This window comes from Odontesthes bonariensis, chromosome 14, assembly GCF_027942865.1.
Source record: "Odontesthes bonariensis isolate fOdoBon6 chromosome 14, fOdoBon6.hap1, whole genome shotgun sequence".
In the NCBI taxonomy this organism is placed as follows: Eukaryota; Metazoa; Chordata; class Actinopteri; order Atheriniformes; family Atherinopsidae; genus Odontesthes; species Odontesthes bonariensis.
In genome coordinates, this window is record NC_134519.1 from 33,357,076 (window position 1) to 33,501,254 (window position 144,179).

At 43.1% G+C, this 144,179-nt stretch overlaps 1 protein-coding gene and 1 pseudogene across 2 annotated transcripts; one reads left to right on the top strand and one right to left on the bottom strand.

Annotated features, from left to right (window-relative positions):
- Positions 1 to 2,439: 2,439 nt before the first annotated feature.
- Positions 2,440 to 59,210, bottom strand: LOC142399431 (xenotropic and polytropic retrovirus receptor 1 homolog). Of its 2 annotated transcripts, XM_075484090.1 has the most exons (17): positions 58,943 to 59,210; positions 58,644 to 58,850; positions 43,731 to 43,782; positions 37,045 to 37,146; positions 30,899 to 31,122; positions 20,618 to 20,767; positions 16,853 to 16,936; positions 15,412 to 15,493; positions 12,592 to 12,681; positions 10,645 to 10,742; positions 10,253 to 10,432; positions 9,105 to 9,267; positions 8,820 to 9,014; positions 5,421 to 5,593; positions 5,177 to 5,316; positions 4,683 to 4,904; positions 2,440 to 3,217 (listed from the first exon to the last, which is right to left on the bottom strand). In XM_075484090.1, exons 2-17 carry the CDS (start codon positions 58,710 to 58,712, stop codon positions 3,163 to 3,165), a joined length of 2,079 nt encoding a protein of 692 aa, XP_075340205.1. In that variant the 5' UTR covers positions 58,713 to 58,850; positions 58,943 to 59,210; the 3' UTR covers positions 2,440 to 3,162. The 2 variants fall into 2 exon arrangements, with proteins under 2 accessions (XP_075340205.1, XP_075340204.1); XM_075484089.1 differs by having other exon boundaries at positions 58,644 to 59,210.
- On the top strand, positions 32,261 to 33,507 carry LOC142398649 (uncharacterized; annotated as a pseudogene).
- Positions 59,211 to 144,179: the final 84,969 nt, after the last annotated feature.

Consider the following 144,179-nt stretch of genomic DNA (forward strand, 5'->3'; position numbering starts at 1 on the left):
TAATCAGATTTGTTTTATGTACTCAGTAGTTATCAAAGCTTTTAATCACATTGCATTTGTGTATTTCAGGTATCCTGTTGAAGAAAGAGAAAGATATGAAAGATACTGTTAAATCAACCCCTAAAAAATGGCTACTCCTCAAGAAAAGGCACAATGTGTGTCATGGTTTATTGAAACATAATCGGATACGCAGACTCAACGAAACTATACAACTAAGTATGGAAGAGATCCACCGTCACGTCCGTCCATTCTTGCATGGCACAAGAAATTTATCGAGACAGGGACAGTGTTGGATAAAGGGAGGAGTGGACGACCAAGAACAAAGGCATGACCCAGTTCCCTGGCCACCTGGTTCACCAGATATCACTCCCCTGGACTTCTTTCTATGGGGTTATGTTAAAGATATCGTGTATCGAACAAAGATACGGGACATTACTGATCTAAAGATCACTGATGCCATTGCCACCATTGATGTGGCTATGCTACAACGAACATGGCAAGAAATACCGTCGAATACCGTCTTGATGTGCTTCGTGCAACTAATGGTGCCCATATAGAGGTGTATTAAATGACGTAGTTTAAATCTTTAATATCTACTCTTCATTTTGTAACAATTTCTATATATTTGTCTGTTCATTTGCTTTTGTAATAAATGTTTTAAATTGCAAAGAGACTTTATGGACAGGATACCTGAAATATACAAATGCAATGAGATTAAAAACTTTGATAACTACATACATACGTACATAGAACGAATCTGATTAAGATATCTCATCAATTGCCTTTGTAATAATTTTTTTAAATTGTAAAGAGACTTTATGGATATGGTATATTGCATCCACAAGCTGTGAACAAATGCATGAGTGGGGATTAGTTAACCAAAAAACAAATAATTAATAAAACATGGGAAAAAAAAGGAACCATAAGACGTAAGAATAATTTAAAACCACAACATAAGCTGGCACTGACACCCAACAAACGGTACAAGTGTTTCAGCCACGTTTTTGGAATGTGGAAAAAAACAACAAAAGTATACCTTAACCCTAACAGAAAAGTTCAGAAAAACATTTTATCCAATGTTATCACAGCAACCTGTCTTTGGGAAACAACAGTGGGAGATTCTATTTTGTGGGTGAAATGATTTTGTAGCCGATAACAACATTAAAGCCAGCAGTGTCAACACAAAAACAGAGCTCCAAAAATGTGGTGTACAATTGGCAATGATGTGATAGCAATTGTGAGGAACCTGTTGCAGATTCAGAATTGACAAACTATGGAACAACCTGCATCCTGCAACCTGTAATAGACAAACAATCAATGCAATCTACAAAAAGGGATGAAATTTTGTGATGCAAACAATGGTTATCAAATTGTCAAATCTGCAAAATGTACAATTTCCAAAGCATTAGTTCTATCAGTACCACAAAAAGCTCCTTTTATAAATGTCAAGATAGAGGAGTCTGTTTTTAAGTGTTGCAGATATGCAGATAATTTATCAAGATCAATAGTTGAGTTTTAAGTTTGCATTAGCAGGTATTTGAAATTAGGAATAAATGACTATCTGCACTAGAATTCCAAACAAAGCTACTATTTGAGGATACATGATAAGAGTTAAAATTATATAAAAGTTACAAATGACAATAATGACTCAAGACGAACAAGTTGTTTCTCTCAACCAAGAGAGAGCTTGTTAAACCTGAGCTACATAAGGCTTGTTTGTAGCGCACCCCCCTCCCACCCCAACCCCCCACACATACGGCCTTGTCCTTTCCCCCCCCCCTCATCGATCTTGTATTTCAAGGTACCACTTTTATGGAGAAAAAAAAAATTGTTTCATGAATCCTATCCTATTCATCAGTTTTCAATCAAGATTTCTGGGGGACAACATAAAATTTCCTTCAAACTCATTTTGAATTCTAAATGAGTTGACGTGGTCTTTGGGCATCTCTACCACTCATTCATACACAAATAAACATACATTCAGCAAGACCATTTCCCAAAGGGTGATATTTTTTTCAGAAAAGGTGAGTGGAAGCTACTGCAAGATGATTTAGTGATTTTCATTGTTTCTCAAACAAAATAGAAAAATCCTGACAGAAAAGTCATTCCAGATGGTGCCCCATTCAGTCTGAACACTTGCTTTTCAAATTGTTAAATTTGGAATATTTTCACATTGACAAAGACAGTTACAAATTATTCTTATTCTATGCTCTCCCAAGGTTATAAAATAGAATAATAGTTGGACATTAAACATCTACGGACAATGAAACATATCAAAATCCGTTTGCGTGTGAGAACAAACGACAGGCATTCTATTCCAATTCATCTTTCCTACAAAGTGCGTATTTCTGTCCAACATGTTTCCATCTAAATCATGTAAGGTACAAGTAGGCAGCTCTGTGATGAATTGATAGGGCAAGTTGAAGAAACAGGGACTGATTGACAGGCTGGCAATGCTGTTTATTCATTAGCACTGTCTGCACAATGGAAAATAAGAGGATAAGGAGGGGGATACTTTCAAATTCTCTAATAATGGAAGAAAGATCTCTGCTTTGTTCCGTGACAGAAATAACATGGTCACATCAAATCTCCTGAAGAGTTAAAACCATATTTCTTTCAAGGTATGTTTCTGAGAATTACAGAGATGGTGGGAGTGTAGGACACATAGACAACGTACAGCAGTGGGCTTGAAGTTGTTGGAATTATGTGGCACTGAAAAAGGGGAGGAACACTTAATTTCAGAGTGACTAACTTGCATTCCATTTAATTGGCGCTGTTCATGCTGAGGCTTTGAGGAAACCCAAAGCAATGGCTGGGTATGGGTGCAGTTGAAGAGTCCACTGCTGGGTGGCTGTCATGGAAAGGCTTTCACCCACTACTAAGGTAAGGTAGAGTTTTAGTAGCAAGTCCACCACTGGTTATTACTGAAGGTAGAATGGCAACATAGCTGGTTTGACGGTTCCACAGGTAAAAGTTGTTCCCTTGAAATAATTCTGAACCCAAGCAGAGGTTCATAGATTGGGGGGAAAAAAAAACTATCATGAGTTCAAAAACCAGCCTTGATTGAATTTTACGCCCACTTGCTGGGTAATTTCTCATTTAAGAGGTGGAATTCCCTCCTTTGAATAAATTCTGGACCCAGGCAAGGGGCGTGGCCTGATGTCAGGAGTCATCATCAGTATCTTCTATCAAAACCTTGGTGTCTCGGGTCTTTGACCTAAAGGGGGGAGAAAGACAGAAATTAATTATTATACCGGGTAAAATGTGTGACTAAAGCTGAATTCTTAAATACTACCCTCCACTCATAAGGCTTGTGTTACGAAACATTATGTAACGTGCACCAGTATGTAAAGGCTGATTTATGGTCGGAAACCAGGTCGTCTGCGTGTGTGTCGCAGTTAACGCAGACATGCCCCCGCCCCTTACGCAGACACTCTGGTGCACCTCACCAAATTGTAACTCAACGCAGACAGTGCCGCAGACATCACCGCAGGGAGGAGAGAAAGGAGGCCTCTGATTGGTCAACTCTACATCCGCTCTACACTATGCGTATTTCCGGTTTGCTAACCGGCTGACGCTAACCGTGACGATTCTTTCGCCTCTCTGCCAGCTCCAGTAGTAGCAATATTTCTTCTATTTCTAGATCGATCAGCTGCATCTCAATCAAAGTGCGCATTCGTCCAGTCGCCATTGTTGTTGAATGACCTCCGTAACCGTAACACCCACAATCCTAGCTTGTTCGTGATTGTCCCTCTTGCGTTGTGGCGTGGGATTAACATAGCGCAGACAGCACTTCAAGGCATAAATCAAAAATAACTGCGTCGTGTCTGCGACAAACTCACTGTGACACACTGCTGCGAAGTATACACGAGCCTTTAGGATTAGGCACAACAGGCCCCTTTGTGGCCAACCATATGCAATTGAAAAATGCAGTCTACAGTCTGTGAAAAAGAAAAGACGCCCTCTTTTAAATTCTAAGGTTTTACATATCAGGGAATCTTAAAAAAAAAAAGTCTTTGCCAGATTTTAAAATGAAGTAAATACAACCTCAGATAAACAACAACAATGCTATTAGTTGCTATAACCTTTGAACAAACTTTGGAATGGACTGTGACTTGTTCCAGATATGACTGTGGAAATCCAAACTAGTTCCAAACAATGGAAGAGATTGTGCCTTTTTTGGGAACAAACTTTTCCTCACATGCTGCCGTGTTGTTCTTTGTGTCCCTGTGGGAAATAAATGTAGGGGGAAGGGCAAAACCTGAACTACGGAAGCCCAGAGGGAGTAGCGAAATTTAAAATGGAAACCGATTTTCTTTAAAAAGAAATGTTCCTCAAAAACAGAGTCTAAACTAATTGATAAAATAATTTTTTTGCCCAGCCCTAACTGCTTCTAAATTTTTCTTTTAATATCAAGCAAACATTCAAATTCTAAAGAGATGTATGATACATTATTTTTGTGTGAAATACTGAAGGAGAGCCTAAAACTTAGCTTTAACATGCTGTACTAATTCTCTAATGGTGTTTTACATTTTCAACAGAAATTAAATGGATTTCTATTGTGTGATTCAGAAACAGTTGTAGTGTGTAGTCAATGACCAAGCATTGACTATTGTCATATATTATGATTTGATAATAATGTAAAGGGTGGGTGTTATAAGAGCTCAAAGATTAACACTCACTGTGAGGCCAGTCGTGGCCTACGTAGACTCATGCTGTAGCTTCTCTTCCAGTTCTTTTTGCCCTGCCGGTTCCTGACTCCATCCTCCTGGTCCATCATCTGCTCTAGCAGCGTTTGATCATCGGCATTGAGCGGAGCTACACTAATATCTCTGACAGCCCTGAATTCACCACAGTTATTCAGATGTTCATTCTCTAGTCGGAAGAAGTTCCATACAAAACGCCTGACAAAGACAAACACTTGTCATTAATGGTCTATACTTACATCTAAGTCACACAGACAGTTTTTCCTTGTTTCATTTTCTATATTTTCAATACCAGATTCACAACTACAATTCAGGAATAAGGAAATCAGATAATAAATACGGTGCTAAATCTGGAACAGTAAATAGGCCGCAGCTAACCAATAGTAGGAAAAACAGGGAAGAGAGAAAAATAAATAATGAAAGAAACTATTTAAGAGGAATAAAGACAAAAATATAGAAATGATGTGTACCTAAAGACCTCCAGTGGAGCCAGCACTGTAGCCAATATATCAGACATGCCATGAAAGTCAGTAAGTGTGGTAAGGGAGATGGTTAAAATCCAAGCAAACCGCAAGAGAACATCTTCCACTATAGCACTGTAGTAATAGGCCTGGAGGGAGAGAGAAAAGGAAGAGTACAGCCATCAATACATCATTTTATGACAATTTAAATTCTCGGAGTGAAAGGATGGGATCTTCCTGGATGGAGGAATACCTTGTGTGGGTAAACTATCTCCTCTCTCAGGAATGTATTTTCTCCTGCGTTGCGGTCGAACAGACCCCAGTCCATCTTCAGATCCCAAATTAGTGTATAACATGAGCTGACCAATAAACAGGTGATATACAAATAGAGGAAGATCTGGGCTTCAGCATGGGCTCCATCTGAAGCTGTGAAAGATGGCAAAGTTAGAGGCTAAAAAGCAGATACGCTTGATTTTAAAAATGTACACATTTTCAGTTGTCCAGTACCCTGCCTTGGTCGCTTAACTTTTTGGCTACTCTACTGCATTTACATTTGTATCCTAAGTGTTCAGTTCTGCTTAGTCTAAATCTATTACCAATGAGTTGTAAAGTCGAAAAAGAAGACATGGTTTTCAGAAGTTTTCACAAATACATTTAAAAGCCGTGTTCGTATCACTGCACGCTGCCGCCTGCCGACAGCGTCTTGCTTCTCAAAACAATATGCGTTCAAAAGAGTAATATATTTGCATCACAAAATCGTTGTGCAGGAAAAAGTCAGACCTCACATCGCTTGGCGCTATTTTTTGCCTCCCTTGATATCAATGGGCCTTATGCAACAACCGTTCGTACGCACAGATTTGTTCTTAAATCGTCCGTACGAGTGATTTAAGAGAATTTGCGCATTCACCAATCTTTTCGTATTTTACGTTTTCTTTCAGGTACGAACAGAATTTACGAGTGATCCAGACCTGTCGTAGGAGTTTCGTAAAATAGTCCGCTGTTATTCAAATCACGTTTGCTTGACTAATGGATTTTATATTTAATTACTTTGAAGAAAACATAAATAAATATACATTATACCCCATAATTATGCTGACATTATTCTGTTTGACTTAAATTGTGCACTAATTGAAGGTTCATTTGAATCTGTAACGGGAAGCGCAGCGGCTGTCTTGCTACTTTTGGATGCCTTAGTGCGTCAGGCTCTTGGAAGAGACCGTGTGGAGACAGACGAATGGCTGACATCGCGATTAAGATTCCCAAGGACTGTGCTGCTACAAATATGCAGCTTGCTAGAGCCACAACTCCAGAGAAAAACACGCCGATCAAACCCGATTCCACCACACGCCCAGGTCCTCACCATCCTTGGATTTTTGGCCACGGGAACATTTCAGAGGGAGATTGGAGACAGATCGGGGGTGTCCCCTGTGAGTCGTGCGCTCCCCTTGGTCATCAAAACTCTCATCAGTTTATCAACCATGGTACATCAGATTCCCATACACCGCTATCCAACAAGTACAAATTAAGAGGGACTTTCATGCCGTGGCTGGACTGCCAATCATAATTGGAGCACGAGACGCATATACGCATCAAAGCACCCGTGCTGTCGTGGAGCGCACTGAGCTGAAGGCCAGGTGGGTGTGTCTCAATACATTGGGGGGCAAATAGCCCAGAGAAGGCATGCCAGATTTGCGCAATATTGCCATGAACGGTCTCCTACAACCTGAACCAGCCCAGGCAGAACAGAAGGTGTGGTGCCAGAAGACCTCCCTCATGGACCACCCCATCAAAGTGCCATCATGATGAGGCAACAACTGACTGCACGGCTTTAGTTGAAGTCATCAATCGCCTGCCCATGGCGAGACGTTTTTTTTTTAAGCCATTTTCATATCAAACCATTTATTTTTTTATTTCGGTGACATTGCGAACTACAGGTGACACAGAATTAATAGCACTCGTAATTGCTTCCCATTTCTTTGCTTTAGCAGGTCCCGTAATTCCACTGCTGACACTGCTAAAAATGACAGATTTTCCTTTTTGGATCTCTGAAAGCAGAACTTCAATCTCAGAGCCCCTAAAGTTGTTCTTTTTGCGCTTTGATGCCATTCTCATGACTCAACACTCAACACTTCCTGGCACAGGAGCGAGGAAGCACAGCCTTATATGGTATCATTTTGGGCGTGGTATGCAAATCTACTATCCTCGTGCACGTGAACTTAGATACGCACAGGTGTGATTCATCATTTACGCAGGTCGTTTACACACTTTTTCCGAAGTTAAGAGCGTTTGTTGAATCTGACGTGGCGTGTTCGTACGAGACCTTCATACGAAAAAAGTAAGAGAAATTTAGAATAAAAATACGAAAATGTTCTTGCATGAGGCCCAATGTGTCCAGCCACCTAGCGATAGCTGCACCTGTTACGGTGTTTACTGCTCGGAAGCAGAGGAGTGCTCGGTCTGGTCTTCGGTCTGCACAGTTTACATTGGACGCATTGATATCAAGGGAGGCAAAAATAGTGCCAAGCGATGTGAGGTCTGACTTTTTCCTGCACAACGATTTTGTGATGCAAATGTATTACTCTTTTGAACGCATATTGTTTTGAGAAGCAAAATGCTTTATTTGTTTAGCCCCAGCCAACTAGCCGGACAACCTTCGTCAGCGCCAAAACGAGGCTGGAACTCTGCTCACAGGACGCAGCGGGGGGTAAGTCAATGTTCATAAATGATATTGCTAATATGGGATGTCATACAGCCTCATGTCAAAAGAGGCGAACTATCCCTTTAATGCCTTCGTTGGAGGTCGTCGGAGCTGCATCTGATCACAAGTTGAAGCCATCAAATATACAAATTTGATGAACTTTAATAAATTTGAAAATTTGTTAGCCATTTAAAGCCCATCACCCAAACAATGAAAAAGAAAAAATTTTAGCATGGCAATATAGAAATGTACTGCAGTAACTCGTGTACTTGTAACTCTGGCTGTGTGGTGCAATCATATTGCATTTCTAATGCTGAAAAAACACCAGCAGTGCACTGAATATGACATTTGTCAAGCAACAATAGAAATCGTCTTGCCACAGCATCTGACCACACAAATAATGGGCTGTGGTGAATTTAATTTTCAGTTCCATAGTTTCGTTGTTTATTCTTAAAAATTATTTGAAAAAATACATATTTGGATGATTTATATTGTGTCTTGCAATGCAGCAATGCTTGAAAATAGGACAGTATTAAGAAGCTGAGAAATGGCCAGACACTGCCAGTGTGGAGCACTATAACAGAAATTTGGAGTGGCTGTATGCTGCGGTGCCATTGTCAGTGCCAGTGCCAGTGCCAGTGCCAGCTTTAAGAGTTTTCGCTCTAAGTGGTCAGTACATTGTGTCATGACTTTATTCTTGGAGAGCAAATTAGTCTTACAAATTTACTTGAGGTTGAATTTATCAAGACAACTGACAAACATGAAAGAAAACTTTATGAACAACTAAAATGTTAAACTTTTCAGTAAACAGGAAAACATTATATATAAAAATATTAAAAAATATACAAACCACCAAGTAGAAATTCTTGTGCTGTTCTCTCAGATATTTTTTAAGGCTACAATCTCTATTCATGTAAAGTCAGACAATTGTCAAACAATGGTTTATCAGTTTACCTTTGTGTGTGCTGTATAGGGCAGAGAAGGTGACAACAAAGAAGGATGTGGAGTACTTCCCAGCATTAACCAAGTGAGGAAAGGCCCGTTTGGTGTCACGGTAACGTCGTAGACATTGGACAAATCGGAACCATGCAGGAAGACATTTGATCACCGCACGAACACCATAGGAATAGGAATTACATACGTCATTACCTGAAAAGTACAGCATCAGTAAGCACAGCATCAGCTTTGAAATACCCACAGAAGCCGTCTTTGTTTGGTGTTTTTTAATCTTAGTCTCACCATTGCTAATGAGTCCATCATGTTTTTTCCAGTCCAGCTCAAAACTATAGAAACATATCATGTACTCCAGATCCATTAGAACCACCACAAGAGAGTTTAGCTGGTCAGCCAGCCAGAAGTCTGCAAATCCAACACGATGAAATGGAGCTGTCACCACTCGAAACTGTGGAGCAGGACAGATATGAAGATGACCATCTCTTTGCATAAACCACAGCAGGAAAAAACAGGATTTACTTTCAAAATATTAAAACTGGTGCATTGTTGTTTTTTAAACTGAGTGATCAATTATTTAGATCATTAAATTAATAAGATAATTCAAATAAAAGAGTCTGCTACATTTAATTTGAAAATCATACAATACAAAGTGAGCTGCGATACACAGAATTAGTGTTTTAAAATTTATAACCACAGCAGAAAAAAACTCAAAGTCATACTTTTCAGTTTAGCATATTTTAACTTTCTGGTGTGGCATGTAGTTTGAAAGCGCTCTGAGTGGTCAACTAGACTAGAAAAGCACTATACAAGTACAGTCCATTTACCCTTAAAAACAACTACTGTGTCAAAATAAACAAAACAATGTAAAACAAAATACCATGAATTGTAAGATTGATGGTTTTAGCCTCTTCTGTAGATCCAGTTAAAAACAGACTCTCTTAAACTGTCTGACAAATACATGCATGCATGTATGCATATTGTCATTTTAACAGAATTAAAGGCCAAAAAGAAAAACCTAATAAAATCCCAAGCGCTGGTTTGAATCCCAAGATTCAAACCAAAGAATTTCTTATGACTCTTCCTTCACATTAGCATTCCACATTTCTTAACAGTCTATTTAAATAAATAATTAAGATAATAAAAATGATTTTCTAGAAAACTTGCATATTGTTTATATATCATACTTAATTATTTCATGCAAATAAATTAAAAAACAACTTTATACCAAACTCTCAAATAATTACACTTAAGTTAAAAGAATTTCCTACTAATGCATCAAAGCTTACACACTTTTCTACATAAAAAGAAGGAAATCTCGAATGAACTATAAAAACCATCATTTAACTGCTTTGGATATGGTATACCGTTTTACATAAGGTAAACAGCAGTGACACAATTTGAACAGAAATTAATTTCTCATTGAGTGATTTTACCAGCAGTTTGAGCAGCCAGAAGCGTGACTTGTAGTAACAGGTTTTGAACGGGTTGATGAGAAACAGGAGGAAGAAGCCATAAAGGGCCAGTGGATTGGCCTGCATTGGTACAAGGATGCTGTCACTGAAGAGACAGGACAGCAGGCTGACACACCATAATACTCCCAATAGACCAGCAATCTGCACACAGAGAGAATGATTCATTAGCTTCGAGGCCTTTCACAGTATGGCTGAAGAGAAACAATGTCTGAGACCCAGAGGGACAAACAGACATACAGCTTATCAACTCCAATGAAAATGTAACAATAAATACTCTTTACATAGATGTCAACTTATTTCCACTGTGTTTACAAAGCGTGTTAGCATGTGTGTATGAGTGTGTGTGCTGTTACCTCAAACAGGTGCTGGTGGGACAGATTATTTCTGGGGTTGAGTTCAAATATGAGTACATGATTAACTCCCGCCTGCCTCCAGCCATATGTGTTGATCCCTAAAAGACAAAAGCAAGGAACTGAGATCAAGAGAACAATAATGCTGCGTTCAAATATTTATACCTTTAAACTATAAAAATAACATGCTGACGACATATTTTTGCTGTATTACTACAATACAACTAAATCCCTTTTCAAGTACTGATATACAGTGGGGTGCGAAAGTTTGGGCAGCCTTGTTAATTTTCCTGATTTACCTTTATAAAGCATTGATTGTTTGGATAAAAAAATTCCGTTAAATATATCATATAGGGGACAAACACAGTGATATTTGAGAAGTGAAATGAAGTTTATATGAATTACAGAAAGTGTGCAATAATTGTCTAAACAAAATTAGGCCGGTGCATAAATTTGGGCACCAAAAAAAAACAACCTTAACTCAATATTTAGTAGATCCTCCTTTTGCAGAAATAACAGCCTCTAAACACTTCCTATAGCTTCTAATGAGAGTCTGGATTGTGGCTGAAGGTATTTTAGACCATTCTTCCTTACAAAACATCTCTAGTTCATTCAGGTTTGATGGTTTCCGAGCATGGACAGCTCTCTTTAAGTGACACCACAGATTTTCAATAATATTCAGGTCTGGGGACTGAGATGGCCATTCCAGAACGTTGTACTTGTTCCTCTGCATGAATGCTTTAGTAGATTTTGAGCAGTGTTAAGGGTCGTTGTCTTGTTGGAAGATCCAGCCCCGGCGCAGCTTCAGCTTTGTCAGTGATTCCTGGACATTGGTCTCCAGAATCTGCTGATATTGATTGGAATCCATGGGTCCCTCAACTTTAACAAGATTCCCAGTCCCTGTACTGGCCACACAGCCCCACAGCATGATGGAACCACCACCAAATTTTACTGTAGGTAGCAGGTGTTTTTCTTGGAGTGCTTTGTTCTTTTTCCTCCATGTATAACGGCCCTTGTTATGCCCAAATAACTCTATTTTAGTTTCATCAGTCCACAGCACCTTATTCCAAAATGAAGCTAGCTTGTCCAAATGTGCTTCAGCATACCTCTGCATCACTCTCCCATACAGCATCTCCTTGTGTAAAGTGCGCCGAATAGTTAAACGGTGCACAGTGACTCCATCAGCGGCAAGATCATGTTGTAGGTATTTGGTGCTGGTCTGTGGGTTGACTCTGACTGTTCTCAACATCCTTCGCTTCTGTTTATTTGAGATTTTTCTTGGTCTGCCACTTCGAGCCTTGACTTGAACTGTGCCTGTGGTCTTCCATTTTCTCACAATGTTTCTCAAAGTGGAGACTGAAAGCTGAAATCTCTGAGATAGCTTTCTGTATCCTTCCCCTAAACCATGACGGTGAACCATCTTTGTTTTCAGGTCATTTGAAAGTTGTTTTGAGACTCCCATGCTGCGACTCCTCAGAGAAGATGCAAAGAGGAGAAAAACTGACAATTGACCCCCTTTAATACCCTTTCTCATAATTGGAGTCACCTGTGTATGGAGGTCAAGGGTCACTGAACTTACCAAACCAAATTTGAGTTCCAATAATTAGTTCTAAAGGTTTTGAAATCAATAAAATGACAACAGTGCCCAAATTTATGCACCTGCCTAATTTTGTTTAACCAATTATTGCACACTTTCTGTAAATCATATAAACTTCATTTCACTTCTCAAATATCACTGTGTTTGTCCCCTATATGATATATTTAACGGAATTTTTTTATCCAAACAATCAATGCTTTATAAAGGTAAATCAGGAAAATTAACAAGGCTGCCCAAACTTTCGCACCCCACTGTATAATCTTGCTTTGAAATGAATGAATGGAAACTTAACTATAAACTTAGCATTTAAGCTTGTGCAGTAAATGTGCATTTGTGTGTAGGAAAATGAATACCTAAAAGGAAGAGGAATTCTATTAAGAGGAAGCCTCCTCTGTAGATCCTGACAATAGGCCAGACTTCAGACGCATGAATCATATCAGCTCCTGTTAAGATGAATAATGTGATATGTGACAGGGCAACAAAACAATAAACAAAAAAATCTGAAGAAATTCAGAGACAAGTGAGATCTTTAAACATCATTAACAACTAGTTTTTTTGTTTGTTTGTTTTTTAAAATGCAGTTATAAGTATTTTCTTCTTTTCACATATAGGCTCATACATATATGCTGGTGTGTTAAAGCAGTGGTTTAAAAAAATCGTTTTCTGAAGCCCCCATTTCAAGTTATACTTTTCTCTACTTTTCAAATCAAACAAGTAAGAGTGAATGTTTGGCCAATCTGGGAGAAACAGCTTGTCCTTTGATAATCCAAAACTTTTTTTTTTGCATTCCCCTGGAAATATCTGAGACTCGGTCATCTTGAAGCTGAGTTAGCTTTTATTCACAACCAAGGTATTCCTTGAGGCTCGAAATAAAGGTCCAACCCTTCGGATTCTTTTAATAAGCAAAAGGCTACTGAAATAATATTAAAGAAATGTCCAACATACAAAAGTTTTTTCTGTTGTTAATATGTTTATATGGTGCTTTTTATAAACCGATCAGCCATAACATTATTACCACTGACAGATAAAGTGAGCAACACATCTCTTGATCCAATGCAATGTTCTGATGGGAAAACCTGCATCCTGGGACTCGCATGGATTTCCCTTTGACACCTACCTAAACATTTCTGCAGACCAATCACCCCCCCAAAGCCATACAGTGTGCATCACCAGTCCCCTAATGAGCAGCTTTCTGCAGAGAGACAGCACTGAGCCTTGAAAAAACAGCTTAGGAAGGGCTAAAAAGCATGTCAAAGAGCATGATGTGTTCCCCTGACCTCTAAACTCTCCAGATACCAATCTGATGATAGCATCCATGGGAAGCAAGCCCAATACACGAAGACCCTCCCCACAACCGACAGGATCCTTTGCTAAGGTTCTCGTATAACGCACTCCAGGAGACCTTTAGATGTTCCTTGACCACGTCTTGACTAATCTGAGCTGTTTTGGCAGGACGAGGAGCGCACACTCTGTATTAGTCAGGGGGTCATACTGTTATGGCTGACCAGTGTATGTTGGTAGACACCCATGGGAAAACAAGCCATCAACAACACGCCTGAGTTTTTCACATAGGAACTCAGGGATTAATATATAACAAACATAAGAAACTAATCCCTGTCAATATGTGCATCATATTGGTATAGACTGGGCATATATTGCAAAATACTAGTACTGAGGTACTAGTATTTTGCAAAAATAGATGTAGTGTACTTACATCTATTTTAATTTGGGACTGGTTTATTTTGATTTTAAAAAGTTCTAATTATGTAATTCTAACGAATGGAGAAATATTTTCAGGGGTTTATTTAATGCATGGTTATAGACTGTCTGAATTTGACTTAGGGTACTTTGGTCTGTACTGCCCAGCTGCATCTAAAAACAAATATTGTTATCAAATTTCTATAACTAATACATTAAGAGCCCCTGGATTCATTATTCAAAACATTTTTGTTTGATAGTCATGGAGTAAATTTAAAACCACAAAGACATGCAAAGCTATCCCAGAGTGACACAAAAGAATCTCGAGAGTACACAGAAGACCCAAAGTGACTTAATAGAGATGCAAAGCAGAACCATTATGTTTTATGTCCCTTTTACACTCGTCTGTGTCCATTATTTTATAATCTATGCATACCTGTACTCAGATTAGAGGCCAAAAACTGATTAAGGGTAATCAGCTGAGATAGAGATAAACAACTTGATCATTTAATATTTTATCTCTGAGTTGCAGAGATTTGTAGAAGTTTTAATTTATGTTAGTGTCTACTACTATAAGCTGGAAAAAAAAAAAAAAAAAAAAAAAAAAAAAAAAAAAAAAAAAAAAAAAAAAAACTACAGTCGAGACTTAGAAATCAAAAGGAAGAAAATCCAACAAATTTTCCAAAGGTTACAAAAAAGGGTAGCACATCTCAAAATTGTCTTGTTTATTGTGGCCACATCACTGATAAAAATATGATAATGCATTTCGGTATAAAGCCTTCATCAGACTGTCTAATAAGGTCAGTCATACAATACATAGCACAATTCTAGATGCTATACAGGTGTCAGCTGCACCACCTTAATTATTCATTTCATTATGTTAATTATAAAAGCTATTCCACGCTACATACCCCATTACCCAAAAATAAAATACAGGACTGTCAATAGCCACTTCTGACTAAACAACTTCAGGTCAAGAAACATCTAAGACTGAAGTCACCATTAGGTCCATTTGGAATCCATAGTGTTAAGAGTATGTATACATTTCATCTCTCTTTGGGCCAGTTTCCTCAAATGATCACCTTGTCTTGGCTGATGTTCTGACCTTCTCAATTACAGAAAACCTCAATGAGGAGGGTGAACAGTGGTTTGCTTCAACATAATACTTTGCAATTGCATAATCCATATTGCCTGTACAGATTGCTGTTTTATGCTCTGATATTATTTGTAAATTACATTTCAAGCTTAAACATAACATGAAACATATTTTTTTGGAATATTGAACCCCCTGTGTAAAAAAATATATATTTAATTTGGATGCAGTGATTAGTTTCCCTCTTGAAACAGTGTTCCACAAAGACCAAAAGTGATGAATAGATAATGTGGATAATGTTAGATTCTCTGAATTAAAAATCTAGTCCATTACCAATATCAAAGTACTATTATATATGTAGAAATATATGTGTGAGTGTTACCTGTAATTACCACAGTGACTATCAAGACAAGGAACACTCCACAGTAAAGACCAACTCTAAAGGTGGTCCAAGCAGGAGCAGGCTGTAAAACAGACAAATACTTATATCTAGATAATGAGGCACACAATTCCTAAACATTTCAAATTCAAAACTTTTCCAAACAAAAAAATTGACAAATTTTGTGTTCATATTCTGGACCTATCAATGTACAGCTGTGTTACAGACTAATCACTTTATATTGGGAGAGCTCCTTCTCTAAGGTAGGAGCTAGAGAACACCCTATGAGTGAAGTTCAGTAAACTACAATAGGCCTCTGCTCCTACAGTGCAGATATAAGAAATGGAAGACTTCCACCAATAGTTCTCAGAACAATTAAAGGCTAAGAGAAGGAGCTCTCACAACATAAGGGTAACCTTCTGTGACCTAACTGTATGTTGACAGGTGCAAGTGTACGGTGATTTGCTGAACACATGAGTGATGCACCACAAACTGCCATTAGAAAAAACATAAACATCAGTAAATGGTTGCTAATACAAACAAAAACAGTAATGCAAGCCACTAAAAACTTAAATAAAACACAGAAGTTCAACATTTCCTGCCTGTGGTGTAAATGAAACCAAGAGAAAAAGCCCACAAAGTTGTGTTAGATCTAAAGGGGAAAAATATTAGGGAAAACGGTCCAGAGACGAAAACATTTTTTCCATACTCCATTTTTTCCATACTTATCCAAATTTGTAAAATATCCCAAACAGAATCATACTTTTCCATTCTTTTCAAGCCTGTATGGAGACACAACCAGCATTATTGCCAGGACTGAAATTTAAACCGGTCAGGTTAAAAGAATAATACTAATATCTAGAGCATATATTGTGTCCCAAAGGGTTCTGTCAGTCTTTTGAGTGCATGTCCAACAGAAATAACAACGTTCCTTTAAAAACAGCTCTGCAGCTATATACTGATTAACTCAAACGGTTATATACAGTGCAGCATTACGTATCACGATTCAATAATGTGCACTGACAAATGGTAGCACCATTGTTTGATTTCTGGTCATCTCTGCAGTGATTGTTAAAAACCTTCATTGCTGTGCTGCATTTATGTTTTTTCTGTTGAACCACAGAACCACAACTATTTCCATCATATAAATTACAGTTAATTCCTTATATCAATCACAATATAGACAGAATATTACATTACAATGAAGTACTAAGTAACAATTTTTTCTTAAGTTTTGTCAAGATTTTCTATGCTTTAAAGTGCATTATTTTGCAGCTGGGACAAGATAGGATTTAAATTTGCATTCATTAACAACATTAACTATCATAGGTAAGATACAATTTTGAGCAAAGGACAGCAAGAGCATGGTTCTGTCATTTACAGAGGTGTTTAAAGCAGCAGCAAAAGTTGAATGACAGAGTGAATAAAACTGTGTGTGACTGACTTGCGCAGCTCCCAGTGGAGGTACCCTCAACCTCTTCATGGCCTTCTGTCTGTCACCACCTTCCAACTCTGTTGTGACCAACGCCTGAAAAAAGAAAGAAAATCATCAGCTGGGGATTTTTCTGGTCTACAACACACAAGACTATCTACATATCTGTGTATTGTCATTTTCCTCCAAGAATACCACATATATCAAGGATAATGTGCACATAATTCATCCAACCTTCTGAAGAGTTTTTAAAGCAGTTGCTGTTCAAAAGTATTCGTTCATCTGCCTTAACATGCATATTAGTTTAAGTGACATCCAATTCTTAATCCATAGGGTTTAATATGACGTCGCCCCACCCTTTGCAGCTATAACAGCTTGTACTGTTCTGGGCAAGGTTTAGGAGTGTGTTTATGGGATTTTTTGACCATTCTTCCAGAAGCGCATTTGTGAGATCCGACACTGATGTTGGACAAGAAGGCCTGGCTCGCAGTCTCCACTCCAGTTCATCCCACTAACTTTACTTAACCTTGTATGTATGGGCACCACCTTCAAAGAAGGAAAAAGACAGAATCTTACGATTCTGGTATGTTAAAATTAATATATCAGACTCATAACGCTACCTTGTGAATTCTCGTTTGGTTAGACCGACACTACGTAAAGAAAACATACGACACAACCTGTTAATTATATATATATGAACTATTTATTAAAACGATATGACCAAAGACATGAACCTAGTATGGGTGATTAAATAGGACACACTTTGCAAATTAAAATAAAATATGGGGAAAGGAGAGATTACTCAAATAGTCTAGGTTTGTTTACTATTTGCAGTTAAAGACTAACATCTTGGAGTCATTCCTCATTTTAATTCTCTCGACACCCATCTTATCCATCTGAAAGGTAAAAGAGGGCAGACCTTAATTCTTTGTCGACACTTAAGCCCCGTTAGTCAGCTCTGAACACACCAGGTAGTAGCCAGAGAACAAGTGGGTTTCTCTTGGTTCCGCCTCTCAAGGTGGGTGACTTTCGTGGACTTTCAAGTTGCCTGGACAGGTCGCTCCTCTACATCAGGAGACGGAACTGGATGGCACCGAGGACTTCACCGTACAAGATGACAAAATTGTCCAAGTGTCGGAGTTGGTTTGGTTGCGGACCGGAGGTTAAAAAAACGTGCAACGTAAAAAGACATGGACGAACAAAAACACAAAAACGTATATCTTTCTACTACTTCATTCTGTTTCTTTCTTTTTTGTCTTTCTTTCTAACTCGTCATCTTTCCACCATCTTTCCTCATTCTTCTTCTGATCCTTTGTTCTTCTTCATGATTCCGGATTTTGGATCGCAGGTTCCAGGGTTTGACTCGCATGACGTAGACTTACGATACACTTTCAGCCAATGGCAGGGCTTAATTTGTGCCAGATCCTGTTCCCGGCAGGATTAAGGTGTCTATATGCACTTAATAACTCAATCTTATTGTAAATTAGGCAATAATCCGATCCTTTCAGTGCCATGTAATCCCAGTGAATGATGTATCCTTCATTTGGCGTACAAAGCAGAAGCCTTCAACCCTAAGAACACCATCCCCACTGTCAAACATGGTGGTGGGAACCTTGTGCTTTGGGGAGGTTTTTCAGACAATGGACCAAGGAACCTATTCACAGTAAACAGCACCATGAAAAAAGAGCAATACATCAAGATTCTCAACAACAACATCAAGCAGTCTGCAAAGAAACTTGGCCTTGGGCACAAATGGACATTTCAGCACCACAACGACCCAAGAAACACAGCAAAAGTGGTTAAGAAATGGTTAGCGGACAAAAACATTAACGTTTTGCAGTGGCCCAGCCAGAGTCCTGACTGAATTTGAATCCAATTGTGGAGTTAAAGATCAGGGTGATGGCAAGAAGACCCTCCAACCTGAAAGAGTTGGAGCTCATTGCTAAAGATGAATGGGCAAAAATACCAGTGGAGACATACAAAGAGCTGGTCAGCAATTATGGGAAGCATTTGATAGCTTTAATAGCCAATAAAGGCTTTTCTATTGATTATTGAGAAGGGTATGAATATTTTTGGACATGTCGCTTTTTGTTCAAATGTAAATAAAAGCTGAGAAATGTTAATTTCCACGATGATGCCTTTTGTACATCATCTTATTATCTTCTGGGAGATACCTGTGTCATTTCCAAACAAGAAAAAAAACTTGCTGGTTGAATAAAAGTAACTTTAAGTTAAAATTTGCTACGGGTATGAATAATTTCGGGCTTGACTGTATATATTTTTTTATGATGTGTTTTTAGTATTTGTACCTCTGTTTGGTGATTTTTGTAATGTGTGCTTCTCTCTGTGCCTTTTAACTGTCCCTTGAAGACAAATAAAGTGAATTTTAATTGAATTTGAATTTGATCATCAACCCCTCTGCCAGCCCTTTATGCAAATTGGAGTGGGTCCATTAGTGGCTCAGCAATCTTGGTAATGTGGCTTTTTACAATCCTCTCCACAGCCTTCATCATGAGAGAAGTGAGATTCACAGGCCTCAGATCATTCAGGAACTTTGCAGGTATAGGAATGACTGTGGTGTGTTTCCACATTTGGGGCAGTGTGCTGCAGTTGATAAAGACTTGTAATAAGTGCTTAAATACACTCCCTAGTTGCCCAGCGCAGTGCATTAGGGTCCACGAGGGCCTTCACCACCTCTTCAGTCTTGTGAGGTCAGATTCACCTGGCCAAAGTGAAGAGATAATAGTCTCCGGTGAAAAATGTGTTGAGGTCACTAGAGAGAGAAGCTAGTGCAGTCAACCTGGATGGGTTTATGGCTGGATGTAGTCAAGTTCACAGCTGCCATGATCTTAAAGGAGAATTCCGGCTATTTTACAAACATATCCCATCTGTTGGAGACCCAGGAAAGTTGGCCAAAGGGAAAAACGCGAGAAATTTTCATGCCCGCTGCGCAAAGTTGTCCAATTGCGCTGATTTCCATGAAAGCGGGCTCTTTCGGGCAAGCTTTTAACCTTTCCTGAGGCTCTTAACGTGTATCAAAATACTTTTTACCGAATTGGCCGTGGTGTCAGTAGCAATACAATTCAACCCAGGGGCTAACCATACCATTAGCTAGCACAGACATTATACATTTTGAGATTTCAAAAACAGCGCACCTACCTCTCTCAGCTTCCGTGTTCCGAAGGCGTGCGCACAAATCAATCGCCGAAGTCATACACTATAGTATTCCAAAATTGTCTTTTTGTCCACCAAAAACGACCCTCGGGAACCGAACTACACATTGCCATGTTTGTTATTGTTTCCTATCGAACAGCTGACTCGTTTCAACACCCATTTTCGCCGTGATGTCATGACGTGTCACATGACTGCTTGAAGGAGCTCACCTTTGCCCATTATTCAGCTGTGGGAGATAAGAACCCTCGGGATTTTATTGGAAGCACGTCCTGGACTTGAACAGTTGAGAAAATGAGACTGTGTGCCTTTCCGAATTGCGGCAACATAATGAGGAGGTATTTGGCCTTGAGTTTTCATCGCCTTCCCGTCCGCAACCGGCAGACTTTACCTGTGGAACACGGAAGCTGAGAGAGGTAGGTGCGCTGTTTTTGAAATCTCAGATCCCATACCGTATTATCACTGCCTCTATAAAGTCTTAGAGGAGGGCTAAAACCATCTATGTGCAAAGCATCTTTGTTATTATTCCCATTTACCTACGTTTCGGGAAAAGCTAAAACTAAAGCAGCCTGGTAACGAAAATGCCTTATTTGTGTGTGTGTGTACCTCGGTCTCGGAGATAATCTGGGTAATCTTCTTGCATGTGTAAAACGGAGCCATTTCAACATGGGCCACCCTCCAGTCGGCCCCCCTCGATGTTTCCAAAATCTTATCATGCTTCTTCAGAATCTTCCTGAAACCTGTGAAGTTCAGATTCTGCAAGGACAGAAGAGAAAGAAATGCAATAATGAAAGTGTCAACCCAAGCTGCTTAAACACAGCTGATAATGGATATAATTTTATCAATGAGCCTCATTAAACAAAGCTGTTCACCTCTAACAACCTTTTGGCACTAGTCAAATAATGTACTAAGGGCGCTAGTATAATTTTGTGCAGTGGAGCAGTTAGAATTACTCAGAGCAGCAACACTGCTGGATGAAAAACCAAAAATGAAATGTTAATCAAGGCTGAAAACTTTAACAGAGTTGAGAAGAACCATGTAGTAATGGTTCTGGGGATTTTCTGTATACATTTTGTATTTGTCATTTTGCTCTACCATGCTGATGTGTTGAATGTTGGTGTAGAAACCATACAATTATTTAACAAACACAACAGACAAAACAATCAGAATTAACATCGTAAAAAGAATAAGTAAATTTAAAAAAGAAAAAGAATCATTTTTCATGTAGGGGGAACACTAAATTATAACATCACACAGAACATACAAGCATGCCAGCAAATTTTTTTATTAGGGAACTGACTTTTGATCACAATTTCTGATTTAGTTTGTAGCCTGACAAAGAAAACAGAAATATGTGAATAAGAGCAGTTTTACTGTGAATTTAGCTATTCTGATATACACTTAAGCTCTAATGTTTTTACAAAAAAAGTGGAATTTTAGAGTGTGTGCAATGCAAATTTGAGCTTCTCAAACCCCACTTAACCCATTTAGGCCAGGAAAGCATTGCCGCATTTCTACCTTTAAAGCCGGGGGCGCTGTTGCGTTATTCTACCATTAAGGCCGGGAAAGCGTACACGTCTTTTTTCCTGTGTAAGGGTTGTTTTGCACCAATTTTCTTCAGATGCTTTTATTTTCTTACATTTCTCCATACTTGGCCTACCTGGGGTTGAAAGTCTCGATAAATGCACAGCGTTTTAGCGGGCATATACCGGCTTTCGGCGAGTGTGACTCATATTTTGAGCGACAAAAAAAAATAAATAAATATATATATATATATATATATATATATATATATATATATATATATATATATATCACTTTGAAGTAGTGCAGCAGGTCTCTGCAGGTGAGTTTTACTCCTCCAATTTCTTTTTCCACCAGATTTTCAGGCGACAGAAGTGCTGGGATGAGGTTAACCAGCATAACCAACAGGAAACTGTTATGGACTTCCGGTTTGGGACATGTAGGATCAAGACGTGAGAACGAGGGACTCCTGAGATTTTGACTAAAACCATCTGAAACCACCTATATTAGTGATGCTCCGATCGATCGGCTGCCGATCATGATCGGCCGATAATGCCCAAAAATAGCCTGATCGGCGATCGGAAAAATATGCCGATCAAAAAAACGATCACGTGACGTAAATTACTAGCGACACTTTCTAATGTGGTACGTGACGTGTGTACAGAACCGAACAGGCAAAACCTCTCAGTGCATCTCGACAACATGACCTCTCCTGTCTGGAATTTCTTCAAAGTGTGGCAGAAAGATGTGAAACTTACTGCGGTCACGCCATCTGCGCTTCGGAGAGGCACGGTCGCGCTAGCTACACTTGAAAATCGAGTGCCCGTTTACATCGCGTCGTACGGTAAAGCGTGTGAGCGGATTTATGGTGCATTCAAGTGCACCCCGTAAACTCAGAAATCTATATCGAAGTTGATTTTTCATTTGTTGGAATACATACACCTGTCATTACTTGGTTGTTTTTTTTACTACATTCTTTTTAATGATTAAAACAAAATGATAGAACAAAATTATTGAAGCATATTCAGAATCAAACTCATTTCTGCATAGTCAGATTTGAAAACTTCATTTAGAACCAAATCAAAATATTCTCTGCCGACTCCACCAGATTCTTGTTCTACATGTCCCCAGCTACCTCTGTGGTGATTTTCAAGTCATTTCACTGCATCATTGTTTAATAATCTGATGCTGAAATCATACCCAGTGGATGATGTATATGGGCAGATTAAAATATTAATAGAAAATAAAAAAAACAATTGTTTTCTGCAAACTCCACCAGACTCTTGTTCTACATATCCCCAGCTACCTCTGGCGGTTTAATTTCTATAAATGGTGCACTCTCTGCTAGATGAAAGGCATGGAAATGTCCGATTCCTTCCGTGATCGGCAGTGATCGGCAATCGGGCAGATCATGATTTTGGTGATCGGTGATCGGTCCAAAAAATGCTGATCGGAGCATCACTAACCTATATACACGACTTTACACCGAAGTAATACTATCATAAGTTCATTATTCATCAAAACATCCAGCAGGGATGCGTCAGCAGACTCTAAAGTTCTAGGTTACTAAATATGCCTAAGAAAGACTCTGGGAAGAAATCCAGCCGAACGCTGAGCAGTAAAGTGGCTAACATGGCGGCAGCTGCTAACGCCGAAGACTTCGGTATGTTATTGGCAGCAGAGATGGAAAAACAACGTGAACATTTGAAAATGGACATGACGTCTCTAATCAATACATCGCTGGCGCCTATCCAGGCATCTATAGCGAGTTTTCATGAGACTGTGGACAAACTGGAAAAGAGGGTCGCTGCGGTGGAGTCCACAGCAGGTGACAACTTTGATTCGCTGTTCAAGGCTGAGCGAGATATCGCGGAATTGAAAAAGCTAAACGCTACATTGATGGATCGCATTGATGACCTGGAGAACCGGTCTAGGAGGGTGAATCTTCGCATCATTAACGTGCCTGAAGGTAGCGAAAAGAAAGCAGACAACATGGTCACGTTCGTCTCAACTCTCTTGAAGGATTACATGGGAGACACTTTCCCTTCACCACCCAAATTGGAATGAGCACACCGGATTTCGTCACGGAAACCCAAAAAAGGCAAGCAGAGTTCGAGACCCATAATCGTCGCCTTCCACAGCTTTCAAGACCGCGAGCGAGTCCTGCAATGGGCGAGGCAGAACAAAATTGTCTACGAGGAACACACCCTGAGATTTTACCCCAATCTCAGCGCTCATCTCTCAAGGAAGCGCGCAGCTTTCAAGAACGTCAAAGCGGCCCTTTACAAGAAAGGAATTCAGTTCAACCTACTCTACCCTGCCTGCCTGCGTGTTAATAACGGCAAGGAAACACTACTGTTCGAGACACCCACGGAGGCTGAGACATTTTACTCTCAAAAGGTTGAGGGAAATCCAGACACCCTGCCTGGGGAGGACTTGGATGCCCCAGCTGAGTCAGAGGAACAGGAGTAATGCAGCATATCCAGCAATGGGTAAAGTAACCTAAGCGCATTTGAAGTTGGGGGACAAAAAAATAAAAAAATAAAAAATACTGTTAACTGTTAATTCATGCTTCGGTGGACACTGTTCTTGGTTCGTTGTCTGTAAGCTTAAGTTTTTTTATTTTTTTTATTCTCTCATTAAATTGAACAAATACTTCAGGTTATAAGTCTATTCCTAGCTTGTTTTTTTTTTCTCTTTTTTTTTTCTCTTTGTCATAATTCAGGAGTTCCCTCGAGAGCAAGGTTATTAAACGAAAGGAAGTCTTTGGAAGTGTAAGAAGAGGGACGAATCCTGCGTGCCGCTATCTCAGCAGAGTTAGGAGGGGTTATGTTTTTGGGGCATAAATGGGAAGACTGGACCTTTTATATTTGTATTCTTGTTGTTTGTAAGCTTTTTGTTTTTTACTGTGTACCACTAACTTCAATGGTGTTAGGTATGACTGACTTTTTATACGTCAAGGGATACAGGTCAATATTACTTGCAATGTGTCTGTGTGGATATGGCTAACAATATTGCAAATTATGCTAGCTCAGCCGTGAGGTTTACTTCTTCGAACGTTAAAGGCCTCAACGGCCCTGTAAAAAGAGGTAGAATATTCTCTCATATTAAAAATCTGAAAACAGATATCGCCTTTCTTCAGGAAACGCATTTAAGCAATTCAGACCAACTGCGCTTAAAGAAACAATGGGTGGGCCAAATATTCCATTCTAGTTTTAACAGCAAGTCAAGGGGTACAGCAATAATAATGCATAAAAAAATTCAGTTTACCACTTCCAGTTTCATCTCTGACCCACAAGGCCGGTACGTTATAGTATCAGGGACACTTAATCAGACCTCTGTAGTAATGGTTAATATTTATGCTCCCAATTGGGATGATGTGGGATTTGTGCAAGGAGTTGTTGCTCAGCTTCCAGACCTTAACACCAACTTGTTGATTCTGGGGGGAGATTTTAATTGCGTAATGGATCCTAATTTAGACCGGTCTAACCCCAAAGCGCTAACCCTCTCTAAAATGGCTGGTAGATTTTCAGAATTTTTCAACCATGCTGCATGTGTGGATCCATGGCGACACTTCAATCCACATAGTAAGACTTTTTCTTTCTTTTCAAATGTACATCATACTTATTCCAGGATCGATTATTTTTTCATTGACCGAAGACTTTTGAATTCAGTAGAGACAGTTGAATGTTCAGCCATTGTAGAATCAGACCACGCCCCCATAGTAATGAATCTCATTTTTTGCCAAAACTACAGCTGTCGTCCTCAGTGGCGTTTTAATACCACACTACTGTCAGATAACACATTCTTTATTTCAATCGAAATAGCCATCAATAGATTTCTGGAAACTAATAGAATTGATGACGTGTCCCCATCACTGTTATGGGAAACCCTTAAGGCTTACCTTAGAGGAGAAATAATAGCATATTCTTCTTACATTAATAAAGAAAGAAAGAAACAAAAACAACAGTTGACTGAAGCCATATTTGAATTAGACAAATTCCACATCCCCAAGCGCATCACTTCATAAGGAAAGAATATCCTTACAAACACAGTACAACTTAAAGGGATATGCCACCCCCAGGCCAAATTAAGTGTATCCCCGCATTCCCGATACATAAATAAGTGTGTGGGAGCGTTTTCCTGGCGACCCAGGCATTGTCCGAATCTCACAGCACTGACCACTGCTTGGTTGCGCGTAATACATACATGCTAGCGTCGCCAGCGTCGCCACTCGAAATATTTCGCCCAACGTGAATTAATTTACTTGATTTACCTTCTAATTACTGTGTGAGTGGTGTACTTTCACATTGAGTGCAAATGACTGTGTAAATCTACACAGAAGGCTTGCTTTACTCATGTCGGTTTGGGGACTAGTTTCCAGTGCGGAAAATACAGCCGAAGCACACTCCCCGCTACGTCTTTGGGAATCCCCACCCCCGACTTCTTCAAACAAACCAGCGTGAAGCAGCCGGGGGGGGGGGGTTCCCAATGAATTCATGTATGTATTACGCGCAACCAGGCAGTGGTCAGTGCTGTGAGATTCGGACAATGCCTGGGTCGCCAGGAAAACGCTCCCACACACTTATTTATGTATCGGGAATGCGGGGATACACTTAATTTGGCCTGGGGGTGGCATATCCCTTTAATATCTACACCTGAAACAGAACAACTCATTATGAGATCGCAAGGGTTTTATTATGAGCAGGGAGAAAAATCAGGACATCTTTTGGCACATCAACTTAAGTCTAAGTCGGCGGCACAGATTATATCAGAAATAGAAGATGAAATGGGAACATCTACAACAACTTAAAAATTAATAACATTTTTAAAGATTTTTATTCTGATTTGTATAGTTCAGAATCTTTAAAGGACACAACATTGTTTCATAATTTTTTCAAAAACCTGGAAGTCCCCACCTTGTCTTCTTATCAGAGAGAATGTCTGGATGAATCAATTGAATTGAGGGAAGTCAGTTCCGCCATCTCGGCCATGCAAAATGGTCTCCAGGCCCGGATGGCTTCCCGATTGATTTTTATAAAAAATTCTCTAAACAACTAGCCCCGTTGCTGTTAGATACGTTTGTTGACGCTCTGTCAGAGGGCAAATTACCTGATTCTCTTAATGAAGCAACCATAACTCTATTGTTAAAGCCAGGCAAGGATGCGTCTAAGTGTGGGTCATACCGACCAATATCCCTTTTAAACACAGATATTAAAATCCTCTCCAAATTACTAGCCATACGTTTGGAAAAATCACTGCCACATATCATTTCACCTGACCAAACAGGTTTTATTAAAAACAGACATTTATTCTCAAACATAAGACATCTCTTGAATGTGCTATACAGCCCCTCATCAACCGATGTTCCAGAAATTGTGGTGTCTTTAGATGCTTTTAAAGCATTTGACCGAGTGGAAATGGACTTCCTCTTTTATGTCCTAAAGAAATTTGGTTTCGGTAATACGTTCATCAAGTGGATCCAACTACTTTACTCCTCCCCCCAAGCCTCAGTTATCACTAATCGCATCCGCTCCCAAAATTTTCCTCTGTCTAGGGGCACCAGACAGGGTTGCCCATTGAGCCCTTTACTATTCACACTTGCTATAGAACCACTAGCCTTGGCTCTCAAATCAACACCTTCAATAAGAGGTATCAGAAGATGGGGACTGGAATCAAAGTTGTCATTGTATGCAGATGATTTATTGCTTTACTTATCAGATCCATTGAATTCAATTAATACAATTATTTCATTGTTGCACAATTTTGGTCAGATCTCAGGGTATAAACTTAATCTAACAAAAAGTGAATGTTTACCCATAAACAAACTAGCTATGCAAATCCCAGACCATGCTCTACCATTTCATATTTCTAGGTCAGGGTTTAAGTATTTAGGTATCAACATAACACCTTCATTTAATAACCTCTTTGATGAAAATTTAGCACCACTCATGTCTAAATTGAACTCAGATTTGCAAAGATGGGATGTTCTACATTTAACCATGGCAGGCAGAGTAAACTGCATTAAAATTAATGTTTTGCCAAAATTTTTATTTCTATTTCAATGCCTTCCTATTTTCTTGACAAAATCTTTTTTCAGTAAACTTGACAAACTCATATATATATTCATATGGAAAGGTCATAACCCTAGGATTAAGAAGGAGTTCTTACAAGGATCAAGGCTAGAAGGAGGGTTGGCTCTGCCAAACTTCAGAGCTTACTATTGGGCAACAAATTTCCACAAAATAGCGTATTGGATTCAGTCAGCAGATACAGATTGGTGTGAAATGGAGTACAAGTCGTGCATATCATCATTTCTTCTTGCTCTGGTTTCATCCAAACTTCCATTGAAGATTTCCAGGTTTTCTTCTAACCCTGTGGTAATATCTACACTAAGAATATGGGCTCAGTTCAGAAAGCAGCAAGGCTTGAGGGATACTTTTTTGACTTACAATCACAATTTCCTACCAGCCAACCTTGACCACACATTTGTCACATGGCATAGGAAAGGAATTAAAAGGTTTAATGATCTGTATATTAATGGATCATTTCCCTGTTTTGAGGATTTGTGTGCCAAATATGAGCTTCAACAAAAGGACATGTTTCGCTATTTCCAAGCTCGCCAATTTGCTAGAAACCACAGCCCACAATTTCCCATCCTTCCAAGTGAATCACTCTTGGACTTAATCTTGGAGGCTCCCTTTTTTCTGAGGGGTTTCACTACACACTGTTATTCAATCATCATGAAAACTGACATTATCAACCGAGACAAGATCAAAAATCACTGGGTTAACGAACTTGGTACTGAAATCTCAGAAGACTCTTGGACTGACGCTTTAAAAAGAGTGAACAGTAGCACGTCTTGTGCAAGACTAAGCCTCATTCAGTTTAAAGTTGTCCATCGCTTGCACTGGAGTAGAGCAAGGATCGCTTCCATTTACCCGAATATTGACAGCAAATGTGTCAGATGTCATATTAATGTAGCAGATTTGACTCATATGTTTTGGTCTTGCCACCTGTTAACAGGCTATTGGTCTGATATATTTGATGTACTGTCAAAGGTCTTTGGTATGACTTTACAGCCGTGTGCAGTGATAGCATTATTTGGTGTATCGAACAAAGATGCAGATTTAATTACGCACCAACAGAACATTATAATATTTGTTTCTCTGCTGGCACGAAGGCAAATTTTGCTTCATTGGAAGTCAAGTGCGCCACCTACTGTCGCTCAGTGGTTGAAAGATGTAATGCTATTTTTGCACTTGGAAAAGATTATAGCAAATTTGCTATAAGGTGCTCAGACAAATTCCAATCTGTTTGGGAACCATTTCTATCATACTTTAGTAGCCTCCAAGAGCTCCCACAGGCATTGCAATAAATTAAAAAGATTTTATGGGATTAGTCTTACAATTTGGGCACACAACAAGGCACATTTTGTTAACCATAAAGACCTCTGAAGGCATATTGAGCTACTTATTCACTGTTTTAATTTATTATTATTATTTTTTTTCATCTACCTACGTCTACCAAACACAAAACTAAGGTCTAGTGATGGTACAGTTTCTGTTAATTTATTGTTGTTATAATTATCAATATTTTTGGGTCCAGTGTGGGTGGGGGGATGGCTGGGAGGGGTGTGGTTTTGAGTGTGTATAAAAATTCAAAAAATGAAAAATCTTTTGTAAACATTCTGAAGATTTACTGTTTGTATCTTCGATTTTTCAATAAAAAGATTAATAAAAAAAAATAAATAAAAAAAAAAAAAAAACAGCATAACAGCCATGTTTTCTACATACAGGAAAAAAGACGTGTACGCTTTCCCGGCCTTAACGGTAGAATAACGCAACAGCACCCCCGGCTTTAAAGGTAGAAATGCGGCAATGCTTTCCCGGCCAAAATGGGTTAACTAAACTTCAGGTTTGAGAAGCTTAATTTAGTATGATTTCGGTCCAACTAAAATGTTTTTAAAAAATTTAAAGGCAGAGTTTTGGTTGGGTTAACATGATAATTTGTTGGGGTTGTTTTTAGAGTCATATAAATGTACAGAGAAAGTTCTTGTAGTCTTTAATTTTCTGTTTTTAAAAGAGTAGCCTTTATTTTTAAGTCTATTGGCTGTGGTTCCTCTGAGACCATAGCCGCATTCGGACTGTAGGAACCTTTGGCAGTTCCTATAACCTTTTAATCCACGGGGCCGTTTTCTCCCGCATTCCGACATACAGGAACTCGGGACCATCTCCCTCAGTTTTCAGGGTTCTATAGGAACACATCTGACGGAGGTGTGTGGTCGGTAGCTACGCCCCTTGTCATGTTGTCAGGCTGAAATGTTTCCTCAGACGACACAGACACAACCGGTGCGTGTTTAATAAGTTAAACTTACACGTGGTATCCTTTGTCTGTGGCGCTCTGCTCTCCTTTCTTCCTTCATGAAATGAAAAAGTATCGCCTGCGCTCGATCCTTCATCTCCTGACTCTCTCTGTGTGCTCTTCCAGCCTCGATATTAGACGCCTGATGTGATCGTCCATGATTAATATCACCATCATGCAGACCATGAACACGGTGGCCTCACCGCTCTCCATATTAGCTTCTTTGTGGTGTTTTTTCTTCTATCCTTACTTTTACCGGGTTTTGTTTTGTTTTGTTTTGTTGTTGAATGTGGCGCTAAAGTAACACGTCACTGACGCAGACGGCTGCGCGCGCCGCATCAGTCCCGACCTGGTCCCGACTCATGTGCGAATGCAGACTGAAACAGTTCTGCTGGGGAAGGACAGTTATCAGAACGAAATTCGAGGAGGACCTTTCTTATAACTGCGTTCTTAGAACGGCTCTGTCCGAAAGCGGCTCATGTCTCTTTGAAGGATTGTACTTGAAGGATTGAATTTTTGGTGAAATTTTACTGTTTTATTTGGCCATGTCTTGTTTGTATGAATTGTAGACATGACTTTGCTAGAGACAGTGTGACAGCATTTTAATCTGTAATTAAACGCCTAATAGATGATAAATGAAGTTGAATTTTTCAAATTTAGTTTGCAAAAACAAACTCAGAGTAGCATGGTCCTTTTTTTTTTTTCTCTCACTCCCCAGGAGTGTACTTAAACAGATGTTTAGTTAAACTCTATGATGTCTTTAAAATGAGGTGACATTATTCTCAAGCTATTCTTGGGTTAACAGTGCCATTTACACAGTGCAATAATAATAATAATAATAATAATAATAATAATAATATCATCACCATCATAAAGACAGACATTGTCTGTCGACACAAATTAAATAAAAATGACTCCTATCAAAGCAGAAACTGGAGAATTTAATCAAGATCGTGTCCTTTGCATACTAAGTGAGTGTGTATGTGTGTAAAGATGTACCTGATAGTTCTGTAGCAGTATAAGGCTGAGGTAAAACTCTGAGAAGGCCAGCTGCAGATCCTTTATGTTTCTGTGTTTGCATCTTTCCTGCTGTGAAAGGGCAAATACAGTCTTCCTTCTTCTCAGGCCCCGCCCATTGACCGAGCTCTCCCTCTGGGCGTCCAACGAGGACTGAAGCTCATTCTGCAGGGTGGCAAAACGCCGCTGAGCCTCAGCCAGCTTTTCTGGAAGTTATGGAGTTTAAGAGAAAGATGATATCACTGGGACAGAAAAAGATAAACAACAGCATGTTTGATCATGAAAAATATAATCTATAACTGTGTGTAGAGAAGGGATTTGCAAACAAAACAAAAAATTAAGATACACAGATACAAATCATTACTAAAAGAAATTGTATAGAATTAGATACTGCATCGGAACTGCACAGAAAGAGCCTTATGTGTCTGCTAGTGCAAGTTATTCTAAGCTTCTTTGCTAAAAACAATATCTGCTGTTGAGCAAGTGATCGAAACCCATCCGTGGGTAAAACCTGTTGTCCAGTAGCCTCGGTTCGTCCATCAGAAATCAATCAGAGTAATCAGTGGCTGTGAACGGGCGGTCACTCCCCTCTCTGAAACCACTTCTTGGTTAAGTCTTGGTGGGCGGTCCTCTCAGTAAAGCAAGAGCTTTAAAAACTCACTACAGCACATTGAAAGTATCGAAACTGCACGGAAAGAGCCTTGTGTGTTTGCTAGTAGGGATGTCCCGATCCGATCAAGTGATCGGAAATCGGGGCCGATCACGTGGTTTCAGACTTGATCGGAATCGGATGTTACATCCCGATCAGCGATCGGATATATAGTCTATCCATATATGTATATTTATTTTCTTCTTTTTTTTTCAGAAGTATAATATTTCAAAACAAATGGGAAAAAAATAACAGCTTAGTATTCACTGTTATGTGGTGGTACAGAGTCAGACCTTCTCAACCATAGACATAATATACGTAGACGCCTTAGACTGACGCTGCCTATTGGATCTGACGTATCACCGCGGCCGCCATCTTGGATGGGTCTCCAATGCTCCCACATTACATTTATTTCGACTGAGGAAGGTGTATATCCCCAACTACAATAATCATAACTCCCCGAATTTGTATGTCTATGGTTTCAACTACACACAGAAACAACACATGCGGCATGACGTCACTTTGCTGCATGCCGTAAAGCGAAGCAGAACACGGCAGCAGCTTGAAGTTGGGGGTGCAAATGTATGCGGTGTGGAGGTATTTTAAAGTGGATGACAAAAATGTTGCGATTGCAAACTGTGAAATATGCAAACTTGGGATTTCAAGAGGTGGAAAGGACATCGGTAACATCCATGATGAGAAAAGGAACAGACTCAAATCTGAAAAGGTAGAGATCCACCTGCTTTTAAACTGTGCCTCAATCCCATTCCTGTTGTCTCCGGCTCGTGTAGGAGGTTTCACACAACTAAACGCCACCGCAACCTTAATAACCTCCGCTCTCTAAAACACACTTTGCTCTGTGACACCCCCTTGTCTGTGGGGTTGTGGAATTGCCAATCGGCAGTAAAAAAAAAAAGCAGACTTCATTACGGCTTATGCCAACCATCTGTCACTTGACATCCTGGCTCTCACTGAGACCTGGATTAAGCCTGAAAACAATGCTACCTTCGCTGCACTTTCGACCAACCACACATTCTCCCACACCTCTCGTACATCTGGAAGAGGTGGTGGAATGGGCCTGCTCATTTCCAACAAATGGAAATACAACCAACTGCTACCTTATGCTAAATACAATACTTTTGAATACCATGCCATTTTGTTAACTGCACCGGTCAAAATCTACATGGTTGTTGTATATCGCCCACCAGGACAACTCGGTGACTTTCTAGATGGACTAGACACATTGCTCTCTTCCATCCCTGAGCATGACTGTCCCATAATGGTCCTTGGTGATATGAATAACCACCTTGACAGTCCTAACTCTTCAGATTTTCTGACATAAATGCACTCGTTTGAGCTACAACTGGTTTGTAGTCCTCCGACTCATAAAGCTGGCAAAGGGCTAGATCTCATTTTCACAAGAAACTGTGCCACAGTTTCTGTGTGTCTGTCAAACCTCTGCACTTTTCTGACCACTATTTCATTCAGTTCAGAGTGATTCTCCCGAGAAGACCCTCTGCTTCCACCCCTATGGTTTCCTTCTGCCGCAACCTCCGCAAACCTTCGTCCACCTGCTTCTCCTCCGTTGTTGCCTCCGCTCTTCCGAACTCCAGCACATTCTCCTCCCTTGAGGTTAATGATGCCACGGTCCCACTGCTCTACAGTGAGCTCATGTCTGAATAGTCTTTGTCCTCTATCCACCAAAACCGCTTGATCCTCCCAGTCCCACCCTTGGCTTAATGATATCCTCCGAACGTTGCGCACCAACCTCAGAGCTGCCGAAAGGAAATGGCACAAATCAAAAGATCCTGCAGATCTAACTAAATTCCAGGCACTACTGTCATCATTCTCATCCAGTGTCACTGATGCAAAAAAGTCTTTCTACATTGACAAGATTCACATTACTACTGACACTTTTTTCCACCTTCAAAATTCTACTTAATCCTCCGCCACCTGCTACCTATCTGACAGCAGACACCTTTGCCTCATTCTTTACTGACAAAGTGGCAGCTATAACTGACAAAGTGGCAGCTATAAGCAAACAGTTTACAGAACTGCCCACACCGGAGCCGTCCTACTACATGCCCACTGGACCCTGTTCCTACTAATCTATTCCAGTCCATTGCTCCTACTGCAACTGCAGCGGTCACACATGTGATTAATGCTTCACTGACATCGGGCACATTTCCTACCACATTCAAACATGCTCGGGTTACACTGCTGCTCAAGAAACCTTCCCTCCCTCAAACTCATGTGGAGAACTATCGGACGGTGTCTCTCCTCCCATTTCTGTCAAAAACCATTGAAAGGGCGGTCTTTAAACAGGTCACTGATTACCTCTCACAAAACAACCTCCTTGATCCAAACCAATCTGGGTTTAAAAGTGGACACTCCACTTTAACGGCTCTGTTGGCTGTGACAGAAGCCTTAAAAGAAGCCAGAGCGACAGCTAAGTCCTCAGTACTCATCCTGCTTGACTTATCGACTGCGTTTGACACCGTCAACCATGGTATCCTTTTGTCCATACTCTCCAACATGGGCATCACAGGGAGAGCACATTCCTGGTTTGAATCATACCTCACTGGTCGGTCATTCAAAGTTTCATGGCTTGGTCACACTTTCGCAGCGCACCACCTCGCCACAGGGGTCCCCCAAGGTTCAGTACTGGGACCTCTTCTCTTTGCCATATACACCACCTCACTGGGCCAGATCATCCGATCACATGCCTTCTCATACCAATGTTATGCTGACGATACCAAGCTCCATCTGTCATTCCCACCTGACGACCTCAGCATGAATCTCAGACTGTCTCTGACATATCGAAATGGATGAAAGCACATCAATTCCAACTAAACCTCTCTAAAACTGAACTGCTTGTCTTCCCAGCCAAACCAACCATACACAACAGCATCTGCATCCAAATTGAATCCCTATCTCTTGCTCCATCAAAGGAAGCTAGAAACTTGGGTGTCATGATTGATGACCAACTAGCCTTTAAAGATCATGTTTCCTCCGTTGCTTGATCATGCCGCTTCGCATTGCTAAACAAGATCAGGCCATACCTAACCCAACACGCCACCCAGCTCCTGGTGCAGCCAACGCAGCCTGGTACTGCAACGCTCTCCTAACTGGTCTCCCAGCCTGTGCTGTGAAACCGCTGCAGATGGTCCAGAACGCGGCAGTGCGTCTGGTCTTCGATCAGCCAAAAAGAGCACACATCACCCCTCTGTTCATTGAATTCCTCTGGCTACCCATAGCCGCCCCAATCAAATTCAAATCACTGATGTTAGCCTACAAAGTCCTTAATGGAACGGCTCCCATCTACTTGAATGCTCTTGCAAAGGATTATGTCACAACTCGATCACTCCGGTCGTCACGGGATTGTCATCTAGCAGTGCCTACACCACGATTAAGACAATCCAGACTTTTTTCATGTGTTGTTCCACGATGGTGGAATGACCTGCCGAGCGCTACCAGAACAGGGGCGTCCCTGTCTATCTTCAAGAAACTCTTGAAGACCCAGCTCTTCAGAAAGCATCTCATATCCTAGCACTTACCCTGTACTTCCCTACCCCATCTACTGCACTTTATCTTTCTGTACTTCCCTCTATGTCTGCACTCTATCTTTACATTGTCACCCCTGTCACCTCTGACAGAGTCTGACTAGTGGTTTCCTTCTATGTAGCTTATTGTTAGCTTTGATGTTAGCTGTAATTTTATATCCTCATTTGTAAGTCGCTTTGGATAAAAACGTCTGCTAAATGCATAAACATAAACATACTTATTTGCAATGGTATTGATACCAATTGCATTGCCATTACCTCCTCAAGTTGACAGTTTCACACAGCAGTGCTATAAATAGTTGTGTTCCTCTCCTTACAACAAGCTGCAGTCCCCACCTGCCTTAAAACCACGACCATCGTTCCTGTGCCCAAAAAGTCTGCTGTCACAACCCTCAATGACTATCGTCCAGTCGCCCTCACCCCTGTCATCATGAAGTGCTTTGAGAGGATGGTGCTAACACACATCAAGAACAGCATCCCTGCAGACCTGGATAGCCATCAGTTTGTGTACCGGGCGATGAGATCGACAGAGGATGCAGTCTCCATTGCACTTCACACAGCCGTGGAGCACCTGGAGCAGCCTAACGCTTACGTCAGGATGCTCTTTGTGGACTTCAGCAGAGCATTCAACACTGTAGTCCCTCACAAACTGGTCACCAAACTCATAAACCTCGGACTATCCAGCCCACTCCGTTCATGAATTATGGACTTCCTGACCAACAGACATCAGAATGTCAGGATTGGGAACCTGACATCTGACACCTTAATTATGAACACTGGCACTCCACTGGGCTGTGTGCACAGTGCAGCCCTCTTCACCCAGGACTGTGTCCCCATCCACTCCTCCAACACTGTAATTAAATTTGCAGATGACACTTCAGTGGTTGGCCTCATTGCGGATAATGATGCACTATCAAGAGCATCCTCTGCCAGAGCTGTACAGTGTGGTACAGCAGCTGTACAGCAGCTGCACAGCAGAGGACAGAAGGAATCTGGCACGGGTCGTGAAGACTGCACAGAGGATTGTGGGAGTCCTTGAATCCTTGAGTAGTAGTAGCAGTTGAACACATGTTGAGCTCACTGCACAGAGCTTCCTCCTGTCATTAGCATAACACAAAGTTAATATGGTTTTCTATTGTTCTAAGGCATTGAAAAGAAAGCTCCCATTCACTTCACTTGCTCAGTTTAAGTGAATCTGACTCTTGGTGACTACACAATATGGGTCCAACTCATTGAACTCCTTTGACTTCCGGTTCACGATCCTGGGAAAAAATCTCCAGCATGTGCAGAACGCAAAGTCCAATTCACCACGTGCTTCTTCATCTACAAGCACGTTTAGTGTGACTTTCAACCGAGTTATCTCTGGGTCTTAATCTGATCGCGAGTAACCCGATCTGATCCAATTTTTTGTCAGACTAAGGTGTGAACATGAATTTAATAACTCAGTTTTATTGTAATTTAGCCCTTAATCCGATTTTTACAGTGCCATGTATAACTTCAGTCAACGTGCAATTCAATACATTAATATCTATCCCATCTTTAGTGATCAACAATTCAGTCCACAGAAATACCACATTGCTGTTTTATTTCAATGGAGGAGATTAATATCAAGGGATTTATATATCTGGCTTCTTTTAAAAATCTAAAAGTTTTTCTCAAATTTTCCCCATTCTCAGATAGTTTCCTTTAGAATAAGAGGAAAGGAAAGTTTTGTTTATTTCTATGCATTGTTCGTTTATGGAGAAATTACTCATAAAATATCCAGTTAACAATTAATACTTAAAAATTGGTCTTTTCTCAACATGCTATTGAAAAGGTAACACGTATTGAGTATTTTCTTGGGTATTGGTATAGTTTTCTATTCTAATATAGTGACAACTTTAATGTGGAGCGGTAGTATCAGTTGAAGTAATTACCAGAATAGAAGGTGTTGATTTTGGCGAGCTCTTTTTCACATGTCTGGAAGAACTTCTCCTCAAACTTGGCATAGTACCTCTTGACAGTATCCTCATCTGTGACTGCAAAAGAGACAAGTTGTGAAAACAATTAGGAATATTTAAACTTAAACTTAAATTTATTTAAACGTGAAATCAAGGAGGGCAGAAAGGACAGGGTATGACAGGAGAGGGAGCAGTGGAGGAATAGTGTAAATAAACTAGTAAGTAGGAATAAAACTATGAGGAGGAATAAACTACTCTGTGTGTGCTTGCTTACTTCAAAGTTAAACCCTAAAAGAACAGATATTGATTAAAATCATTAAAAAGTATTAAGTTAAAAAAGAAAAAGTGCACAGGTCAAAATAGAAAATAATTTGATGTATTTTGTGAAGTGCTAACTTAGAAGACTGAGGCAACTGAAAAAAAATTAACATGATCCCAATCAATGTGCAACTATAACAAGGATTCTGCACATAGCTTCTTTAAAGGAAGATGGAATACAAAGTTTGTGTATGAAAAATCTCATCAGCATTATGGTCATCTATAACCAGCTGCATCTCTGAGTGGCATCATTTTATTTTAGTTTTTGTATTCACAATTAACATATATGCCATTTTTACTATAACTTTATGGAAAAAGAAAAATTTTAAAAACAAAACTGGTTGAAAAAAAACAAAACACGAAAATGTCGGCTCACATTCAGTTGTAACAGTTGATGTAACAACACTGAATCAATAATGATTAGAATATGCTTAAAAACTATGTAGTGTTCTAATTAGATATAGAAGGTATTAAAACACATAATCTCTATCACATAAATAAGAGAAATATTGAAAAGAGGAATATGAATATTTTTAAGTGCAATCTAAATATTTTGTTATAGGTGAGTTCACATGCACTATGTTTCATATTCCAAGAGAGTATTGTTGAGTTCAAGGACTGTAGAGACATTTTCTACCTAGCATAATAGCTATGCTAAAAACTTACAAGAAAAGGAAAAATAAGCCCTTTTAAACTGCCTTCTAACATAGCTGCCAGGCAGAAAAGCTTTTACAAAGTTGTGAACATCCATGAATCAGCAATGAAAACTTGCCATCTGCCCTTCTCTCACAAAGAATCTTTGAAAGACCGTACAATAAGAAGTCAATTGCATACTGTGCAAGGTTGAAAATAATTCAATATGTGGCCTTCTGATTAAGTAAATCGATATGAATTTCTTGGGGAAAAAAATGGTACTCTATATGCCGAGTTATGCTTCATTTGCTCAGTGTAAAATAACTTAATATATTTGACCAGATTGGAACCTCATTTTTGTCCTAACTGAATAAAAACTGGCAAATAAAAATGTTTGTATTCACTATCCTTGATCAAGAATAATTCAGTTTCATTTTCCATATTTATTGGATCATTCTGTTGTTAAGTTTACATATGTAACATAAACCAAATTCACGTGGTATCCCAGAGCTTTTGCCACAAAAAGAGGGCTAAATCGCAGCTCAAAGACAGACATCTGGAATTGAAACCAGAATTCAAGATGAGTGAGTCTCATTAATGAACTGTATATATTTCTAATACGGTTTGCAAAATCTAAAGGCATGTTGTTGCATTAACAAGGGCAAAAGTAGGAATAGCTCAAAATGTGACATTACCACGCATTTGTGTGTATATTTGTGTGTGTGTGTGTGTGTGTATGTGTATTAGCAGAGAAAAGGGGGTTATGTGTAAATAAATGTATCGTATTAATTTATTTTTCTTTTAACATGGGATTTCAATAGTATTGCATTATTATTGGTATTGATTAATTAATGTGTAGTATGATAACATCTCTTAACTATTCTGGCCTATGTAAGTCATTTTCATGTACAAAGTAATATTGGGTCAATTTAGTGCATCAAGTTAGCATAACTGATTTTTGTTAATGCATACTGATTCTGAACATACAGAACCATTTCAATCCTAATTTTCCACAGTGGATACATATATATCAGCTATGCTTCAAGATTTTTCTCTCTGTGCAATTTCATACCAAAGACTGAATAAAAAAATGGACATGGACATCCACTGTTGAAACTGCACTCCATGCAGAAATGCCATTAAATGCAATACCAATGATAGTAGCAGATGGAGCCATTTAGAATTCTTTCTACCAATCAAATGCTAGCCACTTTTCAAGCCAACATAAGCCATAGACCTTGCAGAGAATTCATGGGAAAGTTAATGGCCAATGTATGAACCAATCAGACATTCTAAGTAGCTGCTTCTTTAGGTGCCGAATACAAAACTTCTCATGCTCTTCTCATGGACTCACACTCAAAAAATTATTTTGTTATGAAATAAAAGTCAATGAAATTTTCACAAGCTGTCATGGTCTTGTTCACCATGGTTACTCCTTCAAATCAGTAATAGAGGACCTTCTGAAAACAGTTTAAAAATTCCATAAATATTAGTCCTCAAAAATGTCTTATTCCATCAGCTTGAAGCACCACTCTCAAGATATGACCACTTCCTGTCCCACAAAGACTAACGGTGCGTTCACACCAAACGCGATGCGAATATTCGCACCGCCTTCATCGCGCGATCGTTGCCGCAGGTGTAAATTAAATTCCATCGCCTCAAACGCCTCTTTCGCGCGAGTAAAAAACGAGTGAATAGCTCAAGGGTCTATCCATGGCTGATCGCGTCCTTGTACCTGCTGTGGCAGTCCGAGATTCGTCTGAAACGCACACGCCGTCGTGTCTGGGTCAGTGACATCATCCGGTGGTGCATTCAGCTCGGATAATTTCATCGCCTTCTCCAGGAGTTGCGTCTGGATGACGGCCGCCTCCAGCGGCACCCCAGGCCCACCAGGACCCAGCCCGACGACCCGCTTGGGAGGACCGGCGCCTGCAGCCGGCGTCCCGCCGAGAGATCACGGCACCGATCCTCCCGAGCAGGCCAACAAACTGGGTCCCCGCGAGCCCGAAACACCGCTGGAAGCGGCCGCCACGGGAGGATCGGTGCCGTGATCTCTCGGCGGGACGCCGGCTGCAGGCGCTCCGCAGCTGGGCCGAGAGATCGCGGCGCCGGTCCTCCATGAGTTCCGTCTGGATGACGGCCACCGATCCTCCCGTGGCGGCCGCTTCCAGCGGTGTTTCGGGCTCGCCGGGACCCAGTTTGGTGGCCTGCTCGGGAGGATCGGTGCCGTGATCTCTCGGCGGGACGCAGGGTGCAGGCGCTCCGCAGCTGGGCCGCGGCTCCGTTTCAGCTGCGGGGCGCCTGTGGTTGGTGTCCTGCCGAGAGATCGCGGCGCCGGTCCTCCCGAGCGGGTCGTCGGGCTGGGTCCTGATGGGCCTGGGGTGCCGCTGGAGGCGGCCGTCATCCAGACGGAACTCCTGGAGAAGGCGGTGATTTAATTTTTTTATTTTATTTTGTCAGGGACAATGTGCAAAGTACATTAATTACAAAGTAAAGAGATGACCTGCACCAGATTGTAGCTTAGAAGCTAATTTCCATCTGCAGTCCCATCTGCATGTCACAGACAGCGCCTGTCCATCTGTTTCCACGTCACTGTCGTCCAGAATCTCAACGCTGATTGGCTGTCTGGCGCGAATATTTCGCCAAAGTTGGATTTTTTGAACTCGCGCGAATCGCATATTTTCACTCGCGCGGCGGCCACCGCATCACCGCACCGCCTCACCGCTCCTCACCGCTCCTCACCGCGCCGCCCCACCGCGCCTCATCGCACCGCCGGCTCGAATCCGCGTCTAATCGCGTCTTTGCATTGACTTTGTATGTAATCGCGTCGCCCGACCGCGTCTGGTGTGAACGCACCGTAAGGTTTCATTTGATTAGGAGCCGATAACAATTGGATAATGTTTGACCTAAAAAGTTTGATTGGTAGGCTAAGCCTACGAGATTCCGGTGGTCTGATTCCCAGTTTCCAGATCACGTGTCAAGATGTCCTTGGGAAAGACACTGAAGCCCAAGTTGCCCTGACGCCTCCATCAGTGTGTGATAGAGAAAAAGTACTGTGTAGCCTGTAACACCGTATAGTGAATGAAACAGTGAATGTGGCTTGGAGTGTAAAAAGCACTTTGAGTGGTCAACTACACTAGAAAAGCATGATATAAGTACAGTTAATTTAGAAGACTAATTCTTTTTTTTTTTTAATTCTTTTTTGCCTTTAATAGACAGGTCAGTGGAGAGAGAGAGGAAAGAGGGGAGAAAGACTGGGGGAAGATAAGCCGAAAAGATCGGCACAGTCAGGACTCAAACCGCCCATTGCTGGGCATTGCAAATGGGCATTGCCAACATGGGATGTGCTCCTTACCACTTTACCACTGAGCTACCCATTGGAAGAGTAATTCATATAAACAGGAAGACTTGCCTTTCCATTATTATGTCAGTACAATAACAGCAGGCAGGTATCAATAGTAAAGCAACACTGATCACAGATGCAATAATGTTTTTATGTAATGTGTCCTGATTGAGACAGATTTTCAACGTAAAGTTGAAATTTGCATATGGATACAGTATTACAGTATCACAGAGGCTATTTCTCAAGCTTTAGCTAGATCTATATCATTAATAATATACAGCTTTTTTCCTTCAATGAATAAACAACTGCAACTCAATATTACTGGTACCATGCTTATTTCAAAATGCTTTTTTTTGTCTGTTTCTTCCTTTCTTTCTTTTTGCTGGACCAATTGATGCCCAGTAACAAATGCTTCACAACCCAGTGGATCCAATGACTAGAGACTGGATTGCAAAAAAAATAGTAGTAAAATAGTAAAATCTATTGTTAAATTGGTGTTGTTTTTTTAATTTAGCTTTTATTCTAATTCTTAGTAGATAAAATCTGACTTATTTCATGCCATAAGTTTCTTCTGAATCAACCTGTGTCTTCATGTCCATTTAAAGATCTTATCAACAGAAAATTACATTTTGTCCACTGTCTGTCAATATGGACAAACAAACAAGTGCTGGTCAACTGCAGGAATTTAAAGAGCCTGATAGTTTTTCAGAGCTTGTGTGATAATCATGTGGTCAAAACAAAGGAAATCAATTAGCTTTGAAATAATGTAATCTCTTCAGATCAGAAGGTGTTTGTAGATATTATACACACCAATATAAAGCATTAATATTAATGTTTTTGCATTGATGAATAGTGAATAATTACAAAAGAGTAAATGTTTGAACCTAAATAATCTAATACAATTGTATCCGTATTCTGTTTGCTTAAACTGGTCTGAGAATGTATCAAAAACTATTTCAGATTTCAGGCAAGGACAGATTCTGGTAAACTTTAATTGAACAGAACATTTTCATATTTTGTAACTTGAATTTTGTCACACCAAGAACAACTAGACAACAGTCCAGGCAGGTGGTTTTGAGTTAGACTGTACAGACTGAGTGAATCATCATGTTTCAGACTGGCTGCTTTTAAAAAAAGATGCCAAAATAACTTAACTTGAGTGTTCCAACCACACCCTCAACTACTTTCCTATTTAACAAGAGCACAAACACACCAGTCAGACACAGCCACCACAGTCTGACAACAGTAATCTCCTTATCCCTTTTTGGCCTTATTCTGCTCTTTTCTCCTTCAGTCTCTGTTCATGTCATCATGATCATCACGATTATTATCATTATTATCATTATAACATGTCTGCCTCTAAGTAACAAGCTATACTTTCCATTTGACAATTGATGTTTGTTTAATTATATTTCTTAACAACACCCTTTTTAACTCTTACTCAGACATTTCAACCATGCAGAAGCTGCACACCTAAAGCTTGTAGCCAATGTGAAAGCTCCTTTAACCCATTCAGATTGAAGGCTTTTAAACAGGCCTTAAATTTGTCCATTAAAAACACTAATTTCTAAGTCCCTGAAGAAACGAGAAACATGAGAAAATAAAAACATTGGAAAGGCAATACCTCAGCATTTATTGTAAATCAATTACTTTGTCCTTATGCTTATCGATCTATTTGAAGAAAACTTTGAGTGTCTTGAAAATAAACCACTGCATCCATTACTGCCTGAAAGCTAATAAAGCAAAACACATTTGCAAATAAAGTCAAATGAAGATAGGGAGACGGAGAATAAGGACAACTGGCATCCTTTTAGAATTTTTTTTTTATAAACAAACGGAAATATCTCTTTGATAACCTCTTCTTTGTTTCCTTACAAGAAAATGAAATTTAAGATTTGCTCAAACCTTGAATTTAAAGCTTTCAAAGTGTGCTGAATAACTGTTGGACAGAATTCCTCAAATGCATCAAACAATCCATCACTCAATCCTGAAACAATTCATAGCTACTGGCATGCGTCATAGTCTACCAGTGTCTTTTTCCACATGACCACTTCAATAAAAAGTACTATTCTTGATTTAACCTTTACTGGTATTAATCTCCAGCAATCTCAGTGAACTGGTCAGAAGAACAGATGAGACATGCAGACTTGTGTTTGGGTGAACTCAAAGTTTCAATAAGTCACTTTAATACTAAAAAAATTTACTAGGGCTTCTTTATAGGCCCTGAACAAACTGAAACTTCAGAATACACCCAGCCACTGCAAACACTGATATGGTTTCATATGATGTGAGGTATTATGTAATATTACTGTCCTAATGACTGGAAAGCAATTCTTGCTTATACATATACAGTAGATATCTGTATTACCTTCAACAGATGGGGCCTGGTCCTGAGCAGCGTAAAGCATCTCTTTGAAAGCCTGCAGACACAAAAAGAAACAAACTTCAATAGATCACAACATATTCATACTTCTAAGGTGTATATACACATAGATGTATATATATATATATATATATATATATATATATATATATATATATATATATATATATACACCATAGTCTATATAGCCTTTTCATACTAGTTGAAAAAGGTTTTAAAAAAGAAATTTGATTAAAAAAAATTCCAATGAGTGCTTATCCATCTATAATCTGGACAGAAGTGGAGAGCAAACATTTAAAAATCAAGGTGCAGTCACAACTTCATCACTGGCTGAGTGAGTTGAATAGGTCTATGTCATAAAATGATGCAAATGACAATGTGCTTCACCTTTGTCCTGTAAAATAAAATATGCATTTGTTGCAGCCTCTCAGTGGCCGTCACACTGTGTGCTAGTAAATCTGCAGTGGATGCTGAAGCTAGTCATTGCTGCAGAGAGGGAGAGCAGACAGCACTCATTGTGTCTCAGTAAATACTGGGATGACAACAAGACAGTCGCCCTCTTTTAACTACTCTTACTCAAAGGATAGATAGTAGAGTGGTCAGTCAGTCAGTGTTTAAAAAATGAAGTAATGCAGATGACTACAATGGACTCTCTGTGCAGCAGTCTCCCAGCCAGTTTTTAAGTGGTAGAGCAGGACAATCCTGCTTCTGTGATAAACAGACCAAAGCAATATCATGGTGCATCCTCCACAGCAACCATAAAGTTTTACCAGTGCAGCAACTAAAGCAATATAAACAAAAACCCATCTCACAACCAACACAACAGAGTTATATAGATAAGATAAAGATTCCGTTAGTGTCGCTATATGTACAGTGAAATTGGGGAAGATGGCAAAGACTAACTAAACCAATGAGAAGACAGCACAAATACTCCTTTCTGACAGTGTTCCTACCTCTCTACATTTAAACTTAGAGGCTAAGCCGGCTACTTAAATGAGGTAGAGCTTAGAAAAGGTTAATCTAAACTACAAGACCTTCAACTTAATAATTTTGAAGATCAATTCATGCACATTAGGGGAAATGGAAACAACTATATAAATCATGTTTCTGACCTGGCAAAAAAATTAAATTGCACGACGAGACAGCTTTTTCCAGTCTGAGCCAGCAAACAAACTCAAGTGACCGCCCTGCATCTTTCCAGATATGAGTTAACACCTCTGATATTGCCAGATAACAAAGTAATTCCTAAAGAAGAACTTTCTTCATTTTCTTATTGTTAATGTCGACCGCAGTATTTGTTGTTCCCAAGTTAGAGCTTGAGTTGCAAAGTAAGAACAACTACTTCTACTGAGTTACAACATCTTGCAATGTAGCCTATATATACACCCTCTAGCCACACTATGCAGCCTATCAGTTTATATGTGCCTGATTAACATCTATTTTTTTCGGCTTTTCAACAGAAATCACTCCAAATTTGCTTTGCTAGTGAATAGAAACCTGCCTACAGCCATAAACCAGAACAAAAACATACCGTACTTCATGGTGGTATATAACACTAAATCATTATGTTTTGTTTGGGGTGACTATTAAAACTGAGCTATAATTCAGGAAAAAATTTCATGAACAACACAAAACTGTTTGCAATTATGACCTTGGAGATTAAGGAAGAATAGACTGAAGAGTTTTTAAATTAAAGGTAGGGTAGGAGATCCTGGATTTTGAGTCCAGCGAAGCTGCATTTTGAAAATACACAGGTAAAAAGTCCCAACCCTTTTCTTCACTTTCCCCCCGAAGGCACGCCTCTAGAGTACATGAACGCGCACGAGCACGAAGGTGCACGAGCGCTGTTCTGACAGCAAGCATCGATCGTTGCCGTATTTAGTATTTAGTATATGATAACTATACGTTTAATAATGCTAGGTGCTAGCCAAGCTGGCTCTAGTTTAGCTTCCTGCCAAGCTTCTGGACGCGTAATTCGTTCACGGAGCAGGGTACGCGCACAGGTGGAGGGGGGGGGAGGGAGGAGCAGATTGCAGTTTGATAGACGGCATCAGTATCCAATCATTGTGAACGGTCCGTTCACAATGATTTTTTCCTAGATTTCCTAGATTGTACGTTCTAGAGGCCACTAAAACTTTTCATATTTGTGTCAAAACTTTTAATTAATTGGTTGCAATGGGGGTGTGAAGAGTATTTCAAGCAATATGTAAAAAAATGTTCCAGAAAAAGAACCCCTACCCCACCTTTAATAGATATATCCCTTTAAAACACTACTATAAAGCAGACAAGCGGTAAGACTTAAGTAAGCTAAAATATCCAACACATTAAATGGATTAGTTGTGATATTACACTGTACTATATAAAATGGGTATACACATTTTAGGTTCTGATACAAGTCCCTCAAAAATGTACTTCTGTGCATTCTGAAATTGTGGAATAGCAGCTGAAGTAGGTGTGGTGTACAGGGCTACTCTTTTGCCATTGTGCACGGTGTTAAGAATTTTGATAGAAGTACCGTAGTAGTTGAAAACTGTCAGCAGACAATTCTTGTTCCTACAGGCTCAACATTCTATTGCTATTCAGCACTTTAGTGGGAACGCCTAGTGAAATGCATAGTCATCTCAGTCATTTACCATGCCATCCATATTACAAAGAATAAGGATTTTTTCAGAGCAAATTAAGTTCTGACCCAGTATCGGCATGGTGTTCCTATTATGGTGCTTAAAGTGATGGTTCGGAGTAGATTCACCCTGGGGTCATTTGAACCGTGACATCCAGCCAAGTAGCCCACCCGTAGTTTTTCCGATATTGGCTGAACATCAGCTGAGTTACTGAGTTATCCCGAATAGCTTCGTACAAGCGCTAATGGAACCTGGCAGTATCTCCAAAATTACCACACTAAAATCACATGCCATGACACCAAACTTCTACAGTAGTACAAATATGGTCTGTACTCACAAAACGATGCATTTTGAAGTTTGCACATAGTCCAGGAGTTTATTATTATCAACACAAGCCTAATAGCTTCTCTGCTGCTAAAGCTGCGTCGACGTCACTTCCTTGATCTGGGAGCTTCAAAGTAAGATGAGGGTTGATCTACTACTGTAGACAACAAAGCAAGGCTGCTCAATTTCTCCATTGATAAAATAAATTCACAACTCTATAACATAAAAATTCATAAAAATTCATGTAGAATATAGCATATACTTTGTTGTCTACAGTATCGGTTAACAATAACCGATAGTGTTAAATACACTACTGCTTCTTCCGATGTTGCGCTGGCATAAGCATGAAAAATACAGATTCTAGTTGCTAACCATAAGAAGAGAGAAAAAAAAAAAAACTTTCCCATAATTTCCCTCAGGCCCATAGGATGTTTGTGTGTAGTGAGCTGGCTCAGCAAGTGCTTAGGTGCAAGTTTCCAAAACAAAACACATGCAGCTCAACAGTAAGGAGGGCATCACTGCTTATCCTCACAGATTACCCTACTTCTGTCCTTTATCCTTGACTGTCTCCTTGTCTCTTAACCTCTACCTGGACTGAGTAAAGGACAGCTCCTCTCCTATAACACACCTTTGTCTGGATACAGAGAGATAGCCTGTGGTTATCACCATAGACAGATTGCTGCACTAAAACAGTGCAACAAATATGGATGATTAATTTTCTTAACAATTTACTCTATCACCCAAACAAGCCAAGTCCCTTGCTTTCTGATAATCTTTTTAATACATTTTTTTCTCTCATTCTCAGGTTTTCTTTTTCATAACCCGTCGAGTAGACAAACACTTCATATCTTGACACCAAACTGTTAAAAGGATTATGTGTGTTATAACTGGATTATGTTTGCATTTGTGCCATGTAGAAGCCTCATATCTCAAGGTTTTCCCTAATTTCTGTTATTAATGGCTCCTATACAAAGCACAATGTTAATGCAGTAAAAATTAGATCTGAAGGAAGCTGTATTTTGTCAAGTCTTCAAGGGCACTATATTAAAAAGTACAAAAAAGGCCATGAAAATCTCAAGAAGTGAGGGTTTTGGAGAAAAGTTTTTGCAGAACAGTGATGCAAACTAAAGCTAAACCAGCAGCTTCACTCTGAATCTGACAGGGTAATTATTTTTATTACTAGGGTATTCAAACTGTTTCACATGAAAAACATAACCAAAGATAGAAACTGAAACTGACAACTCCAAAAGTTGTTTTATTTTTTATTACTGCTGTCATTTACATTTATTTGTCAGATATTACTGATGTGAGGATGTTGTACTGAATAAAATATTTTTCTATTCTACAAGCAGTTTGTGCCATATTGAAATTGACATGTAAATGTTACAAGATCCAATGTAGTAAGATTAAATATTGCTTTGAAACACACCTTTAAACACTTTCAGATTGTCAAAGTAACGGCGAACAGAGCACATCTGAAAGGTATGATACAAACTCAAAGACTTCTGACAGGTTAACTGCATGATCATACAAGCGTTGTTGTCAAAGAAAGATGCTAGTACCTGCTATGCTATGCACAACAGAGCTTTTCAAAAGTGCAAGTCAACCTAAAGTTATGTACATGTTTGCACAATTATGTTTATAAAAAAGTACTTTTCATCAAGCAACCTATGCAATTGAGTTAAATGTAAAAATCGGTGACAGGAAGAATCTCAGATATATATAAAAATTTGATAGTCATCTTTTTCCATTTTTGATCTATTTATTCATTTTAAGGGGCTAAGTCATTTACAATAACCATATTTATACTATTGGGCCAAAGAAGGCGAATGAGTGCATGCCAGGGCCAATAGTGCCTCCACTGGGGTTGTGAAATAATAAAACAAAAGAAAATAAAACAAACCAATTCCCAGATACTGAATAATAATCTATACTATTAATAATCTATTGTTTTTTTAATTTCCCCCACTGGGGAATGAATAAAGTATTTTTCTATTCTATTCTAAATACATGTATCTAATTAGATACTTATTTGCAACAGTATTGCAGCAACACTTTCATAAAGCACAGCTGCCACAGGCACACAAATTGCTAATCTGCTTTCCAGCAAATGTCGAGTTTGCTGGCTGGCTGCTGTTCACAGCATGAAACTAACATATTGTTTCACGGTTCTAAATGCTTCAGAATGCGACCATTCTTGGAGACAATGTGACAACATTTCACAAGTAAGCACAACTATGCGACTTGGAAAGATACCCCAGGTTTTTTGTTTTGTTTTTATTTTTATTTTTTAATGATTGTCATCATATGAAACAGGAGGAAGTGTGTGTGTGTGCACAAATGTTCACCAGAGTAAACACATACATGTCAGATATTAGAAATAATTTAACAGAAATAATTTAGCTTGTTTTTAAATTCATTTAAAAGAAAAAAAATTTTGTTTCTCATTATTTTCTTTTATGCATTTTAAATGCTTCTTACACTCCCTGCAGCAATGCTTTTATTTTATGAGAAGCACTTTGAATTGTTTTGTACATGAAACGTGCTATACAAATAAATTTGATTTGATTTTGATTTTGAACAGTAAAGAACGCTTTTCATTGCACTACAGGGCTCTTAATGGGAGCTCTGAGATCTGAGCTTTAAAGGGATATGCCACCCCCAGGCCAAATTAAGTGTATCCCCGCATTCCCGAGACATAAATAAGTGTGTGGGAGCGTTTTCCTGGCGACCCAGGCATTGTCCGAATCTCACAGCACTGACCACTGCTTGGTTGCGCGTAATACATACATGCTAGCGTCGCCAGCGTCGCCAATCGAAATATTTCGCCCAACGTGAATTAATTTACTTTACTTACCTTCTAATTACTGTGTGAGTGGTGTACTTTCACATCGAGTGCAAATGACTGTGTAAATCTACACAGAAGGCTTGGTTTGCTCATGTCGGTTTGGGAACTAGTTTCCGGTGCGGAAAACATAGCCGAAGCACACTCCCCGCTACGTCATTGGGAATCCCCACCCCCGACTTCCTCAAACAAACCAGCGTGAAGCAGCCAGGGATACACTTAATTTGGCCTGGGGGTGGCATATCCCTTTAAGCTAGCAAAAATTGCATCAATTAACCTGCAAACTGGGGACTGCTTTTTCTTATGGTCAAGGCCTTATTTTATGTCACAAAGGTTTGTAGGTTTGTGGGATTTAAAGTTAGAATTCTATGCTTGTCAAATATTTTTTTCCAATCAGTGTTAGCCCTTGAGTCTTTTCTCCATGAAAGAAACTAGTTAAAGGGGAAGTTCGTTTTTTTTTTGTTTTTTGTTTTTAAACTTGGACCTTATTTCTGGCATAAAATACGTTCATCTACTCATCGTTAACAGTTTGGTGAAAGTCGGTTGGTGAAAATATTCGGAAGATATTTAAATTACTGAAGATCCGAGTATATCCATATAACAGGAGAGAACAGGGCATAGACAATACAGCCTCTAAATAAGGCATTATCTGTCTTTATTTCACCAATACTTTAAGGCGAATGAATGAATGAATGCATACTATTGCACTGTTAGCTCATAGCTGCCGTATTGTTGTTATCCGGGGTATCAGGGGGCTTATGGGAGCTTTCTACACACGCGTCTAGTCGGATAACTTCATTGACGCGCGCCGCTACAGCACAGCTCATTCACTCCAGTAAGAACGTCCATCGTACTCAAAGTTGTCGTCCATGTCGTCAAAATCTGATAAATATCCTGCCATGTTGCACAAAACAAGCAGTAGCAAACTCCGTGTGAAGTTAGCCGACCGTCAAAGAGCACGGAGTAAATAAGCTGTGCTGCAATCCAATAACGTTACTTTAATAAGGCAACAGGTTGAGTCCAGGTGATCAGGTGAACAGCTGGACTCAACTCATGAACAGGTGATCATGTCAAATTGAATAAACACTCAGTCAGTGTGACTCCAACAATTTACACTTGTGCTGTATCCAGCGTTAAATGTCTATGCTACTAGATATGACCTAGTCAGATTCCCATCTCAAAATGCTGAAGAAAACACTAGGGCAGTAATTCATATGCCATATGATACCAAAACTTTAAATTGTCACCAGATTAATGGAAAGCAGTGCACGCGTGAAAGGAGCTTTTGCTTTGAGCCTAAACTCTGCTTATCCTATGGTCTTATCATTTCCTGGCAAGTGACAATAATCTACTTCATATTGACTAAAACTAATCAAATGAAAGAATCAAATTCTAAAGCATCGTAAAGAAATAATTTAGCTTGTTTTTAAATTCATTTAAAAAAAAAATTTTGTTTCTCATTATTTTCTTTTATGTATTTTAAATGCTTCTTACACTCCCTGCAGCAATGCTTTTATTTTATGTGAAGCACTTTGAATTGTAGACAACAAAGTATATGCTATATTCTACATGTTTTTTTTTTTAATGAATTTTTATGTTGTAGAGTTGTGAAATTATTTTATCAATGGAGAAATTGAGCAGCCTTGCTTTGTTGTCTACAGTAGTAGATCAACCCTCATCTTACTTTGAAGCTCCCAGCTCCCAGAAGTGACGTCGACGCAGCTTTAGCAGCAGAAAAGCTATCAGGCTTGTGTTGATAATAATAAACTCCTGGACTATTTTCAAACTTCCAAATGCATCGTTTTGTGAGTACAGACCATATTTGTACTACTGTAGAAGTTTGGTGTCATGGCATGTGATTTTAGTGTGGTAATTTTGGAGATACTGCCAGGATCCATTAACCCTTGTACGAAGCTATTCGGGATAACTCAGTAACTCAGCTGATGTTCAGCCAATATCGAAAAAACTTCGGGTGGGCTACTTGGCTGGATATCACGGTTCAAATGACCCCAGGTTGAATCTACTCCAGAGTATCGCTTTAAGTTCAGAAAGTTTGTAGAATTGTGCTTCAAATAAAGAACTTTATTTTGACCAGATTGCTAGTTGATAGACATACATGGATAGCGATTTAAAAATAAATAAATAAATAAATAAAGTGAACCTGTAAAACTGCAGTGTTAAATGCAATGCGTTTGAAAATTTGGGTGCACCTAACTTTTGTGCTGGTGCACCTAAGAAAAAAATTTAGGCGCACCAGTGCAACCAGTGTAAAAAGTTAGTCTAAAGCCCTGACTGTACTTCTTAAGCGTTTGATAATGGAACATCACGAGTAGAGCTGTTCAAAGAGCTGTATCCCGATAGAAACCTGATCCCAAGGCATCACTTTATGATACACTATCCATCTTGTATCTGAAAAATTGGACCACTAATACAGATTTGAGGCGAAACACAGGATTTTTAAAAATACTCTTAAAAACTTCAAAAACATCACAAAATCTCTTGCAAAAAAACATCAAATGTCTATTGCATCTCATTGGGAGACATCGCATTCAAAATGTATTGAGTATGGACCAATTAAATCTATTTATGTGGACAATGAGGACTATGGGGATGTGTTGGCTCGAGCTTTGCATGGTGTGTCTGTATCACAAGACTTCCATGCAACTAACTGGGTTACAATCAGTGGGACAGAGTACAGGACTAATAATTTGCAGTGAGATTGAACATGAAATGCCTGTTTTGAAGAATAGAAAAAAATTAATTGTTGTTGACGGTGTTATCTCCTTTCTTTTATACAAGCTTGTGGTTGACCATTTCAATGAACATTTTCATACTTACAAAGTATTTGAAAGTAATGACAAAGATATTGTTAAAGCAGATAGTGTTGTGATTTATTAGCCCTTCGACTTACAAAGTGCTTATGGTGGAGATGAGAGCCAATATATTGTGCCATTATTTTCTCTGTAAATGTTAAGGTTGTGCCTGATCATATCGTGCTAATTCCTATGGTGCTGTGAAGTTATTTATCTTTGAATAAAATAAAAAAAAGATAAAATGTTTGAATGATTTTATTACTTGATCACTGTTTCTGGTCAACACATTTGAACTTACGATGCAAATGGAAAGAGTGTGTTGTGTATGTTAACTTTCTGTAGCCTTGCAGGTGACTACAATAATTTTTAGACTTGGTGACTTGTATGTTAGGCTAGTAAAAACAGAATGCACTTTTAATGTATTGTAAAACAAAACAATGAATGTTAATTAACACATTAGTGAAAGGAAATAACACGACTTTAGTGTTAAAAATACACTTAAATGTGTCATAAAATAAATATGTATGTTGCAAAAATTAATGCTCACAGTGAAAGGGAATAAGACAATTTAGAGTTAAAGGTGCAATTATGTGGTGTCATAAAATAACCCCAAGGGTGTCAAATATTTAACACTATTAAAGAGTTCAAATATTAACACTGTTCAAAGTGTAATTTTAACTCAGAATCTGTGGGAATTATGTAAACACAGAAAAAGTGTTAAATTAAACACTCTGTGAGTTGAATTAACACTCCCGATTTTGCTGTGTAGGATACAATAGCCCATCCTTTACAAAAGGAAAGAAGGGAATGGCACCCCAAAATTTCTTACAGCCACAACATTGATGGACAATATTCATATTAAATGGTGATTACTAAATTACTTTTCATAAATCAACAAGTTTGATCGGGAAGTAACTGCCTATTTTCACCACATTTTCCATGTTTGTATAGCCTGTAAGAAACCACATGCAAGAATCCATGGGGCAAAGAATCTAATACACTTTTGTCATCCATCTTTGGAAAAGGTACAGTTTCACTGCAGCTAACCAGTGTTGCAGCCGACTGAAAGTCAAGTAAAATGTTCTTAATTCTACAGTTGCATTTACTTATGACAGTAATAAAAACAATAATAACTCCTTAACAATTTTTCTTGATGTCATGACATTTTAGGAAAAGATGCAGTGAGACGGATGAAAGGAGGTAATCAACAGAAACAAAACTGTTAAATATTCAAAGCTAAATTAAACCAAAATTCAGTACTTTCAATTTGCGCATATAAAAACTTCATTTGTAATGCAGAAAATAGGTACACTGATAAAATAAAAAAAATATAACAAAGTGCTATAAAAAAGCTCTAGAACAGAAAGAGTTGGTGAATAAATAATGATAAACTTTCTATTCTATAAACATGAAGCAGTTGGCTTCAACATCCACTGAAGCTTCTGCTTGTGTATAGAGCTATAATTTTCTAGCTAATTAAGATTGTATTGTAACCATTTGATGAATAAATCCTTTCAAATAAGCAAGAAAATATATTCAACTTTTGTTTTGCAGTTTCCCTTCCAGCTAAAACTATACATCTCAGAAATACAGCCATGTATCATACAGCAGTGTTTTTAGCCAATCAATGAGTCTGCTGAGTCACACAGACAACCATCAGGCACTTGTATTTTTAAACTTCCTATCTGATAGTCATGCTAGGAATGTCCCAGGTTAAAAACGCTGTTTCCATCACAGTTTTAGATGTGGCCAAAGTGTCAGAGTATAAGTCTCTAATTGTATTGATCTATAAATATAACTTGACTGTATCCTTAAAATGCCTTGAGATGACTTATGTCAAGTGGAAAAATCTAAATTAACTTAAGTAAAGCGAAACTAATGTCTCTTTTCTTGCAGATTATGTCAACATTTCTGCAGATAAAAAGCAGAAAGAGGAAAGTACAGTAGCACAGTGTTAGAATGCTATTGACAGATTGTAATAAAAAAATAGCATGCTTGAAATAAAATGGGCAAGCATAAAACCAAAAAAGCTGACTGTGTCTGCTTCCACAAACACATTATGACAGCTCTGGGGTACAACTTTGTTTATCAAACTGTCCTGCTACGTGTCTAAGCTAAACACAGCTGCCGCAAGAAAACATTGAGGGCATTTAACAGCCCTGGACAGCGTGGCTTTGAAAATCTCACAAACCAAGCTCCCACATCTTCACAGGGCTAAAACTAACTGGGCAAAAGGCCAATTTTACAGCAGGGTGGAACAACAGTTCACATCTGGTCTGTATCTGAACACTGCAAGAGCATGAAGCGATGACTCCATGTGAAACGTCTAAGAAAATAATCTACACAGGTGTGCATGAGCATAATTTGATATACTCATGCTATGTCAGTATTCAATATTTTTTCCATCAGTTGATTAATCTAATGATGTTTTTTTTTCTAATTAATCTAAAGACTATTTTCTGATTAGTTATCTGGTTAATTCAAAAAAAGAAAATAACCATAACTTCAATTAAAGGGATAGTTCGCCTCTTTTGACATGAAGCTGTATGACATCCCATATTAGCAATATCATTTATGAACATTGACTTACCCCCTGCTGCGTCTTGTGAGCCGAGTTCCAGCCTCGTTTTGGTGTTGACGAAGGTAGTCCAGCTAGTTGGCTGGGGCTTAAAAAATAAAGCGTCTTGCTTTTCAAAACAATATGCGTTCAAAAGACTGAGTAATACATTTGCTTCACAAAATCGTTCAGCAAAAAAAGTCAGACCTCACAATCGCTTGGCGCTATTTATCTCTACCTTCATATAAATGAGTTCAGCCACCTGCCGATAGCTGCACCTGTTACGGTGTTTCCCGCTCGGAAGCAGGGGACTGCTCGGTCTGCACGGTTTACATAGCCCGTAGTGATACGAAGGGAGAGAGAAATAGCGCCAAGCGATTGTGAGGTCTGACTTTTTTTGCTGAGCGATTTTTGTGAAGCAAATGTATTACTCTTTTGAACGCATATTGTTTTGAGAAGCAAAACGCTTTATTTTTTAAGTCCCAGCCAACTAGCCGGACTACCTTCATCAACGCCAAAACGAGGCTGGAACTCGGCTCACAGGACACAGCAGGGGGTAAGTCAATGTTCATAAATGATATTGCTAATATGGGATGTCATACAGCTTCATGTCAAAAGAGGCGAACTATCCCTTTAATCTTTCATATTAGACCTGCTCAATCTAAAAATCGCTCGAGCTAAAATCATGATCATGTTCACTCTGGTCAATATTGTGGTCATGATTGTTTAACACAATTACTCGGTGACCTTTAAAACAACAATTTATTGGTCTTTTCTAATTAAATATGTTTAGGTGCTTTGGTCGAAGTGTTGGGAAACCCAGTTATTGGTGAGGAGTTGTAATGACTGGACAACGGAGTGTTTGTGATTATAAAGCCAGTCTTGAAAACCTGTGGAGGTCTGCAGGTGCAGAAGGGAGGCCTTGGGTGACCTGTCCACCTCTTGAGACCTGAATTGAAGCTACAGGGTGTAACCCCCTGCAATCTGGGGACCAAAGGTACACCTATGTTAAGGTTTTCATAATTCATTATGACATATTTCCTCTGAACAGTTTGCTACCAGTCTCTTACTGCCATGTTGACTCAAATTGAGCTAAACATCCACACTATTGGGCCGAAGCTTCAATGGTAAATGTGTGCTACTGTGATAGGGGTTAGGGTTAGCCTTATCCATCACAGAAAACAGGAGCATTGTTGTGAGACAAATCCCATCACAATATTTGTTTTATGCAGATTACGTTGTATTAATTTTTGTTGAAGTCCTTATTTATAAACTAAATTCAAATTTAATTAACCGCCAAAATAAACCTGCCCAGAACTTTGAAATGTGATTGACAATAGTCGCTCTGCCATATCTAGCCATTTGCATTTTCTGGTCTACATGGAGTCGCACTTGAGTTAACACAAAGTTTGTTTTAAACACAGTTAGGGCTGAGCGATATGGGGAAAAAAAATCATATCACAGTATTTATTTTATTTTTTTTACATCAGTCGATATCGATATATATATCACAACATAAAACAAATCACTATTTAGTGAATTTTCAATGTTCCCTGTTACTCTTAAGTAACGCCAGGACCAGCTGCTGGCATGGCTCTATTCCAGCCACGTAATAGGTTCGGCGCGGGGCAACTCTCGTTGTCATTGGCTATTCGTATTGTCTGTCAAAAGATGGACAAATGTAATCTATCGAAAAGTATTTCGACCATATTTAATTTCTCTATCGAGGAAAAATTATTCCTCGATAGCGACCGTTATATTGCCCAGCCCTAAACACGATAGATTATAATTAAATGATGACCCCAGCCAACCAACCAACAAATGTACATAGCTCTCGTGTATCACTGTTTTGAGGTCAGCTAGCCCTATCCATCCATCCATTTTCTATACCCGCTGAATCCGTCGGTCGGGTCGAGGGGGGACTGGAGCCTATCCCAGCGGTCATCAGGCGAGAGGCGGGGTACACCCTGGACAGGTCACCAGCCCATCACAGGGCCACACAGAGACAAACCAGACAAACAACCACACACATGCTCACACTCACCCCTAAGGACAACTTTAGAGACACCAATTAACCTAACATGCATGTTTTTGGACCGTGGGAGGAAACCGGAGTACCCGGAGAGGACCCATGCATACACAGGGAGAACATGCAAACTACACACATAAAGGCCCCAGCCGGGAGTTGAACCTGGAACCCTCTTGCTGTGAGACGACGGTGCTAACCACCACACCACTGTGCAGCCCCAGCTAGCTTTTATTTTTTATGTTTCATTTTATATGTTTGTGCTAATAGTTGTGTTGATGTGGTAAGCCATTTCTGTTTTGCAAAGAGCAAAGAGCACCATAAATGAGCTCTGTTTAAAAGTATTTTTTTTTGGGAGACATAATATTTTTTAACTTAGACTTGACCAAGTGAAGCAAACCAATATCAAAATGCTTGATCATAAGAGCTTGTAAAGTAGGACCAGGGTAAGATGGGTGCCGCACTTTATCTTGAGCTGCCTTCATATTGCACATGTAGAAATGCTCTTAATTGCACTGTTAAACATTGTTGTAAGTTCTAATGCTTGTTTCTTAAATCCACATTTTTTCCACTAAGATGATGGCTCACCACAATCCATCGAGGTTTAAATAATGCATTGGACAATTTTAACCCATCATTAGTATTTTCAACAATCTTCTTCGTGGTTTATTTTATTGATGCAAACTAATAATTTGACCCATCTGAAGGTCTTTTTCTTCCCTAATGGCCAGACAAATTTCAAGGTGAAAATGGCAAGACTCATTGGGCTCCAATTGTGAAAGAGTGGTCCAGGGAGCATCATTCTCACACGTCTTGGCCACTTCAGAGTCCAGATCTTAACCCCACTGAGAATCTCTGGGGTATGCTGGAGTAGTTTTTATGTAGTGGTCAGAATCTCTTTTAATTAAGACAAGTTCTTAAACCAGCTGAGTTGAGAACTAAAATACAAGTTAGAAACAGATTTTGTCAAATTTTCTAATAACCATAATTCTCTCAGATTCAGCACTAGATTTCTGATGTGCAATAAGCAACTGCACTGCAATATCAAGGTAACGTTCCAGTACATATGAGCACACCAGCACAGAGTATTTTTATAGATATTATTTTCTCCTTTAAACAGCATCAGTACTGTGTTCAAACCAGGGCACAATGAAGAGAAGGGATCTAGATATTAACATCATTATTGGATCAAAGGTTGCAGATTGAGCTATCAGCACCTCTTTATCTAACCTGAAACCCCAGTTTCCAATCACTAGCATGATCCAGAGCTTGGTCAGCTGTTTTAAGACAGATAGCGGGGACAACGGGCAAAAAGATTAATTAATTCAATAAATGCTAACCCAGCCATACGTTTTTTTGTCTCCTAAACAGATTCCAATCAGCCTGAGATGAAACACACGTAACTGACTCTGTACTGAGCATAGCAGCTCGATGACACCGTGGAGGAACCTGCAGTGCAACAAAACAAGCCTAGCTGCCTAGTTTGTTAGCTAACTACGGTGGGGTGCTATCGCTTAGTTAGCGACCAAGTCAACTGAAGGATTTCCTCTCTTCTTGTTTTTAACGATGAAAGTGATGAATAAGGCAGTCTTCTCCATCTAATGGTTCTGAAAATAAACAACTGATATGAAAACATTTAGTCTGTCGGTATAGTTAGCGAGTATGCTAGCTAGAGACTAGTAGTGGGTAGGTTTAACATGAAGCTAACTTACCTCATACTGGATGTACTGTTTTCTCCACTCTGGCGTGATGTGAGCTGACAGATGTTCTGTAAATTTCATTTTGATAGTTTTGTGGTTTTCCCCCCGCGGTTATACTATAGCCAGAACCCGAACGGTTCAGCTGAGGTGCGGAAGCTTTCCCTGTGTTGGTCCACAAACGTTTACCATGAAACGCTCATCCGAAGATTACCATACGATCTGAATGCACCGTCAAAAACACAGATAAGCCTTTTTCTGTTTACGTCAACCTAGCTGGTCACCGGCACACATTTATGTAATTTTAAACTCACTCGACGAATTGCTCGTGTAGTCACATTTTAATTACAAAAAACAGCTTTAATTTGACTTGGACTCGAACGTCAACGTCATTACATTAGCATTAAGTCTCTGGTAAACGGGTTTACAACGTTGACGTTAGTAGGGTTTGCGATCTATCACCCTCTTCCTATCTCCTATCTCCTATCTCCGTCCTCCGTCGTCCATCCTCTTCCTCTCCATCTCCTGTCTCTCGCGGCCTTAATGTGAAATGGGGAATATGAAAACTCGACAAACGTCATCGCGCATGAACACACAAGTTGTGGGTGTAACCCATAAGTCATTTTTCAGGAGACGTCATCTAACGCGCATGACGAACTGCTCGATTGCGAACCTAATGTTGGGGATGTGCGGTGGCTTTAAAAGCAGGGGGGTCAGCTATATCTTATGTTCGTCTCTTACACAGGAGCTGTAGAAGAAGATGCACTCAACACAAAGATATTAGTTGTCAGGGGCGTATCACCAAATTCTGGGCCCTATGCACAAGCAGTGCCCAAGGGCCCCCCTTCCCCTTAACCCTAACCCTACCACCCCACAACCTACATCCCCAACACTGAAAGTATCCAACAACAAGGGCTTACTAACAGTCCAGTTATCTAACCACACATTAATCTCTTAAATGTACAGCAAAAATAGCCTAATCGCACAAGACTTCACTGATTTTTGCAGAATGATTAAAAGCTATAACAGTAAATGCCACCAAAGGTAGCCTAACATCATAGGCCTTCATGAAAATTTTGCATTTGGCTGAAGAGAAAAGCTTTTTGTCAAGTAGCCTATTTATTACATAAAAGAAAAAGGCCATTTCAGATTTCCACATTAACAAAGTGGTTGATTTATAATAAAAGATAGACAAAACTTAACTCACTAGTCTTTTTTTTTTTAAAAAGGGGCAAAAAGAAAACAGACTTCCAAAAAGTGCTAAACACTGATATTTATACCCCAGTAAGTGCCCACTGACGGGTCTTCTTGGTGGCAAAATCCTTAATGAGGTCCTTAAAGTCCAGTTTTCTTGCCAACTGACTTTCAATGGAAAGTAGGGCATTTTTTTCCGATTCCTCCAAGAGAGAGATTTTAAGTTTCATATAGTAGTTTTGTATATAGTTAATGATTCCCTAGATTTTTGTTTCCTCCGTGTGGAGCAATCTTTGTTTGCTGTTCCCTTTCTGGCCACCTGCAGCAAATCAATTCATCCATCCATTTTCAATACCGCTGAATCCGTCGGTCGGGTCGCGGGGGGGCTGGAGCCTATGCCAGCGGTCAATGGGCGAGAGGCAGGGTACACCCTGGACAGGCCGCCAGTCCATCACAGGGCCACACAGAGACAAACGAGAACAAACAACCATACATGCTCACACTCACTCCTAAGGGCAATTTTAGAGACACCAATTAACCTAACATGCATGTTTTTTTGGACAGTGGGAGGAAGTCGGGGTACCCGGAGAGAACCCACGTATACACCGGGAGTACATGCAAACTCCACACAGAAAAGCCTCAGCTGGGAGTTGAACCTGGAACCTTCTTGCTGTGAGGCGACAGTGCTAACCACCACACCACCATGCAGCCCCAATTCAATTCAATTCAATTCAGTTTTATTTATATAGCGCAAAATACAACAAATGTCATCTCAAGGCACTTAAATAGTATGGTCCAATTCAAGCCAATTGGAATTCAATTAATTGTAATCATAATTATTTACAAAATAATCAAATCCATTCATACAGAGCCAATTCAAAAACAATTTTCTAGCTAAGGAAACCAACAGATTGCACCGAAACTTGTCTTCAGTCCAATCTCCCGTCCTGAGCGTGCCTGAGGCGACTGTGGAAAGGAAGGACTCCCTTTTAACAGGAAGAAACCTCTGGCAGAACCAGACTCAGGAAGGGTGGCCATCCGCCTCCACCAGCTGGGGTTTGAGAAAACAGAAAAGAGGGGGGAAAAACCACTGTAACACCATTCAAAGGATATCTGTTGGAACAGGGAAACACGAGTTAATGACCACAATAATGTCACATGTACATAATATCATTTGAGAAATTAAACAGGGGAAAAAGAGAGTAAAGTGAGGAAAGGTGTAACAGATGAGCTCCCCCAGCAGTCTAAGCCTATAGCAGCTTAACTATGGGATGTTTCAGGTTTCACCTGAGCCATCCCTAACTATAAGCTTTATCAAAAAGGAAAGTTTTAAGTGGAAAGGGTGTCTGCTTCCCGAACATTAACTGGCAGCGTATTCCACAAGAGAGGGGCCTGATAACTGAAGGCTCTGCCTCCCATTCTACTTTTAGAAACTCTGGGAACCTCAAGTAAACCTGCAGCTTGGAAGCGAAGTGCTCTGTTTGGAAAATATCTTACAATGAGATCTTTAAGATATGATGGAGCTCGGTCATTAAGAGCTTTATATGTGAGGAGAAGAATCATAAATTCTATTCTGAATTTAACAGGGAGCCAATAAAGAGAAGCTAAAACTGGAGAAATATGATCTCTCCTGTTAGTTCTCATCAGAACTCTGGCTGCAGCATTTTGGATCAGCTGAAGGCTTTTCAGAGAATATGTGGGACAACCCAATAATAAAGAATCACAGTAGTCCAATCTTGAAGTAACAAATGCATGGAGCAGTTTTTCTGCATCACTCTGAGACAAGATCTTCCTGATTTTAACAATATTACGAAGGTGAAAGAAGGCAGTCCTAGAAACCTGTTTTATATGCGAGTCAAATGATAAATTCTGGTCAAAAATAACTCCAAGGTTCCTCACTGTAGTACGAGAAGCCAAGGAAATACCATCTGGAGTAACTATATAGCTAGACAATTTTTCCCTGAAGCGCTCAGGTCCAAAGATAACAACTTCAGTTTTGTCTGAATTTAGAAGCAGACAGTTCTGAGTCATTCAGGTCTTTATGTCTTTAAGACATGCTTGTAGTCTGACCAACCTTTTGGGTTAATCTGGTTTTATAAATAAGTACAACTAAGTATCATCAGCATTGTGTTGCCATTAAGGCAAATTGTTTAAAGGACTTTTAATTTGACAGGCTGTAGATCGGTTCCGGGAGTTTGAGGACATTTCCTGTAGATCGGAAAGTAAACAATCTGAATGTATGCACGCAAAATCCATCTGCTGCCAGCACTAGAGGCAATGTCGTAAGTACAAATTCATGATTAGGTTAATAAGTTAATGTTAAAATACTATTTAAAAAGGAAAGACTACATTTAGTTACAACGTTCTATTTACATATATTTACATGTATATTTCATTACAAGATTTTTGCTAAAACAGTCGAACTTTATTCTTTTGTTACAGTTTTCACTCTGTCATGTAAGATGATGTTGTAAGCCATAGTAAACAGCAAGAAAATGCTCATTACGACTCAACGTCTTTTTGCATCAGAGTTAGCTGGTTGTATAGCTACAGTTGCTACACTGCATTGAGGACAACACAGTGAATAGACAGAGAAGTTAGTGTTGAACTTCGAGGCAAGATGGAAGCAAAAAGTGTTAAGGCATCTGTAGCGAGTGGAAGAAGTTTGCAATCATCTGCATCATCAAACAGTGCACTTTTCCACGCACGTGCAAAAGCAGCAGCTGCCAATGTACGCGCTACATATGCAGAACAAGAAGCTAAAGCTAAAATGGACATAGCAGCTAAAGAAGCTGAATCACAGTTGGAAAGAGTAAAAAGAGAGACTGAGCTGGTGACACTCGCCATGTGCCGAGAAGCAGCAGCTGCTGAAGCCGAAGTAGCCGTTTGGGAAACAGCTCACACAATGGAGAGGTGTATTCTGTTGGATGAAAAATACCCAATCAGATGAAGATAAAATAGAGCGGACAAGCGAATATAAAAGAGCCGAGCTCATTTCTCTTCAACAAGGTCCCCAGAGTGAGCAGCTACAAAGGCTAACCCTCAGACATTTCAGCATGCTACAGCTGCCACTCTCTGTTTCAGTCCAAACAACCCTTTTTCTTCATACCAGCAGGTCCCTGTGTCTTCACGTGAACCACCACAGGCTAATAACACTGGCAATGTGGACTTAGTAGAGTAAATTCAAAGGCATTTCACACTGACTTGAATGTTTTCGCTCCGCACTTTTTTCCCTCAGCTGGAAACTGACCAAAGTGTGCGCACAACTGAACATCTCCCACGATATTTAGCTCGACGTGACCTGGTGAGTGCAAGCTTGTATGAGTTCGATGACCAACCTGAAGATTATCGTGCTTGGCAGTCTTCATATAAAAATGCTACCCTAGGGCTGGGTCTCACTGCTACCGAAGAGCTGGACTTAATGACTCGATGGCTTGGAAAAGAATCCAGCAACAAAGTGAAGCGCTTACGTTCAGTGCACATAGCAAGCCCAGACTTAGCACTCAGGAAAGCCTGGGAACTTCTTCAGGAATGCTATGCAGCGCCTGAGATAGTTGAAAAGGCCCTCCTCACTTGACTCGACAAATTCTTAAGTTAAGGGAGCTAGCAGATCTGCTAATAGAAGTGCAGTGTACTAAGGAAGATGGCTATCTTCCAGGTTTGTCCTACCTGGATACTGCACGCGGCATCGAACCTACAGTAGTCAAGCTGCCTTATGGACTCCAGGAAAAATGGATTTCCGCGGGTTCAAGGTACAAATAAGAAAACAGAGGACAGTTTCCACCATTCGATTTATTCACTAATGGCGCTTTTCCACTAGCTCGGCACGGCTCGATACGGCTCGATACGGCTCGGTTGTAAATGTTTCCATTTACAAATGTTAAATGTTTCCATTTACAACCGAGAATCACTTCGTGCCTCCTCGACGTGGGCGGGGTCTTCGTAACACGGCTACGCGACCAGAACAACAACAACAACAACATACGAGGAGGATAGCATGGAGGACATGGAGGCGCTCGTGTTGCTGCTCACCCTGTGGCTTTTTGTCTCACAGAAGGCAAGAGAAGAGAGCCAGAGAAGACTCCTGGCCGCCAGACAAAACAGTATTGAAAAGTGACGACACTTTTTTTTAGTAACGCTTCGGCCCGCTTGGAACCAGGGCTGAGGTGATACGGAAAATCTACCCGGTTGCAGGTACTGCGTGCTAGTGGAAACATGCAATAGCGCGCCGAGCCGAGCCAAAGCGAGCTAGTGGAAAAGCGCCATATGTTCGTGTGCTATGAGGCAAAGAAAAGGAATGACCCCAGCTTTGCCTTTTTATGTGCTAGTAGACCTTCGTTGAAGGCTGAAAGTTCCCATTTTAAAAGCACCAAGAACCCCATTGCAGTTCATAAGACAAATGTCTCCCCAGCAGATTCAAGCACTTCCAGTGATCCAAATAAGAGCTGCCTAATATACGCGAAGCCTCATCCACTGAACAAATGCAAAGCCTTTAGAGCCAAAGACCTTCAAGACAGAAAAGACTTTCTGAAAGAGAGAGGAATTTGCTTTAAGTGCTGTGGCTCAAATAGTCATGTGGTGAGAGAGAATGCACAGCATCAGTGAAATGTTCTGAGTGTGACAGCACAAAACATGTCTCAGCTATGCATCCAGGCCCTGCACCACAAAACACGGCTCCTGTACCCTCGTCACAGAATGGTGGGGAGGGAGAAGAGGATGACGACCGCACGGAAGTCGTCAGCTCAAATTGCACTGAAGTAGGACAAGTTGGGCGGTCATGTTCCAAGATCTGCCTAGGAAAGGTGTATCACAAGAGCTGTCCAGAAAAAGCCATTAAGGCATACATCGTTTTAGATGACCAAAGCAACCGGTCACTGGCGAGGTCCAGCTTCTTTGACCTGTTTGACATTCATTGTGAGTCATATCCTTACCTACTGAGAACATGTTCCGGCACAGTAGAAACATTTGGCAGAAGGGCCGAAGATTTTATGGTCGAGGCACTCAATGGGAAGGTCACAATCCCCCTCCTCCCGCTTATTGAATGTAATGACTTACCCGACAACCGGGCTGAAATCCCCATGCCGATCGCCGCTCTTCATCAACCTCACCTCGTCAAAGTAGCAAAACACATTCTGGAGTTAGACCCCACTGCTGAGATCCTTCTGCTGCTTGGTAGAGACGTAATTAGAGCGCACAAGGTAAGGGAGCAAATAAACGGCCCTCTCAATGCCGCCTTTGCTCAACACCTTGACCTAGGATGGGTGCCCAGACGACGGTTACCTAACAACCGTGATCAAGCACTTAAACGGTTTGAATCACTTCAACGCAACCTGAGGAAGAGGCCTGAGATGGAACATCAATATGTGGCATTCATGGGTAAACTGTTGAAAAATTACCATGCTGAGGTGGCGCCAGGACTAACGGAAGACGAAGAGTGCTGGTACTTACCAAGCTTTGCAGTATTTCATCCACAAAAACCTGGTCAAATCAGGGTGGTGTTTGATTCGAGTGCTCAACACTCCGGAATCTCCTTAAATAATGTGCTCTTGACCGGCCCTGATCTTAACAACTCCCTTCTGGGAGTACTCATGCGGTTCTGAAAGGAAAAGGTTGCTGTCATGGCAGATATACAGCAGATGTTTTACTGCTTCCTAGTAGAGGAAAGGCACAGGAACCATCTCAGATTTTTATGGTTCAAGGACAATGATGTGACGAATGAAGTCATAAACTACAAGATGAAGGTCCATGTTTTTGGGAATAGCCCATCTCCAGCAGTAGCTATCTAAGGGCTTAGAAGAGCCATCAGAGAGGGTGTTCAAAAACATGGAGCAGACACTGTCACCTTTGTCGAGCGCCACTTTTATGTGGATGACGGTCTTTGTTCTGTCCCAACTGATGCTGAAGCCATTGACTTGCTGCGTAGGACTCAGGCTTCACTTGCTGAGTCCAACCTCAGGCTCCACAAGTTTGCTTCAAACAGTCAGGCTGTCTTGGCGGTCTTCCCAAGTGAGGACTGTGTGGCAGCTGGGAAAGATGTAGACCTCAGTGGAGAGGAGTCGCCAACTCAACGCAGCTTAGGCCTCCTGTGGGAGATAGCGAGTGACACATTCACCTTCTCTGTGTCGACTGACATTAAGCCGTTTACCCGACAGGGAGTTCTTTCCATGGTGAACAGTGTTTTTGACCCCTTGGGTTTTTTGGCTCAGGTCACAATCCAGGGAAGAGCCCTTCTCAGAGAGCTGAATTCTGAGGCATCAGAGTGGGATACCCCATTGCCTGAAGATAAATTAGGCAAGTGGGAGGTTTGGCAAAACTCACTTCAAGAGTTGAAGCATTTCCATGTACCAAGGATGTACACAGGCATCTCTCTGACCAATGCCGAACGAGTAGAACTCTGTGTGTTCTGTTATGCGTCTACTAAGGCCATTGGCGCTGTGGCCTATCTGAAGACTATCCAAGAACACATAGTTGACGTTGGATTTGCCATGGACAAGTCTAAACTTGCTCCCCAATCTGAGCCAACTATACCGAGACTATGTGCAGCTTGGCTGTGGAAATGGCTGAACTGATTCAAGATGAACTAGACTGCAAGCTAGATTCCACTAAGTTCTACACAGATATCAAAGTGGTCCTTGGATACATTAACAACCAATCCAGACGCTTTTATGTATATTTCCACAATTGAGTCCAGCGTATTCGCCAGACCACTAATCCTGAACAATGGCACTATGTCCGCACAGAGGAGAATCCAGCTGATCTTGCATCGAGGTCTGTTCCAGCAACACGCCTCACACAAACAATGTGGTTCAATGGACCTACCTTTCTGCGTAAGCCTTCCATTCAACCTGAACCTATTCAGTCATTCAGCTTAATCTCACCAGAAGTAGATTCGTCCAGATGTGAAGAGCTATGTCACCCAGCTACAGGGAAAAGGTCTCAGCATAGGGCGTTTTGAGAGGTTCTCCAATTTTTACACACTCCAACGAGCTGTGGCACTCTTAATTCATGTTACAAGTCCCCCAACATCAGGGACAAGTGTAAGGGATGGCATAAATGTGAGATGCCTCTCGCTCCGCATGAGCTTTCCCAAGCCAGAGAAGTCATCATTAGGGCTGTGCAGAGGAAAGCATTTGAGAAAGAGTTTGAAGCTATAGAGAAAGACAAACCAGTTCCTCTAAACAGCTGTCTACGTCGCCTCAACCCTATCTTGCGGAATGGCCTCATCTGCCTCGGAGGCCGCCTGAAAAATGCAGACATGGAGATTGAGCAAAAGAACCCTGTTATTCTACCAAAAGGAAACCATGTGTCCTTGCTGCTCGTCAGACACCATCATGCCCAAGTAAAACATCAGGGCCGCCATCTAACAGAAGGCGCTGTGAGGGCTGCAGGACTCTTGATCCTGGGAGTCAAAGGGCTCATTAACTCAACTCTTCACAAATGCGTGACTTGTCGCCGACTCAGAGGACGCAACAAATAGCAGATCTGCCACCAGAGAGTCTCAAAGCCTGTCCTCCCTTCACGTACGTGGGACTGGATGCCTTCGGACCATGGCACATCACTACCAGACGTACGAGAGGGACAGTCTGAGAGCAAGCGGTGGGCCATATTGTTCTGTTGTATGAGCTCCAGAGCAGTTCACATCGCGGTGGTTGCCTCAATGGACGCTTCAAGCTGTATCAACGCCTTAAGGCGCTTCTTTGCCATAAGAGGACCAGCCAAACAACTAAGGTCAGATTGTGGTACAAATTTCATTGGAGCCTGCAGAGAACTCAGGATGAGTGCAGACCAACCAGACACCACTGTGCAGAGGTACTTACACCAACAAGGATGTTCCTGGGTGTTTAACCCGCCACATGCTTCGCATATGGGTGGTTCATAGCCCGCAGGATCCTGGATTCGATGCTTCTTGAACATGGCACTCACCTGACCCATGATGTCTTGTGCACATTAATGGCAGAGGTGGCAGCAATTATGAATGCAAGACCACTAGTTCCAGTTTCAAATGACCCAGAGGATCCATTCATTCTCACAGCATCCATGCTATTAACTCAGAAAGCCGGTGTCCCGCCTCCTCCAGGAGACTTTACAGACAGAGACCTTCTCACCAAGCAGTGGAGACAAGTACAAGCCTTGTCCAATATGTTCTGGAGCCGCTGGAGACAAGTGTACTTGTCAACTTTGCACAGCCGGAAGAAATGGACTGAGTCTTACCGAAATCTGCAAGAAGGAGACGTCGTCCTTCTCAAAGACAGCCAAGCTGTCCGCAACAACTGACCTTTGGCGGTAATCACAAAGGCTATTCCTGGAGAAGATGGGAAAGTCCATAAGGTGGAATTGAAGACCACAGATCAAGGACATTAAAAAAATTACCTTAGACCAGTGACAGAGCTTGTTTTGGTTCTGCGTTAAGAGTGATGTGTACAAGTTTAGTTAATTCATCATTTATTTGTATAGTGACCTCACAGAGGCCAGGCGGGGAGTGTGTTGCCATTGAGGCAAAATGTTTAAAGGACTTTTAATTTGACAGGCTGTAGATCGGTTCCGGGAGTTTGAGGTCATTTCCTGTAGATCGGAAAGTAGACAATCTGAAAGTATGCACGCAAAATTCATCTGCTGCCAGCACTAGAGGCAATGTCGTAAGTACAAATTCATGATTAGGTTAATAAGTTAATGTTAAAATACTATTTAAAAAGGAAAGACTACACTTAGTTACAACGTTCTATTTACATATATTTACATGTATATTTCATTACAAGATTTTTGCTAAAACAGTCGAACTTTATTCTTTTGTTACAGTTTTCACTCTGTCATGTAAGATGATGTTGGAAGCCATAGTAAACAGCAAGAAAATGCTCATTACGACTCAACGTCTTTTTGCATCAGAGTTAGCTGGTTGTATAGCTACAGTTGCTACACTGCAGTGAGGACAACACAAGCATAGCAATGGAAATTTATGCCATGCTGTCTAATAATGTTACCCAATGGAAGCATGTATAAAGTAAAAAGAATAAGTCCAAGCACAGTACCCTGCGGAACTCCATGACTTACTCTGGTTTGTGAGAAAGATTCATTTACAAGAAGAAACTGAAATCTTTCAGATAAATATGACTTTAACAAGCCTAATGCTGTTCCTCTAATCGCAATAACGTGTTCAAGTCTCTTTAATAAAATACTGTGATCGACCGTATCAAATGCAGCACTGAGATCCAACAGGACAAGCACAGACACAAGTCCGCTATCAAAGGCTAAGAGGATATCATTGGTAACTTTCACCAGTGCTGTTTCTATGCTATGATGTTCTCTGAATCCTGACTGAAACTCTTCAAACAGATTATTTCTATGTAAATGATCATAGAAAGAGACATAGACATAGATCATAGAAGAGACTATTGCTGTCGTTAGTTCAGAGAGATCAACTGGACAGAAGCTGTCTAAATACAAATCAGGTTCTAAAAATGCTTCTAAAGCTGCTGTACTTGATGATACATCACTGATAATAGTGGGAAGGACTCCATCAATCTACTCTCTGATAGAAACAATTTTATTGATGAAGAATCTCATGAAATCATCACTGCTGAGAGTTAAAGGAATACCTGGCTCAACAGAGCTCCGACTCTTTGTCAGTCTGGCTACAGTGCTGAAAAGAAACCTCGGATTGGTCTTATTCTTTTCTATCAATGATGAATAATAAGCAGTTCTAGTTTTACGAAGGGCTTTCTTATACGTTATTAAACTATCTTTCCAGACTAATTGAGACTCTTCTAAATTAGAGGGACGCCACTCTCTCTCCAGCTTTCTTGCAGTCTGCTTTAAAGTACGCAGCTGTGAATTATACCAAGGAGCCAACCTCTTCTGACTGATTACCTTCCTTTTCAGAGGGGCAACATTGTCCAGTGTTGTCCACATTGAAATAAGTGAGTCAAGAGGCGGTCGGTGGCGTAGTGGGTTAAGCAGCCGCCCCATGGACAGAGGCTTAGTCCTCGATGCAGCGGGCCCCGGTTCGACTCCCGCACCGAGCGGCCCTTTGCTGCATGTCTTCCCCATCTCTCTGCTTCCTGTCTCTCTCACACTGTCCTATCATTAAAGGCATAAAAAGCCCGAAATAAGTGAGTCAAGTGTTGCTGGAGTAAAATTTAGGTAGTCGTCGTCTGTCATATCTGCACATGGCAGTGAAGAAAAGGATGATGGAATTAATTATTTAAATCTGGTTACAGCATTCTCTGATAGACACCTTCTATATGTAAATTTCTTCTCAGGAACTGTATAGTCAAGCAATGTAAACTGAAAGGTTATCAAAAAATGGTCAGATAAGACAGGGTTATGAGGGAACACTGTTAACTGTTCACTCCCATAAGTAAGCACAAGATCAAGGGTGTGATAAGGCAGTGAGTAGGTCTGTGAACACTTTGAGAAAATCCAATAGAGTCTAATATAGAATTAAAGTTAATATTTAGGCTGTCATTTTCAACATCTACATGAATATTAAAGTCACCCACTACATTGACTTTATCTGTACTCAGCACTAACTGGGATAAAAACTCTGAGAATTCAGACAGAAACTCAGAATAAGGGCCAGGTGGACGATACACAACAACAAACACAAGAGGCTTCTGTGATTTCCACTTTGCGTGGAAAAACTGAGAATCAGATTCAAAAGAGCTCAAACTAATCTTGGGTCTGGGACTGATTAGTAACCCTGATCTGAAGATAGCTGCCACTCCTCCTCCTCTCCCTGTGGTTCGAGGAACGTGAACATTTAAACTGTTTCAGAGGGAGTTGATTCATTAATGCTAACATTAAGATTAAGATCCGATTTATTGTCATGCATACATGCATACACACGAAATTTGCCCTCCGCTTTTAACCCATCCAGGTTGGCACCTGTTGACACACACATGCACATGCACAGGGTCACACACTCAGAGACAGATGCCAACCTGGAGCGGTGGGCAGCCATGAAGCGCCCATGATCCTCCTACTGCAGCCAGGTTTCTGTAAGACAAAATATATCAATATGATGATCACAAATCTACTCATTCACTAACAGAGACTTCGAATCTAATATTATCGAGATCTAATATTCAGCAAACCACATTTAATAGTTTGATGTTTTTGTTCAGTTAAAGTTTTTGTTTTAATTTTTTTTGCACAAGAGGATTTGCTCCTTTTGTGTTGATTGATTGGGGAGGTAGCTGCAGGTGGGAAGCTGCAGAGAAGTGTGTAAGACTACAACTCTGCATCCTGGTCTGAGCCCTGGGTTGAATAACCATTTTACTGTATTTACGCTTATCGTTAGCCAGCATTTTTAAATAGGATTCTATGTCGCCCGCTCTGGCCCCTGGAATGCATTTGACTATGGTCGCTGGTGTCTCTAATGCCACGTTTCTGATTATTGAGCTGCCAATTACCAGGGTTTTGTCCTCAGTGGGTGTGTCGCTGAGTGGGGAAAATCTATTTGAAGCATGGACAGGTAGATGGTGAACCACAGGCTTGACTTTAGGGCTATGCCTACTCTTCCTCACCCAGCCAACCTGTGATCTCGGCTGCTCGGGTTCTGCTTAGGGGCGGCTAATGGAGCTAGCTACGCTATCTCACTGGCTAAAGGGACCTGACTTGCTATCGGGTGATTTTCAACGGTGCAGAGCCGAGCTTCCAATTCAGATAACCTTGCCTCCAAAACTACAAAAAGACTACATTTGTTACATGTACCATTATCGCTAAAGGAGGCAGAAGAGTAACTATAATCTGACACACGGAGCAGGTGAAAGCAGGAGATGGAGGGAGAGAACTGGTAGCCATGCTAAGCTAGAGAACCAGACACACCGCTAAAAAGTGAAAATAAAGACTAAATATCTGCAGGAGTGTGTTAGAACAGAACGGTAAGCTATAGAGTTAACTATTCAAAATTGTGTAAGTTATAGGTCATCCGTCATCCAGACGCAAATCCTGGAGAAGGCGGTGATGTCACTGACCCAGACACGACTCCATTTCAGCTGCGGAGCGCCTGTCCATCTGTCTCCACGTCACTGTCGTCCAGAACGCTGATAGGCTGTCTGACGCGAATATTTCGCCAAAGTTGGATTTTCTGAACTCGCGCGAATTCGCATCTTTTCACTCGCGCGGCGGCATTCGCGCCGCCGGCTCGAATCCGCGCCTATTCGCGTCTTTGCATTGACTTTGTATGTAATCACGTCGCGCAAACGATTCCGGTGGGAACGCACCGTTACAAAGAATGGTGCGGATCTGCCTAGAGTGTGCAGCACTTCCGCTGTTTCACAGTACATTGTTTGGGGGCGGGGCGTGTCGCTGCCCAACTCCGAATGCAGCTGAAGCCGAGGTTTGAAAAGAGCGTGTACGATGTGCGGATCCGCCTAGAGTCTGCAACGGGTCCTATAACACTGTGGGGAGGCGGGGCGAGCGGTTGATCAGGACGGCGGACCTGCCCGGCTTGAGGGCAGATCCGCCCTGGAGTCCACCGCTATCTGGGCAGTTTAATAATCCGTGCACATGGTTTTCTACTCACCTTATACTTATATATATATATACTCTGTAAGTCATGCAGGTGGCATCTGGTAGTGCCAAATTAGGACCATTAGCAATGTGTTAAATGCCACAACTGCTCAGTGTTCAAGTAAACTGGATCGTGCTTCCCTTTGAACAGTGGTTGTCAAAGTGTGGGGTGCGCCTCCCCTGGGGGGCGCCAGAGCACTTCACAATGATGGCCTCCCTGCATCGGGTTGATGCTGCAGGGATCTTCTCATGGATCAAAGAACAAGGGTGTGTTGTGCGAAGAAGTTATTCTGTAAGAGGCCCTCTCTCTTTGGCCCACATTGATATAAATCACAAACTAATAAGCCTTGAACTTTAGTTTAGTTTAAGTTTGAACTTTACTGTGCAGAATACTGCATTTGCAGAATTTGTCACTAAAAGTGTTAATTTGAAATAAAATTGCGCAAACACTTTTACTAGACTTTTTTCTGAAATTAAACATTTTTGTATTTATTTATTTATTTTTTCTTCTTTTTATCATGAGGAAAATTGAGTAGATAATAATAACTCTATGAAAAAAGATACCAAACACACAATATTATTTAAAGTATCTTACAGATTTTGAGTGGCTCTTCCATGAAGCTTAAGGTAGATTGTTAGAAGTTTCTAATTAGAACTTAAGATGCATATTTTTTGTCGTTTTATTACAGATCCTGTACTTGGACACTACAACAAATAACAGAGCTTCAACTGCATTCTCATTCTTCCTGAGATCAACCCAGATCCATCCATATTTTACTCTAACAAACAACCAAAAGAATCATACACTAGCATTGATCTTTAATTTAATCTACTTCAAGTCAAAGCAAACCATGTCAAATTCATTATTTTATCAATTTTATTGTTTTATTTTAGGGTAAGAGGGGATCAGGGAGTTGAAAATGTGGACATCGCCCACTACATGTTTGGAACAAGGAACAGGAAGAGCGAGCTTTATCTCTGGCAAGAGTGTCCATAATCAGAGGTTAGTTTGTGCTTAAGTCTTGAAAGTTTTGATTGCATAATTATTGTTTTAACAGTTTGATGTAATAAAAGCACAAATTGCTGCATGAATTAAAATCAAATAATCAAAGCAAGTACCATGATATTCTTCACACTCTGGAAGAAGATGGGCTACTTGACATCTCTAATGTGGTTTGCCTCTTTGGTGTGCACTACATCTTTGTCGACTCCGGGCTGACCTTGACCCACTTGTCAGAGGATGGAATCGTCATCCTCTACGAACAGAGGGAGGTCTCACTCCTGAACAGCTGTGGTGTTGTGGTACGTCTGCAAGATCTTGATGAAGGAGAGAGACTTGAGGTACACCATATAAAACTTGTGTTTGAAACACTGATATTTTGTGTGGGTTCCCTGGTCAAACAATTGAATGAGCTGCTGTAATTCCAGTCTGCCACTGTTCATCTCCACAGGGAAGCTTTGAATCATTTCCATTACAAAAGGAGCAAAGCCTCCATGCAACACAGGGCTTTATTTGTCCATCACTATATAACATACATAGCTTAATAAATTCTTCTTCCTGGCGATTTTTTTTTTCTGGATCTTTAGGAACTTCAAGACCCAGACATTGACTGGGAGTGCTGTACTGCAAGAAGACTCTCATGGTGCAGTGGTGGTCCCTGAAATTGTGTGCCCACTGGATGATGAATCCCTGGAAGAACTTGAGAGACGTTGATCTTCTAGAACATTCTCAGTCGCATGGTCGTGACTTATACATACGATTCTTGCACAGCGTGTCAACAATGATATTTGACATGATCCTGAATAAACACCAAAGTTAGTTACAACAACCAAGGTTTACAGACATCTGATGCTTGTTCAACTAATGCAAAAATCCTGTATGACGGTCATTTTGCAGGTATAAAAAATTTAAATTAAAATAGTAATTCATAACTTTTGTCTTGTTTAGAAACACACATTAACATATTTGCATTTGGTAATATCTAAGAACAATAACAACTGTTGCTTTAGTTTGAAAAGAGATACTAAACTGTGGGAAATCCACCACCATATTGAACTGCTTCACTCGTGATTCTCCTAAACTCAGTGTATGTGCTAAGATGCTGTACTGGAAAAGTCACAGTCTGTGTGCATGTTCTCAAAATTAGATAATAAACAAACCAAGGCGCTCCCTGCATTCATGGTCAGAGTTGCATGTTATTTTGAAAAATCTCCTTTCATCTGGGAGGGTGGGGATGTGGGCTTGCCCTGTCATCCACTGGATCACATGTGGCACTGTAAGAAGCTCTGTGTCCCCCAGTGGCGTAACTCCCATTAGGCAAACCTAGGCATTTGCCTAGGGCCCCAACCAAATCTGTCTTTCATAGGGGCCCCCAAATCTGACCGTCCCAGCCAAAGTAAATACACAAATAAACTAATGTTAATTTGTTACTTATGTAAAGTAAAAAAATATTTTCTATTAAAAAAAGAAAAAAGAAATATCAGCATAACACCGAACTAATGCCTAAATAATAATTGTCCAAGGAGACATGCCCCCATGATCCATTGTGCATTGGACTAGTCCAGAATATGATGACGTAGCAAGGTGCGACATAACGTGACTTCAGTTCAAATCGAAACAGAGGGAACTGTATGCGACTCGGTGAAAAATGAAGCGGAGTTATGAAAGTGGTTATGCTAAAAGAAAGAAACGGACAGAGAACAAAAGAATTGCAGATGCACTGCCGAAATTAACATCGTTTTTTACACCTGCTGCTGCAGCTACAGCATCCGCTGTAGCTGCTCCTGAACTTGCGACATGCTCAGGCTCCGCTGTTGAGGAAAATGTTGAAGTGGAGGAGGAAGGAGAAGTGGGTGCCGAAGGAGAAGAGGTGGCTATGGGCCAGCCTGAACGCGTACATATTATCATAGTGACATCCTCCTATAGCGCCACCTGCTGGTGGTCGGAAATGTCTTTTTTTGCCACACCTCACATTTTATAAAACTCCTCCTACAGATTTAATGCTACAAGCTTCAAACTTAGCCAGGTTACTCTTAAGACATGGGGGCAAAAATTCATGGAGAAACTTTTCCAAACTCTGAACAATTCGGGCGTGGCCAGGCGGTGAAAATCGTGTGATGGTGTTTGTGATTTGAAAGCCTTATCATCATCACAACGTCATGAAACTTGGCACACACGTCCATCCTGAACACCTCGTACGTATGTGAAGAGTATCGTGTGTGGGCGGAGCAAAGTGGCTCAGTGGCGCCCCCTAGAGTACTTAAAAATGGTCCACACATTGGGGTTAGTTTTGCGTGGGACGACGAAATTCGGTACACTCATTCATCATGCCCAGACGCACAAAAAAGTCTCATGCCGCCATGGTCCCACGTCCACAGGAAGGCGGCCATTTTTGATGGAAAGTGCGTTTTTGTGCAGTTTTTAGCCGATTCCATGCCTTGCATAAGATCGAACTTGTCCTACAGATTTCATGCTACAGACTTCAAACTTGGCCAGGTTACTCTTAAGACATGAGGGGAAAAATTCATGGGGAAACTTTTTCAAAACATAAAGGGCGTGGCCGTGGCGACGCTTCAAAGTTTGATGACTCGCCATCACTGGCCTCAAAAAATTAAGTCGCTTATAACTCCGACATACATTATCCAATCTGTCCCAGACTCCATACGGTGATTGCTGGACCCAGACTGAAAGCACACATATTATCATAGTGACATCCACCTATAGCGCCACCTGCTGGTGGTTGGAAATGTCTTTTTCTATCCACACCTCGCATTTGATCGAACTCGTCCTACAGATTTAATGCTATAGACTTCAAACTTGGCCAGCTTACTCTTAAGACATGGGGGGAAAAAATCATTGGCCAACTTTTTCAAACCTCAAAGGGCGTGGCCGTGGCGACGCCTCAAATTTATGACTCGCCATAAAAAATTCAGTCGCTTATAACTCCCACAAACATTATCCAATCTGTCCCAAACTTCATACGGTGAATGCTGGACCCAGCCTGAATGTGTACATATAAAATAGAGACATCCACCTACAGCGCCACCTGCTGGTGGTTGGAAATTTCTTTTTTTTTTCACACCTCGCATTTGATCAAACTCCTCCTACAGATTTCATGCTACAAGCTTCAAACTTGGCCAGATTACTCTTTAGCTAGGGGGGAAGAAAACTCTTGAGAAACTTTTACAAGCTCTTAACGGTGGGGGCGTGGCCAGGCGGTGAAAATCTTGTGATAGCGTTTGTGATTTGAAAGACTTATCATCATCTCAAGGTCATGAAACTTGGCACACACGTCCACCCTGACGACCTCGTACGTATGTAAAGGGTATTGTGTGTGGGCGGAGCAAAATGGCTCAGTGGCGCCCCCTAGAAATTTTCAAAAACCCCTATGCATTGGGGTTATTGTGTGCTCGTACGTACGCAATGGGAATCGTGCGTGTGGGCAGAGCTGCGCGACTACGGCGTCCAGCGCATGCCCAACGTGCGCACATCCCAACGTACGCACACTCGGTCCCGCTCACAGCTGCTTGCAGCTTTCTAGTTAGGGACCGAGCAGGAACTGCAAGGACCCTATTGTATCTGTAAGGATTATTATTATTCTTCTTCCGATTCTTTGCAAAAGGTATGCGAAAACTCAGGAAATTTTGCGAGCGCCACGTGCTAGTCGACGACATGAAAGAATCTAAACATTATATCTTTGGGAGTTGCTCATTGGCTCTGTAGCGCCCCCTACGATGCTTAAAAATGGTGCCCGCAATGGGGTTAGTTTCGCGTAGGACAATGAAATTCGGTACACTCATTCACCATGCCCAGACGCACAAAAAAGTCTCTTGCCGCCATGGTCCCACGTACACAGGAAGGCGGCCATTTTGGATGGAAAGTGCGTTTTCGTGCCATTTTTGACCGATTCTACACCTTGTATAAGATCGAACTTGTCCTACAGATTTAATGCTACAGACTTCAAACTTGGCCAGGTTACTCTTAAGACATGGGGGGAAAAATTCATGGAGAAACTTTTTCAAACCTCAAAGGGCGTGGGCGTGGCGACGCCTCAAAGTTTGATGACTCGCCATCACTCGCCACAACAAATTAAGTTGCTTATAACTCCCACATACATTATCCAATCTGTCCCAAACTTCATACGGTGAATGCTGGACCCAGCCTGAACGCGTACATATTATCATAGTGACATCCACCCATAGCGCCACCTGCTGGTGGTTGGAAACATCTTTTTTTTTCACACCTCGCATTTGATCAAACTCCTCCTACATATTTAATGCTAAAATCTTCAAACTTGGCCAGGTTACTCTTAAGCTAGGGGGGAAGAAAACTCTTGAGAAGCTTTTCCAACCTCTGAACGGTGTGGGCGTGGCCAGGCGGTGACAATCGTGTGATGGCGTTTGTGATTTGAAAGCCTTATCATCATCGCAACTTAATGAAACTTGGCACACACGTCCACCCTGATGACCTCGTTCGTATGTGAAGGGTATCGTGTGTGGGCTGAGCAAAATGGCTCAGTGGCGCCCCCTAGAAATTTTCAAAAACCCCTCCGCATTGGAGTTATTATGTGCTCGTACGTACGCAGAGGGTATTGTGTGTGTGGGCAGAGCTGCGGCTCCAGCGTCCAGCGCATGCCCCAACGTGCGCACATCCCAACGTACGCACACCTCGGTCCCGCTCACAGCTGCTTGCAGCTTTCTAGTTATTATTATTAGGGACCGAGCAGTGAAACTGCAAGGACCCTATTGTATCTGTAAGGTTTATTATTAGGGACCGAGCAGTGAAACTGCAAGGACCCTATTGTATCTGTAAGGTTTATTATTATTCTTTCTTTCTTTCTTTCTTTCTTATTCTTTGCAAAAGGTATGCGAAAACTCAGGAAATTTTGCGAGCGCCACGTGCTAGTCGACGACATGAAAGAATCTAAACATTATATCTTTGGGAGTTGCTCATTGACTCTGTAGCGCCCCCTACGGTGCTTAAAAATGGTGCCCGCAATGGGGTTAGTTTCGCGTAGGACAATGAAATTCGGTACACTGATTCACCATGCCCAGACGCACAAAAAAGTCTCTTGCCGCCATGGTCCCACGTACACAGGAAGGCGGCCATTTTGGATGGAAAGTGCGTTTTCGTTTCATTTTTGACCGATTCCACGCCTTGCTTAAGATCGAACTTGTCCTACAGATTTAATGCTACAGACTTCAAACTTGGCCAGGTTACTCTTAAGACATCGAGGGAAAATTTCATTGGCCAACTTTTTCAAAACTTAAAGGGCGTGGCCGTGGCGACGCCTCAAAGTTTGATGACTCGCCATCACTCGCCACGAAAATTGAAGTCGCTTATAACTCCCACATATATTATCCAATCTGTCCCAAACTTCATACGGTGAATGCTGGACCCAGACTGAAAGCTCACATATAAAATAGTGACATCCACCTATAGCGCCACCTGCTGGTGGTTGGAAATGTCTTTTTTTTTCCACACCTCGCATTTGATCGAACTCCTCCTACATATTTAATACAAAAACCTTCAAACTTGGCCAGGTTGCTCTTAAGACATGGGCCGAAAAAATCATTGGCCAACTTTTTCAAAACTTAAAGGGCGTGGCCGTGGCGACACCTCAAATTTATGACGCGCCATAAAAAATTAAGTCGCTTATAACTCCCACATACATTATCCAATCTGTCCCAAACTTCATACGGTGAATGCTGGACCCAGCCTGAACGTGCACATACAAAAAAGTGATATCCACCTACAGCGCCACCTAATGGTGGTTGGAAACTTCATTTTTTTCCAGGCCTCTTATTTGATCAAACTCCTCCTACATATTTCATGCTAAAATCTTCAAACTTGGCCAGGTTACTCTTAAGACATGAGGGCAAAACTTCATGGAGAAACTTTTCCAAACTCTGAACGGTGTGGGCGTGGCCAGAGGTGAAAATCGTGTGATGGCGTTTGTTATATGAAAGCCTTATCATCATCGTAAAGTCATGAAACTTGGCACACACGTCCACCCTGTCGACCTCGTACGTATGTAAAGGGTATTGTGTGTGGGCGGAGCAAAATGGCTCAGTGGCGCCCCCTAGAAATTTTCAAAAACCCCTCCGCATTGGGGTTATTATGTGCTCGTATGTACGCAGAGGGTATCATGCCTGTGGGCAGACCTGCGCGTCTACGGCATCCAGCGCATGCCCCAACGTGCGCACATCCAACGTACGCACACCTCGGTCCCGCTCACAGCTGCTTGCAGCTTTCTAGTTATTCTTCTTATTCTTTGCAAAAGGTATGCGAAAACTCAGGAAATTTTGCGAGCGCCACGTGCTAGTCGACGACATGAAAGAATCTAAACATTATATCTTTGGGAGTTGCTCATTGGCTCTGTAGCGCCCCCTACGATGCTTAAAAATGGTGCCCGCAATGGGGTTAGTTTCGCGTAGGACAATGAAATTCGGTACACTCATTCACCATGCCCAGACGCACAAAAAAGTCTCTTGCCGCCATGGTCCCACGTACACAGGAAGGCGGCCATTTTGGATGGAAAGTGCGTTTTCGTGCCATTTTTGACCGATTCCACGCCTTGCTTAAGATCGAACTTGTCCTACAGATGTAATGCTACAAACTTCAAACTTGGCCAGGTTACTCTTAAGACATAGGGGGGGGGATTCATGGAGAAACTGTTTCAAAACTTAAAGGGCGTGGGCGTGGCAACTCCTCAAAGTTTGATGACTCGCCATCACTCGCCACAAAAAATGAAGTCGCTTATAACTCCCACATACATTATCCAATCTGTCCCAAACTTCATACGGTGAATGCTGGACCCAGCCTGAATGCGTACATATTATCATAACGACATCCACCTATAGCGCCACCTGCTGGGGGTTGGTAACATCTCTTTTTTTCCACATCTCGCATTTGATCGAACTCGTCCTACAGATTTAATGCTACAAGCTTGAAACTTGGCCAGATTACTCTTAAGACATGGGGGGAAAGAGTCATGGAGAAACTTTTTCAAACCTCAAAGGGCGTGGCCGTGGCGACGCCTCAAAGTTATGACTCGCCATGAAGAATTAAGTCGCTTATAACTTCCACACTCATTATCCAATCTGTCCCAAACTTCATACAGTGAATGCTGGACCCAGCTTGAACGCGTACATATTATCATAGTGACATCCTCCTATAGCGCCACCTGCTGGTGGTCGGAAATGTCTTTTTTTGCCACACCTCACATTTTATAAAACTCCTCCTACAGATTTAATGCTACAAGCTTCAAACTTAGCCAGGTTACTCTTAAGACATGGGGGCAAAATTTCATGGAGAAACTTTTCCAAACTCTGAACAATTCCGGCGTGGCCAGGCGGTGAAAATCGTGTGATGGTGTTTGTGATTTGAAAGCCTTATCATCATCACAACGTCATGAAACTTGGCACATACGTCCATCCTGAACACCTCGTACGTATGTGAAGGGTATCGTATGTGGGCGGAGCAAAGTGGCTCAGTGGCGCCCCCTAGGGTACTTAAAAATGGTCCACACATTGGGGTTAGTTTTGCGTGGGACGACGAAATTCGGTACACTCATTCATCATGCCCAGACGCACAAAAAAGTCTCCTGCCGCCATGGTCCCACATCCACAGGAAGGCGGCCATTTTTGATGGAAAGTGCGTTTTCGTGCAGTTTTTAGCTGATTCCATGCCTGGCATAAGATCGAACTTGTCCTACAGATTTCATGCTACAGACTTCAAACTTGGCCAGGTTACTCTTAAGACATGAGGGGAAAAATTCATGGGGAAACTTTTTCAAAACATAAAGGGCGTGGCCGTGGCGACGCTTCAAAGTTTGATGACTCGCCATCACTGGCCTCAAAAAATGAAGTCGCTTATAACTCCGACATACATTATCCAATCTGTCCCAGACTCCATACGGTGATTGCTGGACACAGCCTGAAAGCACACATATTATCATAGTGACATCCACCTATAGCGCCACCTGCTGGTGGTTGGAAATGTCTTTTTCTATCCACACCTCGCATTTGATCGAACTCGTCCTACAGATTTAATGCTATAGACTTCAAACTTGGCCAGCTTACTCTTAAGACATGGGGGGAAACAATCATGGAGAAACTTTTTCAAACCTCAAAGGGCGTGGCCGTGGCGACGCCTCAAAGTTATGACTCGTCATGAAGAATTAAGTCGCTTATAACTTCCACACACATTATCCAATCTGTCCCAAACGTCATAGGTGAATGCTGGACCCAGCCTGAACGCGCACATATAAAATAGTGACATCCACCTATAGCGCCACCTGCTGGTTTTTGGAAGCGTCTTTTTTTCCCCACACCTCGCATTTTATCAAACTTCTCCTACAGATTTAATGCTACACCCTTCAAACTTGGCCAGGTTACTCTTAAGACATGGGGGGAAAAATATATTGAAAAACTTTTCAAAACTCTGAACAGTTTGGGTGTGGCCATGCGGTGAAAATCGCGTGATGGCGTTTGTGATTTGAAAACCTTATCATCGTCGCAAAGTCATGAAACTTGACACACACGTCCACACTCTCAACCTCGTACATATGTAAAGGGTATCGTGTTTGGGCGGAGATAAATGGCTCAGTGGCGCCCCCTAGAATTTTTCAAAAACCCCTCCGCATTGGGGTTATTATGTGCTCGTACGTACGCAGAGGGTATCGTGTGTGTGGGCAGAGCTGCAGCTCCAGCGTCCAACGCGTGACCCAACGTACGCATATCCCGACATACGCACACCTCGGTCCCGCTCACAGCTGCTTGCAGCTTTCTAGTTATTATTCTTATTCTTTGCAAAAGGTATGCGAAAACTCTTGAAATTTTGCGAGCGCCACCTGCCAGTCGACGACATGAAAGAATCTAAACTTTATAGTTTTGGGAGTCGCTCATTGACTCTGTAGCGCCCCCTACGATGGTTAAAAATGGTGCCCGCAATGGGGTTAGTTTCGCGGAGGACGACGAAATTCGGTACACTCATTCATCATGCCAAGACGCACAAAAAAGTCTCAGGCCGACAATGTGCCACGTCCACAGGAAGGCGGCCATTTTGGATGGAAAGTGCGTTTTCGTGCCATTTTTGACCGATTCCACGCCTTGCATAAGATCGAACTTGTCCTACAGATTTAATGCTACAGACTTGACACTTGGCCAGGTTAGTCTTAAGACATGGGGGGAAAAATTCATTGGCCAACTTTTTCAAAACTTAAAGGGCGTGGCCGTGGCGACGCCTCAAAGTTTGATGACTCGCCATCACTCGCCACAAAAAATGAAGTCACTTATAACTTCCACATACATAATCCAATCTTTCCCAAAGTTCAAACTGTGATTGCTGGACCCAGCCTGAACGTGCACCTATAAAATAGTGACATCCACCTATAGCGCCACCTGCTGGTGGTTGGAAATGCCTTTTTTTTTTTCCACACCTCGCATTTGATCGAACTCCTCCTAAATATTTAATGCTAAACGATTCAAACTTGGCCAGGCTACTCTTAAGACATGGGCCGAAAAAATCATTGGCCAACTTTTTCAAAACTTAAAGGGCGTGGCCGTGGCGACGCCTCAAATTTATGACGCGCCATGAAAAATTAAGTCGCTTATAACTCCCACTACATTATCCAATCTGTCCCAAACTTCATACGGTGAATGCTGGACCCAGCCTGAACGTGCACATATAAAAAAGTGATATCCACCTACAGCGCCACCTAATGGTAGTCGGAAACTTCATTTATTTCCACACCTCTTATTTGATCAAACTCCTCCTACATATTTCATGCTAAAATCTTCAAACTTGGCCAGGTTACTCTTAAGACATGGGGGCAAAACTTCATGGAGAAACTTTTCCAAACTCTGAACGGTGTGGGCGTGGCCAGAGGTGAAAATCTTGTGATGGCATTTGCAATATGAAAGCCTTATCATCATCGCAAAGTCATGAAACTTGGTACTCACGTCCACCGTGACGACCTCGTACGTATGTAAAGGGTATTGTGTGTGGGCGGAGCAAAATGGCTCAGTGGCGCCCCCTAGAAATTTTCAAAAACCCCTATGCATTGGGGTTATTGTGTGCTCGTACGTACGCAATGGGAATCGTGCGTGTGGGTAGAGCTGCGCGTCTACGGCGTCCAGCGCATGCCCAACGTGCGCACATCCCAACGTGCGCACATCCCAACGTACGCACACTCGGTCCCGCTCACAGCTGCTTGCAGCTTTCTAGTTAGGGACCGAGCAGTGAAACTGCAAGGACCCTATTGTATCTGTAAGGTTTATTATTATTAGGGACCGAGCAGTGAAACTGCAAGGACCCTATTGTATCTGTAAGGTTTATTATTATTCTTTCTTATTCTTTGCAAAAGGTATGCGAAAACTCAGGAAATTTTGCGAGCGCCATGTGCCGGTCGACGACATGAAAGAATCTAAACTTTATATTTTTGGGAGTCGCTCATTGGCTCTGTAGCGCCCCCTACGATGCTTAAAAATTGTCCCCGCAATAGGATTAGTTTCGCGTGGGACGACGAAATTCGGTACACTCATTCATCATGCCAAGACGCACAAAAAAGTCTCAGGCCGCCATGGTCCCACGTCCACAGGAAGTCGGCCATTTTGGATGGAAAGTGCGTTTTCGTGCCATTTTTGACCGATTCCACACCTTGTATAAGATTGAACTTGTCCTACAGATTTAATGCTACAGACTTCAAACTTGGCCAGGTTACTCTTAAGACATGGAGGGAAAAATTCATTGGCCAACTTTTTCAAAACTTAAAGGGCGTGGCCGTGGCGACGCCTCAAAGTTTGATGACTCGCCATCACTCGCCACGAAAAATGAAGTCGCTTATAACTCCCACATACATTATCCAATCTCTCCCAAACTTCATACGGTGAATGCTGGAACCAGACTGAAAGCTCACATATAAAATAGTGACATCCACCTATAGCGCCACCTGCTGGTGGATGGAAATGTCTTTTTTTTTCCACACCTCGCATTTGATCGAACTCCTCCTACATATTTAATGCAAAAACCTTCAAACTTGGCCAGGTTGCTCTTAAGACATGGGCCGAAAAAATCATTGGCCAACTTTTTCAAAACTTAAAGGGCGTGGCCGTGGCGACACCTCAAATTTATGACTCGCCATAAAAAATCAAGTCGCTTATAACTCCCACAAACATTATCCAATCTGTCCCAAACTTCATACGGTGACTGCTGGACCCAGCCTGAATGTGTACATACAAAAAAGTGATATCCACCTACAGCGCCACCTGCTGGTGGTTGGAAATTTCTTTTTTTTTCCACACCTCTTATTTGATCAAACTCCTCCTACAGATTTCATGCTACAAGCTTCAAACTTGGCCAGGTTACTCTTAAGACATGGGGGGAAAAAATCATTGGCCAACTTTTTCAAACCTCAAAGGGCGTGGCCGTGGCGACGCCTCAAATTTATGACGCGCCATAAAACATTAAGTCGCTTATAACTCCCACATACATTATCCAATCTGTCCCAAACGTCATACGGTGATTGCTAGACCCAACCTGAACGCGCACATATAAGATAGTGATATACACCTACAGCGCCACCTAATGGTGGTTGGAAACGTCTTTTTTTTCAACAACTCGCATTTGATCGAACTCCTCCTACAGATTTTATGGTAACAGCTCCAAACTTGGCCAGATTACTCTTTAGCTAGGGGGGAAGAAAAATCTTGAGAAACTTTTCCAAACTCTGAACGGTTTGGGCTTGTTCAGGCGGTGAAAATCGTGTGATGGCGTTTGTGATTTGAAAGCCTTATCATCATCGCAAAGTCATGAAACTTGGTACACACGTCCGCCTTGTCGACCTCGTACGTATGTAAAGAGTATTGTGTGTGGGCGGTGCTAAATGGCTCAGTGGCGCCCCCTAGAAATTTTCATAAAACCACTCCGCATTGGGGTTTTTATGTGCTCGTACGTACGCAGAGGGTATCGTGCGTGTGAGCAGAGCTACAGCCCCAGCGTCCAGCGCATGCCCCAACGTACGCACATCCCAACGTACGCACACTCGGTCCCGCTCACAGCTGCTTGCAGCTTTCTAGTTATTCTTTCTTTCTTTCTTTCTTATTCTTTGCAAAAGGTATGCGAAAACTCAGGAAATTTTGCGAGCGCCATGTGCTAGTCGACGACATGAAAGAATCTAAACATTATATCTTTGGGAGTCGCTTATTGGCTCTGTAGCGCCCCCTACGATAAATAAAAATGATCCCCTTAATAGGATTAGTTTCGCGTGGGACGACGAAAGTCGGAACACTCATTCATCATGCCCAGACGCACAAAAAAGTCTCATGCCACCATGATCCCACGTACACAGGAAGGTGGCCATTTTGGATGGAAAGTGCGTTTTCGTGCCATTTTTGACCGATTTCACGCCTTGCTTAAGATCGAACTCGTCCTACAGATTTAATGCTACAGACTTCAAACTTGGTCAGGTTACTCTTAAAACATGGGGGGGGGAATTCATGGAGAAACTTTTTCAAAACTTAAAGGGCGTGGCCGTGGCAACGCCTCAAAGTTCGATGACTCGCCATCACTCGCCACAAAAAATGAAGTCGCTTATAACTCCCACATACATTATCCAATCTGTTCCAAACTTCATACGGTGAATGCTGGACCCAGCCTGAACGCGTATATATTATCATAGTGACATCCACCTATAGCGCCACCTGCTGGTGGTTGGAAATGTCTTTTTCTATCCACACCTCGCATTTGATCGAACTCGTCCTACAGATTTAATGCTATAGACTTCAAACTTGGCCAGCTTACTCTTAAGACATGGGGGGAAACAATCATGGAGAAACTTTTTTCAAACCTCAAAGGGCGTGGCCGTGGCGACGCCTCAAAGTTATGACTCGTCATGAAGAATTAAGTCGCTTATAACTTCCACACACATTATCCAATCTGTCCCAAACGTCATACGGTGAATGCTGGACCCAGCCTGAATGCGCACATATAAAATAGTGACATCCACCTACAGCGCCACCTAATGGTGGTCGGAAACATCTTCTTTTTTTTCACACCTCGCTCTTGATCAAACTCCTCCTACATATTTCATGCTAAAATCTTCAAACTTAGCCAGGTTACTCTTAAGCAAAGGGGGAATAAAAATCTTGAGAAACCTTTCCAAACTCTGAACGGTGTGGGCGTGTTCATGCGGCTAAAATCGTGTGATGGCGTTATTGATTTGAAAGCCTTATCATCATCGCAAAGTCATGAAACTTGGTACACCCGTCCGCCTTGTCGACCTCGTACGTATGTAAAGAGTATTGTGTGTGGGTGGTGCTAAATGGCTCAGTGGCGCCCCCTAGAAATTTTCATAAAACCCCTCCGCATTGGGGTTTTTATTTGCTCGTACGTACGCAGAGGATATCGTGCGTGTGGGCAGAGCTGCAGCCCCAGCGTCCAGCGCATGCCCCAACGTACGCACATCCCAACGTACGCACACCTCGGTCCCGCTCACAGCTGCTTGCAGCTTTCTAGTTATTAGGGACCGAGCAGTGAAACTGCAAGGACCCTATTGTATCTGTAAGGTTTATAAGGGACCGAGCAGTGAAACTGCAAGGACCCTATTGTATCTGTAAGGTTTATTAGGGACCGAGCAGTGAAACTGCAAGGACCCTATTGTATCTGTAAGGTTTATTAGGGACCGAGCAGTGAAACTGCAAGGACCCTATTGTATCTGTAAGGTTTATTAGGGACCGAGCAGGAACTGCAAGGACCCTATTGTATCTGTAAGGATTATTAGGGACCGAGCAGTGAAACTGCAAGGACCCTATTGTATCTGTAAGGTTTATTATTATTAGGGACCGAGCAGTGAAACTGCAAGGACCCTATTGTATCTGTAAGGTTTATTATTATTCTTTCTTTCTTATTCTTTGCAAAAGGTATGCGAAAACTCAGGAAATTTTGCGAGCGCCATCTGCCAGTCGACGACATGAAAGAATCTAAACTTTATATTTTTGGTAGTCGCTCATTGGCTCTGTAGCGCCCCCTACGATGGTTAAAAATTGTCCCCGCAATAGGATTAGTTTCGCGTGGGATGACGAAATTCGGTACACTCGTTCATCATGCCAAGACGCACAAAAAAGTCTCAGGCCGCCATGGTCCCACGTACACAGGAAGGCGGCCATTTTGGATGGAAAGTGCGTTTTCGTGCCATTTTTGGCCGATTCCACGCCTTGCTTAAGATCGAACTTGTCCTACAGATTTCATGCTACAGACTTCAAACTTGGCCAGGTTACTCTTAAGACATGGGGGGGGAAATTCATGGAGAAACTTTTTCAAAACTTAAAGGGCGTGGGCGTGGCAACTCCTCAAAGTTCGATGACTCGCCATCACTCGCCACAACAAATTAAGTCGCTTATAACTCCCACATACATTATCCAATCTGTCCCAAACTTCATACGGTGAATGCTGGACCTAGCCTGAACGCATACATATTATCATAACGACATCTACCTATAGCGCCACCTGCTGGTGGTCGGAAACATCTCTTTTTTTCCACATCTCGCATTTGATCGAACTCGTCCTACAGATTTAATGCTACAAGCTTCAAACTTGGCCAGATTACTCTTAAGACATGGGGGGAAAGAGTCATGGAGAAACTTTTTCAAACCTCAAAGGGCGTGGCCGTGGCGACGCCTCAAAGTTATGACTCGCCATGAAGAATTAAGTCGCTTATAACTTCCACACTCATTATCCAATCTGTCCCAAACTTCACACGGTGAATGCTGGACTCAGCCTGAACGCGTACATATTATCATAGTGACATCCTCCTATAGCGCCACCTGCTGGTGGTCGGAAATGTCATTTTTTGCCACACCTCACATTTTATAAAACTCCTCCTACAGATTTAATGCTACAAGCTTCAAACTTAGCCAGGTTACTCTTAAGACATGGGGGCAAATATTCATGGAGAAACTTTTCCAAACTCTGAACAATTCGGGCGTGGTCAGGCGGTGAAAAACGTGTGATGGTGTTTGTGATTTGAAAGCCTTATCATCATCACAACGTCATGAAACTTGGCACACACGTCCATCCTGAACACCTCGTACGTATGTGAAGGGTATCGTGTGTGGGCGGAGCAAAGTGGCTCAGTGGCGCCCCCTAGGGTACTTAAAAATGGTCCACACATTGGGGTTAGTTTTGCGTGGGACGACGAAATTCGGTACACTCATTCATCATGCCCAGACGCACAAAAAAGTCTCATGCCGCCATGGTCCCACGTCCACAGGAAGTCGGCCATTTTGGATGGAAAGTGCGTTTTCGTGCCATTTTTGACCGATTCTACACCTTGTATAAGATCGAACTTGTCCTACAGATTTAATGCTACAGACTTCAAACTTGGCCAGGCTACTCTTAAGACATGGGGGGAAAAATTCATGGAGAAACTTTTTCAAACCTCAAAGGGCGTGGGCGTGGCGACGCCTCAAAGTTCTATGACTCGCCATCACTCGCCACAACAAATTAAGTTGCTTATAACTCCCACATACATTATCCAATCTGTCCCAAACTTCATACGGTGAATGCTGGACCCAGCCTGAACGCGTACATATTATCATAGTGACATCCACCCATAGCGCCACCTGCTGGTGGTTGGAAACATCTTTTTTTTTCACACCTCGCATTTGATCAAACTCCTCCTACATATTTAATGGTAAAATCTTCAAACTTGGCCAGGTTACTCTTAAGCTAGGGGGGAAGAAAACTCTTGAGAAGCTTTTCCAAACTCTGAACGGTGTGGGCGTGGCCAGGCGTTGACAATCGTGTGATGGCGATTGTGATTTGAAAGCCTTATCATCATCGCAACTTAATGAAACTTGGCACACACGTCCACCCTGATGACCTCGTTCGTATGTGAAGGGTATCGTGTGTGGGCTGAGCAAAATGGCTCAGTGGCGCCCCCTAGAAATTTTCAAAAACCCCTCCGCATTGGAGTTATTATGTCCTCGTACGTACGCAGAGGGTATCGTGCGTGTGGGCAGAGCTGCGGCTCCAGCGTCCAGCGCATGCCCCAACGTGCGCATATCCCAACGTACGCACACCTCGGTCCCGCTCACAGCTGCTTGCAGCTTTCTAGTTCTTCTTATTCTTTGCAAAAGGTATGCGAAAACTCAGGAAATTTTGCGAGCGCCACGTGCTAGTCGACGACATGAAAGAATCTAAACATTATATCTTTGGGAGTTGCTCATTGGCTCTGTAGCGCCCCCTACGATGCTTAAAAATGGTGCCCGCAATTTGGGTTAGTTTCGCGTAGGACAATGAAATTCGGTACACTCATTCACCATGCCCAGACGCACAAAAAAGTCTCTTGCCGCCATGGTCCCACGTACACAGGAAGGCGGCCATTTTGGATGGAAAGTGCGTTTTCGTGCCATTTTTGACCGATTCCACGCCTTGCTTAAGATCGAACTTGTCCTACAGATGTAATGCTACAAACTTCAAACTTGGCCAGGTTACTCTTAAGACATAGGGGGGGGGATTCATGGAGAAACTTTTTCAAAACTTAAAGGGCGTGGGCGTGGCAACTCCTCAAAGTTTGATGACTCGCCATCACTCGCCACAAAAAATGAAGTCGCTTATAACTCCCACATACATTATCCAATCTGTCCCAAACTTCATACGGTGAATGCTGGACCCAGACTGAATAAGTACATATTATCATAACGACATCCACCTATAGCGCCACCTGCTGGGGGTTGGTAACATCTCTTTTTTTCCACATCTCGCATTTGATCGAACTCGTCCTACAGATTTAATGCTACAAGCTTGAAACTTGGCCAGATTACTCTTAAGACATGGGGGGAAAGAGTCATGGAGAAACTTTTTCAAACCTCAAAGGGCGTGGCCGTGGCGACGCCTCAAAGTTATGACTCGCCATGAAGAATTAAGTCGCTTATAACTTCCACACTCATTATCCAATCTGTCCCAAACTTCATACAGTGAATGCTGGACCCAGCTTGAACGCGTACATATTATCATAGTGACATCCTCCTATAGCGCCACCTGCTGGTGGTCGGAAATGTCTTTTTTTGCCACACCTCACATTTTATAAAACTCCTACAGATTTAATGCTACAAGCTTCAAACTTAGCCAGGTTACTCTTAAGACATGGGGGCAAAATTTCATGGAGAAACTTTTCCAAACTCTGAACAATTCGGGCGTGGCCAGGCGGTGAAAATCGTGTGATGGTGTTTGTGATTTGAAAGCCTTATCATCATCACAACGTCATGAAACTTGGCACACACGTCCATCCTGAACACCTCGTACGTATGTGAAGGGTATCGTATGTGGGCGGAGCAAAGTGGCTCAGTGGCGCCCCCTAGGGTACTTAAAAATGGTCCACACATTGGGGTTAGTTTTGCGTGGGACGACGAAATTCGGTACACTCATTCATCATGCCCAGACGCACAAAAAAGTCTTATGCCGCCATGGTCCCACATCCACAGGAAGGCGGCCATTTTTGATGGAAAGTGCGTTTTCGTGCCATTTTTGGCCGATTCCACGACTTGCATAAGATCGAACTTGTGCTACAGATTTAATGCTACAGACTTCAAACTTGGCCAGGTTACTCTTAAGACATGGGGGGAAAGATTCATGGAGAAACTTTTTCAAACCTCAAAGGGCGTGGGCGTGGCGACGCCTCAAAGTTCTATGACTCGCCATCACTCGCCACAACAAATTAAGTTGCTTATAACTCCCACATACATTATCCAATCTGTCCCAAACTTCATACGGTGAATGCTGGACCCAGCCTGAACGCGTACATATTATCATAGTGACATCCACCCATAGCGCCACCTGCTGGTGGTTGGAAACATCTTTTTTTTTCACACCTCGCATTTGATCAAACTCCTCCTACATATTTAATGGTAAAATCTTCAAACTTGGCCAGGTTACTCTTAAGCTAGGGGGGAAGAAAACTCTTGAGAAGCTTTTCCAAACTCTGAACGGTGTGGGCGTGGCCAGGCGTTGACAATCGTGTGATGGCGATTGTGATTTGAAAGCCTTATCATCATCGCAACTTAATGAAACTTGGCACACACGTCCACCCTGATGACCTCGTTCGTATGTGAAGGGTATCGTGTGTGGGCTGAGCAAAATGGCTCAGTGGCGCCCCCTAGAAATTTTCAAAAACCCCTCCGCATTGGAGTTATTATGTCCTCGTACGTACGCAGAGGGTATCGTGCGTGTGGGCAGAGCTGCGGCTCCAGCGTCCAGCGCATGCCCCAACGTGCGCATATCCCAACGTACGCACACCTCGGTCCCGCTCACAGCTGCTTGCAGCTTTCTAGTTCTTCTTATTCTTTGCAAAAGGTATGCGAAAACTCAGGAAATTTTGCGAGCGCCACGTGCTAGTCGACGACATGAAAGAATCTAAACATTATATCTTTGGGAGTTGCTCATTGGCTCTGTAGCGCCCCCTACGATGCTTAAAAATGGTGCCCGCAATTTGGGTTAGTTTCGCGTAGGACAATGAAATTCGGTACACTCATTCACCATGCCCAGACGCACAAAAAAGTCTCTTGCCGCCATGGTCCCACGTACACAGGAAGGCGGCCATTTTGGATGGAAAGTGCGTTTTCGTGCCATTTTTGACCGATTCCACGCCTTGCTTAAGATCGAACTTGTCCTACAGATGTAATGCTACAAACTTCAAACTTGGCCAGGTTACTCTTAAGACATAGGGGGGGGGATTCATGGAGAAACTTTTTCAAAACTTAAAGGGCGTGGGCGTGGCAACTCCTCAAAGTTTGATGACTCGCCATCACTCGCCACAAAAAATGAAGTCGCTTATAACTCCCACATACATTATCCAATCTGTCCCAAACTTCATACGGTGAATGCTGGACCCAGACTGAATAAGTACATATTATCATAACGACATCCACCTATAGCGCCACCTGCTGGGGGTTGGTAACATCTCTTTTTTTCCACATCTCGCATTTGATCGAACTCGTCCTACAGATTTAATGCTACAAGCTTGAAACTTGGCCAGATTACTCTTAAGACATGGGGGGAAAGAGTCATGGAGAAACTTTTTCAAACCTCAAAGGGCGTGGCCGTGGCGACGCCTCAAAGTTATGACTCGCCATGAAGAATTAAGTCGCTTATAACTTCCACACTCATTATCCAATCTGTCCCAAACTTCATACAGTGAATGCTGGACCCAGCTTGAACGCGTACATATTATCATAGTGACATCCTCCTATAGCGCCACCTGCTGGTGGTCGGAAATGTCTTTTTTTGCCACACCTCACATTTTATAAAACTCCTACAGATTTAATGCTACAAGCTTCAAACTTAGCCAGGTTACTCTTAAGACATGGGGGCAAAATTTCATGGAGAAACTTTTCCAAACTCTGAACAATTCGGGCGTGGCCAGGCGGTGAAAATCGTGTGATGGTGTTTGTGATTTGAAAGCCTTATCATCATCACAACGTCATGAAACTTGGCACACACGTCCATCCTGAACACCTCGTACGTATGTGAAGGGTATCGTATGTGGGCGGAGCAAAGTGGCTCAGTGGCGCCCCCTAGGGTACTTAAAAATGGTCCACACATTGGGGTTAGTTTTGCGTGGGACGACGAAATTCGGTACACTCATTCATCATGCCCAGACGCACAAAAAAGTCTTATGCCGCCATGGTCCCACATCCACAGGAAGGCGGCCATTTTTGATGGAAAGTGCGTTTTCGTGCCATTTTTGGCCGATTCCACGCCTTGCATAAGATCGAACTTGTGCTACAGATTTAATGCTACAGACTTCAAACTTGGCCAGGTTACTCTTAAGACATGGGGGGAAAGATTCATGGAGAAACTTTTTCAAACCTCAAAGGGCGTGGCCGTGGCGACGCCTCAAAGTTCGATGACTCGCCATCACTCGCCACAAAAAATGAAGTCGCTTATAACTCCCACATACATTATTTAATCTGTCCCAAACTTCATTCGGTGAATGCTGGAACCAGCCTGAATGTGTACATATTATCATAGCGACATCCACCTATAGCGCCACCTGCTGGGGGTTGGAAACATCTCTTTTTTTCCACACCTCGCATTTTATCGAATTCGTCCTACAGATTTAATGCTACAGACTTGAAACTTGGCCAGGTTACTCTTAAGACATGGGGGGAAAAATTCATGGAGAAACTTTTTCAAATCTCAAAGGGCGTGGCCGTAGCAAGGCGGTGAAAATCTTGTAATGGCGTTTCTGATTTGAAAGCCTTATCATCATCGCAAAGTCATGAAGCTTGGCACACACGTCCACCCTGTCGACCTCGTACGTATGTAAAGGGTATCGTGTGTGGGCGGAGCAAAATGGCTCAGTGTCGCCCCCTAGAAATTTTCAACAACCCCTCCGCATTGGGGTTATTATGTGCTCGTACTAACGCAGAGGGTATCGTGCGTGTGGGCAGAGCTGCGCGACTACGGCGTTCAGCGCATTCCCCAACGTACGCACATCCCAACGTACGCACACCTCGGTCCCGCTCACAGCTGCTTGCAGCTTTCTAGTTATTATTCTTCTTCCGATTCTTTGCAAAAGGTATGCGAAAACTCAGGAAATTTTGCGAGCGCCACGTGCTAGTCGACGACATGAAAGAATCTAAACATTATATCTTTGGGAGTTGCTCATTGGCTCTGTAGCGCCCCCTACGATGCTTAAAAATGGTGCCCGCAATGGGGTTAGTTTCGCGTAGGACAATGAAATTCGGTACACTCATTCACCATGCCCAGACGCACAAAAAAGTCTCTTGCCGCCATGGTCCCACGTACACAGGAAGGCGGCCATTTTGGATGGAAAGTGCGTTTTCGTGCCATTTTTGGCCGATTCCACGCCTTGCTTAAGATCGAACTTGTCCTACAGATTTAATGCTACAGACTTCAAACTTGGCCAGGTTACTCTTAAGACATGGGGGGGGGAATTCATGGAGAAACTTTTTCAAAACTTAAAGGGCGTGGGCGTGGCAACTCCTCAAAGTTCGATGACTCGCCATCACTCGCCACAAAAAATGAAGTCGCTTATAACTCCCACATACATTATCCAATCTGTCCCAAACTTCATACGGTGAATGCTGGACCTAGCCTGAACGCATACATATTATCATAACGACATCTACCTATAGCGCCACCTGCTGGTGGTCGGAAACATCTCTTTTTTTCCACATCTCGCATTTGATCGAACTCGTCCTACAGATTTAATGCTACAAGCTTCAAACTTGGCCAGATTACTCTTAAGACATGGGGGGAAAGAGTCATGGAGAAACTTTTTCAAACCTCAAAGGGCGTGGCCGTGGCGACGCCTCAAAGTTATGACTCGCCATGAAGAATTAAGTCGCTTATAACTTCCACACTCATTATCCAATCTGTCCCAAACTTCACACGGTGAATGCTGGACTCAGCCTGAACGCGTACATATTATCATAGTGACATCCTCCTATAGCGCCACCTGCTGGTGGTCGGAAATGTCATTTTTTGCCACACCTCACATTTTATAAAACTCCTCCTACAGATTTAATGCTACAAGCTTCAAACTTAGCCAGGTTACTCTTAAGACATGGGGGCAAATATTCATGGAGAAACTTTTCCAAACTCTGAACAATTCGGGCGTGGTCAGGCGGTGAAAAACGTGTGATGGTGTTTGTGATTTGAAAGCCTTATCATCATCACAACGTCATGAAACTTGGCACACACGTCCATCCTGAACACCTCGTACGTATGTGAAGGGTATCGTGTGTGGGCGGAGCAAAGTGGCTCAGTGGCGCCCCCTAGGGTACTTAAAAATGGTCCACACATTGGGGTTAGTTTTGCGTGGGACGACGAAATTCGGTACACTCATTCATCATGCCCAGACGCACAAAAAAGTCTCATGCCGCCATGGTCCCACGTCCACAGGAAGTCGGCCATTTTGGATGGAAAGTGCGTTTTCGTGCCATTTTTGACCGATTCTACACCTTGTATAAGATCGAACTTGTCCTACAGATTTAATGCTACAGACTTCAAACTTGGCCAGGCTACTCTTAAGACATGGGGGGAAAAATTCATGGAGAAACTTTTTCAAACCTCAAAGGGCGTGGGCGTGGCGACGCCTCAAAGTTCTATGACTCGCCATCACTCGCCACAACAAATTAAGTTGCTTATAACTCCCACATACATTATCCAATCTGTCCCAAACTTCATACGGTGAATGCTGGACCCAGCCTGAACGCGTACATATTATCATAGTGACATCCACCCATAGCGCCACCTGCTGGTGGTTGGAAACATCTTTTTTTTTCACACCTCGCATTTGATCAAACTCCTCCTACATATTTAATGGTAAAATCTTCAAACTTGGCCAGGTTACTCTTAAGCTAGGGGGGAAGAAAACTCTTGAGAAGCTTTTCCAAACTCTGAACGGTGTGGGCGTGGCCAGGCGTTGACAATCGTGTGATGGCGATTGTGATTTGAAAGCCTTATCATCATCGCAACTTAATGAAACTTGGCACACACGTCCACCCTGATGACCTCGTTCGTATGTGAAGGGTATCGTGTGTGGGCTGAGCAAAATGGCTCAGTGGCGCCCCCTAGAAATTTTCAAAAACCCCTCCGCATTGGAGTTATTATGTCCTCGTACGTACGCAGAGGGTATCGTGCGTGTGGGCAGAGCTGCGGCTCCAGCGTCCAGCGCATGCCCCAACGTGCGCATATCCCAACGTACGCACACCTCGGTCCCGCTCACAGCTGCTTGCAGCTTTCTAGTTCTTCTTATTCTTTGCAAAAGGTATGCGAAAACTCAGGAAATTTTGCGAGCGCCACGTGCTAGTCGACGACATGAAAGAATCTAAACATTATATCTTTGGGAGTTGCTCATTGGCTCTGTAGCGCCCCCTACGATGCTTAAAAATGGTGCCCGCAATTTGGGTTAGTTTCGCGTAGGACAATGAAATTCGGTACACTCATTCACCATGCCCAGACGCACAAAAAAGTCTCTTGCCGCCATGGTCCCACGTACACAGGAAGGCGGCCATTTTGGATGGAAAGTGCGTTTTCGTGCCATTTTTGACCGATTCCACGCCTTGCTTAAGATCGAACTTGTCCTACAGATGTAATGCTACAAACTTCAAACTTGGCCAGGTTACTCTTAAGACATAGGGGGGGGGATTCATGGAGAAACTTTTTCAAAACTTAAAGGGCGTGGGCGTGGCAACTCCTCAAAGTTTGATGACTCGCCATCACTCGCCACAAAAAATGAAGTCGCTTATAACTCCCACATACATTATCCAATCTGTCCCAAACTTCATACGGTGAATGCTGGACCCAGACTGAATAAGTACATATTATCATAACGACATCCACCTATAGCGCCACCTGCTGGGGGTTGGTAACATCTCTTTTTTTCCACATCTCGCATTTGATCGAACTCGTCCTACAGATTTAATGCTACAAGCTTGAAACTTGGCCAGATTACTCTTAAGACATGGGGGGAAAGAGTCATGGAGAAACTTTTTCAAACCTCAAAGGGCGTGGCCGTGGCGACGCCTCAAAGTTATGACTCGCCATGAAGAATTAAGTCGCTTATAACTTCCACACTCATTATCCAATCTGTCCCAAACTTCATACAGTGAATGCTGGACCCAGCTTGAACGCGTACATATTATCATAGTGACATCCTCCTATAGCGCCACCTGCTGGTGGTCGGAAATGTCTTTTTTTGCCACACCTCACATTTTATAAAACTCCTACAGATTTAATGCTACAAGCTTCAAACTTAGCCAGGTTACTCTTAAGACATGGGGGCAAAATTTCATGGAGAAACTTTTCCAAACTCTGAACAATTCGGGCGTGGCCAGGCGGTGAAAATCGTGTGATGGTGTTTGTGATTTGAAAGCCTTATCATCATCACAACGTCATGAAACTTGGCACACACGTCCATCCTGAACACCTCGTACGTATGTGAAGGGTATCGTATGTGGGCGGAGCAAAGTGGCTCAGTGGCGCCCCCTAGGGTACTTAAAAATGGTCCACACATTGGGGTTAGTTTTGCGTGGGACGACGAAATTCGGTACACTCATTCATCATGCCCAGACGCACAAAAAAGTCTTATGCCGCCATGGTCCCACATCCACAGGAAGGCGGCCATTTTTGATGGAAAGTGCGTTTTCGTGCCATTTTTGGCCGATTCCACGCCTTGCATAAGATCGAACTTGTGCTACAGATTTAATGCTACAGACTTCAAACTTGGCCAGGTTACTCTTAAGACATGGGGGGAAAGATTCATGGAGAAACTTTTTCAAACCTCAAAGGGCGTGGCCGTGGCGACGCCTCAAAGTTCGATGACTCGCCATCACTCGCCACAAAAAATGAAGTCGCTTATAACTCCCACATACATTATTTAATCTGTCCCAAACTTCATTCGGTGAATGCTGGAACCAGCCTGAATGTGTACATATTATCATAGCGACATCCACCTATAGCGCCACCTGCTGGGGGTTGGAAACATCTCTTTTTTTCCACACCTCGCATTTTATCGAATTCGTCCTACAGATTTAATGCTACAGACTTGAAACTTGGCCAGGTTACTCTTAAGACATGGGGGGAAAAATTCATGGAGAAACTTTTTCAAATCTCAAAGGGCGTGGCCGTAGCAAGGCGGTGAAAATCTTGTAATGGCGTTTCTGATTTGAAAGCCTTATCATCATCGCAAAGTCATGAAGCTTGGCACACACGTCCACCCTGTCGACCTCGTACGTATGTAAAGGGTATCGTGTGTGGGCGGAGCAAAATGGCTCAGTGTCGCCCCCTAGAAATTTTCAACAACCCCTCCGCATTGGGGTTATTATGTGCTCGTACTAACGCAGAGGGTATCGTGCGTGTGGGCAGAGCTGCGCGACTACGGCGTTCAGCGCATTCCCCAACGTACGCACATCCCAACGTACGCACACCTCGGTCCCGCTCACAGCTGCTTGCAGCTTTCTAGTTATTATTCTTCTTCCGATTCTTTGCAAAAGGTATGCGAAAACTCAGGAAATTTTGCGAGCGCCACGTGCTAGTCGACGACATGAAAGAATCTAAACATTATATCTTTGGGAGTTGCTCATTGGCTCTGTAGCGCCCCCTACGATGCTTAAAAATGGTGCCCGCAATGGGGTTAGTTTCGCGTAGGACAATGAAATTCGGTACACTCATTCACCATGCCCAGACGCACAAAAAAGTCTCTTGCCGCCATGGTCCCACGTACACAGGAAGGCGGCCATTTTGGATGGAAAGTGCGTTTTCGTGCCATTTTTGGCCGATTCCACGCCTTGCTTAAGATCGAACTTGTCCTACAGATTTAATGCTACAGACTTCAAACTTGGCCAGGTTACTCTTAAGACATGGGGGGGGGAATTCATGGAGAAACTTTTTCAAAACTTAAAGGGCGTGGGCGTGGCAACTCCTCAAAGTTCGATGACTCGCCATCACTCGCCACAAAAAATGAAGTCGCTTATAACTCCCACATACATTATCCAATCTGTCCCAAACTTCATACGGTGAATGCTGGACCTAGCCTGAACGCATACATATTATCATAACGACATCTACCTATAGCGCCACCTGCTGGTGGTCGGAAACATCTCTTTTTTTCCACATCTCGCATTTGATCGAACTCGTCCTACAGATTTAATGCTACAAGCTTCAAACTTGGCCAGATTACTCTTAAGACATGGGGGGAAAGAGTCATGGAGAAACTTTTTCAAACCTCAAAGGGCGTGGCCGTGGCGACGCCTCAAAGTTATGACTCGCCATGAAGAATTAAGTCGCTTATAACTTCCACACTCATTATCCAATCTGTCCCAAACTTCACACGGTGAATGCTGGACTCAGCCTGAACGCGTACATATTATCATAGTGACATCCTCCTATAGCGCCACCTGCTGGTGGTCGGAAATGTCATTTTTTGCCACACCTCACATTTTATAAAACTCCTCCTACAGATTTAATGCTACAAGCTTCAAACTTAGCCAGGTTACTCTTAAGACATGGGGGCAAATATTCATGGAGAAACTTTTCCAAACTCTGAACAATTCGGGCGTGGTCAGGCGGTGAAAAACGTGTGATGGTGTTTGTGATTTGAAAGCCTTATCATCATCACAACGTCATGAAACTTGGCACACACGTCCATCCTGAACACCTCGTACGTATGTGAAGGGTATCGTGTGTGGGCGGAGCAAAGTGGCTCAGTGGCGCCCCCTAGGGTACTTAAAAATGGTCCACACATTGGGGTTAGTTTTGCGTGGGACGACGAAATTCGGTACACTCATTCATCATGCCCAGACGCACAAAAAAGTCTCATGCCGCCATGGTCCCACGTCCACAGGAAGTCGGCCATTTTGGATGGAAAGTGCGTTTTCGTGCCATTTTTGACCGATTCTACACCTTGTATAAGATCGAACTTGTCCTACAGATTTAATGCTACAGACTTCAAACTTGGCCAGGCTACTCTTAAGACATGGGGGGAAAAATTCATGGAGAAACTTTTTCAAACCTCAAAGGGCGTGGGCGTGGCGACGCCTCAAAGTTCTATGACTCGCCATCACTCGCCACAACAAATTAAGTTGCTTATAACTCCCACATACATTATCCAATCTGTCCCAAACTTCATACGGTGAATGCTGGACCCAGCCTGAACGCGTACATATTATCATAGTGACATCCACCCATAGCGCCACCTGCTGGTGGTTGGAAACATCTTTTTTTTTCACACCTCGCATTTGATCAAACTCCTCCTACATATTTAATGGTAAAATCTTCAAACTTGGCCAGGTTACTCTTAAGCTAGGGGGGAAGAAAACTCTTGAGAAGCTTTTCCAAACTCTGAACGGTGTGGGCGTGGCCAGGCGTTGACAATCGTGTGATGGCGATTGTGATTTGAAAGCCTTATCATCATCGCAACTTAATGAAACTTGGCACACACGTCCACCCTGATGACCTCGTTCGTATGTGAAGGGTATCGTGTGTGGGCTGAGCAAAATGGCTCAGTGGCGCCCCCTAGAAATTTTCAAAAACCCCTCCGCATTGGAGTTATTATGTCCTCGTACGTACGCAGAGGGTATCGTGCGTGTGGGCAGAGCTGCGGCTCCAGCGTCCAGCGCATGCCCCAACGTGCGCATATCCCAACGTACGCACACCTCGGTCCCGCTCACAGCTGCTTGCAGCTTTCTAGTTCTTCTTATTCTTTGCAAAAGGTATGCGAAAACTCAGGAAATTTTGCGAGCGCCACGTGCTAGTCGACGACATGAAAGAATCTAAACATTATATCTTTGGGAGTTGCTCATTGGCTCTGTAGCGCCCCCTACGATGCTTAAAAATGGTGCCCGCAATTTGGGTTAGTTTCGCGTAGGACAATGAAATTCGGTACACTCATTCACCATGCCCAGACGCACAAAAAAGTCTCTTGCCGCCATGGTCCCACGTACACAGGAAGGCGGCCATTTTGGATGGAAAGTGCGTTTTCGTGCCATTTTTGACCGATTCCACGCCTTGCTTAAGATCGAACTTGTCCTACAGATGTAATGCTACAAACTTCAAACTTGGCCAGGTTACTCTTAAGACATAGGGGGGGGGATTCATGGAGAAACTTTTTCAAAACTTAAAGGGCGTGGGCGTGGCAACTCCTCAAAGTTTGATGACTCGCCATCACTCGCCACAAAAAATGAAGTCGCTTATAACTCCCACATACATTATCCAATCTGTCCCAAACTTCATACGGTGAATGCTGGACCCAGACTGAATAAGTACATATTATCATAACGACATCCACCTATAGCGCCACCTGCTGGGGGTTGGTAACATCTCTTTTTTTCCACATCTCGCATTTGATCGAACTCGTCCTACAGATTTAATGCTACAAGCTTGAAACTTGGCCAGATTACTCTTAAGACATGGGGGGAAAGAGTCATGGAGAAACTTTTTCAAACCTCAAAGGGCGTGGCCGTGGCGACGCCTCAAAGTTATGACTCGCCATGAAGAATTAAGTCGCTTATAACTTCCACACTCATTATCCAATCTGTCCCAAACTTCATACAGTGAATGCTGGACCCAGCTTGAACGCGTACATATTATCATAGTGACATCCTCCTATAGCGCCACCTGCTGGTGGTCGGAAATGTCTTTTTTTGCCACACCTCACATTTTATAAAACTCCTACAGATTTAATGCTACAAGCTTCAAACTTAGCCAGGTTACTCTTAAGACATGGGGGCAAAATTTCATGGAGAAACTTTTCCAAACTCTGAACAATTCGGGCGTGGCCAGGCGGTGAAAATCGTGTGATGGTGTTTGTGATTTGAAAGCCTTATCATCATCACAACGTCATGAAACTTGGCACACACGTCCATCCTGAACACCTCGTACGTATGTGAAGGGTATCGTATGTGGGCGGAGCAAAGTGGCTCAGTGGCGCCCCCTAGGGTACTTAAAAATGGTCCACACATTGGGGTTAGTTTTGCGTGGGACGACGAAATTCGGTACACTCATTCATCATGCCCAGACGCACAAAAAAGTCTTATGCCGCCATGGTCCCACATCCACAGGAAGGCGGCCATTTTTGATGGAAAGTGCGTTTTCGTGCCATTTTTGGCCGATTCCACGCCTTGCATAAGATCGAACTTGTGCTACAGATTTAATGCTACAGACTTCAAACTTGGCCAGGTTACTCTTAAGACATGGGGGGAAAGATTCATGGAGAAACTTTTTCAAACCTCAAAGGGCGTGGCCGTGGCGACGCCTCAAAGTTCGATGACTCGCCATCACTCGCCACAAAAAATGAAGTCGCTTATAACTCCCACATACATTATTTAATCTGTCCCAAACTTCATTCGGTGAATGCTGGAACCAGCCTGAATGTGTACATATTATCATAGCGACATCCACCTATAGCGCCACCTGCTGGGGGTTGGAAACATCTCTTTTTTTCCACACCTCGCATTTTATCGAATTCGTCCTACAGATTTAATGCTACAGACTTGAAACTTGGCCAGGTTACTCTTAAGACATGGGGGGAAAAATTCATGGAGAAACTTTTTCAAATCTCAAAGGGCGTGGCCGTAGCAAGGCGGTGAAAATCTTGTAATGGCGTTTCTGATTTGAAAGCCTTATCATCATCGCAAAGTCATGAAGCTTGGCACACACGTCCACCCTGTCGACCTCGTACGTATGTAAAGGGTATCGTGTGTGGGCGGAGCAAAATGGCTCAGTGTCGCCCCCTAGAAATTTTCAACAACCCCTCCGCATTGGGGTTATTATGTGCTCGTACTAACGCAGAGGGTATCGTGCGTGTGGGCAGAGCTGCGCGACTACGGCGTTCAGCGCATTCCCCAACGTACGCACATCCCAACGTACGCACACCTCGGTCCCGCTCACAGCTGCTTGCAGCTTTCTAGTTTTTATTATTCTTCTTATTCTTTGCAAAAGGTATGCGAAAACTCAGGAAATTTTGCGAGCGCCACGTGCTAGTCGACGACATGAAAGAATCTAAACATTATATCTTTGGGAGTTGCTCATTGGCTCTGTAGCGCCCCCTACGATGCTTAAAAATGGTGCCCGCAATGGGGTTAGTTTCGCGTAGGACAATGAAATTCGGTACAGTCATTCACCATGCCCAGACGCACAAAAAAGTCTCTTGCCGCCATGGTCCCACGTACACAGGAAGGCGGCCATTTTGGATGGAAAGTGCGTTTTCGTGCCATTTTTGACCGATTCCACGCCTTGCTTAAGATCGAACTTGTCCTACAGATGTAATGCTACAAACTTCAAACTTGGCCAGGTTACTCTTAAGACATAGGGGGGGGGATTCATGGAGAAACTTTTTCAAAACTTAAAGGGCGTGGGCGTGGCAACTCCTCAAAGTTTGATGACTCGCCATCACTCGCCACAAAAAATGAAGTCGCTTATAACTCCCACATACATTATCCAATCTGTCCCAAACTTCATACGGTGAATGCTGGACCCAGACTGAATAAGTACATATTATCATAACGACATCCACCTATAGCGCCACCTGCTGGGGGTTGGTAACATCTCTTTTTTTCCACATCTCGCATTTGATCGAACTCGTCCTACAGATTTAATGCTACAAGCTTGAAACTTGGCCAGATTACTCTTAAGACATGGGGGGAAAGAGTCATGGAGAAACTTTTTCAAACCTCAAAGGGCGTGGCCGTGGCGACGCCTCAAAGTTATGACTCGCCATGAAGAATTAAGTCGCTTATAACTTCCACACTCATTATCCAATCTGTCCCAAACTTCATACAGTGAATGCTGGACCCAGCTTGAACGCGTACATATTATCATAGTGACATCCTCCTATAGCGCCACCTGCTGGTGGTCGGAAATGTCTTTTTTTGCCACACCTCACATTTTATAAAACTCCTACAGATTTAATGCTACAAGCTTCAAACTTAGCCAGGTTACTCTTAAGACATGGGGGCAAAATTTCATGGAGAAACTTTTCCAAACTCTGAACAATTCGGGCGTGGCCAGGCGGTGAAAATCGTGTGATGGTGTTTGTGATTTGAAAGCCTTATCATCATCACAACGTCATGAAACTTGGCACACACGTCCATCCTGAACACCTCGTACGTATGTGAAGGGTATCGTATGTGGGCGGAGCAAAGTGGCTCAGTGGCGCCCCCTAGGGTACTTAAAAATGGTCCACACATTGGGGTTAGTTTTGCGTGGGACGACGAAATTCGGTACACTCATTCATCATGCCCAGACGCACAAAAAAGTCTTATGCCGCCATGGTCCCACATCCACAGGAAGGCGGCCATTTTTGATGGAAAGTGCGTTTTCGTGCCATTTTTGGCCGATTCCACGCCTTGCATAAGATCGAACTTGTGCTACAGATTTAATGCTACAGACTTCAAACTTGGCCAGGTTACTCTTAAGACATGGGGGGAAAGATTCATGGAGAAACTTTTTCAAACCTCAAAGGGCGTGGCCGTGGCGACGCCTCAAAGTTCGATGACTCGCCATCACTCGCCACAAAAAATGAAGTCGCTTATAACTCCCACATACATTATTTAATCTGTCCCAAACTTCATTCGGTGAATGCTGGAACCAGCCTGAATGTGTACATATTATCATAGCGACATCCACCTATAGCGCCACCTGCTGGGGGTTGGAAACATCTCTTTTTTTCCACACCTCGCATTTTATCGAATTCGTCCTACAGATTTAATGCTACAGACTTGAAACTTGGCCAGGTTACTCTTAAGACATGGGGGGAAAAATTCATGGAGAAACTTTTTCAAATCTCAAAGGGCGTGGCCGTAGCAAGGCGGTGAAAATCTTGTAATGGCGTTTCTGATTTGAAAGCCTTATCATCATCGCAAAGTCATGAAGCTTGGCACACACGTCCACCCTGTCGACCTCGTACGTATGTGAAGGGTATCGTATGTGGGCGGAGCAAAGTGGCTCAGTGGCGCCCCCTAGGGTACTTAAAAATGGTCCACACATTGGGGTTAGTTTTGCGTGGGACGACGAAATTCGGTACACTCATTCATCATGCCCAGACGCACAAAAAAGTCTTATGCCGCCATGGTCCCACATCCACAGGAAGGCGGCCATTTTTGATGGAAAGTGCGTTTTCGTGCCATTTTTGGCCGATTCCACGCCTTGCATAAGATCGAACTTGTGCTACAGATTTAATGCTACAGACTTCAAACTTGGCCAGGTTACTCTTAAGACATGGGGGGAAAGATTCATGGAGAAACTTTTTCAAACCTCAAAGGGCGTGGCCGTGGCGACGCCTCAAAGTTCGATGACTCGCCATCACTCGCCACAAAAAATGAAGTCGCTTATAACTCCCACATACATTATTTAATCTGTCCCAAACTTCATTCGGTGAATGCTGGAACCAGCCTGAATGTGTACATATTATCATAGCGACATCCACCTATAGCGCCACCTGCTGGGGGTTGGAAACATCTCTTTTTTTCCACACCTCGCATTTTATCGAATTCGTCCTACAGATTTAATGCTACAGACTTGAAACTTGGCCAGGTTACTCTTAAGACATGGGGGGAAAAATTCATGGAGAAACTTTTTCAAATCTCAAAGGGCGTGGCCGTAGCAAGGCGGTGAAAATCTTGTAATGGCGTTTCTGATTTGAAAGCCTTATCATCATCGCAAAGTCATGAAGCTTGGCACACACGTCCACCCTGTCGACCTCGTACGTATGTAAAGGGTATCGTGTAAACTGCAAGGACCCTATTGTATCTGTAAGGTTTATTATTATTCTTCTTATTCTTTGCAAAAGGTATGCGAAAACTCAGGAAATTTTGCGAGCGACACGTGCTAGTCGACGACATGAAAGAATCTAAACATTATATCTTTGGGAGTTGCTCATTGGCTCTGTAGCGCCCCCTACGATGCTTAAAAATGGTGCCCGCAATGGGGTTAGTTTCGCGTAGGACAATGAAATTCGGTACACTCATTCACCATGCCCAGACGCACAAAAAAGTCTCTTGCCGCCATGGTCCCACGTACACAGGAAGGCGGCCATTTTGGATGGAAAGTGCGTTTTCGTGCCATTTTTGACCGATTCCACGCCTTGCTTAAGATCGAACTTGTCCTACAGATGTAATGCTACAAACTTCAAACTTGGCCAGGTTACTCTTAAGACATAGGGGGGGGGATTCATGGAGAAACTTTTTCAAAACTTAAAGGGCGTGGGCGTGGCAACTCCTCAAAGTTTGATGACTCGCCATCACTCGCCACAAAAAATGAAGTCGCTTATAACTCCCACATACATTATCCAATCTGTCCCAAACTTCATACGGTGAATGCTGGACCCAGCCTGAATGCGTACATATTATCATAACGACATCCACCTATAGCGCCACCTGCTGGGGGTTGGTAACATCTCTTTTTTTCCACATCTCGCATTTGATCGAACTCGTCCTACAGATTTAATGCTACAAGCTTGAAACTTGGCCAGATTACTCTTAAGACATGGGGGGAAAGAGTCATGGAGAAACTTTTTCAAACCTCAAAGGGCGTGGCCGTGGCGACGCCTCAAAGTTATGACTCGCCATGAAGAATTAAGTCGCTTATAACTTCCACACTCATTATCCAATCTGTCCCAAACTTCATACAGTGAATGCTGGACCCAGCTTGAACGCGTACATATTATCATAGTGACATCCTCCTATAGCGCCACCTGCTGGTGGTCGGAAATGTCTTTTTTTGCCACACCTCACATTTTATAAAACTCCTCCTACAGATTTAATGCTACAAGCTTCAAACTTAGCCAGGTTACTCTTAAGACATGGGGGCAAAATTTCATGGAGAAACTTTTCCAAACTCTGAACAATTCGGGCGTGGCCAGGCGGTGAAAATCGTGTGATGGTGTTTGTGATTTGAAAGCCTTATCATCATCACAACGTCATGAAACTTGGCACACACGTCCATCCTGAACACCTCGTACGTATGTGAAGGGTATCGTATGTGGGCGGAGCAAAGTGGCTCAGTGGCGCCCCCTAGGGTACTTAAAAATGGTCCACACATTGGGGTTAGTTTTGCGTGGTACGACGAAATTCGGTACACTCATTCATCATGCCCAGACGCACAAAAAAGTCTTATGCCGCCATGGTCCCACATCCACAGGAAGGCGGCCATTTTTGATGGAAAGTGCGTTTTCGTGCCATTTTTGGCCGATTCCACGCCTTGCATAAGATCGAACTTGTGCTACAGATTTAATGCTACAGACTTCAAACTTGGCCAGGTTACTCTTAAGACATGGGGGGAAAGATTCATGGAGAAACTTTTTCAAACCTCAAAGGGCGTGGCCGTGGCGACGCCTCAAAGTTCGATGACTCGCCATCACTCGCCACAAAAAATGAAGTCGCTTATAACTCCCACATACATTATTTAATCTGTCCCAAACTTCATTCGGTGAATGCTGGAACCAGCCTGAATGTGTACATATTATCATAGCGACATCCACCTATAGCGCCACCTGCTGGGGGTTGGAAACATCTCTTTTTTTCCACACCTCGCATTTTATCGAATTCGTCCTACAGATTTAATGCTACAGACTTGAAACTTGGCCAGGTTACTCTTAAGACATGGGGGGAAAAATTCATGGAGAAACTTTTTCAAATCTCAAAGGGCGTGGCCGTAGCAAGGCGGTGAAAATCTTGTAATGGCGTTTCTGATTTGAAAGCCTTATCATCATCGCAAAGTCATGAAGCTTGGCACACACGTCCACCCTGTCGACCTCGTACGTATGTAAAGGGTATCGTGTGTGGGCGGAGCAAAATGGCTCAGTGTCGCCCCCTAGAAATTTTCAACAACCCCTCCGCATTGGGGTTATTATGTGCTCGTACTAACGCAGAGGGTATCGTGCGTGTGGGCAGAGCTGCGCGACTACGGCGTTCAGCGCATTCCCCAACGTACGCACATCCCAACGTACGCACACCTCGGTCCCGCTCACAGCTGCTTGCAGCTTTCTAGTTCTTCTTATTCTTTGCAAAAGGTATGCGAAAACTCAGGAAATTTTGCGAGCGCCACGTGCTAGTCGACGACATGAAAGAATCTAAACATTATATCTTTGGGAGTTGCTCATTGGCTCTGTAGCGCCCCCTACGATGCTTAAAAATGGTGCCTGCAATGGGGTTAGTTTCGCGTAGGACAATGAAATTCGGTACACTCATTCACCATGCCCAGACGCACAAAAAAGTCTCTTGCCGCCATGGTCCCACGTACACAGGAAGGCGGCCATTTTGGATGGAAAGTGCGTTTTCGTACCATTTTTGACCGATTCCACGCCTTGCTTAAGATCGAACTTGTCCTACAGATGTAATGCTACAAACTTCAAACTTGGCCAGGTTACTCTTAAGACATGGGGGGGGAAATTCATGGAGAAACTTTTTCAAAACTTAAAGGGCGTGGGCGTGGCAACTCCTCAAAGTTCGATGACTCGCCATCACTCGCCACAAAAAATGAAGTCGCTTATAACTCCCACATACATTATCCAATCTGTCCCAAACTTCATACGTTGAATGCTGGACCCAGCCTGAATGCGTACATATTATCATAACGACATCCACCTATAGCGCCACCTGCTGGGGGTTGGTAACATCTCTTTTTTTCCACATCTCGCATTTGATCGAACTCGTCCTACAGATTTAATGCTACAAGCTTGAAACTTGGCCAGATTACTCTTAAGACATGGGGGGGAAAGAGTCATGGAGAAACTTTTTCAAACCTCAAAGGGCGTGGCCGTGGCGACGCCTCAAAGTTATGACTCGCCATGAAGAATTAAGTCGCTTATAACTTCCACACTCATTATCCAATCTGTCCCAAACTTCATACAGTGAATGCTGGACCCAGCTTGAACGCGTACATATTATCATAGTGATATCCTCCTATAGCGCCACCTGCTGGTGGTCGGAAATGTCTTTTTTTGCCACACCTCACATTTTATAAAACTCCTCCTACATATTTAATGCTACAAGCTTCAAACTTAGCCAGGTTACTCTTAAGACATGGGGGCAAAAATTCATGGAGAAACTTTTCCAAACTCTGAACAATTCGGGCGTGGCCAGGCGGTGAAAATCGTGTGATGGTGTTTGTGATTTGAAAGCCTTATCATCATCACAAAGTCATGAAACTTGGCACATACGTCCATCCTGAACACCTCGTACGTATGTGAAGGGTATCGTATGTGGGCGGAGCAAAGTGGCTCAGTGGCGCCCCCTAGGGTACTTAAAAATGGTCCACACATTGGGGTTAGTTTTGCGTGGGACGACGAAATTCGGTACACTCATTCATCATGCCCAGACGCACAAAAAAGTCTCCTGCCGCCATGGTCCCACATCCACAGGAAGGCGGCCATTTTTGATGGAAAGTGCGTTTTCGTGCAGTTTTTAGCCGATTCCATGCCTGGCATAAGATCAAACTTGTCCTACAGATTTCATGCTACAGACTTCAAACTTGGCCAGGTTACTCTTAAGACATGAGGGGAAAAATTCATGGGGAAACTTTTTCAAAACATAAAGGGCGTGGCCGTGGCGACGCTTCAAAGTTTGATGACTCGCCATCACTGGCCTCAAAAAATGAAGTCGCTTATAACTCCGACATACATTATCCAATCTGTCCCAGACTCCATACGGTGATTGCTGGACACAGCCTGAAAGCACACATATTATCATAGTGACATCCACCTATAGCGCCACCTGCTGGTGGTTGGAAATGTCTTTTTCTATCCACACCTCGCATTTGATCGAACTCGTCCTACAGATTTAATGCTATAGACTTCAAACTTGGCCAGCTTACTCTTAAGACATGGGGGGAAACAATCATGGAGAAACTTTTTCAAACCTCAAAGGGCGTGGCCGTGGCGACGCCTCAAAGTTATGACTCGTCATGAAGAATTAAGTCGCTTATAACTCCCACATACATTATCCAATCTGTCCCAAACTTCATACGGTGAATGCTGGACCCAGCCTGAATGCGTACATATTATCATAACGACATCCACCTATAGCGCCACCTGCTGGGGGTTGGTAACATCTCTTTTTTTCCACATCTCGCATTTGATCGAACTCGTCCTACAGATTTAATGCTACAAGCTTGAAACTTGGCCAGATTACTCTTAAGACATGGGGGGGAAAGAGTCATGGAGAAACTTTTTCAAACCTCAAAGGGCGTGGCCGTGGCGACGCCTCAAAGTTATGACTCGCCATGAAGAATTAAGTCGCTTATAACTTCCACACTCATTATCCAATCTGTCCCAAACTTCATACAGTGAATGCTGGACCCAGCTTGAACGCGTACATATTATCATAGTGACATCCTCCTATAGCGCCACCTGCTGGTGGTCGGAAATGTCTTTTTTTGCCACACCTCACATTTTATAAAACTCCTCCTACATATTTAATGCTACAAGCTTCAAACTTAGCCAGGTTACTCTTAAGACATGGGGGCAAAAATTCATGGAGAAACTTTTCCAAACTCTGAACAATTCCGGCGTGGCCAGGCGGTGAAAATCGTGTGATGGTGTTTGTGATTTGAAAGCCTTATCATCATCACAACGTCATGAAACTTGGCACATACGTCCATCCTGAACACCTCGTACGTATGTGAAGGGTATCGTATGTGGGCGGAGCAAAGTGGCTCAGTGGCGCCCCCTAGGGTACTTAAAAATGGTCCACACATTGGGGTTAGTTTTGCGTGGGACAACGAAATTCGGTACACTCATTCATCATGCCCAGACGCACAAAAAAGTCTCCTGCCGCCATGGTCCCACATCCACAGGAAGGCGGCCATTTTTGATGGAAAGTGCGTTTTCGTGCAGTTTTTAGCCGATTCCATGCCTGGCATAAGATCGAACTTGTCCTACAGATTTCATGCTACAGACTTCAAACTTGGCCAGGTTACTCTTAAGACATGAGGGGAAAAATTCATGGGGAAACTTTTTCAAAACATAAAGGGCGTGGCCGTGGCGACGCTTCAAAGTTTGATGACTCGCCATCACTCGCCACGAAAAATTAAGTCGCTTATAACTTCCACATACATAATCCAATCTTTCCCAAAGTTCAACCGGTGATTGCTGGACCCAGCCTGAACGCGCACCTATAAAATAGTGACATCCACCTATAGCGCCACCTGCTGGTGGTTGGAAATGTCTTTTTTTTTCCACACCTCTCATTTGATCGAACTCCTCCTACATATTTAATGCTAAACGCTTCAAACTTGGCCAGGCTACTCTTAGGACATGCGCCGAAAAAATCTTTGGCCAACTTTTTCAAAACTTAAAGGGCGTGGCCGTGGCGACGCCTCAAATTTATGACGCGCCATAAAAAATTAAGTCGCTTATAATTCCCACATACATTATCCAATCTGTCCCAAACTTCATACGGTGAATGCTGGACCCAGCATGAACGTGCACATATAAAAAAGTGATATCCACCTACAGCGCCACCTAATGGTGGTCGGAAACTTCATTGTTTTCCACACCTCGCATTTGATCAAACTCCTCCTACATATTTCATGCTAAACGCTTCAAACTTGGCCAGGCTACTCTTAGGACATGGGCCGAAAAAATCATTGGCCAACTTTTTCAAAACTTAAAGGGCGTGGCCGTGGCGACGCCTCAAATTTATGACGCGCCATAAAAAATTAAGTCACTTATAACTCCCACATACATTATCCAATCTGTCCCAAACTTCATACGGTGAATGCTGGACCCAGCCTGAACGTGCACATATAAAAAAGTGATATCCACCTACAGCGCCACCTAATGGTGGTCGGAAACTTCATTGTTTTCCACACCTCTTATTTGATCAAACTCCTCCTACATATTTCATTTTAAAATCTTCAAACTTGGCCAGGTTACTCTTAAGACATGAGGGCAAAACTTCCTGGAGAAACTTTTACAAACTCTGAACGGTGTGGGCGTGGCCAGAGGTGAAAATCGTGTGATGGCGTTTGTAATATGAAAGCCTTATCATCATCGCAAAGTCATGAAAGTTGGTACACACGTCCACCCTGACGACCTCGTACGTATGTAAAGGGTATTGTGTGTGGGCGGAGCAAAATGGCTCAGTGGTGCCCCCTAGAAATTTTAAAAAACCCCTCTGCAATGGGGTTATTGTGTGCTCGTACGTACGCAATGGGAATCGTGCGTGTGGGCAGAGCTGCGCGACTACGGCGTCCAGAGCATAACCAACGTGAGCACATCCCAACGTACGCACACTCGGTCCCGCTCACAGCTGCTTGCAGCTTTCTAGTTATTAGGGACCGAGCAGTGAAACTGCAAGGACCCTATTGTATCTGTAAGGTTCATTATTATTCTTTCTTATTCTTTGCAAAAGGTATGCGAAAACTCAGGAAATTTTGCGAGCGCCATGTGCCGGTCGACGACATGAAAGAATCTAAACTTTATATTTTTGGGAGTCGCTCATTGGCTCTGTAGCGCCCCCTTCGATGCTTAAAAATTGTCCCCGCAATAGGATTAGTTTCGCGTGGGACGACGAAATTCGGTACACTCATTCATCATGCCAAGACGCACAAAAAAGTCTGAGGCCGCCATGGTCCCACGTCCACAGGAAGTCGGCCATTTTGGATGGAAAGTGCGTTTTCGTGCCATTTTTGACCGATTCCACACCTTGTATAAGATCGAACTTGTCCTACAGATTTAATGCTACAGACTTCAAACTTGGCCAGGTTACTCTTAAGACATGGAGGGAAAAATTCATTGGCCAACTTTTTCAAAACTTAAAGGGCGTGGCCGTGGCGACGCCTCAAAGTTTGATGACTCGCCATCACTCGCCACGAAAAATGAAGTCGCTTATAACTCCCACATACATTATCCAATCTGTCCCAAACTTCATACGGTGAATGCTGGACCCAGACTGAAAGCTCACATATAAAATAGTGACATCCACCTATAGCGCCACCTGCTGGTGGATGGAAATGTCTTTTTTCTTCCACACCTCGCATTTGATCGAACTCCTCCTACATATTTAATGCAAAAACCTTCAAACTTGGCCAGGTTGCTCTTAAGACATGGGCCGAAAAAATCATTGGCCAACTTTTTCAAAACTTAAAGGGCGTGGCCGTGGCGACACCTCAAATTTATGACTCGCCATAAAAAATCAAGTCGCTTATAACTCCCACAAACATTATCCAATCTGTCCCAAACTTCATACGGTGACTGCTGGACCCAGCCTGAATGTGTACATACAAAAAAGTGATATCCACCTACAGCGCCACCTGCTGGTGGTTGGAAATTTCTTTTTTTTTCCACACCTCTTATTTGATCAAACTCCTCCTACAGATTTCATGCTACAAGCTTCAAACTTGGCCAGGTTACTCTTAAGACATGGGGGGAAAAAATCATTGGCCAACTTTTTCAAACCTCAAAGGGCGTGGCCGTGGTGACGCCTCAAATTTATGACGCGCCATAAAAAATTAAGTCGCTTATAACTCCCACATACATTATCCAATCTGTCCCAAACTTCATACGGTGAATGCTGGACCCAGCCTGAACGTGCACATATAAAAAAGTGATATCCACCTACAGCGCCACCTAATGGTGGTTGGAAGCTTCATTTTTTTCCACACCTCTTATTTGATCAAACTCCTACTACATATTTCATGCTAAAATCTTCAAACTTGGCCAGGTTACTCTTAAGACATGAGGGCAAAACTTCATGGAGAAACTTTTCCAAACTCTGAACGGTGTGGGAGTGGCCAGAGGTGAAAATCGTGTGATGGCGTTTGCAATATGAAAGCCTTATCATCATCGCAAAGTCATGAAACTTGGTACTCACGTCCACCCTGACGACCTCGTACGTATGTAAAGGGTATTGTGTGTGGGCGGAGCAAAATGGCTCAGTGGCGCCCCCTAGAAATTTTCAAAAACCCCTATGCATTGGGGTTATTGTGTGCTCGTACGTACGCAATGGGAATCGTGCGTGTGGGTAGAGCTGCGCGACTACGGCGTCCAGCGCATGGCCAACGTGCGCACATCCCAACGTACGCACACTCGGTCCCGCTCACAGCTGCTTGCAGCTTTCTAGTTATTAGGGACCGAGCAGTGAAACTGCAAGGACCCTATTGTATCTGTAAGGTTTATTATTATTCTTCTTATTCTTTGCAAAAGGTATGCGAAAACTCAGGAAATTTTGCAAGCGCCACGTGCCAGTCGACGACATGAAAGAATCTAAACATTATATCTTTGGGAGTCGCTCATTGGCTCTGTAGCGCCCCCTACGGTGCATAAAAATGGTCCCCTTAATAGGATTAGTTTCGCGTGGGACGACGAAATTCGGTACACTCATTCATCATGCCCAGACGCACCAAAAAGTCTCTTGCCATCACGGTGCCACGTACACAGGAAGGCGGCCATTTTGGATGGAAAGTGCGTTTTCGTGCCATTTTTGGCCGATTCCACGCCTTGCATAAGATCGAACTTGTCCTACAGATTTCATGCTACAGACTTCAAACTTGGCCAGGTTACTCTCAAGACATGGGGGGAGAAATTCATGGAGAAACTTTTTCAAAACTTAAAGGGCGTGGGCGTGGCAACTCCTCAAAGTTCGATGACTCGCCATCACTCGCCACAACAAATGAAGTCGCTTATAACTCCCACATACATTATCCAATCTGTCCCAAACTTCATACGGTGAATGCTGGACCCAGCCTGAACGCGTACATATTATCATAACGACATCCACCTATAGCGCCACCTGCTGGTGGTCGGAAACATCTCTTTTTTTCCACATCTCGCATTTGATCGAACTCGTCCTACAGATTTAATGCTACAAGCTTCAAACTTGGCCAGGTTACTCTTAAGACATGGGGGGAAAGAGTCATGGAGAAACTTTTTCAAACCTCAAAGGGCGTGGCCGTGGCGACGCCTCAAAGTTATGACTCACCATGAAAAATTAAGTCGCTTATAACTTCCACATACATTATCCAATCTGTCCCAAACTTCATACGGTGATAGCTGGACCCAGCCTGAATGCGCATAGATAAAATAGTGACATCCACCAACAGCGCCACCTGCTGGTGGTCAGAAACGTCTTTTTTTTCCATACCTCACATTTTATCAAACTCCTCCCACAGATTTAATGCTACAAGCTTCAAACTTAGCCAAGTTACTCTTAAGACATGGAGGCAACAATTCATGGAGAAACTTTTCCAAACTCTGAACGGTGTGGGCGTGGCCATGCGGTGAAAATCGTGTGATGGCGTTTGTGATTTGAAAGCCTTATCATCATCTCAAGGTAATGAAACTTGGTACACACGTCCACCCTGACGACCTCGTACGTATGTAAAGGGTATCGTGTGTGGGCGGAGAAAAATGGCTCAGTGGCGCCCCCTAGAAATTTTCAAAAACCCCTCCGCATTGGGGTTATGCTGTGCTCGTAAGTACACAGCGGGTATCGTGCGTGTGGGCAGAGCTGCAGCTCCAGCGTCCAGCGCATGCCCAACGTACGCACATCCCAACGTACGCACACCTCGGTCCCGCTCACAGCTGCTTGCAGCTTTCTAGTTATTATTAGGGACCGAGCAGTGAAACTGCAAGGACCCTATTGTATCTGTAAGGTTTATTATTATTATTCTTATTCTTTGCAAAAGGTATGCGAAAACTCAGGAAATTTTGCAAGCGCCACGTGCCAGTCGACGACATGAAAGAATCTAAACATTATATCTTTGGGAGTTGCTCATTGGCTCTGTAGCGCCCCCTACGGTGCATAAAAATGGTCCCCTTAATAGGATTAGTTTCGCGTGGGACGACGAAATTCGGTACACTCATTCATCATGCCCAGACGCACCAAAAAGTCTCTTGCCATCACGGTGCCACGTACACAGGAAGGCGGCCATTTTGGATGGAAAGTGCGTTTTCGTGCCATTTTTGGCCGATTCCACGCCTTGCATAAGATCGAACTTGTCCTACAGATTTCATGCTACAGACTTCAAACTTGGCCAGGTTACTCTCAAGACATGGGGGGAGAAATTCATGGAGAAACTTTTTCAAAACTTAAAGGGCGTGGGCGTGGCAACTCCTCAAAGTTCGATGACTCGCCATCACTCGCCACAACAAATGAAGTCGCTTATAACTCCCACATACATTATCCAATCTGTCCCAAACTTCATACGGTGAATGCTGGACCCAGCCTGAACGCGTACATATTATCATAACGACATCCACCTATAGCGCCACCTGCTGGTGGTCGGAAACATCTCTTTTTTTCCACATCTCGCATTTGATCGAACTCGTCCTACAGATTTAATGCTACAAGCTTCAAACTTGGCCAGGTTACTCTTAAGACATGGGGGGAAAGAGTCATGGAGAAACTTTTTCAAACCTCAAAGGGCGTGGCCGTGGCGACGCCTCAAAGTTATGACTCATCATGAAAAATTAAGTCGCTTATAACTTCCACATACATTATCCAATCTGTCCCAAACTTCATACGGTGATAGCTGGACCCAGCCTGAATGCGCATAGATAAAATAGTGACATCCACCAACAGCGCCACCTGCTGGTGGTCAGAAACGTCTTTTTTTTCCATACCTCACATTTTATCAAACTCCTCCCACAGATTTAATGCTACAAGCTTCAAACTTAGCCAAGTTACTCTTAAGACATGGAGGCAACAATTCATGGAGAAACTTTTCCAAACTCTGAACGGTGTGGGCGTGGCCATGCGGTGAAAATCGTGTGATGGCGTTTGTGATTTGAAAGCCTTATCATCATCTCAAGGTAATGAAACTTGGTACACACGTCCACCCTGACGACCTCGTACGTATGTAAAGGGTATCGTGTGTGGGCGGAGAAAAATGGCTCAGTGGCGCCCCCTAGAAATTTTCAAAAACCCCTCCGCATTGGGGTTATGCTGTGCTCGTAAGTACACAGCGGGTATCGTGCGTGTGGGCAGAGCTGCAGCTCCAGCGTCCAGCGCATGCCCAACGTACGCACATCCCAACGTACGCACACCTCGGTCCCGCTCACAGCTGCTTGCAGCTTTCTAGTTATTCTTATTCTTTGCAAAAGGTATGCGAAAACTCAGGAAATTTTGCAAGCGCCACGTGCCAGTCGACGACATGAAAGAATCTAAACATTATATCTTTGGGAGTTGCTCATTGGCTCTGTAGCGCCCCCTACGGTGCATAAAAATGGTCCCCTTAATAGGATTAGTTTCGCGTGGGACGACGAAATTCGGTACACTCATTCATCATGCCCAGACGCACCAAAAAGTCTCTTGCCATCACGGTGCCACGTACACAGGAAGGCGGCCATTTTGGATGGAAAGTGCGTTTTCGTGCCATTTTTGGCCGATTCCACGCCTTGCATAAGATCGAACTTGTCCTACAGATTTCATGCTACAGACTTCAAACTTGGCCAGGTTACTCTCAAGACATGGGGGGAGAAATTCATGGAGAAACTTTTTCAAAACTTAAAGGGCGTGGGCGTGGCAACTCCTCAAAGTTCGATGACTCGCCATCACTCGCCACAACAAATGAAGTCGCTTATAACTCCCACATACATTATCCAATCTGTCCCAAACTTCATACGGTGAATGCTGGACCCAGCCTGAACGCGTACATATTATCATAACGACATCCACCTATAGCGCCACCTGCTGGTGGTCGGAAACATCTCTTTTTTTCCACATCTCGCATTTGATCGAACTCGTCCTACAGATTTAATGCTACAAGCTTCAAACTTGGCCAGGTTACTCTTAAAGGCGGTAGCATGGTTGCCGCGTCTGTCACGGCGGTGGTGGACCGTGACGTCAAAATGACGTTTCAGGCCTGGCGCTTCCCTTGAAAAGACGGCGCAGCGCGTTGTCGTGCACCAGTCGATTTTTGTAACTTGGCGGCGCCGAGCACAACGAACCGGATGGACCGATGTGAGACCAGGCTCAGTGAGGAGGTGCGTTTGTACAGGCAGCTGTACGAAACTGCAGTGAAACAGCACAGGGAGCACGTAAACTCCCCAAACTGGTGCACAGAGATGGGCAGAACTTTGGGGAAAGAGGGAGAGTTCTGTAAGAATGTGTGGAAGAAGCTACGGGACAGATACGTGAAGGCAAAGAAGAGGGCAGAGACTCTGTTGATGCCGGGGGCTTCAAACCTTCACCTCTATTAACTGAATTAAAAAATTAAAATGATCCGAAAACTGCAGCAGTATCATTAATTACAGTATTCTTGCTCTTGACAGCGGCATTGTTTTCTTCTCTACTTTCGTGGTTGTAGAATAGCGGTAACCTTCACGTAGCAGCGCCACCTCTGTGACGGAGAAAATTGCAACTACTGGCGCGCAACGACTTGCGCCACTATATAGGGTCCTATGGCGGGCACGAACTCGTGACGTCATCAACACCGCTCGCGCGAGCAGACGCAGCAACCATGCTAGAGCCTTTAGACATGGGGGGAAAGAGTCATGGAGAAACTTTTTCAAACCTCAAAGGGCGTGGCCGTGGCGACGCCTCAAAGTTATGACTCATCATGAAAAATTAAGTCGCTTATAACTTCCACATACATTATCCAATCTGTCCCAAACTTCATACGGTGATAGCTGGACCCAGCCTGAATGCGCATAGATAAAATAGTGACATCCACCAACAGCGCCACCTGCTGGTGGTCAGAAACGTCTTTTTTTTCCATACCTCACATTTTATCAAACTCCTCCCACAGATTTAATGCTACAAGCTTCAAACTTAGCCAAGTTACTCTTAAGACATGGAGGCAACAATTCATGGAGAAACTTTTCCAAACTCTGAACGGTGTGGGCGTGGCCATGCGGTGAAAATCGTGTGATGGCGTTTGTGATTTGAAAGCCTTATCATCATCTCAAGGTAATGAAACTTGGTACACACGTCCACCCTGACGACCTCGTACGTATGTAAAGGGTATCGTGTGTGGGCGGAGAAAAATGGCTCAGTGGCGCCCCCTAGAAATTTTCAAAAACCCCTCCGCATTGGGGTTATGCTGTGCTCGTAAGTACACAGCGGGTATCGTGCGTGTGGGCAGAGCTGCAGCTCCAGCGTCCAGCGCATGCCCAACGTACGCACATCCCAACGTACGCACACCTCGGTCCCGCTCACAGCTGCTTGCAGCTTTCTAGTTATTATTCTTTCTTTCTTATTCTTTGCAAAAGGTATGCGAAAACTCAGGAAATTTTGCGAGCGCCACCTGCCAGTCGACGACATGAAAGAATCTAAACTTTATATTTTTGGGAGTCGCTCATTGACTCTATAGCGCCCCCTACGGTGCTTAAAAATGGTCCCCTTAATAGGATTAGTTTTGCGTAGGACAACGAAAGTCGGTACACTTATTCATCTTGCCGAGACGCACAAAAAAGTCTCTCGCCGCCATGGTCCCACGTACACAGGAAGGCAGCCATTTTGGATGGAAAGTGCGTTTTCGTGCCATTTTTGACCGATTCCACGCCTTGCATAAGATCGAACTTGTCCCACAGATTTCATGCTACAGACTTGAAACTTGGCCAGGTTACTCTTAAGACATGGGGGGAGAGATTCATGGGGAAACTTTTTCAAAACTTAAAGGGCGTGGCCGTAGCGACGCCTCAAAGTTCGATGACTCGCCATCACTCGCCACAAAAAATGAAGTCGCTTATAACTCCCACATACATTATCCAATCTGTCCCAAACTTCATACGGTGAATGCTGGACCCAGACTGAACGCGTACATATTACCATAGTGACATCTACCTATAGCGCCACCTGTTGGTGGTCGGAAACATCTCTTTTTTTCCACATCTCGCATTTGATCGAACTCGTCCTACAGATTTAATGCTACAAGCTTCAAACTTGGCCAGATTACTCTTAAGACATGGGGGGAAAGAGTCATGGAGAAACTTTTTCAAACCTCAAAGGGCGTGGCCGTGGCGACGCCTCAAAGTTATGACTCGCCATGAAAAATTAAGTCGCTTATAACTTCCACATACATTATCCAATCTGTCCCAAACTTCATACGGTGATATCTGGACCCAGCCTGAACGCGCATAGATAAAATAGTAACATCCACCAACAGCGCCACCTGCTGGTGGTCAGAAACGTCTTTTTTTTCCATACCTCACATTTTATCAAACTCCTCCCACAGATTTAATGCTACAAACTTCAAACTTAGCCAAGTTACTCTTAAGACATGGAGGCAACAATTCATGGAGAAACTTTTCCAAACTCTGAACGGTGTGGGCGTGGCCATGCGGTGAAAATCGTGTGATGACGTTTGTGATTTGAAAGCCTTATCATCATCTCAAGGTAATGAAACTTGGTACACACGTCCACCCTGACGACCTCGTACGTATGTAAAGGGTATCGTGTGTGGGCGGAGAAAAATGGCTCAGTGGCGCCCCCTAGAAATTTTCAAAAACCCCTCCGCATTGGGGTTATGCTGTGCTCGTAAGTACACTGCGGGTATCGTGCGTGTGGGAAGAGCCGCGGCTCCAGCGTCCAGCGCATGCCCAACGTACGCACATCCCAACGTACGCACACCTCGGTCCCGCTCACAGCTGCTTGCAGCTTTCTAGTTATTATTCTTATTCTTTGCAAAAGGTATGCGAAAACTCAGGAAATTTTGCGAGCGCCACGTGCTAGTCGACGACATGAAAGAATCTAAACATTATATCTTTGGGAGTTGCTCATTGGCTCTGTAGCGCCCCCTACGATGCTTAAAAATGGTGCCCGCAATGGGGTTAGTTTCGCGTAGGACAATGAAATTCGGTACACTCATTCACCATGCCCAGACGCACAAAAAAGTCTCTTGCCGCCATGGTCCCACGTACACAGGAAGGCGGCCATTTTGGATGGAAAGTGCGTTTTCGTGCCATTTTTGACCGATTCCACGCCTTGCTTAAGATCGAACTTGTCCTACAGATGTAATGCTACAAACTTCAAACTTGGCCAGGTTACTCTTAAGACATAGGGGGGGGGATTCATGGAGAAACTTTTTCAAAACTTAAAGGGCGTGGGCGTGGCAACTCCTCAAAGTTTGATGACTCGCCATCACTCGCCACAAAAAATGAAGTCGCTTATAACTCCCACATACATTATCCAATCTGTCCCAACCTTCATACGGTGATATCTGGACCCAGCCTGAACGCGCATAGATAAAATAGTGACATCCACCAACAGCGCCACCTGCTGGTGGTCAGAAACGTCTTTTTTTTCCATACCTCACATTTTATCAAACTCCTCCCACAGATTTAATGCTACAAGCTTCAAACTTAGCCAAGTTACTCTTAAGACATGGAGGCAACAATTCATGGAGAAACTTTTCCAAACTCTAAACGGTGTGGGCGTGGCCATGCGTAGAAAATCGTGTGATGAAGTTTGTGATTTGAAAGCCTTATCATCATCTCAAGGTAATGAAACTTGGTACACACGTCCACCCTGACGACCTCGTACGTATGTAAAGGGTATCGTGTGTGGGCGGAGAAAAATGGCTCAGTGGCGCCCCCTAGAAATTTTCAAAAACCCCTCCGCATTGGGGTTATGCTGTGCTCGTAAGTACACAGCGGGTATCGTGCGTGTGGGCAGAGCTGCGGCTCCAGCGTCCAGCGCATGCCCAACGTACGCACATCCCAACGTACGCACACCTCGGTCCCGCTCACAGCTGCTTGTTATTCTTTCTTTCTTATTCTTTGCAAAAGGTATGCGAAAACTCAGGAAATTTTGCGAGCGCCACCTGCCAGTCGACGACATGAAAGAATCTAAACTTTATATTTTTGGGAGTCGCTCATTGACTCTGTAGCGCCCCCTACAATGCTTAAAAATGGTCCCCTTAATAGGATTAGTTTCGCGTGGGACGACGAAATTCGGTACACTCATTCATCATGCCCAGACGCAAAAAAAAGTCTCCTGCCGCCATGGTCCCACGTACACAGGAAGGCGGCCATTTTGGATGGAAAGTGCGTTTTCGTGCCATTTTTGACCGATTCCACGCCTTGCTTAAGATCAAACTTGTCCTACAGATTTAATGCTACAGACTTGAAACTTGGCCAGGTTACTCTTAAGACATGGGGGGGGAAATTCATGGAGAAACTTTTTCAAAACTTAAAGGGCGTGGGCGTGGCAACGCCTCAAAGTTCGATGACTCGCCATCACTCGCCACAACAAATGAAGTCGCTTATAACTCCCACATACATTATCCAATCTGTCCCAAACTTCATACGGTGAATGCTGGACCCAGCCTGAACGCGTACATATTATCATAACGACATCCACCTATAGCGCCACCTGCTGGTGGTCGGAAACATCTCTTTTTTTCCACACCTCGCATTTGATCGAACTCGTCCTACAGATTTAATGCTACAAGCTTCAAACTTGGCCAGATTACTCTTAAGACATGGGGGGAAAGAGTCATGGAGAAACTTTTTCAAACCTCAAAGGGCGTGGCCGTGGTGACGCCTCAAAGTTATGACTCGCCATGAAAAATTAAGTCGCTTATAACTTCCACATACATTATCCAATCTGTCCCAAACTTCATACGGTGATATCTGGACCCAGCCTGAACGCGCATAGATAAAATAGTGACATCCACCAACAGCGCCACCTGCTGGTGGTCAGAAACGTCTTTTTTTTCCATACCTCACATTTTATCAAACTCCTCCCACAGATTTAATGCTACAAGCTTCAAACTTAGCCAAGTTACTCTTAAGACATGGAGGCAACAATTCATGGAGAAACTTTTCCAAACTCTAAACGGTGTGGGCGTGGCCATGCGGTGAAAATCGTGTGATGAAGTTTGTGATTTGAAAGCCTTATCATCATCTCAAGGTAATGAAACTTGGTACACACGTCCACCCTGACGACCTCGTACGTATGTAAAGGGTATCGTGTGTGGGCGGAGAAAAATGGCTCAGTGGCGCCCCCTAGAAATTTTCAAAAACCCCTCTGCATTGGGGTTATGCTGTGCTCGTAAGTACACAGCGGGTATCGTGCGTGTGGGAAGAGCTGCGGCTCCAGCGTCCAGCGCATGCCCAACGTACGCACATCCCAACGTACGCACACCTCGGTCCCGCTCACAGCTGCTTCTTATTCTTTCTTTCTTATTCTTTGCAAAAGGTATGCGAAAACTCAGGAAATTTTGCGAGCGCCACCTGCCAGTCGACGACATGAAAGAATCTAAACTTTATATTTTTGGGAGTCGCTCACTGACTCTGTAGCGCCCCCTATGATGCTTAAAAATGGTCCCCGCAATAGGATTAGTTTCGCGTGGGACGACGAAATTTGGTACACTCATTAATCATGCCCAGACGCACAAAAAGGTCTCTTGCCGCCATGGTCCCACGTACACAGGAAGGCGGCCATTTTGGATGGAAAGTGCGTTTTCATGCCATTTTTGACCGATTCCACGACTTGCTTAAGATCGAACTTGTCCTACAGATTTAATGCTACAGACTTGAAACTTGGCCAGGTTACTCTTAAGAGATGGGCGGAAAAATTCATGGAGAAACTTTTTCAAAACTTAAAGGGCGTGGGCGTGGCGACGCTTCAAATTTTGACTACTCGCCATCACTGGCTTCAAAAAATTAAGTCGCTTATAACTCCCACATACATTATCCAATCTGTCCCAGACTCCATACGGTGATTGCTGGACCCAGCCTGAAAGCACACATATTATCATAGTGACATCCACCTATAGCGCCACCTGCTGGTGGTTGGAAATGTCTTTTTCTATCCACACCTCGCATTTGATCGAACTCATCCTACAGATTTAATGCTATAGACTTCAAACTTGGCCAGCTTACGCTTAAGACATGGGGGGAAACAATCATGGAGAAACTTTTCCAAACTCTGAACGGTGTGGGCGTGGCCATGCGGTGAAAATCGTGTGATGGCGTTTGTGATTTGAAAGCCTTATCATCATCTCAAGGTAATGAAACTTGGTACACACGTCCACCCTGACGACCTCGTACGTATGTAAAGGGTATCGTGTGTGGGCGGAGAAAAATGGCTCAGTGGCGCCCCCTAGAAATTTTCAAAAACCCCTCCGCATTGGGGTTATGCTGTGCTCGTAAGTACACAGCGGGTATCGTGCGTGTGGGCAGAGCTGCAGCTCCAGCGTCCAGCGCATGCCCAACGTACGCACATCCCAACGTACGCACACCTCGGTCCCGCTCACAGCTGCTTGCAGCTTTCTAGTTCTATATTCTTATTCTTTGCAAAAGGTATGCGAAAACTCAGGAAATTTTGCGAGCGCCACCTGCCAGTCGACGACATGAAAGAATCTAAACTTTATATTTTTGGGAGTGGCTCATTGACTCTGTAGCGCCCCCTACAATGCTTAAAAATGGTGCCCGCAATGGGGTTAGTTTCGCGTAGGACGATGAAATTCAGTACACTCATTCATCATGCCAAGACGCACAAAAAAGTCTCTTGCCACCATGGTCCCACGTACACAGGAAGGCGGCCATTTTGGATGGAAAGTGCGTTTTCGTGCCATTTTTGACCGATTCCACGCCTTGCTTAAGATCGAACTTGTCCTACAGATTTAATGCTACAGACTTCAAACTTGGCCAGGTTACTCTTAAGACATGGGGGGGGGAATTCATGGAGAAACTTTTTCAAAACTTAAAGGGCGTGGGCGTGGCAACTCCTCAAAGTTCGATGACTCGCCATCACTCGCCACAAAAAATGAAGTCGCTTATAACTCCCACATACATTATCCAATCTGTCCCAAACTTCATACGGTGAATGCTGGACCCAGCCTGAACGCGCACATATAAAATAGTGACATCCCCCTATAGCGCCACCTGCTGGTGGTTGGAAACATCTTTTTATTTCCACACCTCGCATATGATCGAACTCCTCCTACATATTTAATGCAAAAACCTTCAAACTTGGCCAGGTTACTCTTAAGACATGGGGGGAAATATTCATGGAGAATCTTTTTCAAAACTCAAAGGGCGTGGCCGTGGCGGCGCCTCAAATTTATGACTCGCCATGAAAAATTAAGTCGCTTTTAAATCCCACATACATTATCCAATCTGTCCCAAACTTCATACGGTGAATGCTGGACCAAGCCTGAACGCGTACATAGTATCATAGTGACATCCACCCATAGCGCCACCTGCTGGTGGTTGGAAACATCTTTTTTTTTCACACCTCGCATTTGATCAAACTCCTCCTACATATTTAATGCAACAACCTTCAAACTTGTCCAGGTTACTCTTAAGACATGGGGGGAAAAAATCATGGAGAAACTTTCTCAAACCTCAAAGGGCGTGGCCGTGGCGACGCCTCAAATTTATGACTCGCCATGAAAACTTAAGTCGCTTATAACTTCTACAAACATTATCCAATCTGTCCCAAACTTCATACGTTGATTGCTGGACCCAGCCTGAACGCGCACATATAAAATAGTGACATCCACCTACAGCGCCACCTGCTGGTGGTTGGAAACGTCTTTTTTTTTTCACACCTCGCATTTGATCAAACTCCTCCTACATATTTCATGCTAAAATCTTCAAACTTGGCCAGGTTACTCTTAAGCTAGGGGGGAAGAAAACTCTTGAGAAGCTTTTCCAAACTCTGAACGGTATGGGCGTGGCCAGGCGGTGACAATCGTGTGATGGCGTTTGTGATTTGAAAGCCTTATCATCATCGCAACTTAATGAAACATGGCACACACGTCCACCCTGATGACCTCGTACGTATGTAAAGGGTATCGTGTGTGGGCGGAGCAAAATGGCTCCGTGGCGCCCCCTAGAAATTTTCAAAAACCCCTCCGCATTGGAGTTATTATGTGCTCGTACGTACGCAGAGGGTATCGTGCGTGTGGGCAGAGCTGCGGCTCCAGCGTCCAGCGCATGCCCCAACGTGCGCACATCCCAACGTACGCACACCTCGGTCCCGCTCACAGCTGCTTGCAGCTTTCTAGTTATTATTAGGGACCGAGCAGTGAAACTGCAAGGACCCTATTGTATCTGTAAGGTTTATTATTAGGGACCGAGCAGTGAAACTGCAAGGACCCTATTGTATCTGTAAGGTTTATTATTATTCTTTCTTTCTTATTCTTTGCAAAAGGTATGCGAAAACTCAGGAAATTTTGCGAGCGCCACCTGCCAGTCGACGACATGAAAGAATCTAAACTTTAAATTTTTGGGAGTCGCTCATTGGCTCTGTAGCGCCCCCTACGATGGTTAAAAATGGTGCCCGCAATGGGGTTAGTTTCGCGGAGGACGACGAAATTCGGTACACTCATTCATCATGCCCAGACGCACAAAAAAGTCTCAGGTCGCCAATGTGCCACGTCCACAGGAAGGCGGCCATTTTGGATGGAAAGTGCGTTTTCGTGCCATTTTTGACCGATTCCACGCCTTGCACAAGATCGAACTTGTCCTACAGATTTAATGCTACAGACTTCAAACTTGGCCAGGTTACTCTTAAGACATGGAGGTAAAAATTCATTGGCCAACTTTTTCAAAACTTAAAGGGCGTGGGCGTGGCAACTCCTCAAAGTTCGATGACTCGCCATCACTCGCCACAACAAATTAAGTCGCTTATAACTCCCACATACATAATCCAATCTGTCCCAAACTTCATACGGTGAATGCTGGACCTAGCCTGAACGCATACATATTATCATAACGACATCCACCTATAGCGCCACCTGCTGGTGGTCGGAAACATCTCTTTTTTTCCACATCTCGCATTTGATCGAACTCGTCCTACAGATTTAATGCTACAAGCTTCAAACTTGGCCAGATTACTCTTAAGACATGGGGGGAAAGAGTCATGGAGAAACTTTTTCAAACCTCAAAGGGCGTGGCCGTGGCGACGCCTCAAAGTTATGACTCGCCATGAAGAATTAAGTCGCTTATAACTTCCACACTCATTATCCAATCTGTCCCAAACTTCACACGGTGAATGCTGGACTCAGCCTGAACGCGTACATATTATCATAGTGACATCCTCCTATAGCGCCACCTGCTGGTGGTCGGAAATGTCATTTTTTGCCACACCTCACATTTTATAAAACTCCTCCTACAGATTTAATGCTACAAGCTTCAAACTTAGCCAGGTTACTCTTAAGACATGGGGGCAAATATTCATGGAGAAACTTTTCCAAACTCTGAACAATTCGGGCGTGGTCAGGCGGTGAAAAACGTGTGATGGTGTTTGTGATTTGAAAGCCTTATCATCATCACAACGTCATGAAACTTGGCACACACGTCCATCCTGAACACCTCGTACGTATGTGAAGGGTATCGTGTGTGGGCGGAGCAAAGTGGCTCAGTGGCGCCCCCTAGGGTACTTAAAAATGGTCCACACATTGGGGTTAGTTTTGCGTGGGACGACGAAATTCGGTACACTCATTCATCATGCCCAGACGCACAAAAAAGTCTCATGCCGCCATGGTCCCACGTCCACAGGAAGTCGGCCATTTTGGATGGAAAGTGCGTTTTCGTGCCATTTTTGACCGATTCTACACCTTGTATAAGATCGAACTTGTCCTACAGATTTAATGCTACAGACTTCAAACTTGGCCAGGCTACTCTTAAGACATGGGGGGAAAAATTCATGGAGAAACTTTTTCAAACCTCAAAGGGCGTGGGCGTGGCGACGCCTCAAAGTTCTATGACTCGCCATCACTCGCCACAACAAATTAAGTTGCTTATAACTCCCACATACATTATCCAATCTGTCCCAAACTTCATACGGTGAATGCTGGACCCAGCCTGAACGCGTACATATTATCATAGTGACATCCACCCATAGCGCCACCTGCTGGTGGTTGGAAACATCTTTTTTTTTCACACCTCGCATTTGATCAAACTCCTCCTACATATTTAATGGTAAAATCTTCAAACTTGGCCAGGTTACTCTTAAGCTAGGGGGGAAGAAAACTCTTGAGAAGCTTTTCCAAACTCTGAACGGTGTGGGCGTGGCCAGGCGGTGACAATCGTGTGATGGCGATTGTGATTTGAAAGCCTTATCATCATCGCAACTTAATGAAACTTGGCACACACGTCCACCCTGATGACCTCGTTCGTATGTGAAGGGTATCGTGTGTGGGCTGAGCAAAATGGCTCAGTGGCGCCCCCTAGAAATTTTCAAAAACCCCTCCGCATTGGAGTTATTATGTCCTCGTACGTACGCAGAGGGTATCGTGTGTGTGGGCAGAGCTGCGGCTCCAGCGTCCAGCGCATGCCCCAACGTGCGCATATCCCAACGTACGCACACCTCGGTCCCGCTCACAGCTGCTTGCAGCTTTCTAGTTAGGGACCGAGCAGTGAAACTGCAAGGACCCTATTGTATCTGTAAGGATTATTATTTTTCTCCTCCGTTATTAGGGACCGAGCAGTGAAACTGCAAGGACCCTATTGTATCTGTAAGGTTTATTATTAGGGACCGAGCAGTGAAACTGCAAGGACCCTATTGTATCTGTAAGGTTTATTATTATTATTCTTTCTTTCTTATTCTTTGCAAAAGGTATGCGAAAACTCAGGAAATTTTGCGAGCGCCATCTGCCAGTCGACGACATGAAAGAATCTAAACTTTATATTTTTGGTAGTCGCTCATTGGCTCTGTAGCGCCCCCTACGATGGTTAAAAATTGTCCCCGCAATAGGATTAGTTTCGCGTGGGATGACGAAATTCGGTACACTCGTTCATCATGCCCAGACGCACAAAAAAGTCTCTTGCCGCCATGGTCCCACGTACACAGGAAGGCGGCCATTTTGGATGGAAAGTGCGTTTTCGTGCCATTTTTGGCCGATTCCACGCCTTGCTTAAGATCGAACTTGTCCTACAGATTTAATGCTACAGACTTCAAACTTGGCCAGGTTACTCTTAAGACATGGGGGGGGAATTCATGGAGAAACTTTTTCAAAACTTAAAGGGCGTGGGCGTGGCGACGCTTCAAATTTTGACTACTCGCCATCACTGGCTTCAAAAAATGAAGTCGCTTATAACTCCCACATACATTATCCAATCTGTCCCAGACTCCATACGGTGAATGCTGGACCCAGCCTGAACGCGTACATATTATCATAACGACATCCACCTATAGCGCCACCTGCTGGGGGTTGGAAACATCTCTTTTTTTCCACATCTCGCATTTGATCGAACTCGTCCTACAGATTTAATGCTACAAGCTTCAAACTTGGCCAGATTACTCTTAAGACAAGGGGGAAAAGAGTCATGGAGAAACTTTTTCAAACCTCAAAGGGCGTGGCCGTGGCGACGCCTCAAAGTTATGACTCGCCATGAAGAATTAAGTCGCTTATAACTTCCACACTCATTATCCAATCTGTCCCAAACTTCATACGGTGAATGCTGGACCAAGCCTGAACGCGTACATATTATCATAGTGACATCTTCCTATAGCGCCACCTGCTGGTGGTCGGAAATGTCATTTTTTGCCACACCTCACATTTTATAAAACTCCTCCTACAGATTTAATGCTACAAGCTTCAAACTTAGCCAGGTTACTCTTAAGACATGGGGGCAAAAATTCACGGAGAAACTTTTCCAAACTCTGAACAATTCGGGCGTGGTCAGGCGGTGAAAATTGTGTGATGGTGTTTGTGATTTGAAAGCCTTATCATCATCACAACGTCATGAAACTTGGCACACACGTCCATCCTGAACACCTCGTACGTATGTGAAGGGTATCGTGTGTGGGCGGAGCAAAGTGGCTCAGTGGCGCCCCCTAGGGTACTTAAAAATGGTCCACACATTGGGGTTAGTTTTGCGTGGGACGACGAAATTCGGTACACTCATTCATCATGCCCAGACGCACAAAAAAGTCTCATACCGCCATGGTCCCACGTCCACAGGAAGTCGGCCATTTTGGATGGAAAGTGCGTTTTCGTGCCATTTTTGACCGATTCTACACCTTGTATAAGATCGAACTTGTCCTACAGATTTAATGCTACAGACTTCAAACTTGGCCAGGTTACTCTTAAGACATGGGGGGAAAAATTCATGGAGAAACTTTTTCAAACCTCAAAGGGCGTGGGCGTGGCGACGCCTCAAAGTTTGATGACTCGCCATCACTCGCCACAACAAATTAAGTTGCTTATAACTCCCACATACATTATCCAATCTGTCCCAAACTTCATACGGTGAATGCTGGACCCAGCCTGAACGCGTACATATTATCATAGTGACATCCACCCATAGCGCCACCTGCTGGTGGTTGGAAACATCTTTTTTTTTCACACCTCGCATTTGATCAAACTCCTCCTACATATTTAATGCTAAAATCTTCAAACTTGGCCAGGTTACTCTTAAGCTAGGGGGGAAGAAAACTCTTGAGAAGCTTTTCCAACCTCTGAACGGTGTGGGCGTGGCCAGGCGGTGACAATCGTGTGATGGCGTTTGTGATTTGAAAGCCTTATCATCATCGCAACTTAATGAAACTTGGCACACACGTCCACCCTGATGACCTCGTTCGTATGTGAAGGGTATCGTGTGTGGGCTGAGCAAAATGGCTCAGTGGCGCCCCCTAGAAATTTTCAAAAACCCCTCCGCATTGGAGTTATTATGTGCTCGTACGTACGCAGAGGGTATTGTGTGTGTGGGCAGAGCTGCGGCTCCAGCGTCCAGCGCATGCCCCAACGTGCGCACATCCCAACGTACGCACACCTCGGTCCCGCTCACAGCTGCTTGCAGCTTTCTAGTTAGGGACCGAGCAGTGAAACTGCAAGGACCCTATTGTATCTGTAAGGTTTATTAGGGACCGAGCAGTGAAACTGCAAGGACCCTATTGTATCTGTAAGGTTTATTATTATTATTATTATTCTTATTCTTTGCAAAAGGTATGCGAAAACTCAGGAAATTTTGCGAGCGCCACGTGCTAGTCGACGACATGAAAGAATCTAAACATTATATCTTTGGGAGTTGCTCATTGGCTCTGTAGCGCCCCCTACGATGCTTAAAAATGGTGCCCGCAATGGGGTTAGTTTCGCGTAGGACAATGAAATTCGGTACACTCATTCACCATGCCCAGACGCACAAAAAAGTCTCTTGCCGCCATGGTCCCACGTACACAGGAAGGCGGCCATTTTGGATGGAAAGTGCGTTTTCGTGCCATTTTTGGCCGATTCCACGCCTTGCTTAAGATCGAACTTGTCCTACAGATTTAATGCTACAGACTTCAAACTTGGCCAGGTTACTCTTAAGACATGGGGGGGGGAATTCATGGAGAAACTTTTTCAAAACTTAAAGGGCGTGGGCGTGGCAACTCCTCAAAGTTCGATGACTCGCCATCACTCGCCACAAAAAATGAAGTCGCTTATAACTCCCACATACATTATCCAATCTGTCCCAAACTTCATACGGTGAATGCTGGACCCAGCCTGAACGCGTACATATTATCATAACGACATCCACCTATAGCGCCACCTGCTGGGGGTTGGAAACATCTCTTTTTTTCCACATCTCGCATTTGATCGAACTCGTCCTACAGATTTAATGCTACAAGCTTCAAACTTGGCCAGATTACTCTTAAGACAAGGGGGAAAAGAGTCATGGAGAAACTTTTTCAAACCTCAAAGGGCGTGGCCGTGGCGACGCCTCAAAGTTATGACTCACCATGAAGAATTAAGTCGCTTATAACTTCCACACTCATTATCCAATCTGTCCCAAACTTCATACGGTGAATGCTGGACCAAGCCTGAACGCGTACATATTATCATAGTGACATCCTCCTATAGCGCCACCTGCTGGTGGTCGGAAATGTCATTTTTTGCCACACCTCACATTTTATAAAACTCCTCCTACAGATTTAATGCTACAAGCTTCAAACTTAGCCAGGTTACTCTTAAGACATGGGGGCAAAAATTCATGGAGAAACTTTTCCAAACTCTGAACAATTCGGGCGTGGTCAGGCGGTGAAAATCGTGTGATGGTGTTTGTGATTTGAAAGCCTTATCATCATCACAACGTCATGAAACTTGGCACACACGTCCATCCTGAACACCTCGTACGTATGTGAAGGGTATCGTGTGTGGAAGGAGCAAAGTGGCTCAGTGGCGCCCCCTAGGGTACTTAAAAATGGTCCACACATTGGGGTTAGTTTTGCGTGGGACGACGAAATTCGGTACACTCATTCATCATGCCCAGACGCACAAAAAAGTCTCATGCCGCCATGGTCCCACGTCCACAGGAAGTCGGCCATTTTGGATGGAAAGTGCGTTTTCGTGCCATTTTTGACCGATTCTACACCTTGTATAAGATCGAACTTGTCCTACAGATTTAATGCTACAGACTTCAAACTTGGCCAGGTTACTCTTAAGACATGGGGGGAAAAATTCATGGAGAAACTTTTTCAAACCTCAAAGGGCGTGGGCGTGGCGACGCCTCAAAGTTTGATGACTCGCCATCACTCGCCACAACAAATTAAGTTGCTTATAACTCCCACATACATTATCCAATCTGTCCCAAACTTCATACGGTGAATGCTGGACCCAGCCTGAACGCGTACATATTATCATAGTGACATCCACCCATAGCGCCACCTGCTGGTGGTTGGAAACATCTTTTTTTTTCACACCTCGCATTTGATCAAACTCCTCCTACATATTTAATGCTAAAATCTTCAAACTTGGCCAGGTTACTCTTAAGACATGGGGGGATGCTTAAAAATGGTGCCCGCAATGGGGTTAGTTTCGCGTAGGACAATGAAATTCGGTACACTCATTCACCATGCCCAGACGCACAAAAAAGTCTCTTGCCGCCATGGTCCCACGTACACAGGAAGGCGGCCATTTTGGATGGAAAGTGCGTTTTCGTGCCATTTTTGGCCGATTCCACGCCTTGCTTAAGATCGAACTTGTCCTACAGATTTAATGCTACAGACTTCAAACTTGGCCAGGTTACTCTTAAGACATGGGGGGGGGAATTCATGGAGAAACTTTTTCAAAACTTAAAGGGCGTGGGCGTGGCAACTCCTCAAAGTTCGATGACTCGCCATCACTCGCCACAAAAAATGAAGTCGCTTATAACTCCCACATACATTATCCAATCTGTCCCAAACTTCATACGGTGAATGCTGGACCCAGCCTGAACGCGTACATATTATCATAACGACATCCACCTATAGCGCCACCTGCTGGGGGTTGGAAACATCTCTTTTTTTCCACATCTCGCATTTGATCGAACTCGTCCTACAGATTTAATGCTACAAGCTTCAAACTTGGCCAGATTACTCTTAAGACAAGGGGGAAAAGAGTCATGGAGAAACTTTTTCAAACCTCAAAGGGCGTGGCCGTGGCGACGCCTCAAAGTTATGACTCACCATGAAGAATTAAGTCGCTTATAACTTCCACACTCATTATCCAATCTGTCCCAAACTTCATACGGTGAATGCTGGACCAAGCCTGAACGCGTACATATTATCATAGTGACATCCTCCTATAGCGCCACCTGCTGGTGGTCGGAAATGTCATTTTTTGCCACACCTCACATTTTATAAAACTCCTCCTACAGATTTAATGCTACAAGCTTCAAACTTAGCCAGGTTACTCTTAAGACATGGGGGCAAAAATTCATGGAGAAACTTTTCCAAACTCTGAACAATTCGGGCGTGGTCAGGCGGTGAAAATCGTGTGATGGTGTTTGTGATTTGAAAGCCTTATCATCATCACAACGTCATGAAACTTGGCACACACGTCCATCCTGAACACCTCGTACGTATGTGAAGGGTATCGTGTGTGGAAGGAGCAAAGTGGCTCAGTGGCGCCCCCTAGGGTACTTAAAAATGGTCCACACATTGGGGTTAGTTTTGCGTGGGACGACGAAATTCGGTACACTCATTCATCATGCCCAGACGCACAAAAAAGTCTCATGCCGCCATGGTCCCACGTCCACAGGAAGTCGGCCATTTTGGATGGAAAGTGCGTTTTCGTGCCATTTTTGACCGATTCTACACCTTGTATAAGATCGAACTTGTCCTACAGATTTAATGCTACAGACTTCAAACTTGGCCAGGTTACTCTTAAGACATGGGGGGAAAAATTCATGGAGAAACTTTTTCAAACCTCAAAGGGCGTGGGCGTGGCGACGCCTCAAAGTTTGATGACTCGCCATCACTCGCCACAACAAATTAAGTTGCTTATAACTCCCACATACATTATCCAATCTGTCCCAAACTTCATACGGTGAATGCTGGACCCAGCCTGAACGCGTACATATTATCATAGTGACATCCACCCATAGCGCCACCTGCTGGTGGTTGGAAACATCTTTTTTTTTCACACCTCGCATTTGATCAAACTCCTCCTACATATTTAATGCTAAAATCTTCAAACTTGGCCAGGTTACTCTTAAGACATGGGGGGAAAAAATAATTGGCCAACTTTTTCAAACCTCAAAGGGCGTGGCCGTGGCGATGCCCCAAATTTATGAATCGCCATGAAAAATTAAGTCGCTTATAACTCCCACATACATTATCCAATCTTTCCCAAACTTCATACGGTGATTGCTTGACCCAGCCTGAACGCGCACATATAAAATAGTGACATCCACCTACAGCGCCACCTGCTGGTGGTTGGAAAAGTCTTTTTTTTCCACACCTCAAACTCCTCCTACAGATTTAATGCTACAAGCTTCAAACTTGGCCATGTTACTCTTAAGACATGGGGGCAAAAATTCATGGAGAAACTTTTCCAAACTCTGAACGGTGTAGGCGTGGCCAGAGGTTAAAATCGTGTGATGGCGTTTGTGATATGAAAGCCTTATCATCATCGTAAAGTCATGAAACTTGGTACACACGTCCACCCTGACGACCTCGTACGTATGTAAAGGGTATTGTGTGTGGGCGGAGCAAAATGGCTCAGTGGCGCCCCCTAGAAATTTTCCAAAACCCCTATGCATTGGGGTTATTGTGTGCTCGTACGTACGCAATGGGAATCGTGCGTGTGGGCAGAGCTGCGCGACTACGGCGTCCAGCGCATGCCCAACGTACGCACATCCCAACGTGCGCACATCCCAACGTACGCACACTCGGTCCCGCTCACAGCTGCTTGCAGCTTTCTAGTTATTATTCTTCTTATTCTTTGCAAAAGGTATGCGAAAACTCAGGAAATTTTGCGAGCGCCACGTGCTAGTCGACGACATGAAAGAATCTAAACATTATATCTTTGGGAGTTGCTCATTGGCTCTGTAGCGCCCCCTACGATGCTTAAAAATGGTGCCCGCAATGGGGTTAGTTTCGCGTAGGACAATGAAATTCGGTACACTCATTCACCATGCCCAGACGCACAAAAAAGTCTCTTGCCGCCATGGTCCCACGTACACAGGAAGGCGGCCATTTTGGATGGAAAGTGCGTTTTCGTGCCATTTTTGACCGATTCCACGCCTTGCTTAAGATCGAACTTGTCCTACAGATGTAATGCTACAAACTTCAAACTTGGCCAGGTTACTCTTAAGACATAGGGGGGGGGATTCATGGAGAAACTTTTTCAAAACTTAAAGGGCGTGGGCGTGGCAACTCCTCAAAGTTTGATGACTCGCCATCACTCGCCACAAAAAATGAAGTCGCTTATAACTCCCACATACATTATCCAATCTGTCCCAAACTTCATACGGTGAATGCTGGACCCAGCCTGAATGCGTACATATTATCATAACGACATCCACCTATAGCGCCACCTGCTGGGGGTTGGTAACATCTCTTTTTTTCCACATCTCGCATTTGATCGAACTCGTCCTACAGATTTAATGCTACAAGCTTGAAACTTGGCCAGATTACTCTTAAGACATGGGGGGAAAGAGTCATGGAGAAACTTTTTCAAACCTCAAAGGGCGTGGCCGTGGCGACGCCTCAAAGTTATGACTCGCCATGAAGAATTAAGTCGCTTATAACTTCCACACTCATTATCCAATCTGTCCCAAACTTCATACAGTGAATGCTGGACCCAGCTTGAACGCGTACATATTATCATAGTGACATCCTCCTATAGCGCCACCTGCTGGTGGTCGGAAATGTCTTTTTTTGCCACACCTCACATTTTATAAAACTCCTCCTACAGATTTAATGCTACAAGCTTCAAACTTAGCCAGGTTACTCTTAAGACATGGGGGCAAAATTTCATGGAGAAACTTTTCCAAACTCTGAACAATTCGGGCGTGGCCAGGCGGTGAAAATCGTGTGATGGTGTTTGTGATTTGAAAGCCTTATCATCATCACAACGTCATGAAACTTGGCACACACGTCCATCCTGAACACCTCGTACGTATGTGAAGGGTATCGTATGTGGGCGGAGCAAAGTGGCTCAGTGGCGCCCCCTAGGGTACTTAAAAATGGTCCACACATTGGGGTTAGTTTTGCGTGGGACGACGAAATTCGGTACACTCATTCATCATGCCCAGACGCACAAAAAAGTCTTATGCCGCCATGGTCCCACATCCACAGGAAGGCGGCCATTTTTGATGGAAAGTGCGTTTTCGTGCCATTTTTGGCCGATTCCACGCCTTGCATAAGATCGAACTTGTGCTACAGATTTAATGCTACAGACTTCAAACTTGGCCAGGTTACTCTTAAGACATGGGGGGAAAGATTCATGGAGAAACTTTTTCAAACCTCAAAGGGCGTGGCCGTGGCGACGCCTCAAAGTTCGATGACTCGCCATCACTCGCCACAAAAAATGAAGTCGCTTATAACTCCCACATACATTATTTAATCTGTCCCAAACTTCATTCGGTGAATGCTGGAACCAGCCTGAATGTGTACATATTATCATAGCGACATCCACCTATAGCGCCACCTGCTGGGGGTTGGAAACATCTCTTTTTTTCCACACCTCGCATTTTATCGAATTCGTCCTACAGATTTAATGCTACAGACTTGAAACTTGGCCAGGTTACTCTTAAGACATGGGGGGAAAAATTCATGGAGAAACTTTTTCAAATCTCAAAGGGCGTGGCCGTAGCAAGGCGGTGAAAATCTTGTAATGGCGTTTCTGATTTGAAAGCCTTATCATCATCGCAAAGTCATGAAGCTTGGCACACACGTCCACCCTGTCGACCTCGTACGTATGTAAAGGGTATCGTGTGTGGGCGGAGCAAAATGGCTCAGTGTCGCCCCCTAGAAATTTTCAACAACCCCTCCGCATTGGGGTTATTATGTGCTCGTACTAACGCAGAGGGTATCGTGCGTGTGGGCAGAGCTGCGCGACTACGGCGTTCAGCGCATTCCCCAACGTACGCACATCCCAACGTACGCACACCTCGGTCCCGCTCACAGCTGCTTGCAGCTTTCTAGTTATTATTATTATTCTTCTTATTCTTTGCAAAAGGTATGCGAAAACTCAGGAAATTTTGCGAGCGCCACGTGCTAGTCGACGACATGAAAGAATCTAAACATTATATCTTTGGGAGTTGCTCATTGGCTCTGTAGCGCCCCCTACGATGCTTAAAAATGGTGCCCGCAATGGGGTTAGTTTCGCGTAGGACAATGAAATTCGGTACAGTCATTCACCATGCCCAGACGCACAAAAAAGTCTCTTGCCGCCATGGTCCCACGTACACAGGAAGGCGGCCATTTTGGATGGAAAGTGCGTTTTCGTGCCATTTTTGGCCGATTCCACGCCTTGCTTAAGATCGAACTTGTCCTACAGATTTAATGCTACAGACTTCAAACTTGGCCAGGTTACTCTTAAGACATGGGGGGGGGAATTCATGGAGAAACTTTTTCAAAACTTAAAGGGCGTGGGCGTGGCAACTCCTCAAAGTTCGATGACTCGCCATCACTCGCCACAAAAAATGAAGTCGCTTATAACTCCCACATATATTATCCAATCTGTCCCAAACTTCATACGGTGAATGCTGGACCCAGACTGAAAGCTCACATATAAAATAGTGACATCCACCTATAGCGCCACCTGCTGGTGGTTGGAAATGTCTTTTTTTTTTCCACACCTCGCATTTGATCGAACTCCTCCTACATATTTAATGCAAAAACCTTCAAACTTGGCCAGGTTGCTCTTAAGACATGGGCCGAAAAAATCATTGGCCAACTTTTTCAAAACTTAAAGGGCGTGGCCGTGGCGACGCCTCAAATTTATGACGCGCCACTAAAAATTAAGTCGCTTATAACTCCCACATATATTATCCAATCTGTCCCAAACTTCATACGGTGAATGCTGGACCCAGACTGAAAGCTCACATATAAAATAGTGACATCCACCTATAGCGCCACCTGCTGGTGGTTGGAAATGTCTTTTTTTTTTCCACACCTCGCATTTGATCGAACTCCTCCTACATATTTAATGCAAAAACCTTCAAACTTGGCCAGGTTGCTCTTAAGACATGGGCCGAAAAAATCATTGGCCAACTTTTTCAAAACTTAAAGGGCGTGGCCGTGGCGACGCCTCAAATTTATGACGCGCCACTAAAAATTAAGTCGCTTATAACTCCCACATATATTATCCAATCTGTCCCAAACTTCATACGGTGAATGCTGGACCCAGACTGAAAGCTCACATATAATATAGTGACATCCACCTATAGCGCCACCTGCTTGTGGTTGGAAATGTCTTTTTTTTTTTCCACACCTCGCATTTGATCGAACTCCTCCTACATATTTAATACAAAAACCTTCAAACTTGGCCAGGTTGCTCTTAAGACATGGGCCGAAAAAATCATTGGCCAACTTTTTCAAAACTTAAAGGGCGTGGCCGTGGCGACACCTCAAATTTATGACGCGCCATAAAAAATTAAGTCGCTTATAACTCCCACATACATTATCCAATCTGTCCCAAACTTCATACGGTGAATGCTGGACCCAGCCTGAACGCGTACATATTATCATAACGACATCCACCTATAGCGCCACCTGCTGGGGGTTGGAAACATCTCTTTTTTTCCACATCTCGCATTTGATCGAACTCGTCCTACAGATTTAATGCTACAAGCTTCAAACTTGGCCAGATTACTCTTAAGACAAGGGGGAAAAGAGTCATGGAGAAACTTTTTCAAACCTCAAAGGGCGTGGCCGTGGCGACGCCTCAAAGTTATGACTCGCCATGAAGAATTAAGTCGCTTATAACTTCCACACTCATTATCCAATCTGTCCCAAACTTCATACGGTGAATGCTGGACCAAGCCTGAACGCGTACATATTATCATAGTGACATCCTCCTATAGCGCCACCTGCTGGTGGTCGGAAATGTCATTTTTTGCCACACCTCACATTTTATAAAACTCCTCCTACAGATTTAATGCTACAAGCTTCAAACTTAGCCAGGTTACTCTTAAGACATGGGGGCAAAAATTCATGGAGAAACTTTTCCAAACTCTGAACAATTCGGGCGTGGTCAGGCGGTGAAAATCGTGTGATGGTGTTTGTGATTTGAAAGCCTTATCATCATCACAACGTCATGAAACTTGGCACACACGTCCATCCTGAACACCTCGTACGTATGTGAAGGGTATCGTGTGTGGAAGGAGCAAAGTGGCTCAGTGGCGCCCCCTAGGGTACTTAAAAATGGTCCACACATTGGGGTTAGTTTTGCGTGGGACGACGAAATTCGGTACACTCATTCATCATGCCCAGACGCACAAAAAAGTCTCATGCCGCCATGGTCCCACGTCCACAGGAAGTCGGCCATTTTGGATGGAAAGTGCGTTTTCGTGCCATTTTTGACCGATTCTACACCTTGTATAAGATCGAACTTGTCCTACAAATTTAATGCTACAGACTTCAAACTTGGCCAGGTTACTCTTAAGACATGGGGGGAAAAATTCATGGAGAAACTTTTTCAAACCTCAAAGGGCGTGGGCGTGGCGACGCCTCAAAGTTTGATGACTCGCCATCACTCGCCACAACAAATTAAGTTGCTTATAACTCCCACATACATTATCCAATCTGTCCCAAACTTCATACGGTGAATGCTGGACCCAGCCTGAACGCGTACATATTATCATAGTGACATCCACCCATAGCGCCACCTGCTGGTGGTTGGAAACATCTTTTTTTTTCACACCTCGCATTTGATCAAACTCCTCCTACATATTTAATGCTAAAATCTTCAAACTTGGCCAGGTTACTCTTAAGCTAGGGGGGAAGAAAACTCTTGAGAAGCTTTTCCAAACTCTGAACGGTGTGGGCGTGGCCAGGCGGTGACAATCGTGTGATGGCGTTTGTGATTTGAAAGCCTTATCATCATCGCAACTTAATGAAACTTGGCACACACGTCCACCCTGATGACCTCGTTCGTATGTGAAGGGTATCGTGTGTGGGCTGAGCAAAATGGCTCAGTGGCGCCCCCTAGAAATTTTCAAAAACCCCTCCTCATTGGAGTTATTATGTGCTCGTACGTACGCAGAGGGTATCGTGTGTGTGGGCAGAGCTGCGGCTCCAGCGTCCAGCGCATGCCCCAACGTGCGCACATCCCAACAAGGACCCTATTGTATCTGTAAGGTTTATTATTAGGGACCGAGCAGTGAAACTGCAAGGACCCTATTGTATCTGTAAGGTTTATTATTATTATTATTCTTTCTTTCTTTCTTTCTTTCTTTCTTATTCTTTGCAAAAGGTCTGCGAAAACTCAGGAAATTTTGCGAGCGCCACATGCCGGTCGACGACATGAAAGAATCTAAACTTTATATTTTTGGGAGTCGCTCATTGGCTCTGTAGCGCCCCCTACGATGCTTAAAAATTGTCCCCGCAATAGGATTAGTTTCGCGTGGGACGACGAAATTCGGTACACTCATTCATCATGCCAAGACGCACAAAAAAGTCTCAGGCCGCCATGGTCCCACTTCCACAGGAAGTCGGCCATTTTGGATGGAAAGTGCGTTTTTGTGCCATTTTTGACCGATTCCACACCTTGTATAAGATCGAACTTGTCCTACAGATTTAATGCTACAGACTTCAAACTTGGCCAGGTTACTCTTAAGACATGGAGGGAAAAACTCATTGGCCAACTTTTTCAAAACTTAAAGGGCGTGGCCGTGGCGACGCCTCAAAGTTTGATGACTCGCCATCACTCGCCACGAAAAATGAAGTCGCTTATAACTCCCACATACATTATCCAATCTGTCCCAAACTTCATACGGTGAATGCTGGACCCAGACTGAAAGCTCACATATAAAATAGTGACATCCACCTATAGCGCCACCTGCTGGTGGATGGAAATGTCTTTTTTTTTCCACACCTCGCATTTGATCGAACTCCTCCTACATATTTAATGCAAAAACCTTCAAACTTGGCCAGGTTGCTCTTAAGACATGGGCCGAAAAAATCATTGGCCAACTTTTTCAAAACTTAAAGGGCGTGGCCGTGGCGACGCCTCAAATTTATGACTCGCCATAAAAAATTAAGTCGCTTATAACTCCCACATACATTATCCAATCTGTCCCAAACTTCATACGGTGAATGCTGGACCCAGCCTGAACGTGCACATATAAAAAAGTGATATCCACCTACAGCGCCACCTAATGGTGGTTGGAAACTTCATTTTTTTCCACACCTCGCATTTTATCAAACTCCTCCTACATATTTCATGCTAAAATCTTCAAACTTGGCCAGGTTACTCTTAAGACATGAGGGCAAAACTTCATGGAGAAACTTTTCCAAACTGTGAACGGTGTGGGCGTGGCCAGAGGTGAAAATCGTGTGATGGCGTCTGTGGTTTGAAAGCCTTATCATCATCGCAAAGTCATGAAACTTGGTACACACGTCCACCCTGACGACCTCGTACGTATATAAAGGGTATTGTGTGTGGGCGGAGCAAAATGGCTCAGTGGCGCCCCCTAGAAATTTTCAAAAACCCCTATGCATTGGGGTTATTGTGTGCTCGTACGTACGCAATGGGAATCGTGCGCGTGGGCAGAGCTGCGCGACTACGGCGTCCAGCGCATGCCCAACGTTCGCACATCCCAACGTACGCACACTCGGTCCCGCTCACAGCTGCTTGCAGCTTTCTAGTTATTATTATTATTCTTTCTTATTCTTTGCAAAAGGTATGCGAAAACTCATGAAATTTTGCGAGCGCCATGTGCCGGTCGACGACATGAAAGAATCTAAACTTTATATTTTTGGGAGTCGCTCATTGACTCTGTAGCGCCCCCTATGATGCTTAAAAATGGTCCCGTTAATAGGATTAGTTTCGCGTGGGACGACGAAATTCGGTACACTCATTCATCATGCCCAGACGCACCAAAAAGTCTCATGCCATCACGGTGCCACGTACACAGGAAGGCGGCCATTTTGGATGGAAAGTGCGTTTTCGTGCCATTTTTGACCGATTCCACACCTTGTATAAGATCGAACTTGTCCTACAGATTTAATGCTACAGACTTCAAACTTGGCCAGGTTACTCTTAAGACATGGAGGGAAAAATTCATTGGCCAACTTTTTCAAAACTTAAAGGGCGTGGCCGTGGCGACGCCTCAAAGTTTGATGACTCGCCATCACTCGCCACGAAAATTGAAGTCGCTTATAACTCCCACATACATTATCCAATCTGTCCCAAACTTCATACGGTGAATGCTGGACCCAGACTGAAAGCTCACATATAAAATAGTGACATCCACCTATAGCGCCACCTGCTGGTGGTTGGAAATGTCTTTTTTTTTCCACACCTCGCATTTGATCGAACTCCTCCTACATATTTAATACAAAAACCTTCAAACTTGGCCAGGTTGCTCTTAACACATGGGCCGAAAAAATCATTGGCCAACTTTTTCAAAACTTAAAGGGCGTGGCCGTGGCGACACCTCAAATTAATGACGCGCCATAAAAAATTAAGTCGCTTATAACTCCCACATACATTATCCAATCTGTCCCAAACTTCATACGGTGAATGCTGGACCCAGCCTGAACGTGCACATACAAAAAAGTGATATCCACCTACAGCGCCACCTAATGGTGGTTGGAAACTTCATTTTTTTCCAGGCCTCTTATTTGATCAAACTCCTCCTACATATTTCATGCTAAAATCTTCAAACTTGGCCAGGTTACTCTTAAGACATGAGGGCAAAACTTCATGGGGAAACTTTTCCAAACTCTGAACGGTGTGGGCGTGGCCAGAGGTGAAAATCGTGTGATGCCGTTTGTAATATGAAAGCCTTATCATCATCGTAAAGTCATGAAACTTGGCACACACGTCCACCCTGACGACCTCGTACGTATGTAAAGGGTATTGTGTGTGGGCGGAGCAAAATGGCTCAGTGGCGCCCCCTAGAAATTTTCAAAAGCCCCTCCGCATTGGGGTTATTATGTGCTCGTACGTACGCAGAGGGTATCGTGCGTGTGGGCAGAGCTGCGCGTCTACGGCATCCAGCGCATGCCCCAACGTGCGCACATCCAACGTACGCACACCTCGGTCCCGCTCACAGCTGCTTGCAGCTTTCTAGTTATTATTATTATTACCGATTCTTTGCAAAAGGTATGCGAAAACTCACGAAATTTTGCGAGCGCCACCTGCCAGTCGACGACATGAAAGAATCTAAACTTTATATTTTTAGGAGTCGCTCATTGGCTCTGTAGCGCCCCCTACGGTGCATAAAAATGGTCCCCTTAATAGGATTAGTTTCGCGTGGGACGACGAAATTCGGTACACTCATTCATCATGCCCAGACGCACCAAAAAGTCTCATGCCATCACGGTGCCACGTACACAGGAAGGCGGCCATTTTGGATGGAAAGTGCGTTTTCGTGCCATTTTTGGCCGATTCCACGCCTTGCATAAGATCGAACTTGTCCTACAGATTTCATGCTACAGACTTCAAACTTGGCCAGGTTACTCTTAAGACATGGGGGGGGAAATTCATGGAGAAACTTTTTCAAAACTTAAAGGGCGTGGGCGTGGCAACTCCTCAAAGTTCGATGACTCGCCATCACTCGCCACAACAAATGAAGTCGCTTATAACTCCCACATACATTATCCAATCTGTCCCAAACTTCATACGGTGAATGCTGGACCCAGCCTGAACGCGTATATATTATCATAACGACATCCACCTATAGCGCCACCTGCTGGTGGTCGGAAACATCTCTTTTTTTCCACATCTCGCATTTGATCGAACTCGTCCTACAGATTTAATGCTACAAGCTTCAAACTTGGCCAGGTTACTCTTAAGACATGGGGGGAAAGAGTCATGGAGAAACTTTTTCAAACCTCAAAGGGCGTGGCCGTGGCGACGCCTCAAAGTTATGACTCGCCACGAAAAATGAAGTCGCTTATAACTCCCACATACATTATCCAATCTGTCCCAAACTTCATACGGTGAATGCTGGACCCAGACTGAAAGCTCACATATAAAATAGTGACATCCACCTATAGCGCCACCTGCTGGTGGATGGAAACATCTTTTTTTTTCCACACCTCGCATTTGATCGAACT

Bases quoted from the DNA above. Each gene is read 5' to 3' on its own strand.
- LOC142399431 (XM_075484090.1), bottom strand. From the start codon at position 58,712: ATGAAATTTACAGAACATCTGTCAGCTCACATCACGCCAGAGTGGAGA. The intron at 37,147-43,730 runs GTAATACAGATA...TCTCTTTTGCAG, and splicing joins CCAGGCCCCATCTGTTGAAG to TCACAGATGAGGATACTGTC. The intron at 4,905-5,176 runs GTACACATCATT...TGTCTTTGTCAG, and splicing joins GCTCCACTGGAGGTCTTTAG to GCGTTTTGTATGGAACTTCT.